This window comes from Scomber scombrus, chromosome 2, assembly GCF_963691925.1.
Source record: "Scomber scombrus chromosome 2, fScoSco1.1, whole genome shotgun sequence".
Taxonomy (NCBI): Eukaryota; Metazoa; Chordata; class Actinopteri; order Scombriformes; family Scombridae; genus Scomber; species Scomber scombrus.
Window position 1 is genome coordinate 3,166,067 of NC_084971.1, and position 109,072 is coordinate 3,275,138.

General features: G+C 39.6%; 6 protein-coding genes and 1 non-coding gene across 19 annotated transcripts; 4 read left to right on the forward strand and 3 right to left on the reverse strand.

Moving 5' to 3' along the window:
- Positions 1–23,138: 23,138 nt before the first annotated feature.
- On the reverse strand, positions 23,139–56,668 carry LOC133996497 (putative leucine-rich repeat-containing protein DDB_G0290503). Of its 12 annotated transcripts, XM_062436086.1 has the most exons (14): positions 56,194–56,668; positions 56,069–56,110; positions 55,194–55,256; positions 55,015–55,077; positions 54,883–54,924; positions 54,730–54,792; positions 25,613–25,675; positions 25,362–25,424; positions 25,183–25,245; positions 25,048–25,089; positions 24,895–24,957; positions 24,713–24,775; positions 24,373–24,501; positions 23,139–23,579 (listed from the first exon to the last, which is right to left on the reverse strand). In XM_062436086.1, the coding sequence occupies exons 1-14, from the start codon at positions 56,459–56,461 to the stop codon at positions 23,299–23,301; spliced, it is 1,308 nt and encodes a 435-aa protein (XP_062292070.1). In that variant the 5' UTR covers positions 56,462–56,668; the 3' UTR covers positions 23,139–23,298. The 12 variants fall into 12 exon arrangements, with proteins under 12 accessions (XP_062292070.1, XP_062292085.1, XP_062292078.1 ...); XM_062436101.1 differs by lacking the exon at positions 55,015–55,077; XM_062436094.1 differs by lacking the exon at positions 54,883–54,924.
- Positions 30,898–33,696, forward strand: LOC133996588 (complement C1q-like protein 2). Its single transcript, XM_062436197.1, has 4 exons — positions 30,898–30,926; positions 32,080–32,142; positions 32,361–32,489; positions 33,256–33,696. The coding sequence occupies exons 1-4, from the start codon at positions 30,899–30,901 to the stop codon at positions 33,534–33,536; spliced, it is 501 nt and encodes a 166-aa protein (XP_062292181.1). The 5' UTR covers position 30,898; the 3' UTR covers positions 33,537–33,696.
- Positions 56,669–60,235: 3,567 nt separating the features above from the next.
- LOC133996571 (heavy metal-binding protein HIP-like) lies at positions 60,236–63,307 on the forward strand. Of its 2 annotated transcripts, XM_062436177.1 has the most exons (9): positions 60,236–60,518; positions 60,602–60,643; positions 61,022–61,084; positions 61,204–61,266; positions 61,358–61,399; positions 61,490–61,552; positions 61,672–61,734; positions 61,946–62,074; positions 62,867–63,307. In XM_062436177.1, exons 1-9 carry the CDS (start codon positions 60,251–60,253, stop codon positions 63,145–63,147), a joined length of 1,014 nt encoding a protein of 337 aa, XP_062292161.1. In that variant the 5' UTR covers positions 60,236–60,250; the 3' UTR covers positions 63,148–63,307. The 2 variants fall into 2 exon arrangements, with proteins under 2 accessions (XP_062292161.1, XP_062292169.1); XM_062436185.1 differs by lacking the exon at positions 61,490–61,552.
- Positions 63,308–68,913: 5,606 nt separating this feature from the next.
- Positions 68,914–77,031, reverse strand: LOC134000485 (von Willebrand factor A domain-containing protein 7-like). The gene is made up of 17 exons (XM_062439825.1): positions 76,834–77,031; positions 76,137–76,344; positions 75,418–75,503; positions 75,198–75,291; positions 74,718–74,846; positions 74,127–74,313; positions 73,854–74,023; positions 73,474–73,586; positions 72,547–72,663; positions 71,944–72,147; positions 71,696–71,831; positions 71,389–71,541; positions 71,167–71,259; positions 70,888–70,997; positions 70,219–70,383; positions 69,680–70,003; positions 68,914–69,369 (listed from the first exon to the last, which is right to left on the reverse strand). The coding sequence occupies exons 1-17, from the start codon at positions 77,029–77,031 to the stop codon at positions 68,914–68,916; spliced, it is 2,943 nt and encodes a 980-aa protein (XP_062295809.1).
- Positions 77,032–84,515: 7,484 nt separating this feature from the next.
- On the forward strand, positions 84,516–90,824 carry LOC134000495 (von Willebrand factor A domain-containing protein 7-like). Its single transcript, XM_062439836.1, is given in 14 exon segments — positions 84,516–84,545; positions 85,482–85,689; positions 86,435–86,520; positions 86,647–86,740; positions 87,296–87,408; positions 87,706–87,819; positions 88,188–88,391; positions 88,504–88,639; positions 88,777–88,907; positions 89,567–89,731; positions 89,942–90,117; positions 90,119–90,188; positions 90,578–90,730; positions 90,732–90,824. Coding segments are annotated over 14 exon segments (1,773 nt in total).
- Positions 90,825–91,834: 1,010 nt separating this feature from the next.
- LOC133995524 (uncharacterized) lies at positions 91,835–95,995 on the reverse strand. Its single transcript, XM_062434953.1, has 5 exons — positions 95,857–95,995; positions 93,949–93,967; positions 93,556–93,649; positions 93,190–93,264; positions 91,835–91,963 (listed from the first exon to the last, which is right to left on the reverse strand). The coding sequence occupies exons 1-5, from the start codon at positions 95,969–95,971 to the stop codon at positions 91,835–91,837; spliced, it is 432 nt and encodes a 143-aa protein (XP_062290937.1). The 5' UTR covers positions 95,972–95,995.
- Positions 95,996–99,912: 3,917 nt separating this feature from the next.
- trnae-cuc (transfer RNA glutamic acid (anticodon CUC)) lies at positions 99,913–99,984 on the forward strand. The gene has a single exon. It is a non-coding gene; the product is annotated as a tRNA-Glu (tRNA).
- The last annotated feature ends 9,088 nt before the right edge of the window (positions 99,985–109,072 follow it).

A 109,072-nucleotide genomic window follows, 5' to 3' on the forward strand; every position in this document is an offset into this window, starting at 1 on the left:
TCTAGGAAGAGGATAAAGTTATCGTCAGATACCAGTTCAGAGTAATCAAGTATATCTAAGACAAGTCTGATATTATTTGAGATGTGTCTATTTTTCATAAAACATGATTGTGTCTCGTCGATAATTGTGTCCAAGACCGCTTTAAGCCTTTTAGCAAGCATTATAGCAAGAATCTTATAATCATTATTGAGAAGACAAATAGGCCTCCAATTATCGATGAAAAGCACAATCTTTATTAGACTTAGGAATCAGCGTAATGATACCTTGGGTGAGGCTTTCGATAAATACCTGCAGTAAAAATGGAGCTAGCCGGTTTGAAAAGCATTTATAAAACTCTGGAGATTTATTGTCCTTTGGGAGTTAATGGAGTCAAGAACCTCCTTTAAGGTAAAAGGGGCATCACAGTAAACTTTGTTACCTGAATCAATTGTTTCCAAGTCCTTCACAGAGTTTAGATATAAAGTTGTGGCTGATTCATCATATTTAGAGCTATACAACTTTCCATGGCAGGTCCTACAGATACAGTGCACTTCAACCTCAACTGAGGCCCTTTCAGGCTTTGCATGTGTGCTTTGGTAATGGAAGACTGGAGCTCTTTTGTACAGCAAAGCTCTGTAAAGTGTTCTTCTCAATGTTTTTTCATGAAACTGGCACTCCTCTGGCCTGACCCCCTGGCACAAGACTTGTGCAAAAAGTCCGCAGCTGCTCATGGACTGCTGCATCTGCACGGCAGGCCTTTTAATACAGAACAGAAGAGCTTGTGGGCGAAGCAACCAGGACAGTTTTTGCTCTGTGCTCTTGTTTGTTTTGCTGTTCAGGCTGTCGTAAACACACACCTCATAGGGTCCACAGAAAATATTGCTTGCTGTGATCCAATGGTTGTCGTTGATATTGAGCACTTGAATAAATGGTTTCTGTGGTGTCCCAACGACACCCCCCTGCTGAAGAGACTGATATATTTGATTATATTTATACTATGTATAAAGAATTGTTCTTTGTCATGAGTGACATAGTCTTCATTATCACTCCAACTGTCACCGTCGTCTTTTTGGACCTGCAAGACAAAAGTAGTAATTTAGGAGACTGTATTTTGTTTGTAAAGTATTTAGCCACATTTTTTTGTGTAATAATTTCAGATTAAACATTTGCGATGGTTTTGTAAAAATGGTTACTGCAGTATACATAGTTCTACATGTGTACCATATGTATTAAATGTAAATAATTATAATAACTGTAATTCCTTACATCTTCCTCTTTGTTGATGTCGTCATTGTGAACAACTCTCACATCCTGTGCATCTTCATAATCTTGTATTAAGACCTTTGGCTGTGCATCCTCTCCTGTTATATCCTTATTATTTTGTATGTTGTATATCTTCTGTTCATCTTCCTCCTCTGGTAGCAGTTCTGGAACATCATTGCTGTCCACAACAGTGTCAGACTGCGCTGTATCTCCACCTGAAGCCTGATTAGAAACATGACATACAGTTTTACTTATTTAACAAAGTAATTTAAGTGAAAAAACTAAAAACATATTACAGAGACTATATCATGACTCAGCAATGCTATGGACACATGCAAGGATATTGAGCTGTGTGCTTCTCTGAGATGGCCTGTTGTTTAATTTCACATTAATTGTCTAAGTTCTCTGAAAATTACTACAATAAAACTGAAATATACTACTTACTCCTTGTGGTCTATGTTGTCCAACCCTCTGTGTTTCCCAAATAAACTTAATACATATCTGATGTAGCCTAATATAATTTCTAGAATTATTTAAAATGATTTAACAGAACTATGTGTGACTATCTTGTGAAAATCCTTTGCACAGCGAATTACATAATGAAGACATTAGTTATGACTCTAGTTAAACAATTCAAAATATCATTTCTTTTTCTTGGCGAAACTTAATCATTGTAATGTACATCAATCATGTATTATATATGTAAACATCAGCATGGTATAATGCTCTTATACCTAAACTGAACTGTCAATATTGTACGGCTCTAAGTATAGTATCTATCAAGCTACATATAACACAATAATATTAAGAAATATTTAATTTGCTGTATCATAGTAATTCCAATTTTTTCTAAAAAAGTTGGAGTGCACGCAAATAATGGAGAGATACAGTATATTTAACACCATAAAACAAGAGCTAAAAAATATATATATTACTCAGGAGCATCTGGGCAACAGCTTGAAAAAGGACAACATGTTTGTTTTGTTCATGGCTGCGCTGTTTCTTACCTTGCTCTACGTTGACTTTACTAGTTCCAGCTTCACCGTCACCACCTTTTTTTAAATATTTGTTTAGAAAATCTCTAAGGCCTCTATTTTCTTCTTCTCTTCTTCTCTTCTTCTCTTTTCTTTACTTTTCTGAGCACCGGACTTGTGCTGACTGGACATTTTTAGCGTACTGAACTTCAAATGACAACATCAAATTTTGATCAGTGGCCAAACCATTTTTGTGTTGGGGGTGGGGGGGTTCTTGACCACTATTTCAAGAGCGATTAGTAAGAAAACAATTAAAAGCTTTTATGTAACTCAAATATTACACATTTTTTCCACAAACAGGCCTATTTTGAAAAATGATTCCATAATTTAATTTAATTTTATTTTCTGGGCCCCCCCCTATCCTGGGCCCGGGACAACAGACCCGTTTGTCCCCCCCTATCGGCGGGCGTGCATATAAATAACATCACCATAGTCCAGGACTGGCAAGAAAGTGGCACTGATCAGCTTCCTCCTAGCTTGGAGAGTAAAACAGGATTTATTTCTAAAATAAAAACCAAGCTTTACTCTCAGCTTTCTCACCAAATTATCTATATGAGCTTTGAAGGTAAGCTTTTCATCAAAACAAAGCAACCTGTGTTGCTTTGTTTGTTGTAAAGCAACACAGGTGAACAGCAGCTGGTTTCAGTGGTTGGATGTGTGATGTCCGGTGCACTGATGATGTGAGCTAAAAATATATATGAGCTTCACAGAGACGATTTGTCTCCTTCATGTAACTTGTACTCAGACTTGACAGACAGAGGTGTCAGGTTTCCCATCAGTTTAGTATCAAAAATATTATTAGAGTATTAATATTAGATCTCTGGCACATCCCAAAGCCTAATGAACCATGGATGGACACAAGCGGATTACCATCTTATTCATTGGTAAATTAATCTTTTTCTGGTCATAGCCTGTTTTATATGGCTGTTAATATGAATGTGTAGATATTTGCACTGTTTGATAACCATATGGCACTTATTGTTAAACTTATTCAATTTATTGTAAATAACTGAACACAAATTCAATATTCTGTACCTAATAATCTGGTCAACGAGGTTCTTTTTTTTTCAGTGAAACCTGTATGAATATTCAAAAAACTGCTGACCGGTCAATAATAATTATAAATGTGCCTTTCAATTTTGCAACTTTGGAATCGCTGTGTTTAAAACATAAAACTCACTTAAAATGTAAAAAAAAGAAAGAACTGTGCTAAACTGACATCGTTGTTTTATTATATATATTAACTTATAAAGTAATAGTAATAAGATCAATAGAAATAGACATCTATAAACAAAAATAATGAATAAGGAAACAAAAAAAGAAATGTACAGCTTGTCACTGAGCTGTTTACACAGTTGTTTTTCTAAGTGAGACAGGAAACAAACACATGCAAAACCAATTTAGAACAGTACAGGAAACGTAATGGCACTGAGTCATATCTGACTTTCAGAAATGAAATTGATCATGTCCAAAAGAACTTGAGCCCAAGAACCTGAAATACCACAAAGTTAACATCTCTTAGTTTATGTACTGATCAAATTATTACTGATAATGGTTAAAATACAGGTCATTGGTCATGATTCTAGCTCTATGGTATAGAAGCCCATAGATGACTTTATTAAAATAACAATGTAAACATGAAAACAAAATGTAATTCCACAACAGCATTACCATTTTCCACATATGTATTAGCCATTTGAATAAAAGTGAAGATGCAATAATCCAATTTAGATGTCCATTCTTTCATTTACTCATATGGGTGTTCTATGATCATATTCAAATGAAAATAAGAAAAGCCTTTTCCTGACTGCACTGACTGTTGTCTCACACTATATTTTACAGTTATGATCTCATCTGCTGCTCTGACAGTGATGAAGGACCTGGTGGGCTCTGAGGGAGGATCCATCACTCTACCTGATCCTGTGGGCCAGTCAGGAACTCTTTCACGCGGAGTACTTTGGGAACATAAGGAGTACTATGTTACTATTGCTGAGGTGGATGAGATGACATTTGAGATAGTGAAGGAACGGTTCAAAGACAGAGTTTTCTGGAACAACAAAACTCGTCTATTTGAGATCAAAGGACTTAAGACCAACGACTCAGGAAATTATATCATTGAATCTCATAAAGGAAGAGTTTTTCACAAATCTTATAAACTCACTGTGTATGGTAAGTAGTAATGAAGTATATACTTCTTTATCTGCTTTTTTCTAGTTACTGCACTATTCATCCAGTCATTTACAGTTCCAGCTCTGAGTCATTGTGCTCACATGAAAAAGCTCTCATGAAGAACACATAGTGACAGGGCAATGGAAATGTACAAAATTGAATATGATTAATATTTTCTATGAATAAAAGCTGTGATTAAAAAGTACAATATTTATTGTGCCTGTACCTCCAGTGGGAAGTAGATGCAGATAAAAAGTATCAAGGATAATAACACACAAGATAACCAAAAAGCATACAAATGATTAAATTAAACTAAATCATATGTTGGGATTTAGTTGGGAGCAGGTTTAGCTATATAAGCAATTATAAAAAATATAATAAACAGGGCACCAGCCTGAGATCAGAGACCAATAACCAAACATGAAAATGGTCCTAAAAAAGGAAGCGTTCACCTTCAAAAGGTCAGTATCTAGTAGATTTTAACATTCATAAAGTTAACAGTGACTGCAATTATATGCAGAAAAGCTTTTGTTCTTATTCCAAAAAGACAAAATTGTTCACATGGCTAATTAAAAAGGACTGATATTCCCATTCTTCAAGCAGCCTTGTGTGAAAGTGCAGTTTGAGAAGAGCAGAGCATGATGGGAGTTGAAGTTCATTTGGGGTCCTTTTCTTAACTTGTGCCTGTTATTTGTTATCAGGCTTTGTGACTATGCAGGCCTGTGTTTGTCTCAAGCACATGGTATGAGACCTAACAGTTAAATAGAAAGAACAAGATAATGGTATAGAACATTATGTGTGTGTGTGTGTGTGTGTGTGTGTGTGAGTGTGTGCGTGTGTGCGTGCGTGACCGTGACTAATAGTTAGTGTACACAGTGCCTCTGTAGGTCTGACCTTGTGAGTAATTCTTAATTCCTTTAATGATTCCTCTGCAGACCCTGTACCAACTCCTGCAGTGAACACAGTGAGTGTGAGCACTGACAGCTGCATCTTGCTGTGTTCTGTGGACAAAGCTGAAACCACACTGTTGTGGTACAAAGACGAGGAGATACTGAACCAGAGCAGCTCTGCTCTCTCTCTGCCTCTCACTGTACACAAGCAGGATTTCAGCTCCTCTTATAGATGTGAGGCTGCCAACCCTGCTGAACATAAGACTCTTCATGTAGACATCACAACATCCTGCTGGAACAACACAATCGAAAGTAAGACAATTATACTGCTGAAAATATGATGCTACTGCATGTTTCCAAATTGTATATATTCTGTGGAACAAATCATGTTACTGATGCTCATGTTAAATGTTTCTGACAGGTGACACTAACACCTCCTGGCTGTTCCTGATTCCTCTGCTTGTGTTTGAGAGTGCTGTTGTTGTTTTTATCATTTTGATAAAATGAAGAGCAAGAGGATTTGTGCAGCTGCACCCACAGCACTAAACTGTTCACAATACAGTACCCTTCCCCAAGATTTTGATATTCTGTTCTCCAGCTTCCCAAAAACAAGAGCAGTTTAACCATGTCCAAATTCGCTCAATACTACTGGACATTTAATATTGAGAAATTGCTCTATTGAGTCAAATATGAGGTGGCAGATGTAGCGGACGCAGCATCAGTACGGCTCAGAACATCATCTGGTCAGAGTCACCTTTGACCCTGGGATGAGTAAATTGGACCAGATCAAGGTTTGATATAGAGACTGATATGGTCTCTCTCTTGGACAAACAAAGATCCATTAACATTCCATGGAGCAACCAAAAGTGACAAGAACTACGTAAAAGTAACGAAAGACAGATTTTGGTGCTTCCTTTGGACATCATAATTTATCGGAGACTTTTCTACCAACAGATTGGAGTCACACAGACCGCCGTCATACATTAAAAGGCACATTCCTGAATTCCCCCTCTCTCTCAACACAGAGCATGAAAGTGAGAATTAGTGTTGAAACTCATACAAATACATCTTAGTAAATAGTATGGTTTAAACAATACCAATTACTTCTATCAGTATCAATTACCTAAAGAAACCTCCATTGTAACAGCTATTACAGCCATCACAGATAAATGGGTATTTGAAGAACTGTCATTATACTTTCTCTTTTCAGAAACACAAATGTTAGTATGAGAATGTTACTTAATGTGAGAAAGTGTTACATTGATGTTATGCTTACATTATGGTGATAATCAATTATCTATCATACAGGGTAGAATAACAATGTGATCATGCTTGATCATATTAATCCTTTTCGGGTTTTAATGAATCAAGCTGATGTTATATTAATGCCAGAATGATACATCCTGTGTGCTGTGTTACTATGTTATAGTATGTATTTTATAATCAGGATTAAATACTGAATGAATGATGATGATGAAAAGTTTCACGGTAAAAAGCTGGAAATTAGATCCTCATAGTAGTTTTGATGAATCTGATTGGCTGACACACAAGCCCTCCCTAGGACAAAAACCATCTGAAACCGGCTTTGCTTTGCTTCAGGTTTTGCTCTGCCCAACTTCTCTTTTTTCTTCGCCACACGCATTCTTACTTTTGTCACCTTATCTTATTCTTTTAATATTTAATTATTTGATTAATTAGACAATTAATCAAGTAAATAAGTATTTCCTCAAAAACATGAGGTGGTGCCCTGATAACGATAGCTTATACATTCAAAACATCCAAAATTGCTACACAGATACATGTCTACTTTGTTCAAGAAAGCAAAACTCTCATGAAACTCTCACCACTTCACCAAAAAGCAAGGTGTGAATGCCAATTGCTCCAAGGATGACGGCCATAATGAAGTAACATTAAGACCAAACTCTTTTGAAAAAAATGACAATTTAACATACCAGTGGATGGTGATGGATCGCTTGTTACAGTTTCATTTTTACTGAAACAAGTCCACATTTGCCCACAAAATATGTGCCAAATTAAACAGTAGCTCCTAATTTTACTTTATTTTTAAAATATCATCCATGTTGTTTGCCTTACACCCATAAACAAGTCCTATTATAAATGTTATATTTTCCTTATTTCTCCCAAGATTTGGAAGCCTAATTTTATTTACTTAGTGACTTTTAAACTCATATTTATATTACACATATTTATTATAGCTCTACATGGACTTTAATAATCACTGCACCTTTCTTCTGTAAAAGAGAAGCAGTGGCATGGACCAAATGAGACAGGTTGCACCAAATACATTTCTTACTGGTGTGCTTGTATACAACTTAAAGAAATAATACCCACTTGTTTTCCCTTCTTGGTGAGTTTTGGCCAATCAGCTGTGTATCATCATATCTGACTGTGTGAAAACATTTTGTATGAATCTGTGAAAATGTTTTGATCGAATGAGTTAAAAAAAAAAAGATCAGATCATATAGATTTAATTCATGCATCTATCAGGAGATCTGTGGCTGTGCATGACGTTTAGTGAGAAAATAAAAAAAAAATTGAAAAATGAGGTAAAGCACAGTAAGAAGTAAGAAGTAACAACTGTTTTTGAACCATGAAAAACTGCTGTTCATTGAAATACTCTGATTGTGTGATGTCATACTTAATGTCAGATCAAATATTTCTCATGTAACAACATACTTACATATTTTACACATTTTTGTAAACAATCTATGCTCACAAATAAACACATCAGTTGTGTTGTTACCAGGCCAGCTGACAGTCTTGCCTGGGCCCGGGACGAGATAATCTTAGATGGGCCCCCACGCACCCGGATCTCTCCTTTTCCCTTGCTCTTCCTCTCCTCTCCTCTAGTTTGAACAAACTACATTTCTACCCCTGGAGAAATGTAGTTTGTAAAACTACAGCTAAAAAAAGAAGCTTTAGCAACTACTTATACTCATTATAATCAACATGTGGTGTATATGAAACTAAATATAATAGCCTACAAAAAATTCACATGCCAGCAGAAATATGCCTCTCAACTCAGTATTATTTTTTTAAAGAAAAAAAGCTGGTCAACATACTGTAGGTTCACCACAGACATGTTGGGTAATCTATAGACATGTTGGGTAATATAAAGAGAAAATGAAAATCCTACCCCAATACCCACATGTAAATCAGAAATGTAAATCAGTCAACAAAAAATGTAATAAAAAACCCAAAGAGGTAGACATATTCTAGATCGGTGTGTCTTGAACGACAATGTTGGCATGTCATGAAGTGATTCATGCCTTTTATCAAAGAGACTTCTGGATCACAATAATGGTAAAATAAAAATTATATTATATAGGTCTTTTTTTAATAAAAAATATTTCATGTGCAGGTGGTCGAGTGGTTAGAGCACATGCCATATACGCTGCTAAATAAAGGCGTCTATGCCAACAAAATCTTAAAAAAATAAAATAATAATATTTCATGTTATTGACCAAAATTGTAGTTTGTAAATTGAGTTTAACTACAAAAAATGACCCAAAAAGTAGTTGAAATACTTGACGCAGCACAACATATGAATGTAGTTTAACTACCAGCAAGTTACAGCTAATTGTAGTTAAGCTGTGTAGTTCAACTACATGTAGTTTAAGTCTCCCCAACACTGCCTCTCCTCTGCTCTTCCTACTCCTACTCTATCAGACTCAGTCATTTTAGTTGGCCATAATGCAAATATCTGATCAGTCTCTGATCCATCCTGCTCAGACTCTCTGACGGGGCAGCGAGCCCCTCCCGTTCCACTGTGACTCTCTCTCTCTTCTCTCTCACCGGTAGCCTGACTCTGTCCCTCCGTTGCGGGGCAGCTCTCCCGCATCACTCTCTCGGTCACCTGACTGCAGCTGGTACAAGGCTGCCGGTAAACGTTGGCTGCGCTGTTTCTTACCTTGCTCTACGTTGACTTTACTAGTTCCAGCTTCACCGTCACCACCTTTTTTAAAATATTTGTTTAGAAAATCTCTAAGGCCTCTATTTTCTTCTTCTTCTCTTCTTCTCTTTTCTTTACTTTTCTGAGCACCGGACTTGTGCTGACTGGACATTTTTAGCGTACTGAACTTCAAATGACAACATCAAATTTTAATCAGTGGCCAAACCATTTTTGTGTTGAGGGTGGGGGGGTTCTTGACCACTATTTCAAGAGTGATTAGGAAGAAAACAATTAAAAGCTTTTATGTAACTCAAATATTACAATTGTTTTCCACAAATAGGCTTATTTTGAAAAAATTATTCCATAATTTAATGTGGGCCCAGTTCTGGGCCCCCCCCTACCCTGGGCCCGGGACAACAGACCCGTTTGTCCCCCCCTATCGGCGGGCGTGGTTGTTACAGTAATGAGTCATTTCTGCTCTGTTATGACTCAGTTGGGGCGAGTGAAGGTGAGAAACATTAAATGTGTTCAGCACTGAATGACACAGTTAAATAAGTGCTTTGCAGACAGAAGATGCCAGTGTGGAAGACAAACTGCTCCTCTCTGCAGGCTCTTCTAACACGCTCCAGGATTTGGAGCACACTGAATGTTTGATTAAGTAATAGCTTTTTAAACAAATCAAAATCTGTTATATTTAGTGCAATAAAGCAGCAGTGATACTCAGGTCTGTCACTTGTTATTCCTCCTTTCTTGTTTTTCGCCTCCTAATGGAAACAGAGTTGGTGTGTTTCTGCTGTAATGAGAAAATAAAATCATTTAACATTTGATCCTCTGTGTACAGTCTAAACTATGACTGTCCATTACATTAGAGAGATGTGTACATTAGAACAGTTACTTCAGGATCCTTCCTGTGTATGGGTTTAGGGTTTGAACACCTAGTGAGTCATGGCCATAAACTAGTCAAACTGAAGAAAAAAAAAAGATAAGTGTTTCATCAATGTTGGTGTATGTAGAGCTGTGATGGTTTGGAAAAACTTTCCAAATATTTAGTATAGGGAACTTTTGTGTCCAACTGACTAATGGGGGCAACATTTCTTTTAAATCAGTCCAGTATTGAGTGACAGCACTTCAGCCAACAGGTGTGAAACAGGATGCCTGTTTTGCCATTGACAGGCTAAGATTGTTATAAAAAAGTGTCTGATAACATTATAGAAAGGACCATAGAGAAAAATAAGACCTTTTTCTTTCTCTTTCTCTAAATCAGATCTTTGTTTTTTCATATAATCAAGTGTTGTTCAAGGAGGAGTCTGGCAGCCATGAGTTACACTGAGTTAGAGAAACGAGTGGTGGGAGATTTGTTGTGTTGGAATAAAGAAAGTCACAGCTGAGCTGGTTACACAAAATAACAAACACACCCAATGAAGAGAAAGGTAAAGAAAAAGCTTTTACTTCTCAGTATGGTGCTTTCCATAATGTTGTCAGACAGTTTTAATCAGTTTTAATAACAATCTGAGCCTGTCAATGGCAAAACAGGCATCCTGTTTCACACCTGTTGAGCCCTGTCCAGTTACATTGAGCCTGTTTCACACCTGCCACCTGCCCACTGAAGGACTCTCCATCAAAATGTACCCGCTTCCACAGGGAACTGTGCCCTCCCCTCTACTGTTCACCCTCTACAATGCTGAGTCATGCCACATGTAGAAGTTTTCTGATGATACTGCAATAGTGGGGTGTATTAGGGATGGACAGGAGGGTGAGTACAGGAGCCTGGTGGAGGACTTTGGGAAATGGTGCAGAACAAACCACCTGCAGCTGAATGCCACCAAGACCAAGGAGATGGTTGTGGACTTCAGGAGGTCCAGCCCCCCTTTGCTACCAGTCTCCATTGAGGGGATTAATGTGGAGGTAGTCAGGAACTACAAATACCTGGGGCTGCATCTGGACAATGAACTGGACTGGTCAGCAAACACAGAAGCAGTCTACAGGAAGGGGCAGAGCCGGCTCTATTTCCTCAGGAGACTGGGGTCCTTTAACATCTGGAGCAAACTCCTCTTGATGTTTTACCAGTCTGTCATGGCCAGTGTCCTCTTTTATGCTGTGGTGTGCTGGGGAGGCAGCACAAGGACGCTGGGTGACTGGACAGGCTGGTGAGGAAGGCTGGCTCTGTTGTTGGCGTTGAGCTGTAGTCCCTGACATCAGTGGCAGAAAACAGCAATATGCTGTCAATAATGGACAAGGACCGCCACCCCCTGGGCAGCACTTTAACTGGACAGAGGAGGATGTTCAGTGGCAGACTTCTGTCGCTGTCATGCTCAACGAACAGGTCGAGGAGGTCCTTTGTCCCCGGAGCCATCCAGCTATATAGCTCCACAATGTACTTGACTTTTCTCCTTTTTATGGACTGACTGACTGTACGACCTGACTTAATATTGGCTACTGAATGTCTTAATTTCCTTTGGGATTAATAAAGTATCTATCTATCTATCTATCTATCTATCTATCTATCTATCTATCTATCTATCTATCTATCTATCTATCTATCTATCTATCTATCTATCTATCTATCTATCTATCTATCTATCTATCTATCTATCTATCTATCTATCTATCTATCTATCTATCTAGTTTTGTTTTGTTAGATCTCTGTCACTTCCTAAAATCCAAACTTTATCCACTGCCATTCACTTTGCAAAAAATAGCAGTGATAATAGTCTGATAGTAGGATGGAAAGGTGGCTCTGACTTACACACACATCATATACGTGGGATCACCATCACAGCCAATAGGTGATATAATGTGTCTGTGTTATTATTCACTTGCAGAGATAAATGTAAGCCCAAAAACTACTAAGTAAGTGATGTGTCTCAGTGCCACCTCTCTCTCTCTCTCTCTCTCTCTCTCTCTCTCTCTCTCTCTCTCTCTCTCTCTCTCTCTCTCTCTCTCTCTCTCTCTCTCTCTCTCTCTCTCTCTGCCCTACACACACACACACACACACACACACACACACACACACACACACACACACACACACACACACACACACACACACACACACAGCTTGATTGATTGCAGCACTGTTTCTTAAAGCCCTGTGTGCACTAATGGAGCAGCAGCGCCCTCTGTTGGTGACATCACAGAAGAAAAGGTTTACAGCACCTGGTATTCCATAGCAGTCTCCCATCCAAGTACTAACCAGGCCCGACCCTGCTTAGTTTACGAGATCAGACGAGATTGGGCGTGTTTTTTTTAATTTTTTATCTTTTATTATAAAAAAAAACGTTAATTTACAATCCAACATCATATGACATACAGCTTTCACACACATAAAAAAAAGCAACAAAACAACCACACACAAAAAATTAGAAGCTCCTTCATAATTGAGATCCACACTTCAAAAAAACACTGAGGGTTAGAAATTTAAACATACTAGACATAAATCACACCAAAAAAAAAACAGAAATCAAACAAACACAAAACAACCTATGTCCCAAAAACTAAATCAAATAACCCCAACACTAAAGAAGCCCCATCAATAGATATCCACACACAAGATACAACACAACCCAAAAAAGAAAAAAACAAAACAAAACAAAAAGAGTAAAAATACAATAAAAACATAAGCCAATAAAACACTCACAACCATCCGTTACAGCCAATAACACCAGACATGAACAACAATAAAGACGAGTTTCAGAAAAATCCAAAAACAAAACCCACCACTTTAAAAAAAATAAATCACATAACACCTCCAAATAAAAAGGAGGAAAAAAAACATAATCTACAAATAAAACAGCATCCCTAAATAGTCCAAAAAACAAAAAACGAAGAAAACACACAATCATAACCAAAATCGAAAAATTCCTCCCACAAATAACAAACACAAAATCAGAAACCTAAGTACTGACACATCCATCAAACCCATTATTAATCTCCCCAATCCCAAAGTAAATCACCTCTATCATCTAAAGATATGAGAGCATTGTCTTTGAGAAAAAGCAGAGTGAAGTTTGCACTACTGTGCACCTTTCTAAAACGCACATGTTTCTTCACCATATTTTTAAAGATTGGCCACACAAGATGGATTTTATGGTCAAAATGTGCCATGTTTCTCCTAGCCTTAACAGCCAAACGTGCGTAACTTAACAGAAAACGACACAATGCTGCATTCTTCACTCTACTTTTGTCCCACACCCCAAAAAGAAAAAAAACATCCCAAGAATCAGTCACATCCCAAATAAAACCCAATTTATCTCTCAAACAATCTTTCATATGTCACACTGTCTATCAATATTTTTATCCAATTGGTGCAAAATGACATTTGTGAAAACCTTGTTATGTCTAATCTTAAAATCATTATCTTCTGCCTCAATACTATTACCCTTAATCTGCCATGTACTCCAAAATAAAGCAGCATCCAATGATGGAAAAACTTTTGTCCAATAAGATAAGGATGCAGGCTTCTGCACAACCTCCAACAAAAACTTGTCATAAATAAACTTACTTGTAATTAACTCAAATTGTTTCCATTCATCACCTTTGCAAAAACACAAGGTTGGTTGAACATTACTACAATTTGGAACTACAGTATTCTTAATCATAGCAGACCATTTTAGAGGCAAATTTGTTTGAATCACCCAATAGTACGCTAAGACAGCCTTCATTGTGACATCATTATCAACATCCTTAACACCATCATAAATAACCTGAGGCGGATAAAACCCCGGCAACACCTTATACATTATATCCTTAAGTTGTTTAAATCCTGCTCTCAACATTTTCAAATTATACAATAAAGAACCCTGTCTCACAATATATTTGTTTAGAAAAATAGGCACACCAAATACTTTTATCATCAGTCTCATTTGTATTATTAACTGATTTTATTACTGTCATCGACACCCCACATCAGCTGGTCAGCTCAGTTGGTTCGAGATCAGGTGATTCACTTGGCCAGTCGAACATATTCCACCTCTTGACCTGTTAAGTTTTCCTCAAGCACAAGGACGCATATAAACTTGTACAATGAGTCCACCTCATTAAGTTTTTCTTATTACTGCAGCACAGACAGAAAAACATGTTGAAACTCTGCTCCATGTATGTGTGACACTATCAAACACCAGTAGAGCAAACAGCACACGTGCAGCAGTACCTACCTGTCATCTCTACAGTGAGTGCACTGATGAGCCTGTAATTGTTCAGATCGAGTAAATCTCTTCCCACACTGGTCACAGGTGTAAGGCTTTTCTTCAGTGTGATTGTTCTGATGCCTCTTAAACATTCTAGATTGAGTGAAACTTCTCCCACAATCCTCACAAGTGTAAGGCTTTTCTCCAGTATGAGTGTGCTGATTAAGCTTCAAACACACTGAGAAAGAGATGCTCTCCTGACACTGGACTGGAGTGGTGGTGTTTCTCCACCGTGTCGGCAAGCTCGTTCAGATTCATTTGTCCTCCCATGAAACTCTCCTCATCCTCACTGTGAGGTCCAGCTGCTACTGTAACTGTCTCTGATATGCAAAGATAGAAGAAGAGACAGACACACGAGTGTTACAGGATAGTAGACACATAGTTACATAGTCACATCGTAGTGAATAGTTTTCTATTACAAAACAGACACACATTTTTTTTTAAATCTTCTTGTATGCGTTAAAATGTATTAATTGATAACACGGCCTAAAGCATCAATGGTGTTGCTATGGTTACAGGAAATTTAGCCTTGAGCACATTCCTCCATCTGTTGTCATAGAGAATAGAGACAGTAAGATGAGGAAAACCCACAGAAAACAGCAATTACAACAATGCACTAGTAAAAGTTATTGTCAACCACAGAGAGTCATTGATGAGAATGAACAAACTCGGTAAATGATCACTGGTAAGTGGTCATGGGTCAGAAAAGACAAATGCATGTAGTAACACAAAGGCATTTTGAATTCAGCAGTGTGTTTCCCATGTGAGTAAATAAACTTATATAATAAGTAAATAAAACTAAATCAACTACAGATCAGTTGATTTCACCACATAACAAAAAGAGTTTGTACAGAGTAACTTAAGGTAGACTATATCTGTCAGTCAGTCTTCAGCTGCCAAACATTGTCTTTTGTTGTTTGTCTTGATTTCAGTTTTCTAATTGATCCTCTATTCTACAGACCATCAACTACAAGTAGAACACAGCTGAACAAAATCTGTTATCTCCCACCGTTTCTGTGCTCATGTAGTTTCACACACTGCTGCAGGTGAGCTGAATCTTCACGGAGTTGCAGGTTTGACAGACACGCGGACGTTTCCACGGCAACCACGATTTAATCCGACCCACAATTTTAAAAAAAATGATATCTAAAAGCTTTTGAAAATAAACTCGAAACATTGGAGTCCTGAAAGTAAAGATAACTATAGCTATAATTGTGACAACAACGATGTGAGCGTCCACACTGAGAATGATAACATCCTTTAAACAGCGGTGTCAAGCACGCGCTGAGCGCTCCAGCTGTGTCTGCAGATGATTATCCGCTTACAAAGGTCAGCTAATTTTGCTGTTTTTACATTATAATACAGAACAAAGTTCTAGCATCTTTGTAATAATAAAGAGAGACACACCTATCTAAATAAATCAGCTCTGTCAACCTGCTCTAATTTACAGCGCGTGCCGAGAGAGGAGCAACCCTGCATTATAATAGATCAATAAGGATTTTGATTGACAGGGTGTTTTGATCGTTAATCTAATCACTCTGAAAGTGATTCCAACGATATTGTTATCCTCCATTTGTTCAGTCTGTCCTTTTTTAAGTTTTCAATTTTATTGTTGTATATATATATATATGTTATAATTGCACTTTAGGGTACTTTTATTTAGTTTTAATTGTATTGTTGTATAAATATAGTTTTTTTTTTATCATATCACTATCTTTTAGAACTGCTGTAGCAATGAATTTTCCCCACTGTTGGATCAATAAATGTATCTTATCTTATCTTATAGTTGTGGTGTGGACTTCTCCATACACTCGAATTAAAACGTTAGCCTATAGTTATCATTCTCAACTAAATACACTATAAACTATATACTATAAACTGAATGGTGTTTCAATAAACGATGTAAAAATCTAACAGTGTTTTGCAGACTCGACTGTTACCTGCGTGAAGTTTGAAGAAGGAGCTGAATGTAATTAATGTATTATATTTGTTTCATTCACTAGTCTCTCCTGATTAAATTACCTTCCTTGCTACCCCACACCCCTCCTCCTTCTTTCTTTTTTTCTTTCTCTCGCTTTCTTATTTTGGGATGTTGGGATCATGGTGCGACATTTCACTGTAACTACTATAGTGGAACGTTGTTTGATTATAGTGAAGCATCAGCGGCATGTTGGAGCGAGTATCAACTTCTTTATAAAATATGTGTTTTCTAATCTTTCATTTTGGGTTAAATGTTCTCCACAAATCATCATTATTTATTTATTGAAATGAAACCATGTGAGAAGTTTAGAGGGAAAAATCACTATTTGGTGGAGCTGTTAACAACTCATAGACATCTGAAATGTGAGCCTGACTACACACTGCTTTTTGTAAGACATCAAAAGACAAAAAGGTTGGAAACCACTGCTTTCATCTTTAACAATGTGTTGTATTTTAAAAGCTTGTTATATTATCCAGTGTGTCAAATCTCCATCTGAAAAGTGTCAAATAACTCTAGAGGAATAGAAAATATAATATTCAAATATTGTGGAGAGGAAGTGTAAAGTATGTAAATACTCCAATAAAGCACTTCCAAAATGCTGGTGACGGAGCGGATCATTTTAACTACAGTATTTATGGCATTTTAACGTATTTCAAGGCACACTGTACTTGAGACATTTTAAACATATCATCCAGTTTTTTTGTTTTGTTTTTAACTAAAAAAATGTTAAAAGAAAAATACTGGTGCTGCTGCTGATAATTGCTCTTAGGATCATGATTGCTGTTGCTACAATCACATTTAATCAATATTTTGGGGCTGTCATGTGTTATTCAGTGTAACGAAGTAATGTCATACAGTATAGCACCAGTATTTATTTATAACTTTCCTTTTTTGACTCATGGGACAAAAACAAACCTGCAAAGATGAAGTAAAAGATATTATTGAACATTTTTGTATTTATTTCAGTGGAAGGCAGTAAATGATAAATGTTTAAAAAAAAATTAGATGACGTATCAAACACGTATTCAAATACTCATCAAACGTTGTATTAAACAAATCATATAGTCTACATTGAACATAAAAAAAAGCCTTTTAGGGAACTGTACTTAATTTTTTTTCTACTTTGAAAACCTCAAACGTCTTTGAATAATTAACCCATGTCATTTGTTGTATTGCAGGTTAACAGGTTAATATAACGTATAATAACGCTTTATCAACCTGTGTCATTTGTTGTATTGCAGGTTCACATATAACGTATAATAACGCTTTATCAACCTGTGTCATTTGTTGTATTGCAGGTTCACATATAACGTATAATAACGCTTTACCAATCTATGTCGTTTGTTGCATTGCAGGTTAACATAGGTTGATAACGTAGATTATACGTTACATTGTGAACCAGCGCACAAAATCCGAGTACAATCTGTATGTAGGCTATCCATATGGTCCCGTTTAGGATCCATGTGTATCCATCTGGTCCCGTTTAGGATCCATGTGTATCCATATGGTCCCGTTGATGATACTGGTGTATCCATCTGGTCCCGTTTAGGATCCATGTGTATCCATATGGTCCCGTTGATGATACTGGTGTATCCATCTGGTCCCGTTTAGGATCCATGTGTATCCATATGGTCCCGTTGAGGATACTGGTGTATCCATCTGGTCCCGTTTAGGATCCATGTGTATCCATCTGGTCCCGTTGAGGATCCATGTGTATCCATATGGTCCCGTTGAGGATACTGGTGTATCCATCTGGTCCCGTTTAGGATCCATGTGTATCCATCTGGTCCCGTTGAGGATCCTGGTGTATCCATCTGGTCCAGTTGAGGATCCTGGTGTATCCATCTGGTCCCGTTGAGGATCCATGTGTATCCATCTGGTCCCGTTGAGGATCCATGTGTATCCATCTAGTCCCATTGAAGATCCTGGTGTATCCATCCGGTCCCGTTGAGGATCCTGGTGTATCCATCCGGTCCCGTTGAGGATCCTGGGGTATCCAGCTTCGAGTTCACCAGAGACTCCCCTGTGCCCTGCGGACCGAGGACAGGACCAGGGTCCGGGTTGGGACCAGCAGAGTCTCCAGTGTTCTACCAGACTGATTGCAGCTAGTTCTATATCAAACCTCGGATGGGACATCATTTGTGACATAATTTGTGACGGTGACGTCATAATCATGTGTAACATACGCATTACGTCATCGCAATCGAAATTTCAGGACAATATGTGGTGCATGGCGTCACATATTTAATGAAATTACGAACTGTGATTATGACGTCACTGGCGTTATATATATATATATATATATATATATATATATATATATATATATATGTTAATCGACCCAATATAAAGAGGGTATCTCACATTTTATGTCATGTACATTAAATGTTAAAAAAAAATTAGATGACGCATCAAACACGTATTCAAATACTCATCAAAACGTTGTATTAAACAATTCATATAGTCTAAATTAAACATAAAAAAGCCTTTTAGGGAACTGTACTTAATTTTTTTTTCTACTTTGAAATCAAACGTCTTTGAATAATTAACCCATGTCATTTGTTGTATTGCAGGTTAACATATAACGTATAATAACGCTTTATCAACCTATGTCATTTGTTGTATTGCAGGTTCACATATAACGTATAATAACGCTTTATCAACCTATGTCGTTTGTTGCATTGCAGGTTAACATAGGTTGATAACGTAGATTATACGTTACATTGTGAACCAGCGCACAAAATCCGAGTACAATCTGTATGTAGGCTATCCATCTGGTCCCGTATAGGATCCATGTGTATCCATCTGGTCCCGTTTAGGATCCATGTGTATCCATATGGTCCCGTTGATGATACTGGTGTATCCATCTGGTCCCGTTTAGGATCCATGTGTATCCATATGGTCCCGTTGAGGATACTGGTGTATCCATATGGTCCCGTTGAGGATACTGGTGTATCCATCTGGTCCCGTTTAGGATCCATGTGTATCCATATGGTCCCGTTGAGGATACTGGTGTATCCATCTGGTCCCGTTTAGGATCCATGTGTATCCATATGGTCCCGTTGAGGATACTGGTGTATCCATCTGGTCCCGTTTAGGATCCATGTGTATCCATATGGTCCCGTTGAGGATACTGGTGTATCCATCTGGTCCCGTTGAGGATCCATGTGTATCCATATGGTCCCGTTGAGGATCCATGTGTATCCATCTGGTCCCGTTGAGGATCCTGGTGTATCCATCTGGTCCCGTTGAAGATCCTGGTGTATCCATCTGGTCCCGTTGAAGATCCTGGTGTATCCATCTGGTCCCGTTGAGGATCCTGGTGTATCCATCTAGTCCCATTGAAGATCCTGGTGTATCCATCCGGTCCCGTTGAGGATCCTGGTGAATCCATCCGGCTTCGAGTTCACCAGAGACTCCCCTGTGCCCTGCGGACCGAGGACAGGACCAGGGTCTCCAGTGTTCTACCAGACTGATTGCAGCTAGTTCTATATCAAACCTCGGATGGGACATCATTTGTGACATAATTTGTGACAGTGACGTCATAATCATGTGTGTAACATGCACATGACGTCACCGCAATCGAAATTTCAGGACAATATGTGGTGCATGACGTCACATATTTAATGAAATTACGAACTGTGATTATGACGTCACTGGCGTTATTTTTATATATATATATATATATATATATATATATATATATATATATATATATATATATATATATATATATATATATATATATATATATATATATATATATGTTAATCGACCCAATATAAAGAGGGTATCTCACATTTTCTAGCCATAGTTGTCTATAGCCTCTGTGACGCAGATACATACTATGCACCTCTATAAAGGAGTCAGAAGACCACCAGCTGCGCTCCTTGGTGCTTTGCACACTAGACTCATACTATATGCGCACGTACACATAACATGTGAGCTGCAAGTGTATAATAACACAGACACATTATATCACCCATTGGCTGTGATGGTAATCCCACGTATATGATGTGTGTGTAAGTCAGAGCCACCTTTCCATCCTACTATCAGACTATTATCACTGCTATTTTTTGCAAAGTGAATGGCAGTGGATAAAGTTTGGATTTTAGGAAGTGACAGAGATCAACAGAAACAAAACTATATACAAAGTCAAATAAAATCTCTCCAAAGCAAAGAGAAATTCCTATGAAAGTAATGTTAAAGTATATCATATGTTTAGTGGACGAGGTCACATTATCCACGACTCAGATGGAGTGAGGAACTGTCAGTGGTGTCACAGCATCTTTAAACGGACTGCTATCCTCAACGACACTGACGTCACATCTCACCTGACATCACTGGTTACACGAAGCAATCAATGGCGTCATGTGACACATTTTAAGTCAATGACGTCAAATAACCAATTTTTGGTCAATCACGTCAAAACCCAATTTTCAGTAAATGACGTAAAAAAAACAATTTACAGTCAATGACGTCTATATAAACAATTTTCTTCCAACCCAGCTGCCGAGGTGGGACTACTATGCCTCTTTCTTTTCCCAGCAACATATTCAAGTGCTTCACTCCCTTGGGACGCGGGGAGAGTTAAGTTCTTTTATCACACCAGGTTGAGCCTTGCTGGGATCCCAGGTGTAGCTGGTAGACCCACCTTGGTGTGTGTGTTTGTGCATGCGTGTGTGCGTGCGTGTGTGTGTCTATGTGTGTGTGTGTGTGTGTGTGTGTGTGTGTGTGTGTGTGTGTGTGTTGGTATAGAGTGAGTCTATACGTCTTCTACACAAAAAGATGTGCGCTCATTGGTCCTTTGCACACTAGACTGAATGGATTATTGTGTGGCTTAGAAATAATGATAATATGGGTAAATTGGTAGTATACGGTAAATAGAAGAGATAACAAATAGTATTTGAAGGCTTTGTAGATAGGAATGATGTGGTATAAAATGGAAAGATTAGGTACATGTGTCTGATGGTATGGTGATATCTGTCATATGTGACACTGAATAGGAAAGTGTAAAACATAACATTAGATTTCCTTGAATGACAAGGATCGGGTATAACGGGCCTGGACGCATCTTTAAATAGACCTTTTGCAGCCAGTGTTGTTGCTTACAGCCATACCACCCTGAACACGCCCGATCTCGTCTGATCTCGTCTGATCTCGGAAGCTAAGCAGGGTCGGGCCTGGGAATACCAGTTGCTGTAAATTTTTCTTCTGTGCTGTCACCAACAGAGGGCGCTGCTGCTCCATTAACGGCTTTAAGTCATTCAACCTGTGTGTGTGTGTGTGTGTGTGTGTGTGTGTGTGTGTGTGTGTGTGTGTGTGTGTGTGTGTGTGTGTGTGTGTGTGTGTGTGTGTGTGGCAGATAGACTCAGGTGGCACTGAGACACATCGCTTACTGAGTAGTTTTTGGGCTTACATTTCTCTCTGTTACAGCGTGTAAACAGCCTGCAATCATCCTATATGCACATGTACAAATAACATGTGAGCTGCAAGTGTATAATAACACAGACACATTATATCACCTATTGGCTGTGATGGTAATCCCACGTATATGATGTGTGTGTAAGTCAGAGCCACCTTTCCATCCTACTATCAGACTATTATCACTGCTATGTTTTGCAAAGTGAATGGCAGTGGATAAAGTTTGGATTTTAGGAAGTGACAGAGCTCAACAGAAACAAAAATATATACAAAGTCAAATCAAATCTCTCCAAACCAAAGAGAAATTCCTATGAAAGTAATGTTAAAGTATATCATATGTTTAGTGGACGAGGTCACATTATCCACGACTCAGATGGAGTGAGGAACTGTCAGTGGTGTCACAGCATCTTTAAATGGACTCTCTGCTATCCTCAACGACCATGACGTCACATCTCACCTGACATCACTGGTTATATGAAGCAATCATTTGACTCCCATGGGATTCCCCCCAGTGTGCCACCGCCATTGACTTTGCAACAAACAGCAGTGATAATAGACTGACAGTAGGATTAGAACAACAGTCAGCTGCCCAAATTAACATTGAAATAGTTGTGTCTTGCCATATTAATTCCTCCTGTTCATACTGACCATTATAAGATTCCTTCATAATTCACTTACATTGCAAGTGATTGTGACCAAAATCCACAATCCTGTACAAGAATTTACTTAAAAGTTTATCTGGAGCTAATATAAAGCTTCAGCCATCCAAATTATTCAAATGAATATCTCTTTACTGACAAAGTCACTCCTTGTGTTATTATATTTCCAACGAGCTCAACAGCTAAACACTGTCTGAGGAAACACATAGAGGGAATTTAATGCTAAAAAGACTGTTAATGTGTCAGATATCACTTGATATGACTAACTCAGACTGCTGAAGCTGAACAGAAGCTTCACATCTACTTTAAATGCATTTTTGTACAAACACACTGGATTTTGGTCCCTCATCACTTTCATCAAAAGCACATTTGAAGAAGATATTTTATTAGCCGGCATGAAAAGGAGGAATGATTTCAGTGGAAGGAAACCTCTTTAAATGTTCATATAAGCACCTGACTGCTGTTTTAAAACAGACATGAAAAATTGTGAACCTATCCTTTAATGCTGAATTATCATCAGATCATCATTTGAACTAATGAGTTGATAAATGGGATTTCAGTGTCTGATCTTTTTGTGTGTATGTGTTGGTTTTCCCAGACTCAGGTTTAAATATCCCCAAATTAAAGTCAGAGACAGAACTTTAACCTCATATTCATTCTTTTATTTCATATGTAGTTTGTTGCAGAGCAAAGTCAACACAGCAACAATGTGCATCCTTTCATATACACATGAATACTGTATGACTTGTTTATACACTATGCCAAACATTTGGGGGTAAATCAATTCTCATGTTTGAGTCTCACAGTGGAAATAACAGAAATCCGTTAAAGGTAGTAATATCACCAGAATCATCATATACACTATAGCCGGCAGGTAAAACCAGATAGACCACATCCCCCTTTTCCAGCTGAAGAACCAGTGAATTAGAAACACTTTCGTTGGCATTTGCACTGTAATTATAACTCAACAACATTCTCTTGTCATTGTGATAGATATAAATATTCCTGTATGCGCTACTCCGTCTATCCAGTGTAGTGAATGAGAAGTAGTAGGCTCCTCTGACTGGGGCTGTGAAGAGACCTGCAACAGAGGAGAAAATCAGTGAAGCGTTTTCCTGCTGTTGAACTACCTCTTCTCTAAGTTCAGTACGCTGTTGCTTCTCAATACTTTGGTCAGGCTGCTGTAGGTGGGTTTGTCTAATCTGAAGGAATTGTTGTTCAGTGATCTTGCTTTGTTAACATCACATTACTCAGCGACTGTATAGTCTGTAAAAGTTGAGAGCTCTCAGTTACATATTCAGTGAGTCAGTTTGCATCCCATAAGGTTTATAGAAAGTGATATAACAGAGAGATATAAGTGAGCACCTTAAAACAGACCAAAAGCCTCTCAAAGCCTTTGCAGAACAAATCATTCTCTTGGGTTTTGTAAACTATCTGTAAATGTCTGTGCAAAGGTTTTGAAAAGGTTTCAGAAAACTGTATAAAGGAGAAACTCACTTCATCATGAGAACCTTATCAGTCACCAAATGAAATGTAATTACATAACACAAAATCACACACATGACTCAATGCTGGCAAAGAACAAACGGCCTGGCTCAAACCCTCTGAGAGGACACAGAGAAGCTCCATTAAAAGTGTTATGATGTACTGTAAAAGGTCAAATGGGTGAAATCTTAAAAGGGCCAATTCAAAGAGACATTTCTCCTCCTCAAAAAGTGTGCAGCTGGAGCCATAGTGGAGAAAAAAAGTCATTACAAAAGATGGAGTGAAAGCTGTAACAATGAATACATATTAAAACATCTAACAAACAAATTATAATGAGTTCATTACATTATAATAGTTCATTTGTGTGTGTAGCAGAAAGAGGTGAGTACCTGTAGATGGACTGTAGGCCTGACCAATGTTGGTGATGACTTTACTGAACTTAAGTGTGATGTCAGTATTGAAGGGTCCAATTAGTCCGCTGTCAGTGAGACCAATTGAGAACGCCACCTTTGGTTGGTCTGTGTGAATGTGAGAAGATTCACATAGAGGAAAAAAATAGCTCCACTTATAAACAGTTGATGAACAAATTGTATTGTGGCTTCATAGAAACTGATGTTACTCTGATCCTGTTGCATTATGAATGTTTGAACTGAGCATGGAGCTTGTGTGAGACGGCAGTACAAGCAGGCTGATTACTGGATGAATAGAATAATGATATAAACAGTTTACCTGCATTCTGTCTCTTGAGCTCCTCCACCTCGTTTTCACTGATTTTCAATCTGGCCATCATATCTGTGAACACATTCAACATTTTTAATTTAAAGGAGATAATCTACATAACTGGAACTTGAAATACCTGTACGTGTAGCTAATAATCTAGCAGCTGTGTACTTTGCATATAAACAGTTTACCTGCACTCTCTATCTTGAGCTCCTCCACCTCGTTTTCACTGGTGTTCATTCTGGCCTCCAATACTGTCAACATATTTAACATTAACACTATTGTGAAGTATGTTTATGGTCAGCAGGTTTCAAGTTGTTAACATGATCACTATGGAGGCTGACCTTTGTTCTTATCTTCAACTGATGTTACTCTGTGTAGAAGATCTGCAATAGAAGGCAAAAATTAATCATCAGATTAATAATTGTTCAGCAGGCAGCGCTTTAAAAAAAAACATTTTATTAATAGTTGCAGTTTACCTGTGTTCTCTCTCTTGAGCTCCTCCATCACATGTTCACTGATTTTCAATCTTGCCATCATATCTGTGAACACATTCAACATTTTTAATTTGAAGGAGATAATCTACATAACTGGAACTTAAAATACTTGTTTGTGTAGCTAATAAGTTTAATTCTTAATATTGATATAAGCAGTTTACCTGCACTCTCTATCTTGAGCTTCACCACTTCATTTTCACTGGCGTTCATTCTGGCCTCCAACACTGTCAACACATTTAACATTAATATTATTGTGAAGTATGTTTATGGTCAGCAGGTTTCAAGTTGTTAACATGATCACTATGGAGGCTGACCTTTGTTCTTATCTTCTCTTATCTTTATAAGGCAAAATGAATAATCAGATTCATAAAAAAAGAAATGTTTTTACATTTTATTAATTGTTGCAGTTTACCTGTGTTCTCTCTCTTGAGCTCCTCCATCCCATGTTCATTGATTTTCAATCTGGCCATCATATCTGTGAACACATTCAACATTTTTATTTTAAAGGAGATAATCTACATAACTGGAACTTGAAATACCTGTATGTGTAGCTAATAATCTAGCAGCTGTGTACTTTGCATATAAACAATTTACCTGTATTCTGTCTCTTGAGCTCCTCCACCTCGTTTTCACTGGCGTTCATTCTGGCCTCCAACACTGTCAACACATTTAACATTAATATTATTGTGAAGTATGTTTATGGTCAGCAGGTTTCAAGTTGTTAACATGATCACTATAGAGGTTGACCTTTGTTCTTATCTTAATGAGGCAAAATGAATAATCAAATTAAAAAAAAAAAAAAAGTTCTTACATTTTATTGATTGTCGTAGCTTACCTGTGTTCTCTCTCTGGAGCTCTTTGACCACATTTTCCAAAACTGTGAATACATTTAAAGTTTTTCAGTAAGAGCTTTATTTTGAATCTTAGATATGAATATCTGTAAACATCTTAAATAAGTTGTTCCATTTAATTCTTGAGTTTGACAAGAAAAATAATCAGAAACATAAATTAATTATATATTATTTTATAAAATATAAATATCTACCTGCATTCTTGTATTCACTGGCTGTCAGTCTGGCCTGTATGGCTGGAATAAAAGCAGTACATTATTCCTAAAAGTAATGTCTATGTGAACATTGCATGAATGTGTTGATCACTATGTGAATGAACCTGTATTCTCCTGCTCCAGCTTCTCCATCTTGCTCTTGCTGTTCCTCAGCTCCACACTGTGTTCGATGGCCATGTCTCTCAGCTCCTTCAGCTCAGCCCAGATGTCAGGGGTGATGTTGGTCTGATCACCCAGGATCTCAGACTGAATCTCCGTCTGAGTGATATCATTCCCTGTCACCCCTCCACTCTCACCCTGAGCCCTCGTCCAGTACAGACAGAGCAGCAACACCAGAAAACCTGCGGCACGCCTCATTGTGAAATATCCCCTCTTTAGACAGCAAGATGCAGTCTGACACCACTCGTTCAGTTCCCGTCTTTATATACACGTAAAACAGGTCACTGAACTGCTGTATGAGAATTAAACAGGTGTCTTTGATAACCAATGCAAAAATAACACCAAAGATCCTTCAACACTGAACTAAAAGCAAACAACAAGGTAGAATGATGTTCTCTCAAAACCATTGGTCGTGAAAGTTTGTAGAGTAAAGAGATGATAAGAGCAAAGTCAATCATTAATAAATGTTTCATCAAAACATTCACCATCACTATTTTATAGTCCAGGAGAACGTTTTATAGAATATGATGAATACAACATGTTTGAATGCTGATTTTTGAATATATTTTTTTATAAACACAGCTCAATTATGTACATTTGCATATATAAAATGTGTATCAGCTGAAGAAAAATGTAAAAGAAATATTCATTTTAGTTCATACTGTCGGTGGCATTAGGAAAAGTCCAGCTAAAAACACATGTATATATGCTGTTTTTACAGCTCTTAAATGGAGAAAATGGGGCAAATTTGACCCTGAACAGTATGTAAGGGTTAACAGGTAAAGTTCTTTATAAAATGTGCAAACTGTATTGATATTTCAAGTGATAATATTCTTATCATATGCTTTGTAGGGCCATGTTCATCTAACCAGACAAAACAGAGAAGCTATTTGGATTTCATGAGTTCTTATATTTTTATAACAGAGCAATGTCGCAATGTCTCAAATGAACTGCATCATAGCTGCACTCACAGAGGGAAAACCAGAAAACCATCAAAGGTGGAACAATTTCTTCTCTTCATCCAAAACAACGTAGTTTGAAATGAGAGTCAGGATCACGTCTCCCTTTTCAAGTTGAAGAATTAAAGCATTAGACACATTTACATAAGCGACACTATCACTGTAGTCTGAGCTCCACATTATTCTCTTGCCATTATGATAGAGATTAGCACCTATCCAAGCTGAAGTATGATTGTCCTATATGATGAATCTGAAGTAGTAGACTGCTCTGACTGAGGCTGTGAAGATACCTGAACCAGAGGAGAAAACCAGAGAGGGAACTGTCTCTTTCTAATGAGCAGTTCAATCAATTAATCAATCAAACTTTATTTGTATATCACTTTTCATACAACGTGATGTAACACAAAGTGCTTTACATAGTCAGAACAAACAAACAAAACAAAAAAACAGGAAAAAATCATCATCACTCAGGAAACACTATCACAACTCTCAGGAATCTGCAATGAGGAAACACCAGAGGTAGGATAAACATGTAAAAATAAAATAAAAGGGTAATAAATCATTCATTAAAATTATATAAAAGGAAAGAATAATTAAAATGTCACTATAGAATAAAGTAGGTAAATCTGGATAAGTTAGGAGTAAAAGAGTAAAACAGACATTAAAGATGGGTTATGAAAAAGAAAACAATAAAATAGAATAAACAAAATAAACAGGCTAAAATAGATCATCAAAGGCAGATTAATAAACCAATAAAAGGCATTTTAAACTGTATCTTAGATATAACATGATGGATGTCTGAGAATTTTCTACAGCTCAACAGGATAAATCTGAAATTTAGGTCATTGGCTTCTAAACTAGTTGTGATGTCATAAATCCTGCTCATAGGTCCACCCCTTAAAACTGGATTTTCTATGAGCACAGATAGAACTTTCCACTTTAAGCAGATGAATGTGAAAACAACCTTCTAGTGTCAAACTGTGCCAAACACACATCATATACATGGGATCACCATCACAGCCAATAGGTCATATAATGTGTCTGTGTTATTATACACTTGCAGCTCACATGTTATTTGTACATGTGCATATAGGATGATTGCAGGTTGTTTACACGCTGTAACAGAGAGAAATGTAAGCCCAAAAACTACTCGATAAGTGATGTGTCTCAGTGCCACCTCTCTCTCTCTCTGCACACACACACACACACAGCTTGATTGATTGCAGCACTGTTTCTTAAATCCCTGTGTGTGCTAATGCAGCGCCCTCTATTGGTGACAGCAGAGAAGAAAACGGTTACAGCACCTGGTATTCAATAGCGGTCTCTCATCCAAGTACTAACCAGGCCCGACCCTGCTTAGCTTCCAAGGCACCTGCCCCCCCTGTAATCTGATTGGCCACCCCAGGTCATGAAGATGTGGACCAACAGGAGTCTGCCCCAAGGTTTAGTAGCAGTGACACAGAAGAGGCTCCACACTGTGCCAACCGCAAGGTTGACAGCCCTACAACGTCCAGAGCCTTCAGCATCTCAGGGCGAATCTCATCCGCCCCCGTCGCCTTTCCACTGAGTAGCTATTTAACTACCTTAGTGACCTCTGCAAGGGATATGAATGAAGGTCCCCCCGGATCATCCAGCTCTGCCTCTTCTACAGAGGACATGTTGGCCGGGTTTAGGAGTTCCTCGAAGTGCTCCTTCCACCGCCCGACAATATCCCCAATCGAGGTCAGCAGTTCTCCGCCCCTGCTGAGAACAACCTGATGGTTTGCCAGGACTTCTTTGAGGCCGTCCGATAGTCCTTGTCCAACTCCTCCCATACCCAGCTTTTGCTTATGCAACTGCCCGAGCCGCGGCCTTCCTGGCCGTCCGGTACCTGTCTTCTGCTTCCAGAGACCCCTGGGCCAGCCAGGACCCAAAGGCGTCCTTCTTCAGCTTGACGGCCTCCTTTACCGCCGGTGTCCACCAGCGGGTTCTCCGGTTGCCACCCCGACAGGCACCGATGACCTTCAGGCCGCGACTCTGAGCAGCTGACTCCGCAACTAAGGTCTTGAACATGGTCCACTCGGACTCCATGTTCTCACCCTCCCCATGAACACTGGAGAAGTTCCTCCGGAAGTGGGAGTTGAAAACCTCACGTACAGGGGCCTCCGACAGACGTTCCCAGTTCACCTTCACTGATCGTTTAGGCTTCCCAGGTTTGTCCGGCAGCCTTCTCTGCCACCTGATCCAACTCACCACCAGGTGGTGTTCAGTTGACAGCTCCGCTCCTCTCTTCACCCGAGTGTCCAAAACATACGGCCGCAGGTCCGATGATACACCTAAAAAGTCGATCATCGACCTTTGACATAAGGTGTTCTGGTACCACGTACTCTTATGAACATCCTAATGTTTGAACATGGTGTTCATTATGGCCAATCCATGGCTAGCACAGAAGTCCAACAAAAACTCAACGCTCGGGTTCAGATCGGGCAGGCTGTTCCTCCCAATCACCCCCTTCCAGGTTTCTCCATTATTGCCCACGTGGGCGTTGAAGGCCGATACTCTGAACTGCCATTTGGTGCATATGCACATACAACAGTCAGAGCCTTCCCCCCAGCAACGCAAAGTCACAGGGAGGCGACCCTCTCACTCTGCGGGGAGAACTCCAACACAAAGGTGCTCAGCCGGAGACCCCTGAGTATCCCCTCACCCGCCCGGCGCCTTTTCCCTTGGGCAAATGCAGAGAAGAAGAGAGTCCAGCCCTTCTCCAGGAGTTTGGTTCCAGAGCCAGCGCTATGCATAGAGGCAACTATGTCTAGCCGGTACTGCTCCATCTCCCGCATTAGCTCCGGCTCCTTCCCCGCAAGCGAGGTGACGGGAATTTATGAATGTGAATTGGTGTATAGACTAATTATGAGTCAGAAAATGAACAGTATGTAAGAGTTAAACACAAACTCCTACAGTAACACTCTGTGGATCCATCTATACACCCTAGAGCTTTAAACCGTGCAGCAGAGTCTCTCAGGAAAACAAACACATGCATACTTATGAAAACTAAAAGACTGACTTTGCTCTTATCACTCTACAAACTTTCACGACCAATGGTTTTGAAAGAACATCATTCTAACTTGTTGTTTGCTTTTAGTTCAGTGTTGAAGGATCTTTGGTGTTATTTTTGCATTCGTTATCAAAGACACCTGTTTAATTCCCATACAGCAGTTCAGTGACCTGTTTTATGTGTATATAAAGACGGGAACTGAACGAGTGGTGTTGCTGTCTAAAGAGGTGATATTTCACAATGAGGCGTGCTGCAGGTTTTCTGGCGTTGCTGCTCTGTCTGTACTGGACGAGGGCTCAGGGTGAGAATGGAGGGGTGACAGGGAATGATATCACTCAGACGGAGATTCAGTCTGAGATCCTGGGTGTCAAATCAACCAGTGATCAGACCAACATCAGCCCTGACATCTGGGCTGAGCTGAAGGAGCTGAGAGACATGGCCATCGAACACAGTGTGGAGCTGCGGAACAGCAAGAGCAAGATGGAGAAGCTGGAGCAGGAGAATACAGGTTCATTCACATAGTGATCAACACATTCATGCAATGTTCACATAGACATTACTTTTAGGAGTAATGTACTGCTTTTATTCCAGCCATACAGGCCAGACTGACAGCCAGTGAATACAAGAATGCAGGTAGATATTTATATTTTATAAAATAATATATAATTAATTTATGTTTCTGATTATTTTTCTTGTCAAACTCAAGAATTAAATGGAACGACTTATTTAAGATGTTTATAGATATTCATATCTAAGATTCAAAATAAAGCTTTTACTGAAAAACTTTAAATGTATTCAATATGTGGTCAAAGAGCTCCAGAGAGAGAACACAGGTAAGCTACGACAATCAATAAAATGTAAAAACGTTTCTTTTTTTATTAATCTGATTATTAATTTTGCCTCATTAAGATAAGAACAAAGGTCAGCCTCCATAATGATCATGTTAACAACTTGAAACCTGCTGACCATAAACATACTTCACAATAGTGTTAATGTTAAATATGTTGACAGTATTGGAGGCCAGAATGAACGCCAGTGAAAATGAAGTGGTGAAGCTCAAGATGGAGAGTGCAGGTAAATTGTTTATATGCAAAGTACACAGCTGCTAGATTATTAGCTACACATACAAGTATTTCAAGTTCCAGTTATGTAGATTATCTCCTTTAAAATAAAAATGTTGAATGTGTTCACAGATATGATGGCCAGATTGAATATCAGTGAACATGTGATGGAGGAGCTCAAGAGAGAGAACACAGGTAAACTGCAACAATTAATGACATGTTTTTAAAAAAACGCTGCCTGCTGATCAATTATTAATCTGATGATTAATTTTGCCTTCTATTGCAGATCTTCTACACAGAGTAACATCAGTTGAAGATAAGAACAAAGGTCAGCCTCCATAGTGATCATGTTAACAACTTGAAACCTGCTGACCATAAACATACTTCACAATAATATTAATGTTAAATATGTTGACAGTGTTGGAAGCCAGAATGAACACCAGTGAAAACGAGATGGAGGAGCTCAAGATAGAGAATGCAGGTAAACTGCTTATATGCAAAGTACACAGCTGCTAGATTATTAGCTACACATACAGGTATTTCAAGTTCCAGTTACGTAGATTATCTCCTTTAAAATAAAAATGTTCAATGTGTTCACAGATATGATGGCCAGATTGAAAATCTGTGAAAACGAGGTGGAGGAGCTCAAGAGACAGAATGCAGGTAAACTGTTTATATCATTATTAAAGAGTAACTTCATCCAGTAATCAGCCTGCTTGTACTGCCGTCTCACACAAGCTCCATGCTCAGTTCAAAAAGTCATAATGCAACAGGATCAGAGTAACATCAGTTTCTATGAAGCCACAATACAATTTGTTCATCAACTGTTTATAAGTGGAGCTATTTTTTTCCTCTATGTGAATCTTCTCACATTCACACAGACCAACCAAAGGTGGCGTTCTCATTTGGTCTCACTGACAACGGACAAATTGGACCCTTCAATACTGACATCACACTTAAGTTCAGTAAAGTCATCACCAACATTGGTCAGGCCTACAGTCCATCTACAGGTACTCACCTCTTTCTGCTACACACACAAATGAACTATTATAATGTCATTTTAATTTGTTTGTTAGATGTTTTAATATGTATTCATTGTTACAGCTTTCACTCCATCTTTTGTAATGACTTTTTTTCTCCACTATGGCTCCAGCTGCACACTTTTTGAGGAGGAGAAATGTCTCTTTGAATTGGCCCTTTTAAGATTTCACCCATTTGACCTTTTACAGTACATCATAACACTTTTAATGGAGCTTCTCTGTGTCCTCTCAGAGGGTTTGAGCCAGGCTGTTGGTTCTTTGCCAGCATTGAGTCATGTGTGTGATTTTGTGTTATGTAATTACATTTCATTTGGTGACTGATAAGGTTCTCATGATGAAGTGAGTTTCTCCTTTATACAGTTTTCTGAAACCTTTTCAAAACCTTTGCACAGACATTTACAGATAGTTTACAAAACACAAGAGAATGATTTGTTCTGCAAAGGCTTTGAGAGGCTTTTGGTCTGTTTTAAGGTGCTCACTTATATCTCTCTGTTATATCACTTTCTATAAACCTTATGGGATGCAAACTGACTCACTGAATGTGTAACTGATAGCTCTCAACTTTTACAGACTATACAGTCGCTGAGTAATGTGATGTTAACAAAGCAAGATCACTGAACAACAATTCCTTCAGATTAGACAAACCAAAGTATTGAGAAGCAACAGCGTACTGAACTTAGAGAAGAGGTAGTTCAACAGCAGGAAAAAGCTTCACTGATTTTCTCCTCTGTTGCAGGTCTCTTCACAGCCCCAGTCAGAGGAGCCTACTACTTCTCATTCACTACACTGGATGGCCGGAGTAACGTATACAGGCGTGTTTATCTCTATCACAATGACAAGAGAGTGTTGTTCAGTTATAATTACAGTGCAAATGTCTACGAAAGTGTTTCTAATTCACTGGTTCTTCAGCTGGAAAAGGGGGATGTGGTCTACATGGTTTTACCTGGTGGCTGTAGTGTATATGATGATGCTGATGATTTTACTACCTTTAATGGATTTCTGCTTTTTCCACTGTGAGACTCAAACATGAGAATTGATTTACCCCCAAATGTTTGGCATAGTGTATAAACAAGTCATACAGTATTCATGTGTATATGAAAGGATGCACATTGTTGCTGTGTTGACTTTGCTCTGCAACAAACTACATATGAAATAAAAGAATGAATATGAGGTTAAAGTTCTGTCTCTGACTTTAATTTGGGGATATTTAAACCTGAGTCTGGGAAAACCAACACATACACACAAAAAGATCAGACACTGAAATCCCATTTATCAACTCATTAGTTCAAATGATGATCTGATGATAATTCAGCATTAAAGGGTAGGTTCACAATGCTTATATGAATCCAGTGTGTTCACAGTTATTTTGTGCAAAAATGCATTTAAAGTAGATGTGAAGCTTCTGTTCAGCTTCATCAGTCTGAGTTAGTCATATCAAGTGATATCTGACACATTTACAGTCTTTTAAGCATCAAAGTCCCTCTTTGTGTTTCCTCAGACAGTGTTTAGCTGTTGAGCTCGTTGGAAATATAACAACATGAGGAGTGACTTTGTCAGTAAAAAGATATCTACTTCATTTGAATAATTTGGATGGCTGAATGTTATGTTATGTTATGTTAATGTTTATTTCAGACATAAACGAACAATTTCAATTCCAAAAGGAAAAAAGAAAATCAACTAAGAATGAAACAAATAAAAGAAGCAAACAATGACATTCTTCTGGCAGTAACTGTGCCTGAAAAGGAGCAGGATGAAGTTTACACTTATTTAATTCCTGCCCCTAATTCACAATCAACTTTAATTTCTGTACCTGTGTAGTACATTGAAATATATTATCATTAATATTATCATCACTATCAATACTGTCTATATCACCATTATTATTTTTACTGTTATTATCTAGTCTTAGTATTATATCTTTATCATCATTATTACCACTGATATCGTCATTATTATAATTACCATCATCATCATCACCACATAAATATTATTACCATCACCATTAACTCAAAGTAATACAAATAGTATAACACTCTGGGTCTGATTTAGGTCTGTGTGTGTTAAGAAATGTTGAGGATATAAATAAAATCGTCAGTGAATTATCCGGTCTTTCCGGGACGTAAAAAGACACAAAATGGGTAAAATTTCCTGGTTAAATGTTTAATAATATAGCGTTTATATTTTTAAAGTAATATATAATATTCGTGGATTACTGGATTTTAATCAATAGATTACATTTCGGGGCTATTTTAAGCACTGCCGTGAGACTTGGTTGCACAGGCGCACTGATCACTTGTTTCACTGCATGCATTTAGATTCGTATGATATCAAACGTAAAGTAGTGCACAACTTTTTGTACGATATCATACGAACAGAAGATGAGGACACGTTGCTATTTTACCCAAAATCTATCATTGCCTCTCCATCATCCCCAATCTTAATGAAAGTGCTCCCCTCAATGAACCCTTCCAAAAACTCTTCACTCTCTCTAATGATCTGTGCATCATGTTGACGTCTCTTTTACTTCTGAATATGCTCCATACGTCAGCTTTCCTCTTCTCATAATGGGCCAGATTTCTCCTAAGCTTGACAGCAAACCTTGCATGGCTTAGCACATAGTTTAACAGACTCACATTGCATCCTTTCATCCTCCCAAACACTCCAAACAACCACAGTTCCCTTCACTCCATTCTCTTCACTAATCTCTCTTTCCAGCACCTACTTATTAACTCTTTCATTCTCTCAAAGTACATTTGCTCACTGCATTCAACAAACTCACGCGTACATGTTTCCACTCCCACTCCACACACATCACATTCCTTCTTCAGTCACATCAAACTTGCTTATAATTAAATTATTGAAAATGCTGTTGTTTCATTAAAGAAAATCAATGTTTTCACATTCACTGCTGTTCCACTTCACTCTCAGATTCTTCCAGATTCTCCTTACATCCATGTCATTAATAACTCTCTCCCATACTTTCTCTGCAGCCGGTCTCCTCACATCCCTCCCTCTTAAACATTTGTACAGCACTCTGATTTTCACACTCATCAGATTCACTCTCTTCTCACTTTCTCCTACATGCAACTCAATCTCTCCCTCTTCATCCACCACATTCTCTCTCTCAATCATTTCCATCCATTATTTGGGCATTCCCCCCTTTATCTTTTCCATCACTCCCTCTGCTGTACCCATCCACATTTCAGCTCCCCTGTGTCCCTCACCTTCCTAAACCCAGCTCTCCACATCAGCCTGTTGTAAAGTGGTTCTGTTCCGAGACCTGCTTTACATTCTTACATTCATACTTCACACATTTCACAAACTCTCCCCACGACTCCAGCACCTCCTTGTAAAAATCACACACTTCACTCAACATCTCTTTCTTCAGTTCCATAAACACTGCACTGTCTCCACACCCTCCACATTTATCAATAGCTTCATTTAAAAATACCTTCCATGTATGATCCTTCCTGTTTCTTAAATACCTCACCATCATTTTCAACCTAAGTGTTTTCTTCTTCTTTTCTAAATGAATCAGTTTCAGTCCTCCATCCTCATCCTCATTCTCCATCACCTCCCTGGCTATTCTAACTCCCCTCACATCCCACAGAAACTCACTCACTAATCTCTCCACCTCCTTCAACACTCTCTCAGGTACATCTAGCACATTCATTACATACACTAACTTACTCATCACTAACGCATTCACAACTACCACCTTCCCTTTCAACCACAACCCTCTGTGCTTCCAAAACCCTAATGTCTTCCTGATGCTGTTCACTATTCCTTCATATTGCATGTCTCTCCTCTACCTTCCTTGTCCTTTATCCCTAAATTTACACCTAACACTGAAATAATCCTGCTTCTCTTTTAACCCTATCTCCATCCTTCCTACACTATCCTCTCCTATATACATGATCTCTGACTTCTCTATGTTCACTTTAGCCCCTAATGCCCTCCCATACAGCTCTAAACTATCTAATACCTCAACTATACTTTCCCTGTCCTTCACTGTGACGGTTGTGTCATCTACATATTGATATAATAGACTCACCTGCCCTCCTGGTAGCTCTATTCCCCTGATCTTATTGTTTTGCCTTAGTAGCAGACACCCTTGCCTAACCGATCTTTCTAACCTAAATGTGTCTGTGACGATACCATTAATTTTAACACGGATGTCTGCTCTATCATACATCCTCCTAACCTATGCCCAAAACCCATTTTCTCCAACACCCTGTATAAGTAAGTGTAATCTACCCTATCAAATGCCTTATTTAAGTCTAAACTCATCACAATCCCTCCCTTTACTTTCTTCATATAATCTTTTGTGTCTCTAATGCTACTTACTGTGTCTGCTATATCCCTACCTGGTATACTGTAAGCCTGCGTGCTCCCTACCACCGTCCCAGTGACTCTTTTGATCCTGTTGGCTAACACCCGTGCTAATACCTTGTAATCTGTATTCAACATTGTAAGTGGTCTGTAGTTTTCTAATCTATCCCTACTCCCTTTCTTGTATATGATGCTAACTAGCCCTGTCGACATATCAGATGTCATTCTATCCTCCTCTTCTATCCATCTAAACAATCTATCTAGCACTGGCACTAATTCCTCCCTAAATTCTATATAAAACTCCCCAATAATACCATCTATCCCTGGACTCTTATTCCTACCTAACCCTGCTACAGCTGCTTCTATTTCTCCCGTCCCTATGTTACCCTCACACATCTCCCTATCATCATCACTCACCTTCACTTCTACTTCCTCTAACACCTGCCTCATGCTCTCTTCATCCACTTCTCCTTTCCTGAATAAGTCCTTGTAAAATTATTCCACCCTTCCTGCTTTCCCCACAAAATCAGTAATTTTCTCTCCCTCCTTTCCTTCCACGTGTTCCAAATAATTCCTCTTCTGTTTTGTTTTCTCTAGCACTAAGAAAAACCTTGTGCATTTCTCACTCTCAATCACATATTTCGCCCTGCTTCTGACTATTGCACCCATACACCTCCTCTGTTCTATCTCCTTCAGTTCATCTTTAATTCTTATATAGTTCTTCAAGTCACACTCCTCCTCATCTATCCTCTCCACCTCTCTATCTAACTCTAACTTTCTCTCCCTCTCTCTCGCTCTCCTATTCCTGCCTCTACTGTAATTTATGCTCAACTCTTTAATTTCTATTTTCAAATCCCCCCCCCCCGCACCCCTGTTTCACAGGTAACAGTCTATCTTCAGAACACCCCCCTTGTTTTCACTTTTTTTGGATTAGCCCAACCCACTGGAGTAAGATTGAAGAAAGTACTAGAATGCCTTGGTCTGGTGGTTTGCTGAATATTTATTTAATTGTGAGTGTTTAATTTACAGTCAGTCCTCCTCTACCATGTCAAAGACATCGGCAGTGTGGCAGCATTTTTGCAAAAATAGATAACGGACGCCCGCAAATGAGACGTATTCTCCCGCAATCTGGAGTGAACGAGCAAGAGCTCGCACCAGAGAGTGACAGTGCGTGTGTGTGTGTGATTGTGTGACTATAAATGCAGCGCGTGTGAGAGCAAAGCGTCCTTATAACTCTGTGTTGCCGCTTATTACACCGATCACAACCCCCCGCCCACCGGACAGACACCTAGTTTTAACATGTGACAAAAACATTTGTCTAAATTATGTTGCATATTCCTCAACAGTTCTAGTCCTGATATATCACGAGTTGCATAGTACTATTTTCGGAAATCATAGGCTATGATATTGCGCAGGTGCACGTGATGCAACGCTGTCAGAGCCGACAGACTCGAGTGTGTCATTTCAGTGCAAAATAATTAGGTCAAAAACTATTTAACATACTGCAAATAGCCTACTAGTTTTTTATGTTTATTAATAATTAATTTAGGTGGACAAGGCTACCAAGTACTGCGCAGCTAATTAATCTAAACCCCCTCTCCCTTCCCCATCATCCACACACTTTCTAACATTCTCAATCACTCCCCTCTTTACTAAGATTGCCACCTCCCTTGATTTATCTCCCCCGTTATTCACATACATCTCACCCATCCATTCTCTCTCAGTCTCTCTCAAACACTCATCATCCCAGTGAGTCTCTTGCGAATGTGGCAGCATAGCTGAGCCTATGCATTGCACATGATCTTGAACGCACCCCGATGGCTGGTTAGCCTATCCTAGAGCAGAGGCCCGTATTTAGGACGGCCCTCTCTCTTACTCTCCAGCTTCCGCATCACTTCCGGGTAAGAGGTCGGTCTTCCTCTCCGCTACAGTGTGTGTGTGCTGCTGCGCCTGTTGCTCTGTGTTGCTCCTGAGCTCTCCTTTGGCATGGTAAATGTCCCCTCTCTCTGCATGGTGGTGTTTGTGTTCAGGCAGCTAATGCTAGTGTGGTCATAGGAAATGCTGATGTCCGGATCTGTCACGCTCCTCCTCCTTGGTGTATGAGTGTGTGTGTGAGCCTCCATTTCTGCTAGAAGTATGTTTGCCTTGTGGCAGCATAGCTGAGCCTATGCATTGCACATGATCTCGAACGCACCCCGATGGCCGGTTAGCCTATCCTAGAGCAGAGGCCCGTATTTAAGACGGCCCTCTCTCTCACTCTCCAGCTTCTGTATCACTTCCGGGTAAGAGGTCGGTCTTCCTCTCCGCTACAGTGTGTGTGTGCTGCGGCACCTGTTGCTCTGTGTTGCTCCTGAGCTCTCCTTTGGCATGGAAATGCTGATGTCCGGATCTGTCGCGCTCCTCCTTCTGCCTGTATGAGTGTGTGTGTGAGCCTCCATTTCTGCTAGAGGTGGAACCACAGATCGGACTGCTGCTGCTTTGTCTCGGCTCTTTTTGCCAGCTCACCTTTCGCTTTGCCTGCTTGCTGTTGCTCTGTCTGCTTGGCGACTGCTTTGCTGCTGCTTGCTGCTGCTCCGCTGTGTTGCCTGCTAGGGCGGCGTTTTGACTGCGGCCTTCTCTCAACGGACAATTAAGCTGCTGGCTCTCCACTATAAGACTCTTGCTGCAGTCTGGTTGCCACAGCAGCTTTGCATGGCATAGCCACGCATGCTTGTAATAAGTGACTTCCTTTTAATGGTTTAGTTGTATGAGTGTGAGGTGTGGGTTGTATGAATTAACGTGGGTTATTTGTATAGGTTTATTTTTATTTTCTTTGGACTCTTTTGATAGATTCATTTTCTTGTTTTTGTGTTCAATTAGATTGTAAATTGTGTATTCTCTTTGAATTAAGTGTATTGCTTTAATTTTTGGTTATTTGAAAGGGTTTAGTTATATTTGTTCATTTTTGTTCCTAAATTTAATCTGTTCATTAATTGTTTTGTCTTTTGTTTGAGATATTTGATACTTGATAGTGATTTACCCTACCCCCACCACAAACGTGGCGTTGTCGGCAGGATCTATTCTTTCTAAACGGCTGAGACGTGTGTTTCTTGGTTTGTTTTTGTTTTTTGCTGTGTTCTTATCGTGTTCTTTTGTATCCAGGTTGGTGAGACTGAGACAAAGCAGCAGTGGTTCCTAGTGGCCCCCTTTGAGTGTTTTGGTGAGGTAACTACTACAGTGAACCTTGTGTGGTGCTGTTGCCCCATAGTGGTAATTCCTTGTAGTGTTGTGACCTCGCAGTAATCATGGAGCAAGAAGTGCATGAACTTAGAGAGTTGATTGCACAGTTGTCTGCTGATAATGAGCGGTTGCGTCAGGGACAGGCTAGCTCTAGTGCTCAACCATCTACTTCTGCAGCGCCTCTGGCTGCTCCTTCCATCTCTACTCTTCCTGTAGTAGAGAGGCTCATTTTTGTGCCTAGAGATAGGAAGTGTCCCATCTTTAGGGGAAGGACAGGTATAGGGCTGAGTGAGTGAATGGAGGAGGTGCAGGCATGTATGTGGGCTCGGCGGCTCTTGCCGTCGGATCGAGCATTTTTCCTGTTTGACCACCTAGAAGGAGAGGCCAGGGATGAGATTAAGTATCGTTCTGATGCAGAGAGAGAGGACCCTGCTAGTATACTTGCTATTCTAAGGGAGCTGTATGGGTGCGCAGAGTCATATGTTGCCCTGCAGGCGGCCTTCTTTGCTAGGAAGCAGCAGGAGAGCGAGACTCTTCTAGAGTTCTCTCTCGCTGATCGGTCTGATGGAGAGGGTGAAGCAATGCGCACCTGTCGCAATGCCAAATGCTGAGGCCCTCCTACGAGACCAGTTTGTTGAGCAAGTCCTGGACAGTTCTTTGCGTCGTGAGTTAAAGCAATTTGTGCGTCATCAGCCTAACTCCACTTTGCTTGATGTTAGGGCAGAGGCTATCCGATGGGAGCGGGAAGGTCTACCCAGTGGTGTGCGTAATCACAGTCAATCCCTCCCTTTAGTATGTGGTGTCCAGTATGGTGTTCACGGTGTCCCTCAGGCTGCGGTTTCAGTGTCTGAGATGAGTCAGATGAGAGAGATGTTGTCACGTCAGCAAGAGCAGCTTGATCGGCTTGTGGCCAGCATTGCACAGCTGCAGAACTCTCAACGGGACTATCGTCCACCTTGTACTGGTCCCATAACCTGCAGGCGTTGTAACCAGCCTGGACATTTTGCACGAGGGTGTCGAGTACGTGTCCCTCCTCAATCCCAGGTTCCCTCACATCCACCCTCTAATGCTAGTCATCAGGCCCGTTCCGCTTCTGTGTCGGAAAACTAGAGCCCACCGAACTGCAGAGCCACAGTTTGGGTGGGGCCGCTACTGGCTCACAGGCTACTTCAAGTAGCATGGATGCTTCTGAGCTGATTTCATCTTGTCCCCATTTAGATGTGGACATGGGTGGGGTGAAGGTTCCATGTTTGGTAGATACTGGGTCCATGGTGTCTACAATTTCTGAGATCTTCTTCCATCAGCATTTTGAGCCCTGGGGCCAGGAGCGTCTCCGCTCTTGTCATTGGCTGGAGCTTAGAGCTGCCAATAGTCTGAAAATTCCTGTCATCGGCTACCTTGAGCTTGATGTGCAACTTTGTGGCAAGCGGGTGCCCCGTTGTGGCATCTTGGTCGTGAGGGATCTCCCTGGTGGGGTGCCTGCTTTAGTACCCGGTGTTTTAGGGATGAATGTCATCCGAAAATGCTACAGCAAGCTTTTTGTACAACATGGTGCTGCCTTATTTTCTCAGCCTTGTGTCTCAGAGGGCCCTACGCAAGTCCTTGTGGCACTGCAACAGTGTCATCGTTGTAGATATATGCTCTGAATTGGCCACTGCTAAAATATCAGATAAGGGGATTAATTACTTTGTTGTTTGTTTCATATAAATATGTGGTAACAATTTGAAAGCAGTAAGCTTGTTGTGTAATAAGAATGCATCCCAGCTGGAAGACAGTTTACCCTGAAGTGTAATTAAATAGGTAGATTCTTGACGTTGACTCGTCCCACGACTATAGGTTAAAGGTTTATTATTAACAGGAGATCGGGGTCAAACATTCAGTCAGAGCCCTGACCATCCTGTGTTAAACGATGCAGAACTAACCCTTAAAACCCCCCACAGGAGGTCTGGATTGTGTAGTTTCAGAAGAAGGGGGTCACATGGAAGTCACTATTGCGCCTGTTTAAAGGAGGTCACAGGAAGGTCACATATCCTGGACTGTGAGAAGATGGAGGATGGAGTCAGATCAACAGCCAATCAGGAGACGACAACACCTCACACATTACATCAACATTCTGTATTTTTGTATAAATGGGTCAGGGAAAGGATAGGAGTCAGACTTCATGAACTGACACACACTGTTGTTCATCAGGGACCGGAAGATCTCGACCCAGAGCTCTGTATGTTTTATTCATTTACTGCTAAATAAAATAGCCTGTGAGACCGCTCATCTTCTCCTATCCTTTCATTTAAACGAACACACGGACTGAGCTAACACATAGCGTAAGATTTAGCAAGTAGAATTAGCTCAAGTCGCAACAAATGGTGACCCTGACGTGATGATGGGAAGGAGAAAGTGACGGACCACAGCAAAGAATTGAACGACAACAGACAACTGACGTGTGGTGACATCAATCAGCGGCCGCAAATAAAAAGGTAAGCAGACGCCTGTTTTATCAAAAGTTCTGCAATTGGATATACCAAATTGAGTGTTGTCATTATACTGCAAGTGTCTTAGTAAAAGTGAATGATTAAAACATAGAATAAAAAGTGTAAGTTAATAGGTATACAACGCACAGGTTTAAACACCTTTGGGTTTTTTTGAAGTCCCATTAAAGCAGGGGTGCGTTGATGGGTTTGAGTCCCTTGGACTTAGAGTCCATAAATTCTAAAACATTGGCCACGTGGGGTTTTAACACCCGTTTTAGGCGAAATATCCTAAACAAAAGCAGGGCATACACGTACTAAATTAAAGAGAGGGGTTTAAAGACCATTGGGGGGGTATTCCCTCCAAAAAAGCAGCGCTCTCTATTTATCATTTTCAGTTGTATGAAAATGACTGTTATATGTGTTTAAACTGACGAAATAAGGTTTGGTACTGTGTTGTACAATAATTGTTCAGCATAGGGAGATAGAAATTGAGTAGTGTCTCAGAGAGGACACTCTGGGGTGTCTCAGTGAGCAGATAAGCCAGCAGTGGCTGAAAAACTCGCTGAAAGGTCAGTTGCTCGGGTGAACTCCATACAAACTGACTGGCCACTGAGGGTTAACTCTGATCAAGTTCTAAAAGGGAGTAAAGATTAATTCCGGGTCCGTTCGATATAGACCGATAAAAGCGCTTAGTGAGTGGAGAACTCACTCTTTTTGTTTCTTATAGGTTGTGGGTTGTTGTTAAAAGTTTTTGTGCTTCTGGAAGTGTGTGTAAGATAAGGCAGTTCACACGTGTGTGTGATGCTGAGTGCTTGTGCCCCCCCTCTTTTTTCTGATCTGGGTGTGTGTACTGATATCCTGAGTGTTAGGGGTTGTATGTGGAAGAGAGACACCACTTGTTGTTCTTATTGTTTTTTGTTCTTGAGACAAACTATGTTTAAAACCAGGGGTGTGTGAAAGTTCCTTGTGGTTTGATTATGAAGTTTTGTGTTGTTTTAAGAATTGAAAGGTTTTGAACAGCGAGTATCTTTTGGTGGGAAGAACTGAAACATTTTTGGTTTTGGAATACTCTGTTGTATGTGTGAAGTAGAAAAATACAGAGTTCACAATACAAGTGGTGGTTAACTTTAGGTAGATACTTTTTGCCATAGTGTTCACATTATATGGATTTAGGAATTCTTAAACTTATTCTGAGTAAAAGGATCTAATATGGAAAGGGAGGGTGCAGAGCACGGAGGGTGTCCTCTGAGCCTGACGTTAACAATAGAGACACAGTGGGGGAAGGTGAGGAGTCAATTGAGTAGTGGAATTACAGCCAGGAAACAAAAAGTAATGATGGAGAAGTATGACAAAGTGTGGCAGGGATTGCAACAGCAGGGCAAGATACCCCAGGATGAGGAAAGAAAGAAGTTATTACCATATTTAATGAGACTAGAAGAGCAAGCAAAGTTAGAAGTAGAAGGGCAGGCGAAGGGGGGAAGAGGTTCAATATTGATAAACAGGAAATGGAGAAAGGAAAAAGAAGAAAAGGAACAGAGAAGAATCCACATACATAATATGACCTTAGCCTGTGCAGCCGTAGAAATGTCACAGAGGGAACCAAGCGGCCCCAGTAAAGCAGACCCCCCCGAAGAGAAAATAGAGGCAAGGCCTTATTCTCCAATATACCCTAAATTGGACGTCACACCTCCCCCATATCCGACAGTACAAACACAGATGCCTCTTATGTACGTCCACGAAGGAGTAATGGACATGTCTGAGGTAGGAAGTGAAGAATATAGAGCAGTGAGACACAGATTGAGAGCAGTAGGACAGGACGGTATTGCCACCATGAAGGAACTGACGAGGCAAATTGAGGAGAGCATAGTGGAAGCAAAGGAAGAGACAAGCAGGGTAATAGGGGAACATATTGAGAGCAGGGAGAGGCAGAGACAGGGGAGACCGTTACTTATGGAACAGCCAAAAGCCCAATCCACCCCAGTTGAGGGACCAGGGTGGGGAACAAAAGAACCACACCCATCTAGTCAGCACGGAGAGGAGGGGTTCGCAGACAGACATCATAGACAGTTGACAGAGGAATTGAACAGGGGACAAGTGGTGAGGGAAAGTGATGAGGAAGAGGAGGAAGAAGAACATAGGGAGGGGGACCAGGATTATCCAGCCTCCTTCATAGGGACACTTACAGTTCATACAGAGCACACTTTTCCACACGCTGCACAATCAGATTCCCCGTATGCGCTGCGCTCAAGAGATAAGTCGCGAGCACCACATAAAATGCAGATGCCGTTAATATACAAGGGGGCCCACCTAGGTGATGTTTATCAACCCTTCTCCTTCACTGATATGAATTGCATCCTGGATAAGATGCCTCCCCCCACTGAGGGGGGGGGGGGGGGGGGGACATGTATGACAAAGTTTTGTCAATACACGTTAGGCCATAAACTAGCACTGGGAGACTGGAGAGCATTGTTGGGGAAACAGTTGAGTTTGTGGGAAATTAAACAGATTGAAAGTACTGCTGGGACAAATACTCTACCCGACTCAGAGGCGTTTGCACCACATGCCACAGACATCGGGGGTGCTATGAGGGAACGATTTCCAATTCCACAAGGGGCGATGCACTCACTCACTTTCCATTTTAAAGAGGGTGAGGACATGTCTGCTTTTCTGATGAGGTGTAAAAGTGCATGGACTGACACAGCAGGGAGTCATCCAGGGTCAGGCCCATTACAGACAACATTGTTTAGAAAAGCCATCATGACAGGAATGCCAGAGGCCGTTAAAGAAGCCATGGAAGGCAACCCTGACATCCCAGGTTGTTCCACTGAACAGTGGGAAAAACACTTGACACACCATATGAAAAGACATAGGGTAAAATTAGATGAAGATAAACAGAATACTGAGTCAGCTCACATACAGCTGTTGAAATTACAATTAGAAGACGCGAGGAAAAAGGTAAATGATGCCAAGAAAAAGTCGCACAAACCAGGCAACCAAATGGTTCAACAGCCCCAGCCACCGGCCGGTTCCCCAGAATTATATCCAATGCCCAGTTGGGTACAATATCCATACCAGGGGAGTAGGTTTGTAGCGGGAGGGGTGCGCGGGAGGGGCAGGGGTCGCGGAGGATCCAGAGTGCAACCATCCGGCAACTGTTTTATATGTGGCCAACCTGGGCACTGGCGACGGGAATGCCTGCTGTGGGGGGGGCCGCATCCTCAACCAGCCCTACCCCCACCTCAGCAAGCAGGACCACCCTTCCAGGCCCCGTATGCACCAGTAGCCCCTGCACAAGGGCAGTATCCCCAGACTATGATAAATGAACAAGAAAATGACTACTGACGGGACCCGAGGACTCAGGAACATGTAGGATTGGCAGACCCCTACATGCAAATGAAGGTAATGGACAAAAATCTGCCTTTTCTGTTAGACACGGGAGCCAGATTCTCTACCATCACTTGCAGCATGCCCCGGTCAAACTTATCTTCTTCCAGTATCCAGCTAGTTGGGTTCTCGGGTAAAACAGAAAACCTGCCATTAACAACACCCCTGAAAACGGCAGTAGCAGGGCAAACATTTCACCACCAGTATATCTCTTCCCCCACATGTCCTGTCAACCTAATGGGTCGTGACCTATTAGTAAAATGTGGAGCATTGGTCCTGTGTGGGCCAGATGGACTAGTTGTGACTTTTCCAAATGGGTACTCTGTGAATTGTTCGATGACAACAATTCAGTCTGGAGCACATATGATGTTATCAGCAGACGCATCTCCATCAGCAGAAGGACAGTGGGCCGACATATACTGGGGACTCCTGGAACCTGAAGGAAGGCAAGGAACGGGCATACAATCATTATACAGTCAATGGAAGCCCTGGGTTCAGATGCTACACCCCTACTCTCCCTCCGCAGACCCCCTCCACACAACCCTGTATTATGATAGAGAAGGTAATGAGCTTTATCAACAAGCATATTATCAAGAGCTAGAAGGGACACACTGGAGCATTTCCTCTAGCAGTATTGTTGTGGGGAAAGAAGGCGTGGCTGCTGTGGTTGAACTTACAAAAGAACAGATGGAATGGTATGAGATGCACAGTGAAGCGGTGCCTCATATTACCTTGGCTGTGCATGCTAAACATCAGGCCAAAGACTTAGGCCCGATGACCAAACGCCTACTGGCGATAACAGACTGGGGGTGGACTCAACTCCCCAGTCTGCAGTATTCACCATCAGAAGGGGCTTATCGGATTGTGCATAATACCACTGATAAGGTGTTACTAGAGCATAGGCAAATTGAAAGGTGTCATGGCAGGGAAAAGACAGACCATCCCCAGGCAGCCGCTATACTTGATGCCCTCCCAACTTCTCTGTGGTCAACAGGACCTACAGATGTTGGACATTGTTCACACATTGCACCAATCACATTTGAGATAACTGATCACACTCCTATTTGGCAAACACAGTATTCACACAAACCAGAGGCTGAAACTGGTATTGCTGACACAATCGATGGATTATTAGCAGAGGGGGTGTTAGAGCCCTCCCAGTCAACCTGGAACACTCCAATTTTGCCAATAGAGAAACAAAATACGGGCAAGTATAGGATGGCACATGACCTTAGACGCATTAACATCATTGTCTCCACCCCAACAGTCCCAGTTCCAAATCCATACACTGCTATGTCTGTACTGACCCCGGACCACAAATGGTTCTCCTGCATAGATCTGGCCAATGCATTTTTCTGTCTGCCATTAGCAGACCACCTCAGAGATATTTTTTCCTTCTCATACAAAGGTAGAAAACTTCGTTATACAAGGGTTCCTCAGGGTTTCATCTTATCGCCAGGCATTTTTAACCAAGTACTGAAACAACAATTGGCTGACTTTACACTTCCAAAAGGGGTGGTGTCGATCCAGTATATGGATGACATTCTCTTGGCTGCTCCTGACCATGTGTCATGTCTGGAGGCCACAAAATCTTTACTCATGCGACTATACCACATTGGTTTCAAAGTTTCAAGAGCTAAATTGCAATGCTGTCGGCAAACGGTTTCTTTCTTGGGTAGAGTCATATCCGTCAAAGGAACAGGTGTGTCCCCGTCTCATAGATCCTCCATCTTGCATCATGTTCAACCTAGTACAGTAAAGGACATGCTATCATTCCTGGGTTTGACAGGTTACAGTAGACACTTCATTGCCTCTTATGGGGAACTCACCTCCCCTTTAAGGGCAATGGTTAACGAACAGGGAATGAGGAATTTGTCAGCCAAATTACACTGGACGACAACAGCAGAAGAGAGTTTTATCTCTCTTAAACAATCCCTGACGTATGCTGCTGATCTGGCCGTTCCTGACTATACAGATCCATTCTTCCTAGATGTTTCTGAAAAATTACACACAGTAACTGGTGTTCTTTTTCAGAAAAAAGGGGGATGTAGGCAGGTACTGACGTATATAAGTGTTACTCTTGATCCAACAGAGGACAGACACCCGCCATGCACACAACATGCAGCAGGGGTAGCAAAGATTCTCCAAAAAGTAGCACACATAGTCATGGGATACCCACTCACAGTATTAACAACACATAGTATAGTGGCATTTGTGAATTCAACAGCCTTCACAATGACATCACTAAGACAGACCAGATTAGAAAAAATTCTAAACGCGCCACACATAACGTTTACACATGAAGGAATCAACATGGCTGATAACATGGGGGAGGGAGAGCCACATAGATGTGAGGAAGGGTACAGAGAGATATCAGGGTCAGAGCAGACTTGCAAGCAAAACCAATCACAGACCCAGAAGAAACTTTGTTCACAGATGGGTGTTGCTACAGACACCCCACAGAAGGATTAAAAGCAGCATATGCAGTAATAAGGCAAACAGAAGACGGGTTTGAGGAAGTATTGACAGGCACAGTGGAAGGAAAAGAATCAGCTCAGCTAGCAGAATTACAAGCAATGGTAGCAGCGTTAGAATGGGCAGAAGGGAAGAGAGTGAACATTTATACCGATTCAGCATATGTGGTGGGAGCGATACAGGTAGAATTGAGTCAATGGATCAGAGCAGGATTTTTTACTGCAGCCAAAACGCCCATCAAACATGAAAAAGACATTAAAAGGTTAGCAGAGGCCTTAATGAAACCTGCAGAAATAGCAGTCATTAAGTGTAGGGGTCATGATAAAGCAGAGACCACAGTAGCAAAAGGAAATCAGGAAGCAGACTCAGCAGCTAAAAAAGCAGCAGGGTATACGGCTCAAAACATGATGATACAGACCGAGAAAACAGTGTATGATTTGTTACCGGCATGCGATTTAAAAATGTTAATAAAAGAGCAGCAGAAAGCCTCCCCTCAGGAGCTAACAGTGTGGAAAGAAAGGGGGGCTAAGGAATCCGAGGGGGTTTGGAGGTCACCGGACGGTCGACCAGTGTTGCCCCCCGGATTGATAGCGTCCATGCTCCACGAAGCACATGGTCTTACACATTGCGGAAAAACACAGATGCAGAGACATCTGACACATTGGTGGCATCCGTTTTTGCCAGCAATGATCGAGAATCATATCAGAGAGTGTAAAACGTGTACAGAATACAATGTGAGAGCAACAGTGAAGCCGCATGAAGGGAAATTTCCTCTTCCACAAATGCCAGGGCAAGAGATAGTGATTGACTATACTGATATGATTGAGAGAGTAAACGGGTACAGGTATCTCCTGGTCGCAGTGGATGCATACACTGGTTGGCCAGAAGCTATGCCTGCAAAGAAGGAAGACGCAAAAACAGTGATCAAATTTTTGATAAATCACTACATTCCGACGTATGGGTTTCCAAAAAGAATCAGGTCGGATAACGGCAGACACTTTAAGAATAAAGATTTGCAGGAGGTAGAAGCAGCGCTAGGACTGAAACACGCGTTTGGAGCAGTATACTATCCGCAATCACAGGGAAAGGTGGAAAGAATGAATCAGTCCATTAAAGGTAAAATAGGAAAAGTGTGTGCTCAAACTAAATTAAGCTGGGTGGATGCTCTGCCCTTAGCCTTAATGTCCATCAGAAGCTCAGTGAATTCAATTACAGGGTTCACCCCTTATGAGCTAAGAACAGGTCAACAGTTTCCCGGACCTGGAGCAGGGGTACAGATGGTAGATAGAGAAAGGGTTCATGTAAGTTCTAAGCCATACTATGATCAACTAACAGCTCTGGTTTCAGCTTTCTCGAAACAGGTTGGAGCTGTAAAGGGGGACCCCGAGAGGCAGAGCCCGTCTGCAACAGACTGGGTCCTACTGAAAGTCATCAAGCGGAAGTGGTCAGAGCCAAGGTGGACAGGACCATTCAAGGTGGTGGAAAGGACATCTCACGCAGTCAGGCTGCAAGGAAAGGGAGACAGCTGGTATCACTGGAGCCAGTGTGCTGCCACAGACCCGCCAATCAAATATAGTGGAGCATTGATAACGAATTCTTCTTTTCAGCAGCCTGTGGACAACATTCTGGTATAAGGTTGAGAAGGTTTGAAAATCTTCCAGAAAAGTAGTTTTTCTAGAATCCAATTGAGCAAACTGAGCCAGTTTTGCTTGCTAAAAATAATCAGAAGAGTGTATTAAGATGTATATTGCAGCAGGGGAGCCACACCACAACGGGTGGTGGTGGTTAGGAGTGTTTACTATCATATCATGCATTATTGTTATTATGTTGTTGTTGTAATGGGAATGTTGATTTTATGTGGATGTTGTTGGATTCCCTGTCTGAGATCTTTGTGTAACAGATTGATTGTCACCGCAATTGAGTATAAGTAGTTGCTAAAGCTACTTTTTTTTAGCTGTAGTTTTACAAACTACATTTCTCCAGGGGTAGAAATGTAGTTTGTTCAAACTACTGCCAGGCTGAACTACATATAGTTTTACAAGCTACGCTTGCAAAGTAGCTTCCCTAACACTGAGGAGAGGATAGGAAGAGCAAGGGAAAAGGAGAGAGGTGCGGGATTTTTTACTCTCAACTCAAAGTATCAGGAGACATTATCCCATCCAAGGTTTGATATAGAACTACCTGCAATCAGTCTGGTAGAACGCTGGTCTCAACCCGGACCCTGGTCCTGTCCTCGGTCCACAAGGCACAGGGGAGTCTCTGGTGAACTCAAAGCTGGATACCCCAGGATCCTCAACGGGACCGGATGGATACACCAGGATCCTCAACGGGACCGGATGGATACACCAGGATCCTCAACGGGACCAGATGGACACACATGGATCCTCAACGGGACCAGATGGATACACATGGATCCTCAACGGGACCAGATGGATACACATGGATCCTCAACGGGACCGGATGGATACACATGGATCCTCAACTGGACCGGATGGATACACCAGGATCCTCAACGGGACCGGATGGATACACATGGATACTCAACGGGACCAGATGGATACACATGGATCCTCAACGGCACCAAATGGATACACCAGGATCCTCAACGAGACCAGATGGATACACATGGATCCTAAACGGGACCAGATGGATACACATGGATCCTCAACAGGACCAGATGGATACACATGGATCCCCAACGGGACCAAATGGATAGCCTACATACGGCTTATACTCGAATTTTGCGCGCAGGTCAACACAGGTTGATATTATAAACGTAGATTATACACTATATAACATATACATACATATACATGTTCAATGTATATGATATTTTTTAATACAACGTTTTGATGAGTATGTTATACAGTTGGTTTGACATCATTCACTCAAATGGTTGAAGCGCATAATAGGTTTGTATTTTGAATGTCAAATGAATGTTGAATATTAAACTAACTTAATGTCGCTTGAAAATCTGTACCTTTCGGATAGTTTTAACCTCTCACGATCCGGAAGACAGGATCTTCTATGAATGGGCAGGCCATTTTCCAAGAGAACTGATTGGTCAGGAGGTGGTGCTTTTATATTAGTTGATCTCTTATCACCTATCCTGCTCCGGAGCAGGTTAGCCGTTCAGCATAAGTTACCATGGTGATTTACCCCGGTAAGAAGTGAACCAGCGTCGTAGGACGGAAAACCCAGGGTTAACCCTGAAGTTACCTCGATAAGAGAACATCCAGCTTCTTAGTACAAGCCTCAGATGCTGTAAGCTTTTTCTTCTCAGCTGTCACCAAAAGAGGGCGCTGCTGCTCCATTAGTGCACACAGGGCTTTAAGAAACAGTGCTGCAATCATTCAAGCTGTGTGTGTGTGTGTGTGTGTGTGTGTGCGCGTGTGCAGAGCAGATAGAGAAAGGTGGCACTGAGACACATCACTTACTGAGTAGTTTTTGGGCTTACATTTCTCTCTGTTACAATGTGTAAACAGCCTGCAATCATCCTATATGCACATGTACAAATAACATGTGAGCTGCAAGTGTATAATAACACAGACACATTATATCACCTATTGGCTGTGATGGTGATCCCACGTATATGATGTGTGTGTAAGTCAGAGCCACCTTTCCATCCTACTATCAGACTATTATCACTGCTATTTTTTGCAAAGTGAATGGCAGTGGATAAAGTTTGGATTTTAGGAAGTGACAGAGATCAACAGAAACAAAACTATATACAAAGTCAAATCAAATCTCTCCAAAGCAAAGAGAAATTCCTATGAAAGTAATGTTAAAGTATATCATATGTTTAGTGGATGAGGTCACATTATCCACGACTCAGATGGAGTGAGGAACTGTCAGTGGTGCCACAGCATCTTTAAATGGACTCTCTGCTATCCTCAACGACCATGACGTCACATCTCACCTGACACTGGTTACACGAAGCAATCATTTGACTCCCATGGGATTCCCCCCAGTGTGCCACTGCCATTGACTTTGCAACAAACAGCAGTGATAATAGACTGACAGTAGGATTAGAACAACAGTCAGCTGCCCAAATTAACATTGAAATAGTTGTGTCTTGCCATATTAATTCCTCCTGTTCATACTGACCATTATAAGATTCCTTCATAATTCACTTACATTGCAAGTGATTGTGACCAAAATCCACAGTCCTGTACAAGAATGTACTTAAAAGTTTATCTGGAGCTAATATAAAGCTTCAGCCATTCAAATTATTCAAATGAATATCTCTTTACTGACAAAGTCACTCCTCGTGTTATTATATTTCCAACGAGCTCAACAGCTAAACACTGTCTGAGGAAACACAAAGAGGGAATTTAATGTTAAAAAGACTGTAGATATGTCAGATATCACTTGATATGACTAACTCAGACTGCTGAAGCTGAACAGAAGCTTCACATCTACTTTAAATGCATTTTTGTACAATCACACTGAATTTTGGTCCCTCATCACTTTCATCAAAAGCACATTTGAAGAAGATATTTTATTAGCCAGCATGAAAAGGAGGAATGATTTCAGTGGAAGGAAACCTCTTTAAATGTTCATATAGGCACCTAACTGCTGTTTTAAAACAGATATGAAAAATTGTGAACCTATCCTTTAATGCTGAATTATCATCAGATCATCATTTGAACTAATGAGTTGATAAATGGGATTTCAGTGTCTGATCTTTTTGTGTGTATGTGTTGGTTTTCCCAGACTCAGGTTTAAATATCCCCAAATTAAAGTCAGAGACAGAACTTTAACCTCATATTCATTCTTTTATTTCATATGTAGTTTGTTGCAGAGCAAAGTCAACACAGCAACAATGTGCATCCTTTCATATACACATGAATACTGTATGACTTGTTTATACACTATGCCAAACATTTGGGGGTAAATCAATTCTCATGTTTGAGTCTCACAGTGGAAAAAGCAGAAATCCGTTAAAGGTAGTATAATCATTACCATCATCATATACACTAGAGCTGGCAGGTAAAACCATGTAGACCACATCCCCCTTTTCCAGCTGAAGAACCAGTGAATTAGAAACACTTTCGTAGCCATTTACACTGTGATTATAACTCCACAACACTCTCTTGTTATTGTGATAGAGATAAACACGCCTCCATACGCCACTCCGGATATCCAGTGTAGTGAATGAGAAGTAGTAGGTTCCTCTAACTGGGGCTGTGAAGAGACCTGCAACAGAGGAGAAAATCAGTGAAGCTTTTTCCTGCTGTTGAACTACCTCTTCTCTAAGTTCAGTACGCTGTTGCTTCTCAATACTTTGGTCAGGCTGCTGTAAGTGGGTTTGTCTAATCTGAAGGAATTGTTGTTCAGTGATCTTGCTTTGTTAACATCACATTACTCAGCGACTGTATAGTCTGTAAAAGTTGAGAGCTCTCAGTTACACATTCAGTGAGTCAGTTTGCATCCCATAAGGTTTATAGAAAGTGATATGAAAGTGACAGAGAGATATAAGTGAGCACCTTAAAACAGACCAAAAGCCTCTCAAAGCCTTTGCAGAACAAATCATTCTCTTGTGTTTTGTAAACTATCTGTAAATGTCTGTGCAAAGGTTTTGAAAAGGTTTCACAAAACTACATAAAGGAGAAACTCACTTCATCATGAGAAACTTATCAGTCACCAAATGAAATGTAATTACATAACACAAAATCACACACATGACTCAATGCTGGCAAAGAACCAATGGCCTGGCTCAAACCCTCTGAGAGGACACAGAGAAGCTCCATTAAAAGTGTTATGATGTACTGTAAAAGGTCAAATGGGTGAAATCTTAAAAGGGCCAATTCAAAGAGACATTTCTCCTCCTCAAAAAGTTTGCAGCTGGAGCCATAGTGGAGAAAAAAAGTCATTACAAAAGATGGAGTGAAAGCTGTAACAATGAATACATATTAAAACATCTAACAAACAAATTAAAATGAGTTCATTACATTATAATAGTTCATTTGTGTGTGTAGCAGAAAGAGGTGAGTACCTGTAGATGGACTGTAGGCCTGACCAAAGTTGGTGAAGACTTTATTGAACTTAAGTGTGATGTCAGTATTGAAGGGTCCAATTAGTCCGCTGTCAGTGAGACCAAATGAGAACGCCACCTTTGGTTGGTCTGTGTGAATGTGAGAAGATTCACATAGAGGAAAAAAATAGTTCCACTTATAAACAGTTGATGAACAAACTGATGAAACTGATGTTACTCTGATCCTGTTGCATTATGACTTTTTAAACTGAGCATGGAGCTTGTGTGAGACGGCAGTACAAGCAGGCTGATTACTGGATGAAGTTACTCTTTAATAATGATATAAACAGTTTACCTGCATTCTGTCTCTTGAGCTCCTCCACCTCGTTTTCACTGGCGTTCATTCTGGCCTCCAACACTGTCAACACATTTAACATTAATATTATTGTGAAGTATGTTTATGGTCAGCAGGTTTCAAGTTGTTAACATGATCACTATGGAGGCTGACCTTTGTTCTTATCTTCAACTGATGTTACTCTGTGTAGAAGATCTGCAATAGAAGGCAAAATTAATCATCAGATTAATAATTGATCAGCAGGCAGCCTTTTCTTTAAACATTTTATTAATTGTTGCAGTTTACCTGTGTTCTCTCTCTTGAGCTCCTCCATCACATGTTCACTGATTTTCAATCTGGCCATCATATCTGTGAACACATTCAACATTTTTATTTTAAAGGAGATAATCTACATAACTGGAACTTGAAATACTTGTATGTGTAGCTAATAAGTTTAATTCTTAATATTGATATAAACAGTTTACCTGCACTCTCTATCTTGAGCTTCACCACCTCGTTTTCACTGGCGTTCATTCTGGCCTCCAACACTGTCAACACATTTAACATTAATATTATTGTGAAGTATGTTTATGGTCAGCAGGTTTCAAGTTGTTAACATGATCACTATGGAGGTTGACCTTTGTTCTTATCTTCTCTTATCTTTAGAAGGCAAAATGAATAATCAGATTAATAAAAAAAAGAAATGTTTTTACATTTTATTAATTGTTGCAGTTTACCTGTGTTCTCTCTCTTGAGCTCCTCCATCACATGTTCACTGATTTTCAATCTGGCCATCATATCTGTGAACACATTCAACATTTTTATTTTAAAGGAGATAATCTACATAACTGGAACTTGAAATACTTGTATGTGTAGCTAATAATCTAGCAGCTGTGTACTTTGCATATAAACAATTTACCTGCACTCTCCATCTTGAGCTTCACCACTTCATTTTCACTGGCGTTCATTCTGGCCTCCAATACTGTCAACATTTTTAACATTAACACTATTGTGAAGTATGTTTATGGTCAGCAGGTTTCAAGTTGTTAACATGATCACTATGGAGGCTGACCTTTGTTCTTATCTTAATGAGGCAAAATGAATAATCAGATTAATAAAAAAAGAAACGTTTTTACATTTTATTGATTGTCGTAGCTTACCTGTGTTCTCTCTCTGGAGCTCTTTGACCACATATTGAATACATTTAAAGTTTTTCAGTAAAAGCTTTATTTTGAATCTTAGATATGAATATCTATAAACATCTTAAATAAGTTGTTCCATTTAATTCTTGAGTTTGACAAGAAAAATAATCAGAAACATAAATTAATTATATATTATTTTATAAAATATAAATATCTACCTGCATTCTTGTATTCACTGGCTGTCAGTCTGGCCTGTATGGCTGGAATAAAAGCAGTACATTACTCCTAAAAGTAATGTCTATGTGAACATTGCATGAATGTGTTGATCACTATGTGAATGAACCTGTATTCTCCTGCTCCAGCTTCTCCATCTTGCTCTTGCTGTTCCTCAGCTCCACACTGTGTTCGATGGCCATGTCTCTCAGCTCCTTCAGCTCAGCCCAGATGTCAGGGCTGATGTTGGTCTGATCACTGGTTGATTTGACACCCAGGATCTCAGACTGAATCTCCGTCTGAGTGATATCATTCCCTGTAGCCCCTCCACTCTCACCCTGAGCCCTCGTCCAGTACAGACAGAGCAGCAACGCCAGAAAAGCTGCAGCACGCCTCATTGTGAAATATCACCTCTTTAGACAGCAACACCACTCGTTCAGTTCCCGTCTTTATATACACATAAAACAGGTCACTGAACTGCTGTATGAGAATTAAACAGGTGTCTTTGATAACGAATGCAAAAATAACACCAAAGATCCTTCAACACTGAACTAAAAGCAAACAACAAGTTAGAATGATGTTCTTTCAAAACCATTGGTCGTGAAAGTTTGTAGAGTGATAAGAGCAAAGTCAGTCTTTTAGTTTTCATAAGTATGCATGTGTTTGTTTTCCTGAGAGACTCTGCTGCACGGTTTAAAGCTCTCGGGTGTATAGATGGATCCACAGAGTGTTACTGTAGGAGTTTGTGTTTAACTCTTACATACTGTTCATTTTCTGACTCATAATTAGTCTATACACCAATTCACATTCATAAATTCCCGTCACCTCGCTTGCGGGGAAGGAGCCAGAGCTAATGCGGGAGATGGAGCGGTACCGGCTAGACATAGTTGCCTCTATGCATAGCGCTGGCTCTGGAACCAAACTCCTGGAGAAGGGCTGGACTCTCTTCTTCTCTGCATTTGCCCAAGGGAAAAGGCGCCGGGCGGGTGTGGGGATACTCAGGGGTCTCCGGCTGAGCACCTTTCTGTTGGAGTTCTCCCCGCAGAGTGAGAGGGTCGCCTCCCTGTGACTTTGCGTTGCTGGGGGGAAGGCTCTGACTGTTGTATGTGCATATGCACCAAATGGCGTTCAGAGTATCGGCCTTCAACGCCCACGTGGGCAATAATGGAGAAACCTGGAAGGGGGTGATTGGGAGGAACAGCCTGCCCGATCTGAACCCGAGCGTTGAGTTTTTGTTGGACTTCTGTGCTAGCCATGGATTGGCCATAATGAACACCATGTTCAAACATTAGGATGTTCATAAGAGTACGTGGTACCAGAGCACCTTATGTCAAAGGTCGATGATCGACTTTTTAGTTGTATCATCGGACCTGCGGCCGTATGTTTTGGACACTCGGGTGAAGAGAGGAGCGGAGTTGTCAACTGAACACCACCTGGTGGTGAGTTGGATCAGGTGGCAGAGAAGGCTGCCGGACAAACCTGGGAAGCCTAAACGATCAGTGAAGGTGAACTGGGAACGTCTGTCGGAGGCCCCTGTACGTGAGGTTTTCAACTCCCACTTCCGGAGGAACTTCTCCAGTGTTCATGGGGAGGGTGAGAACATGGAGTCCGAGTGGACCATGTTCAAGACCTTAGTTGCGAAGTCAGCTGCTCAGAGTCGCGGCCTGAAGGTCGTCGGTGCCTGTCGGGGTGGCAACCGGAGAACCCGCTGGTGGACACCGGCGGTAAAGGAGGCCGTCAAGCTGAAGAAGGAGGCCTTTGGGTCCTGGCTGGCCCAGGGGTCTCTGGAAGCAGAAGACAGGTACCGGACGGCCAGGAAGGCCGCGGCTCGGGCAGTTGCATAAGCAAAAGCTGGGTATGGGAGGAGTTGGACAAGGACTATCGGACGGCCTCAAAGAAGTCCTGGCAAACCATCAGGTTGTTCTCAGCAGGGGCTGAGAACTGCTGACCTCGATTGGGGATATTGTCGGGCGGTGGAAGGAGCACTTCGAGGAACTCCTAAACCCGGCCAACATGTCCTCTGTAGAAGAGGCAGAGCTGGATGATCCGGGGGGACCTTCATTCATATCCCTTGCAGAGGTCACTAAGGTAGTTAAATAGCTCCTCAGTGGAAAGGCGACGGGGGCGGATGAGATTCGCCCTGAGATGCTGAAGGCTCTGGACGTTGTAGGGCTGTCAACCTTGCGGTTGGCACAGTGTGGAGCCTCTTCTGTGTCACTGCTACTAAACCTTGGGGCAGACTCCTGTTGGTCCACATCTTCATGACCTGGGGTGGCCAATCAGATTACAGGGGGGGCAGGTGCCTTGGAAGCTAAGCAGGGTCGGGCCTGGTTAGTACTTGGATGAGAGACCGCTATTGAATACCAGGTGCTGTAACCGTTTTCTTCTCTGCTGTCACCAATAGAGGGGGCTGCATTAGCACACACAGGGATTTAAGAAACAGTGCTGCAATCAATCAAGCTGTGTGTGTGTGTGTGTGCAGAGAGAGAGAGAGGTGGCACTCAGACACATCACTTATCGAGTAGTTTTTGGGCTTACATTTCTCTCTGTTACAGCGTGTAAACAACCTGCAATCATCCTATATGCACATGTACAAATAACATGTGAGCTGCAAGTGTATAATAACACAGACACATTATATCACCTATTGGCTGTGATGGTGATCCCACGTATATGATGTGTGTTTGGCACAGTTTGACACTAGAAGGTTGTTTTCACATTCATCTGCTTAAAGTGGAAAGTTTCTCTGTGCTCATAGAAAATCCAGTTTTAAGGGGTGGACCTATGAGCAGGATTTATGACATCACAACTAGTTTAGAAGCCAATGACCTAAATTTCAGATTTATCCTGTTGAGCTGTAGAAAATTCTCAGACATCCATCATGTTATATCTAAGATACAGTTTAAAATGCCTTTTATTGGTTTATTAATCTGCCTTTGATGATCTATTTTAGCCTGTTTATTTTGTTTATTCTATTTTATTGTTTTCTTTTTCATAACCCATCTTTAATGTCTGTTTTACTCTTTTACTCCTAACTTATCCAGATTTACCTACTTTATTCTATAGTGACATTTTAATTATTCTTTCCTTTTATATAATTTTAATGAATGATTTATTACCCTTTTATTTTATTTTTACATGTTTATCCTACCTCTGGTGTTTCCTCATTGTAGATTCCTGAGAGTTATGATAGTGTTTCCTGAGTGATGATGTCTACTACTTCAGATTCATCATATAGGACAATCATACTTCAGCTTGGATAGGTGCTAATCTCTATCATAATGGCAAGAGAATAATGTGGAGCTCAGACTACAGTGATAGTGTCGCTTATGTAAATGTGTCTAATGCTTTAATTCTTCAACTTGAAAAGGGAGACGTGATCCTGACTCTCATTTCAAACTACGTTGTTTTGGATGAAGAGAAGAAATTGTTCCACCTTTGATGATTTTCTGGTTTTCCCTCTGTGAGCGAAGCTATGATGCAGTTCATTGGACACATTGCGACATTGCTCTGTTAAAAAAATATATAAGAAATCATGAAATCCAAATAGCTTCTCTGTTTTGTCTGGTTAGATGAACATGGCCCTACAAAGCATATGATGAGAATATTATCACTTGAAATATCAATACAGGTTGCACATTTTATAAAGAACTTTACCTGTTAACCCTTACATACTGTTCAGGGTCAAATTTGCTCCATTTTTTCCATTTAAGAGCTGTAAAAACAGCATATATACATGTCTTTTTAGCTGGACTTTTCCTAATGCCACCGACAGTATGAACTAAAATGAATATTTTTTTTACATTTTTCTTCAGCTGATACACATTTTATATAAGCAAATGTACATAATTGGCCTGTTTATGAAAAAATATATTCAAAAATCAGCATTCAAACATGTTGTATTCATCATATTCTATAAAACGTTCTCCTGGACTATAAAATAGTGATTTTGAATGTTTTGATGAAACATTTATTAATGATTGACTTTGCTCTTATCATCTCTTTACTCTACCTTGTTTTTTGTTTGCTTTTAGTTCAGTGTTGAAGGCTCTTTGGTGTTATTTTTGCATTGGTTATCAAAGACACCTGTTTAATTCTCATACAGCAGTTCAGTGACCTGTTTTACGTGTATATAAAGACGGGAACTGAACGAGTGGTGTTGCTGTCTAAAGAGGTGATATTTCACAATGAGGCGTGCTGCAGCTTTTCTGGCGTTGCTGCTCTGTCTGTACTGGACGAGGGCTCAGGGTGAGAGTGGAGGGGTGACAGTGAATGATATCACTCAGACGGAGATTCAGTCTGAGATCCTGGGTGTCAAATCAACCAGTGATCAGACCAACATCACCCCTGACATCTGGGCTGAGCTGAAGGAGCTGAGAGACATGGCCATCGAACACAGTTTGGAGCTGAGGAACAGCAAGAGCAAGATGGAGAAGCTGGAGCAGGAGAATACAGGTTCATTCACATAGTGATCAACACATTCATGCAATGTTCACATAGACATTACTTTTAGGAGTAATGTACTGCTTTTATTCCAGCCATACAGGCCAGACTGACAGCCAGTGAATACAAGAATGCAGGTAGATATTTATATTTTATAAAATAATATATAATTAATTTATGTTTCTGATTATTTTTCTTGTCAAACTCAAGAATTAAATGGAACAACTTATTTAAGATGTTTATAGATATTCATATCTAAGATTCAAAATAAAGCTTTTACTGAAAAACTTTAAATGTATTCAATATGTGGTCAAAGATCTCCAGAGAGAGAACACAGGTAAGCTACGACAATCAATAAAATGTAAAAACGTTTCTTTTTTTATTAATCTGATTATTCATTTTGCCTCATTAAGATAAGAACAAAGGTCAGCCTCCATAATGATCATGTTAACAACTTGAAACCTGCTGACCATAAACATACTTCACAATAATGTTAATGTTAAATATGTTGACAGTGTTGGAGGCCAGAATGAACGCCAGTGAAAACGAGGTGGAGGAGCTCAAGATAGAGAGTGCAGGTAAACTGTTTATATGCAAAGTACACAGCTGCTAGATTATTAGCTACACATACAGGTATTTCAACTTCCAGTTATGTAGATTATCTCCTTTAAAATAATAATGTTGAATGTGTTCACAGATATGATGGCCAGATTGAATATCAGTGAACATGTGATGGAGGAGCTCAAGAGAGAGAACACAGGTAAACTGCAACAATTAATGACATGTTTTTAAAAAAACGCTGCCTGCTGATCAATTATTAATCTGATGATTAATTTTGCCTTCTATTGCAGATCTTCTACACAGAGTAACATCAGTTGAAGATAAGAACAAAGGTCAGCCTCCATAGTGATCATGTTAACAACTTGAAACCTGCTGACCATAAACATACTTCACAAAAATATTAATGTTAAATATGTTGACAGTGTTGGAAGCCAGAATGAACACCAGTGAAAACGAGATGGAGGAGCTCAAGATAGAGAGTGCAGGTAAACTGTTTATATGCAAAGTACACAGCTGCTAGATTATTAGCTACACATACAGGTATTTCAAGTTCCAGTTATGTAGATTATCTCCTTTAAAATAAAAATGTTCAATGTGTTCACAGATATGATGGCCAGATTGAAAATCTGTGAAAACGAGGTGGAGGAGCTCAAGAGACAGAATGCAGGTAAACTGTTTATATCATTATTCTATTCATCCAGTAATCAGCCTGCTTGTACTGCCGTCTCACACAAGCTCCATGCTCAGTTCAAACATTCATAATGCAACAGGATCAGAGTAACATCAGTTTCTATGAAGCCACAATACAATTTGTTCATCAACTGTTTATAAGTGGAACTATTTTTTTCCTCTATGTGAATCTTCTCACATTCACACAGACCAACCAAAGGTGGCGTTCTCACTTGGTCTCACTGACAAAGGACAAATTGGACCCTTCATTACTGACATCACACTTAAGTTCAGTAAAGTCATCACCAACTTTGGTCAGGCCTACAGTCCATCTACAGGTACTCACCTCTTTCTGCTACACACACAAATGAACTATTATAATGTAATGAACTCATTATAATTTGTTTGTTAGATGTTTTAATATGTATTCATTGTTACAGATTTCACTCCATCTTTTGTAATGACTTTTTTTCTCTACTATGGCTCCAGCTGCACACTTTTTGAGGAGGAGAAATGTCTCTTTGAATTGGCCCTTTTAAGATTTCACCCATTTGACTTTTTACAGTACATCATAACACTTTTAATGGAGCTTCTCTGTGTCCTCTCAGAGGGTTTGAGCCAGGCCGTTGGTTCTTTGCCAGCATTGAGTCATGTGTGTGATTTTGTGTTATGTAATTACATTTCATTTGGTGACTGATAAGGTTCTCATGATGAAGTGAGTTTCTCCTTTATGTAGTTTTGTGAAACCTTTTCAAAACCTTTGCACAGACATTTACAGATAGTTTACAAAACCCAAGAGAATGATTTGTTCTGCAAAGGCTTTGAGAGGCTTTGGTCTGTTTTAAGGTGCTCACTTATATCTCTCTGTTATATCACTTTCTATAAACCTTATGGGATGCAAATTGACTCACTGAATGTGTAACTGAGAGCTCTCAACTTTTACAGACTATACAGTCGCTGAGTAATGTGATGTTAACAAAGCAAGATCACTGAACAACAATTCCTTCAGATTAGACAAACCCACCTACAGCAGCCTGACCAAAGTATTGAGAAGCAACAGCGTACTGAACTTAGAGAAGAGGTAGTTCAACAGCAGGAAAAAGTTTCACTGATTTTCTCCTCTGTTGCAGGTCTCTTCACAGCCCCAGTCAGAGGAGCCTACTACTTCTCATTCACTACACTGGATGGCCGGAGTAACGTATACAGGCGTGTTTATCTCTATCACAATGACAATAGAGTGTTGTTCAGTTATAATTACAGTGCAAATACCTCGGAAAGTGTTTCTAATTCACTGGTTCTTCAGATGGAAAAGGAGGATGTGGTCTACATGGTTTTACCTGGTGGCTGTAGTGTATATGATGATCGTGATGATCATACTACCTTTAACGGATTTCTGCTTTTTCCACTGTGAGACTCAAACATGAGAATTGATTTACCCCCAAATGTTTGGCATAGTGTATAAACAAGTCATACAGTATTCATGTGTATATGAAAGGATGCACATTGTTGCTGTGTTGACTTTGCTCTGCAACAAACTACATATGAAATAAAAGAATGAATATGAGGTTAAAGTTCTGTCTCTGACTTTAATTTGGGGATATTTAAACCTGAGTCTGGGAAAACCAACACATACACACAAAAAGATCAGACACTGAAATCCCATTTATCAACTCATTAGTTCAAATGATGATCTGATGATAATTCAGCATTAAAGGATAGGTTCACAATTTTTCACGTCTGTTTTAAAACAGCAGTCAGGTGCTTATATGAACACTTAAAGAGGTTTCCTTCCACTGAAATCATTCCTCCTTTTCATGCTGGCTAATAAAATATCTTCTTCAAATGTGCTTTTGATGAAAGTGATGAGGGACCAAAATCCAGTGTGTTCACAGTTATTTTGTGCACAAATGCATTTAAGAGTTTGAGTTTGAGTTTGAGTTTGAGTTTGAGTTTGAGTTTGAGTTTGAGTTTGAGTTTGAGTTTATTTTATTTCTATCAGCAAAAATAAAAAATAAAACCTCAAAAAAACCCAGTAACACATCCCTCTAACAGGGCTGCATGGCCGATCGAAAGGGTCAGGACTGAAGCTACAAGCTTATAGATGCCCTAACCTTAAAATCATACCTGTAAATATATGTATATACATTACCTATACATAAACAAACAAACATACATGCCATCTACACACATATACACACACCTACATGTACATACTCAGCAAATATCAAGCAAAATAAACATTTAACATTAGTCCCAAAAAATTATTCCCCACCGTCAAGATTGTATCTTTCCAAAATGAATTTTTTTAACTTATTTTTAAATTGCAACAGATTTTTACTTTTTGTGATTTCATCAGTTAACTTGTTCCACAGCTTCACCCCACAGACAGATACACACATGCTTTTCAGAGTAGTGTGAACAATTGGTTGTTTAAAATTCCATCTCCCTCTTAGATCGTATCCCCCCTTCTCTATCAATAAAGTTTTTTTGTATACGGCCAGGAAGTAATTTATGATGTGCTTTATACAGAATTTGTGCGGTTTTGAACTCTACTAGATCCCAAAATTTCAGTGTCTGTGATTTTATGAACATTGCATTGGTGTGATCATAATAACCTGCTTTGTTCACTATTCTTATTGCTCTCTTTTGCATATTATATATTGGCTGTAGGTTGCTTCTGTAGGTGTTTCCCCATACTTCAACACAATAAGTCAGATATGGTAACACAAGTGTACAATACAGTGTTTGTAATGATTTATTATTTAATATATACCTTGTTTTGCAGAGAATCCCTACCGAGCGCATTAATTTAGACCTAATATATTTGATATGTGGTTTCCAGCTAAAGTCATGGTCGATAATTACTCCTAAAAATGTGCTCTCATTTACTCTTTCCAGTTTAACACTATCAATCATTAATTCAATCGAAGTATTCAGTTGTTTATTCGTATTCCCAAACACCATGAATTTGTTTTTTTTTATATTTAATGATAATTTATTTGCATCGAACCACAACTTTAGCTTCCCCAATTCTGCTGCGGCAGTCTCTAACAGCTGCTGAAGATTCTTACCTGTACAAAAAATATTTGTATCATCAGCAAACAGTACATATTTAAATATTTTGGAAACATTGCATATGTCATTTATGTACAATATGAACAGTTTTGGTCCCAAAATCGACCCCTGTGGTACCCCACAAGTGATACTTAAAAGAGACGATTTTGTATCCTGCACCTCCACAAACTGTTTTCTGTTTTCAATGTAACTTCTGTAGATGTGAAGCTTCTATTCAGCTTCAGCAGTCTGAGTTAGTCATATCAAGTGATATCTGACATATTTACAGTCTTTTAAGCATCAAATTCCCTCTATGTGTTTCCTCAGACAGTGTTTAGCTGTTGAGCTCGTTGGAAATATAATAACACGAGGAGTGACTTTGTCAGTAAAGAGATATTCATTTGAATAATTTGGATGGCTGAAGCTTTATATTAGCTCCAGATAAACTTTTAAGTAAATTCTTGTACAGGACTGTGGATTTTGGTCACAATCACTTGCAATGTAAGTGAATTATGAAGGAATCTTATAATGGTCAGTATCAACAGGAGGAATTAATATGGCAAGACACAACTATTTCAATGTTAATTTGGGCAGCTGACTGTTGTTCTAATCCTACTGTCAGTCTATTATCACTGCTGTTTGTTGCAAAGTCAAGGGCAGTTGCACACTGGGGGGAATCCCATGGGAGTCAAATGATTGCTTCATGTAACCAGTGATGTCAGGTGAGATGTGACGTCATGGTCGTTGAGGATAGCAGAGAGTCCATTTAAAGATGCTGTGACACCACTGACAGTTCCTCACTCCATCTGAGTCGTGGATAATGTGACCTCATCCACTAAACATATGATATACTTTAACATTACTTTCATAGGAATTTCTCTTTGCTTTGGAGAGATTTGATTTGACTTTGTATATATTTTTGTTTCTGTTGAGCTCTGTCACTTCCTAAAATCCACTGCCATTCACTTTGCAAAACATAGCAGTGATAATAGTCTGATAGTAGGATGGAAAGGTGGCTCTGACTTACACACACATCATATACGTGGGATCACCATCACAGCCAATAGGTGATATAATGTGTCTGTGTTATTATACACTTGCAGCTCACATGTTATTTGTACATGTGCATATAGGATGATTGCAGGCTGTTAACACGCTGTAACAGAGAGAAATGTAAGCCCAAAAACTACTAAGTAAGTGATGTGTTTCAGTGCCACCTCTCTCTCTCTCTCTGCTCTGCACACACACACACACACACACACACACACACACACACACACACACACACACACACACACACACACACACACACACACACACACACACACTGCAGCACTGTTTCTTAAAGCCCTGTGTGCACTAATGGAGCAGCAGCACCCTCTGTTGGTGACAGCTGAGAAGAAAAAGCTTACAGCACCTGGTATTCCCAGGCGGTCTCCCATCCAAGTACTAACCAGGCTGGGCGTGTTTTTTTTATTATCAAAAATATAAATTGTTTAACAATGCTTATTATTTACAAAGAAATATGATACAAGACCTGCAGCCAAAACCTTTAACATTGAAGACTCCAGACACCCAGGTCAAAATAATAAAATAATTGAAAAAGCAAAATGACATGAATATGTGCACGACCAAATGATTATAAACTCAATTAATCTCTTTATTACTATTTTTTCTCTCTCCTTAAAGACCTGCAGCCAAAAACACTCTTCTTCTTCTTCTTCTTCTTCTCCTTTTTCTTATTCTTCTTCTCCTTGTCCTTCTTCTCCTTCTTCTGCTTCTCCTTCTTCCTCTTCTTCTTCTTCTGCTTCTCCTTCTTCTCCTTCTGCTTCTTCTTCTTCTCCTTCTTCTACTTCCTCTTCTTTTTCTTCTCCTTCTTCTTCTTCTTCTCCCTTTTCTTCTTCTTCTCCTTTTTGTATTAACAGCATAGGTTAATAAAGCGTTATTATACGTTATATTAACCTATGTTAACCTGCAATGCAACAATTGACATGGCTTAATTATTCAAAGACGTTTGAGATTTTCAAAGTAGAATTAAAAAATCCTCTGTTGCACCTGTTTTCATTTACACAGTTATTATTAGTAGATCACCCGCAAAACGCACGCAAACGAGACGCGCAATCTATTGCACTGTGCACGCAATTTAGTACCCACTATTCGGGATCTACTAAGAATAATTGCGTAAATGAAAACAGGTGCAACAGGGTGCAGACAGCAGTATTTAAATGAGGGTTTTGTGTCTTAATGGAGAGTTTGGACGAGCAGAAAGCTGCAAGAACAAAATGAAATGACAAATATATTGAGTTATAACAAAAACTAATATTACCAGAAAAACCCACATATGGGAGAGTATTTGTGACGAAGTCAATGCTGTTAGTAAAACCACAAATATTCCACTCCAAAATTATTAACACAGGTGGAAAAACTCTGTCCTGTGTGTATTCTGTCATTGTGCCTCCGTCTCCTCCTCTCCACAGTAACAGAAGTCATCTGTGTGCAGTGTGCAGCCGGTTAATACCTGTCCTTCAAAGGTATTATTTATAGACACAGTTAGTGTCAGAAATAATACCTTCAGGTTTGGTAAATTACAATGCGCGTGCTAAATAACATATTTGCATTTTCTCCTCCCTGTATTTTGCACACTGGGGTTGAAACGTCTCATATTACATATTCATTATGGCAAACAGTGGCGTGCATTTTGGGGGACAGGTGCTCAGTGAAAAATAAGGGCACTTTGTGCGGCATGTGGAACTGCCGGCTGCCTTATTATAGCAGTGTGAGACACAAAAAAACATTACTGGCACATGTTGGATGTAATTGCATATTTATTTATGTCAATATGTTAATATCAATGGACTATAGCACTGATCAGTCAATCACTGTTGTCTTATTTCTCTGGAATATACACACATGGAGAGTTGTTTAGCAAGTTAGGCAGCTACAATGATAAGAAACATATGTTTTTTCCTGTCAGAACAAAAGAAGTGTACAAAGTGTCATTTTGAAGTGAGGAGTGAAGAGTGAGCATTACCATTCTCTTAAGCAGCATCCTCCTCGGTGGTCATCACGTCATATCTATTATTGATTTGGGCTAACGTCGCTACAGCTTGGCAACTGAGGCTTAGGGGGCAAACAATACACTCGAACTCGATTCATTTATATGTGTTACCTGGCTGGTGAGGCAGGGGAGGAGGTGTGTGTGGGCTGCAGCTGTGCACTGCTGCTGCAACGCGCCGCAGTTGGGCGCATATTGGGGCATTATTATCACACGCTTTTAATTGTCGAGCATTTATAGATTATCACATACACATACAGTACACTGTTAAAAAAAAAAAAAAAAAAAAACTAACTTTCAAAAGGGCACTTGCTTGGTCCAGAGGGCAAAGCAAGTGCGGGTGATGACAAGTTTGCAAACGTTTCTACACACGCAAACCTTTAGTAAATCAGACCCTAAGTGTTTAAAACAAAACAAAACAAAAACGTTGTATGTCCATTTCTCATAATCACATGGTTCTATATTTATGTTTGGACCGTCAGAAATATAATTGTAATTTTTAATTTGATAAAAAATGTTTATATGTATGTTCAATAATATTTTTTACTTCATCCTTTCAGATTTGTTTTTGTCTCATGAGTCAAAAAAGACAAGTTATTGTAATTTGATGTCAAATATTGGTGCTATACTGTATGACAATACTTCGTTACATTGTTCTGCTTAATGACATCAACGTTCTACTGAAGCATGAATCCCGTTACACGGGTTAACAAGGAAACGTGAAATGATCAAATATAACAGACAGAGAGACATTTAGACACAGCACCACATGGGCAGAGGGTCTTCTAATGGTCCTTTTCTTAATGTCACACACTGTCACATGATCAGCATGATGTGATATGCTTTAAAATGCCTTTATTTTGTTTTTGTAGTAGATCAGCTTGCACATTTGCACACATTTTTACACACGCAAACCTTTAGTAAATCAGGCCCCAAGACATTACTATTAACTAATGACAGAGAAGTAGTAGATGGTCTATTTCCTACAATTAATGGTAATACATTATAAACACACCACATGAAAACATGACATAATATGCTAGAATTTTCACATTGCATTCATCCCTGTCACTTCCAAAGGAGAGAAACCACAACACTGATGCAGAGACAACGTGATATGCTCAAAGTGTGCCCTCCAGTGGATGTTGGGTTAACTGTGTGCCCTCCAGTGGATGCCGGGTTAACTGTAGTCACAGGTGCAGTTGTGGTAAGTGTTCTTGCTTGCCCCACACATGTGCCCACATTTCCTACGTTGTCCACAGCAGCCAGCTCTACAGTCTGTGAACAGCAGGAGGCGGTGTAGGAAACCATTGTAATGCTCTCACCCCCTGCTCCAACAGCTGTGCTAGTATTGAGGGTACCATTTCCTTTTCGGATGGTGATTCTTTCAATGCCAGTCCCATTGATGCCATCGGTAAGGTTAGCAATGAATTCCCATTGGGAGGAAGCACAAAGTGATGAAGAGAATGGACAGTTGGCTGATGTACTGACTACCTGGCACCCTGGACGGTTAACATCTGTCACCTGGAGAAACAGAAACAGGAGTGGGAGAGGGATAAAGAACAATAATAGGACCATGGCAATTCATTAAAAAAAACTATGAAATATCACTAACAGTGATATCAAATCAAAGAAAAACATGAGAATCTGTTGTTCGGCCTCATTTGTTTGCAGTCAACATACATTATATGGTATCTGATTTAACCATTATTCATTATAGCTGATTTGCCAATAATATATTTCTATTGAGAACTACCACACAGAGTAATGTTTGGCACAAAACTCTTATCAGGCTCTTAATTGTCACTAAACCACCTCTATCATTTTCTCTTACCTTGGCAGCAACAGAAAACCTGAGGACAGCATAGTTGATGTCAGTGGCAGCTGCATTTTCTACTTCAATCGTTAGGGTCACGTCTGTTCCTGACTCAGCACTGGCTGGTACCGTCAAGGTTACAGTACCATTAGCTTTACCTCCACTGCCTGCTGCTACAGTGACAGTGCTGGGTGAAGCATTAGGATAGCGACGGTCGTTGTTGGCTCGCATGGTGAATGTCTCAGTTGCACTGTCATTAACGACTCCATTGACCGTTGTGGCGACTGTGAAAGGGATGGAGATGGTGGAGCCTGGTTCTATGTTTGTGTCGTTGGCTTGGGTCTGGAAAAGTGGAAGCAAAGGATGAAAAAAGCAGATAAAGATAAGCAGATAGAGAAATGTAAACAGTTATTTTTGTATTGTACATGATATTTTGATAGATGCTGTTTTGAGCAGCTGAGAGAAGCAGAGCAGATGTGGTTTTTCAAATAATGATCCTATTGGTACAATATGAGGAGTTTATTTGAGACAAAAAAACTGAAGGATATTGAGCTCACAGTAACAGAGATGCTGGAGGTCTTGATCTGTGTGGAGGCCTGCCTCTGGAAGCTGGTTGGTGTTGACCTGGGGGTGGAGCTATTGTCCTCACCTCTCAGGCGAACAACAAACTCACCTGCTGGGACGCCATTGAAATGTATAAGAAAGTTACCATCTCCTAACTCCTGTGGATGAACAGAGAGAGAAACACAAATGTCACAGACAGTAACGTGAAATGGTAATAATATAAATAATTTTAATTACTTGCTACATTTCTAGGACTATGTGCGTGCAATCTCATTGATTTGTCAATGTTGTAAAAGTCTACAACAAGCCAATTAGTAGTGATGAGGAACATACTTATGTTGCATACTTGCTCTATGAATTAAACTTTGCCCATAAAATGCCATAAATAGTTAATTTCAACACAGTACAACAATCAACTTCTAATACAAAAAACCTGCTTGAGACAGATAATCCATCTGTATTTGGCAGCCAAAATGTTTTAAAGTCAGTTGGCTGTTGGAAAATGTAGTGAGATTAACCTCAACCAATCACTTCCTCCAAAGTAGGGAATATGAAATATTTAAAAACATTTTTCAGTTTTTGTTTGGAAAATGGTAAGCAATATATAATTTATTTGTAATTATTCAGTGAATCTCTCTTAGTTTATTAAACATAAGACATGCCGCCAATGATCCGTTGACCTGTGTTGGCCCTGAGCTGTCAAACAGAGTCACTTCTGTGACCTTTACGGTGTCACTTTCTGTTACAGACACCAGGAGGCTGACATTTCCCCCTGACAGTTTTGGAGAGAGATATGAATAAAGTTAGTGAGTATCATTTCAACATGAACAAAATGTACACAAGAAGATTGAGGGGCTCTGAGATAGAATAGCAAGGTTGATGGTTTCACTCATAAGGAAAGTGCAAAAGACGGGAAATGACTATGAGCGTAAAATTCTGACCTGAAAGAGGACGTCCCTCCTTCAGACTGAAGTCCCCATGGGCTCCCTCGTGTGCTTCCATAAGGTTATAGATGAAGTCCACCGAACTTTGACCTGAAGTACACACACAAAACAAATGAGTTGGGCACCATTCACAATGGCAGACACAATTATAGATGAAGACCTTCAAAATATATGATCTTCTGTTTGAACCATTAAATTATCACCCTCAATGCTACTGACCTATGACCTTAATGGAGTAGGAGTCATTTGAGTTAACACTGATTTTCCATGACCCTGTTTGATTGTCAGTGTTGAGGCGTAAAGAGCGTAGGTTTCCTACTGTGGTGAAAGATGCCAGAGGACCACCAGACTGACTGGAATTCTGAGATACACCTGGTGGCAAAGAGAACATATGAAATGCTATATTCAAGATGTAAGTAAGCCTTATTTAAGACATTACTATCTTTATCAAAAACAGATGAGCCTACTGCTAATGAGATTTGTAGGAAATTATAACAGGTCTTAATGTGAGAGACCATAACAACACCTGTGGAGCTGGTGAGATCAAAGGTGAGAGATGAGGCTCCTGTGATGTAGGCTGTCATGTTCCTTAGTGAACCATCAACAGTAAATGTGAAAGTGTCAGGCTTTCCAGGATTCATCACTACCTGAAAAATTGTGACCTGAAAGGGGAAGGGACAGGAACAGCACATTTATACACACTGAGTACCGTCTTCAGTCAGGCATGAGTTTACAGTGCCATTTTCATTGATGACTTTTTATACAAAGACTTACCACAGCGCTAGCTAATGAATCTGCAATAACAGTGGTAGCCACAGACAGATCTGACTTGGTGACTTCAATGGCCTGACCTCCTGAGGCTTGGGCTAGGTCATGGTATAACTGAGCATCTGACTGGGTAAGTGAACGTGGAGACAGACCTTGAATTCCTCTGCGGCGCCTTCGACTGGAGGTGGCGTCTGTCAACAGGAAATTTACCTAAATGTGTGAGGGTAGAGTTACAAATCTGAAATAAGAAGTTTATAAATGAATAACATTGTTTACCATTAAAGGAAAAAGCAATTTTGTGACTTACAGCATGTATACTGTTTTATCATATCCTTCTTTCTATGGGATGCATTGACAGTGAAGAGTAATGTGAGGGGATAGTGGATAATTAAAGACCATCATTGGTATTTCATACTGTTAATTTAGAGACTGATTTATTTTTTGTATAATTCAGTTCATTTAATGGTTTAATTTGCAGTGCATTTAGTTCAATCATCAGTTAAGCACTATATCTGCCACCAGGTGGTGGTGTAGAGTCAATAAGAGACGAGTTGTAAAAGCACAACCTACTTAACATTAGGAATGGTGATGAAATCACCTTTCACTTACCACAGACCTAGTGCTCTCTATAAGGGCTGTGATGGTGCTTTTTAAATAAGCATCTTTGGCTGGAGCGTCAGTGAAGACAAAGATCTCAGAGGAGGGTGGAGCTCCAGTCAAGGCAAGCTGTCAGCCGCATATAGAAGGAAAAGCAGAGTTTTTTTTTAAACTAAAAATGAAATGGAATAAAGATATACTCGGTTAACTTTAAATATGAACTACAAGTGGTTTTGGTTGATTGTGCATCTATTTGTTTAGTAAGTATGTCAGGGCAACAATTCAATTGTATGGTTTAGTAACTTTAAAGCTACCCTTACCTTTGTTACATTTTTACAATTTTTTTAGTTTAGTTTAAAATGCTATTAGTAAGGTAATGGCACTCTAAAATGTTAAAGAGATCCACCAGGCATAGAAACTAATCATTATTCCATTCTCATAATATTCTGTGAAAACTCTGACCAATCATATCATTCGGTCCGAATGATATGATTGGCCAAGCGACCTGCTTATTTTCCCCTTCCGCATTACGCAATCGCGCGCACCCCCACCCGGAAGAGAGTCTGTTGGGTATCCACAGCATTATAATACATCCATGATCCACGGAGATAGCCGTAAACAGACAGTAGCGACTGACAATGACCGACAAAAGCGGGTCACAGCTTCCATCTCCAGTCGCTCACACGGGGGAAAAAGAAAACTATATATATATAGTGCGCGTTCACAGGGGAAGGGAGTACGGGGGTGGGACATAGGAGGGAGGGAGGGTTGTTGGTGTTCAAGTTTTTTCAAAGTGCTGTGTGAAATGCAAGAAAGGTAAGAGTTGCTTTAAGAGGTGTCCTATCATGACAAAATTATGATATTGTGTTGTTGCTTGTTCAAATTGAACATTTGATTATTGCAAAGCAGTTCATCATAATTGTATCATTATATCAACACCTGCAGTCCAGACAGGCTCAACTCTGGGATGTCTCCTCCTCCACTAGCAGACAGCTTGTTGATGCTGTCTTTGAAGACGTCTGCATTGGTTGTCCTAATTAGAGGTCCAAAACCTGGATATAGAATGAAATATGACTCCAAACATGTATTATTATGTTTCCTTTGGCTAATGTGAAATTTAGTATACACACAAAGTCAACAATGAGGAATGTGTAATTTAATTGTGTTTTTTCATATCTGCAGCAGAACTAAGTCTGCTTTATCTGAAAGCAGAAACTGATACATAAATAAAAACAGGCGGCATATGCTTGAGGAAATTAAACTTGAACAATAACAGTCCACACTTCTCTGCAAATACTGTACCTCTGTATGATACTCACCTGGGTCATTGAAAGCTACCAATATGTAGGCAGACGGCTCTTGCAGGGTTCCCCTTTTTCTGTCAATGATGTCGAAGGAAACTCTCTTAGCCTCGGTTATGTCATCACTCATACTGCCCGTGGTATCAATGACAAAAGCTAGCACAGATGACTGGGAGAGGCCCATCAGTCTGCAGGAGCACAAGCAAGACAAGACATTAGTATTTCTTCATATTATTAGCAGGCCTTTCTTATCTGGAGCCCCACTGCCAATAAGTAAAATTTGGGCCATACTGCAGGAAGTTATTTTCTCCGACAGCAACTCTGATGTCCTCCAGTAGCTCCATAGATGCCTCCAAAGCTACATCAGTTGCATTGTGGTGGAAAGAGGCATGATCGGATGAAAGATCATCCTTATTAATGCCACCCACTGGATCCCGTCTGCTTGTCCAGTCAAAAAAACCTCCATGACTGCATTTACCTTTGAGCAGAGAGATAAACAAGCTCAGATTCTGCAACACCCTGAAGCATATTCATGATCATCACAGAGATGTCATCATTCATCAGTGGAGAGCAGAATTAACTGATCATGTGGGAATATTGTACCAATATCAACACTGAGATGCTTTATTTAAACTTCACCCAGGTGTGGAGAGATTTCAACTGAGACAATACACATTTTAATGATGGTTTAAAAAGTATGTCCCCTGCAATAGGCCAACACTTTCTCTGATTAAATTTTTAATATATCTGATGACGACAACTTCACCACTTCTTTTGAGTGTAGGCTAAAGATAAATATTGCTAACATAGATATGTTGGCTGAGGACTAATTGTGGAACACTTTATTACAATTTGTACAAACTAATGTACACTTAAAGTTACCTGCAGGTTTTGCTGAGGAGAAAAAGCTGAAGTAGCCTGTAGTGAGAAGCCCTTTCTGCTGCAGCTCTGGCAGAAGATTGTCATCACAATTCCCTCCTACACAGCTCCTACAGGTTGGGGTATTTGGGCCTGCAGCAAATTGAGCAAATAAGATAAAAGTAAACATACTGTAATATAAATGTGGTTTGAAAGGAAATCATTAGTTTTACAAACACATATGTGATAAATTACATTTCAAATGTATGACTAATGGACTTTTTGTCATGTGAAATACACAGGTAAGTAAATGCGAACATGTAGTGCAGGTACTAAGCTATCGATGTTGAGTGAAACAATGTATGTGGGTGGATATTTGTCAAGTGACAGGTGACAGACAAGGTGACTGTGTGTCTTGTGTGATTTACCACTCAAGATTCTGTTCACGCAAGAGTTGTTGTGGACAAGAGTTACTTTAGAAGCCAATCAGTGGCAGGATCCTACCTGCCAGGTTTTCAAAAGGTTGGTCAGGTCTGATCAGGGTGCTGTAAGGGGCCGTGTTCCCCATCTCCACCCAGTTACTGTGGCTGTAGAAGTCCTTCATATACAGAAAATTACATATTATTAACAAGACCAACATCACTTGTTCTGATCATGCTTCTTATCTCCAGAAATGGTTCCATCCTTCAAATAGATTGGGGACAAAAATAACCATCAACCTCACCTGTAAGGGGTGCAAAATTTGTCCAAGAGTCCACCTGGCTGCTACAAAGTTTTCCTTTTTTACACTGGCCTTCACATAAGACACACCTAAAGGGAGAACAGAACAGAGGGAGTTGCAAACAAAAGCTGCACTAGGCAAGATGTGAAAATATACTAATGTCCCATTACATTTTATTGAGATGTATCAGATTCTCCTTAATTGTTATTCTGTTCTGGTTTGTGTTCTCTCTCCACATGACCAACTGACCAGGCTCCTGCTGCTGTAAGGGCGGTCTTTCCATGAACGCATGACATGAAAGACGGGGGAGAAGTTGTTTTGCCACACTCTTAGTTAAGGGCAACCTCTTCCGGTCGTAGCGGGATCTGGCGATCTCTGTTACGACAGCAGGCCAGAAAAACTAGCTAGCGCCCGGCTACGGAGGCTAAATAAGATCTGTCTGTGGACAGTTAAGCCAGCTAGTACTGACGCAAGATATGCTGCAAGTGAGAAGAGATGAGACTGGGTCGTCCGCAGCAGCTATTTAAGGTAGGTGGCACTCTTCTGAGGTCTGCAACGAGGCGTGCATCCCATAGTGAGACATCGAAAGAATATTATGAAAGAGAAACCCTACATTTGAGGCTTTGTGTTCAAAATATTATAAATATGGGATCTAACTCTTCTGATGTTGGGTTTATTGGATTTTAGAGGTCTTATGACAGAACACAACATATGAAGTGTACCTGCTGTGATGAGATCCCGTCCTCCCTCGAAGGCCTCATCAACAAAATGGTGTATGTCACTGAATATAAACTGTATGTCCACCTTTGCGTTGCCAAGGTACATTAGGGTAATGGAACTTTGGAATTTGAAGCTGGAGAGGAGAGAAGTGGAAGTGCCTATAGAGTAGCAGGCCCTTTGCACCTTGCTAGGTGACAGGCTGTCATCAATCTGAAGTCAAAGAAGTGGTAAAAATAACAGACTTATTAAAACATAAACACTCTACTCTTGTGCCTCTGTGGTCTTTGTTCTAAAACTTCTACACAGACAAAAAGGTGTACCTTAAGAGGAGGCTAGATTGCTAACAAGCAAAATGGTCTACCACAATGGAGTACCTCCAGGAATGTTTATTATCAAATGTCATCAGAAATTCAGTACCTGAGATAATGTTCCTTGTTTAAAATTCAGTCATAATTATCAGTAATTATACAATCTATTTATATATAATCTGCCAGCATCATGTGCAAGAAACTGACCCTAATTTACTCCTGTAAGACTGCATGTGTGATGCCCTCACCCCGTGATGGGAAAATTGGTGTTAGTATAACAGAACAAAATTATAATGAGGAAAAATATCTGATTGAACTCTTGAAACTTGCAAGATATATAATCTATGTATTTCTTTCTGTTGGCGTGTTTCAGTGTAGTTTTCCAACTTACAACCAAGCTGAAGTCCTGTCCCTTGGAGACAGCAAGGTCTCGGCAGACCTCAGCTGTCTTTCGAAGGATCGCCCTTTGTGTGATGTGACGGTGAGTGATGGAGTTCCGAGAAGCCAAGAGTGGTTGGAAGCTGTGAGCAAGGTCTGGAATGGAGAGGACCACTGCCACCAGGAGCATGACTGTCTGTCTGGCAGTCATGATGGTGGAAGAGCAGGAGAACAAAGTACAAATCTGGGTGGATATTGTTTGAAATTCTCCCCTTTCTGCCTGTTCTCAACTCTTATCTTCACCAGTTCTTACTTTCTCTAAAGCTATTGCCCACACTACAAATCAGTTGAAGACAAGTAGGTACAATCTATCTGTCAGTTTGGTCACACAGGGAGGTTACTGGCAGTGGACCAGGTGTAACATGGCAACATGAGGCCTGTGGAAAGTAGTAGAAAAAGAAGTTTAAAATGTTTACAAGAAATTACACAATTAAACAAATGAATAGCTTATACATTCAATATTAGATGTTTTAAATTTTAGGGTTTGACAGTGAAATATTGGTCAGTGAAATATGACCATCTTCTGAAATGTTTAACATGATTCACATGAAAATAAGGTCAACATATAATGTATTCAAATGCTTAAAGTAAATGTTAATTTACTTATAAAAAATAAAAACATATTTAAAAATTGATGACACGACAAGATTTACAAAATGATATGTGTAAGATCACTGCTGCATTGCAATGCAAATATTACAAATATATAAAAGATGCAAATTCATTTTAAACACTCTTACCTTAATGTATTGTGTACTCTGCCTGTAATATTATTCAGATGTTGGCACAGCTTCAGTATTTCAATGTTTACACACAGGTAGAATGTATTATATGTAGTCCTATGTGTTTCTCTGAAACCTATCTGAGTGTATCTGAGTATGACTGTGTGTATCGGTGTATTTAAGAAACAGTGGGTGTATGCCCTTATTCCCTCCTCTTCCGTCTGACATGAAAGATTTGTCAGGTGGATTAGAGTTTCAATGAAGAACTCCCACATACTTCATATTTTTTCTTGAGAAAATGGGTGTGAGTGTGCTTATTGTAACATTCATGCATCATTTTATGACAGTTTAGGCCACTAAGCCCTTGTGTACATATAGATAGAAGATAGATAGATAGATAGATAGATAGATAGATAGATAGATAGATAGATAGATAGATAGATAGATAGATAGATAGATAGATAGATAGATAGATAGATAGATAGATAGATAGATAGATAGATAGATAGATAGATAGATAGAAAGTCTTTATTGTCATTGTACAAAGCACAACGAAATTGAGATGCCGTCTTTAAAGTGCAGAAACAAAAATAAATAAATAATTGCCATTATTTAATGCAGTTTAGTGCATTTATGGCTTTAGCGTAAAAACTGTTTTGAAATCTATTTGTGCGTACTCTCAATGTCCTGTAGCGTTTGCCTGAGGGCAGTAGCTCAAAGAGCAAGTGTCCTGGGTGAGATGAGTCCCTGAGAATATGGCGAGCTTTCCTGAAACAGCGGGAACTGTACAGATCTTTCAGGGAGGGGAGAGGGCAGCCGATAATCTTCTGGGCTGTGGTGATGACCCTCTGGAGCGCTATCTTCTCTGCAGCTGTGCAGCTGGAGAACCACACAGACATACAGCATGTCCAGTTACAGGGCAGGTTGCCAGATACAATTGGTGAGCACAGATTTGCTCTTCACTCACCTCCTTTGCCCTAAATGCTTGCGTTCCTCCGATGTGTCCTGTTGTCTTTGATCCGTTTGAGCCTGTGTCATTATCCTTATTAGGAGAGGTAGTTCATAATTTGCAACCTACACATTAGATATTAGACAATATTCCCTCTTGTCTACTAAAAAACGTTTTTAATACTCTTGTGTCCAGTATTCTTGTTTCGATAAATACCTCTCTGAAGGGTGTGTCCCAGCTGCTTTTAAAAATGCTGTAGTGCAACCTCTGATCAAAATGAAAAATCTGAAATATCTTTACTCTTCTGTTCTCTTTTACTGCAGGCCAATCTTTAAATGACCATTTCTGTCTAATGTTTTGGAGAGAGTAGTTTTTTTTTAATTGCAAACATTTTTAGACAACCCTGGTAATCACAAAAAGTTTCAGTTTGGTTTTAATCCATGCTGTTGTACTGAAACAGCTCTTTTAAGATGGTCTTCTCTTAACTGTTGATTCAGGGAACTCTTGAAAGCTAGTGTGATGCTTTTAGACTGCTGCTGACACTGTGGATCACATGATTATTTTATCACATTCTGAAGAGTGCATAGGCATCCAAGGTTCTGTCCACAAATGGTTCCAGTCCTACCTGAGTTCCAATACCAAACTCCCAAATTTTTACCATGAATAAATATAGATCAAGGCTCCGTAGAATGATTAATTTATGTTTATTAACATAGTTTTTTGTTGCCGTACAACAAATGGCAGCAATACTGACCTTGCACCTCATTCTTATCATAGCATCTTTTTTTTCAGCCCACAACAAAAGTAAGAGTATGCCCATATATGGGTCATCAGGCGATTACCTGGGTTTCACCAGAAACGTAAAACCTGTTTATTATGAGCTGCTGAATTTCTTGGAACTCCACCTAAATGCCTTAACCTGACTAATATTATGGTGCATAACAATAACATGGAAAGCTGCCGATGTAGCTGCCAGTATTTTCTAATTGTCAGCTTGGACACACCTTCCCATTCCCTTAAATGAGAAGTGTGTCCAAACTTTTCACAGTATGGACTGGTACTAATTGTACTATAGCTTAAAGCTATGGTGTTTAGGTTTTTATGTAATTATGGCATACTTCAAATTATTCTGATGGTACATTAATGTCAGAAGTCCAGATCAGGGCCAGAGGATGTGTCTGGATTCTTCACCAACACTTAAATAAAACTTAACTCAAATAACTAATAGAGGTCTGAAAGTTGCTCAATAAGTTCGATGCAAAAAGATCAGCTCTTAGTCAAGTTCATGTGGCAGATTGTCAAATGGCAAATGTCATGTTTAGATCTACAAGAGGCCTGCGAGGGAGTCAAAGTTAGGTAGACAGACTTTATGCTGACATCCAATTAGTGAGATCATACTGAAGAGTTACCAGAAGGAGAGGGGTCCCGTATGCAATACAGCTCTTCCATGGAACAATGCAAGGTCTTCACTTATAAGCAAAACCTTACTGGAGAGTAATGGGATAAGTAGAGAGCCAAAACTGCTGATACCATCAAACACGGGAGAACAGTGAGGCCGTCTCTCATTTGTGCTCACCCCTCCCTCTGACTGCTCTTACACACTCACAGGATAACATTGGTTATTTTACATGACTGAGACTACCTCTAATGTTGTACATGCATATGACTGGTATATAGGTTTACATGAGTATATGATAGATAATCTGAGTAACTAGGTTTACACAAAGCATTTTGTTATACAGACGTATGAAAGTTTCTCCACTATACAGCACACCAGCACAATGTGAAAAAAAGTCAAAGTGAGCATGGATTCCTCTAGATGCATTTGGCAGATCTTGTCCGTCCTCATGCCCTTCATTGTTTATGGATCTCACCATGATTTTTATCCTTCATCTTATTTGTATCCACCTATCCTTCAGGTGTCCAAACACATCATGATTCATCACATGTTATTTCTACACAATGAGAGTACTGGCTATAATCAGTGTGAGGTTCTGTGAGTATGACTCTCAGTTGCTCGGGTACATGGACATGTGTGCGCACACACACACTTATATATAAACAGTATATCTTCTGTTTAACTTTAAGATTACAAAATTGGTCAAAAGTGTTATTTATGTAGCAGCAGATAATGTATTATATGATGGCAAGTTTTTTCCACTACGGTATATGTGTTTATAGAAAAATTTGACAATCCTTGTGAAAATTGGTTCATATAAATGACAATGGGCCAGATGCAAGAACATGTTCATATTTTTTTTCTGAAATCTGTTGTACTTTTTTGTGAGGTGGAATGTACAAGTGTGCCATGTCGGATTCATCAAACACTCGTATCACCAGGAAACAGTCATAAATGGCCTTTGTAAACATGATGAATCTCACCTGTTGTAAATGAAAGCGCTTTCCTGAGAATAGGAGGTTAGGAGGTTACATCAGAGCTGGCCCAGATCTACCATACGGGCAATCTGGGCAAGTGCACACAGGCCCTTTTCTCCAAAAGGAAATAAGAAATTTTTTTTTCTCCTTCTTTTTCTCTCTTGATGTTGATAATTATTGTTGCTTTCATGCGAAGAAAGTCAAGTCTCATGATTGACAGTTTCATTTCTCATTTTTGACAGCTGGGCAAGTGATGATTGGTCAGCATGTCACAATGCACGGTGGTTAGTTTGTATTAACTGGTGTGGGGAAAAATTGATCACTTTGCAGAAAATGGACAGTGCCAGCTGTAACCAAAAGCCCAGTGGATAATCCAAAAGGAAGAGAAAGTGAGTGAATAAAGTTTTATTTGCAGTAAAGAGGCTTTCTGTGCTCTCTTTGATACCTTGAGTTTGAGTCTGTGAAGGAGCTGGACTTTGAGCACTTGATCTCAAGAAAGAAGAACCTCTAATGGTAAGAACCATTATTCTGTGTGTACATTTAGTTGTACTATCTGTGGTGTTGTGCTGTGTGGTTGGGTGGTTTTCAGAGAACAGAACACTAATATTACCATCTTCTTGAGCCATACATTGATTTATGAGTGCAGCAGTATTTCAGCACTTGGTTTATTGAAGTGTTCTCTGAAAGCTTCATTAAGGATTCATCTTGCTGTTTATGTGACTGATAATGAGGTATTCATGAATGGCTTGTTGTGCAGAAATGTCTCTGGTAGAGACTAATTATACCAAGATACTGTGAAGAGTCTGAATATGAACACTGTGTGAGGGTTAAGAGGCTCATTTGGGGCCAAATCTCTTTTTCTTATTAAACCATATGGGATCAATATCATAAAACAATTTTATTTAGCTGAATTAGTCTTTTATTGGATTAACCCATTATTTCCATTTCTATTAGTGCTGGTCATTTATGAACAGTATGTAAAATTGAACTGGTTTTTAAGTAGCAAAAGTAATTGGGAGAAATGGGAGGGGCCAAGGGGCCGCTGCGGCCAAAACGCACAGAATTTCGAGTCACTCCGGTCCTAACAGGTGTAATCTCACTCCAAACTTTTCATGAAACTTGAGAGCCCTGCAGTCAGTGATCACTGCACACAAAATTAAGTCGATACAATTCGATCCTGTTACACCTGCTGCTGGTCTGCTGTCAGCACAGACCTGCTAACACCCGGAGTGACAACGCAGGACAAACCGGCAGAAGAAGTTGGAGACAGCTCGACGTCTCTGTGTCTTATTTGTGCTGATAAACTAAAATAGGCTACATCACTCCGCAAAGTATAGCTACCCTACCGTGCTTGGCTGTCTGGTATCCTTTAGTGTTGTTTGGTCTTGATACCCACGTGGAGGTGTTACATGTTCATTACTTGATTATCATATCTTGCTTATCTATATGATGTCAGAAATTTCAGTTCCTCCAAAAGACTTGATATCGTTGGCACCCTGCCGTTAGACAATAAGACAGTAACAGTCATGTTTTATTGCTTTGGGGAACGACAGGTCGGTTGTGCGTGACAGGTTCGACAGGTTTGCATCACTCGTAAATTTTGTTTGTACCTAAGAGAAAATCCAAAATTGTGGCCACTTAATGCCACAATAATATGGCCAGATCGTCTTGTCAGTCCTGTCAGAGTTCCAGCGTTCTTAGCTCAGTTTATATTCTTAGTGTTATTGACCAGTTTTGCCTTTTGGATTCCAAGTATTGCCTAGTGATTTTGGATTTCCTGGTTTCTGACTTTTTTGACTGATTAAACAGCTTGAGAACTCTTCATCCCTGTGTCCCTGTCTCTGCATTTGAGTCCACCTGGTCTGTGCCTGATAGTGAGTCATTGGACATAAACTAAAACAATGTAGTTCAGCAGATACTTTTAACCATTGTGTTCACATACTTTCACCTCCTCCCTCCTGATGAGTAAATTGGCATTCTGTGTGGTACTCCTGCCATCAGTGTATTAATGGCTGTGACTGGGTGAATGTGTCATGTAGTGTAAAAGCGATTTGTGTGGGCAACAGACTAGAAAAGTGTTATATAAGTACAGTGAATTGACTTAATTCATTTCCCACAAATATGGGGAGGACTCAAATAGGCCTACATATAGTTCTGTATTTAATTCATTTCAAAGCAGGCCTACACAGGTCAGTGGATTTTTTTTTCTCTTTAAAAGTGTTTTATTATAACAGGTAATATGTCAGTTTTCTTTATTGTAGTTCTATAGTTTCATTAATGCAGTATAAACTATAGTTTTTTTTATATGGTATAAATACATATAAAACTGTATAGGTTTTGCTATTTGACTGGTATTTTAAGGCTCCAGTTATTTTTATTTGGTGAGCGGGGCAAAAATGGCTCTTTTGATAGTAGTAGTTGCAGACCGCTGGTATAGGTACCCGCATATGAAAGCTGTGATCAGATAGATAAGACATCACAAAACAAAGAGGCTGAACAATCTACACTGAAAAGAAACAATGTGCAGTATGCACAAACTAGACTGGAATGCTTCTGAATAGTGGCCATCCTTGAATGGTAGGAAGTCAACCGTTTCAATCACACAGGTGTCATCAGAAAAGGCATGCTGCTGTGTTACTTAACATACCAGAGGTCGGACTTGGGCTACACCGTCAAATACTATTCATGCCATTGTTAAGGATGTGCAAAGAGTTTTTAAAAAATATAAACGAAAGAAGATGCACAGGGCATGAAGACAGAGAACTCTGTGATGGTTTTAACATATATTAGACATTTCAAATAGGACCTTATCTTTGGACCAACCATTCCTTTTGGCCCTTGTGGCGATTCGTATGCTGCTTTGGGGAACCCTAACCCTGGGCCTGTTAAATTATTAGCTGGAATATTTTTTCAAAATAAACCTATTCAAAAATGTATAATATTTGAATCAAACAAAAGCTTGTTTTTTTTTTAATGTTCCTAATTTTCTTTGACATAGTGGAAAACATTTTTACTTTCCCTCCACGCAAAAATGGGCCAGTCGGCAAAAGTCAGATGCACAGAAAAGAGGAGATGATAATAGAGGTGTGAGAGACTTGATCAAAACAGTCTCAGAATCATAAGGGTTTGAGGTAATCCGATGAAAACCACAATATTTCTGCTGTATGAAAGTTGTAAATCGGACAGATGAACATTGGAAGAAGGAAACTGTGAATGTGGAGGCCTGACATTCCTCAGCTATGCAAATTGGACTGCTTACATTAGTAATTATGTTTGTATTTGAAACAATCAGGGTAATATTGAAGTAATGTAACTGTGCTGTGTGGTTGGATGGTTTTCAGAGAACACTAATATTATCATCATCTTGAGCCATACATTGATTTATAAGTGCAGCAGTATTTCAGCACTTGGTTTATTGAAGTGTAGGCAGACCTGCTCCCTGCTGAGCTCAATTTATTCAGCTTTTGACCAACAGGTGTGTGATTTGACACTTCAGCTTGACTGGAAGCTCAAAATAATTAAGGTGGATTTTAATGGGCAGGGTGGGTAACATTGGGTGGATGTGGTTTGTGCGGCGAGACAGTGTCCATGAGAGCCAGTGCCCAGGGGCCCCTGGGGGTACTAATCCAGCCTTGCACATAAGACTACATATAATACAATCTACCTGTGTGTAAACATTGAAATACTGAAGCTGTGCCAACATCTGAATAATATTGCAGGCAGAGTACACAATACATTAAGGTAAGACTGTGTAAAATTAATTTGCATCTTGTATATATTTGTAATATATGCATTGCAGTGCAGCAGTGATCTTACACATATCACGTTGTAAATCTGTCACGGTCTGTTCTGCTCTTCTCCTGCTGCTGGTACATTTCCATTCACCACACCCGTGCTAATCAGCCACACCCACCTAATCAGTTAACTCTGTTCACCTGGCCACTCAGCTGCACCCCATCTGTAATCAAGCCTGTACACAGACACACAGACACACACAGACAGGCTGTGTTCGAAACCGCATACTTTCCTACTACTCGTACTAACTCTGACGTCATTTGAAGTATGTAGTGTGTTTCAACTGCGTAGTATGCGAGAAGTTCCTGGATGGTTTACTAGATTCATAAATAATACTTTGCTTGTTTTTATTTACAGATAAGAGTTCAATCAGATATTTTTCCTCATTATAATTTTGTTCTGTTATACTAACACCAATTATATATCTATTACTATCTTACAGGAGTAAATTAGGGTCAGTTTCTTGCACATGATGCTGGCAGATTATATATAAATAGATTGTATAATTACTGATAATTATGACTGAATTTTAAACAAGGAACATTATCTCAGGTACTGAATTTCTGATGACATTTGATAATAAACATTCCTGGAGGTACTCCATTGTGGTAGACCATTTTGCTTGTTAGCAATCTGCCCTCCTCTTAAGGTACACCTTTTTGTCTGTGTAGAGGTTTTAGAACAAAGACGACAGAGACACAAGAGTAGAGCGTTTATGTTTTAATAAGTCTGTTATTTTTACCACTTCTTTGACTTCAGATTGATGACAGCCTGTCAGCTAGCAAAGTGCAAAGGGCCTGCTTCTCTATAGGCACTTCCACTTCTCTCCTCTCCAGCTTCAAATTCAAAAGTGCCATTATCCTAATTAACCTTGGCAACGCAAATGTGGACGTACAGTTTATATTCAGTGACATATACCATTTTGATGATGAAGCCTTCTAGGGAGGATGAGATCTCATCACAGCAGGTACACTTCATATGTTCAATCAATCAATCTTTATTTATATAGCACAACAAAAGTCATCTCAGGGCACTTTACACATAGAGCAGGTCTAGACCGTATTCTTTAATTTAATTTAAAGAGACCCAACATTCCCACATGAGCAAGCACTTGGCGGCAGTGGCAAGGAAGTGATGTTGTGTTCTGTCATAAGACCTCTAAAATCCAATAAACCCAACATCAGAAGAACTATATTGGATCCCATATTTATGATATTTTGAATACAAAGCCTCAAATGTAGGGTTTTGCTGTTTTAGAGAACAACGCCTGGTCAGTTTTTGTGTTACAAATAACTAAATGTGGAATATGCACAAACCACAGATGGCTAGTATAACTTCAGAGGCCAGATAGTTTTAGGTATGGAGGAAGAGAATAACAAATATGTGGTAAATAAATGGGAAAAGTCAGCAAGACAATTAAGCAAGTTAATGGTCCCAAACATTAACAAAAAAAGAAAAGAAGATATAATCTGCTTAGTGTCAGGTGGAGAACACAGTCGGACAAAATGTCAATAAATGGGATTTTACGCTAACACTTGAATCTTTTCCTCTGATAATGGGAAGATTTCCCAACAATGACCAAACCAGAACCGAATAACAATTAAGGAGAATCTGATACATCTCAATAAAATGTAATGGGACATTAGTATATTTTCACATCTTGCCTCGTGCAGCTTTTGTTTGCAACTCCCTCTGTTCTGTTCTCCCTTTAGGTGTGTCTTATGTGAAGGCCAGTGTAAAAAAGGAAAACTTTGTAGCAGCCAGGTGGACTCTTGGACACATTTTGCACCCCCTACAGGTGAGGTTGATGGTTATTTTTGTCCCCAATCTATTTGAAGGATGGAGCCATTTCTGGAGATAAGAAGCATGATCAGAACAAGTGATGTTGGTCTTGTTAATAATATGTAATTTTCTGTATATGAAGGACTTCTACAGCCACAGTAACTGGGTGGAGATGGGGAACACGGCCCCTTACAGCACCCTGATCAGACCTGACCAACCTTTTGAAAACCTGGCAGGTAGGATCCTGCCACTGATTGGCTTCTTAAGTAACTCTTGTCCACAACAACTCTTGCGTGAATAGGATCTTGAGTGGTAAATCACACAAGACACACGGTCACCTTGTCTGTCACCTGTCACTTGACAAATATCCACCCACATACATTGTTTCACTCAACATCGATAGCTTAGTACCTGCACTACATGTTCGCATTTACTTACCTGTGTATTTCACATGACAAAAAGTCCATTAGTCATACATTTGAAATGTAATTTATCACATATGTGTTCGTAAAACTAATGTTTCCTTACAAACCACATTTATATTACAGTATGTTTACTTTTGTCTTATTTGCTCAATTTGCTGCAGGCCCAGGTTGTGACATGCAGCACAGGTCTGCCAGCCTGGATTTGAACCAGGTTCCATTGCATACTTGACAAGCTCTCTTAACCACTCAACCACCTGCACGCCACATTTGTCATTGTTGACTTTGTGTGTATACTAAATTTCACAGTGGCCAAAAGAAACATAATAATACATGTTTGGAATCAGTCATATTTCATTCAATATCCAGGTTTTGGACCTCTAATTAGGACAACCAATGCAGACATCTTCAAAGACAGCATCAACAAGCGGTCTGCTAGTGGAGGAGGAGACATCCCAGAGTTGAGCCTGTCTGGACTGCAGGTGTTTATATATTGATACAATTATGATGGACTGCTTTGCAATAATCAAATGTTCAATTTGAACAAGCAACAACACAATATCATAATTTTGTCATGATAGGATTCCTTTTAAAGTTACTAACCAATACAATTTAATTGTTGCCCAGATATACTTATTACTAAACAAATGGATACACAATCAACCAAAACCACTTCTCATTCATTTTTAAGGTTAGTCAAGTATATCTTTATTCCATTTCATTTTTAGTCTAATAAAAAAACCCTGCTTTTCCTGTTTTATATGTGGCTGACAGCTTGCCTTGCCTTGCCTGGAGCTCCACCCTCCTCTGAGATCTTTTTCACTGACGCTCCAACCAAAGATGTTTATTTAAAAAGCACCATCACAGCCCTTATAGAGAGCACCAGATCTGTGGTAAGTGAGAGGTGATTTCATCACCATTCCTACTGTTAAGTAGGTTGTGCTTTTACAACTCGTCTCTTATTGACTCTACACCACCACCTGGTGGCAGAAATTATATAGTGCTTAACTGATGAATGAACTAAATGCACTGCAAATTAAACCATTAAATTAACTGAATTATATAAAAAAAATCAGTCTCTAAATTAACAGTATAAAATACCAATTATAGTCTTTAATCATCCACTAACCCCTCACATTACTCTTCAACTGTCAATGCATCCCATAGAAAGAAGGATATGATAAAACAGTATACATGCTGTAAGTCACAAAATTGGGTTTCCTTTAATGTCACATTTGTAACTCTATCCTCACACATTTAGGTAAATTTCCTGTTGACAGACTCCACCTCCAGTCGAAAACGCCGCAGAGGAATTCAAGTTCTGTCTCCACGTTCACTTAGCCAGTCAGATGCTCAGTTATACCATGACCTAGCCCAAGCCTCAGGAGGTCAGGCCATTGAAGTCACCAAGTCAGATCTGTCTGTGGCTACCACTGTTATTGAGGATTCATCAGCTAGCGATGTGGTAAGTCCTTCTATAAGAAGCCATCAATGAAAGTGGCACTGTAAACTCATGCCTGACTGAAGACGGTACTCAGTGTGTATAAATGTGCTGTTCCTGTCCCTTCCTCTTTCAGGTCACAGTTTTTCAGGTAGTGATGAATCCTGGAAAGCCTGACACTTTCACATTTACTGTTGATGGTTCACTAAGGAACATGACAGCCTACATCACAGGAGCCTCATCTCTCACCTTTGATCTCACCAGCTCCACAGGTGTTGTTATTGTCTCTCACATTAAGACCTGTTTTAATTTCCTACAAATCTCATTAGCAGTAGGCTGATAGTAATGTCTTAAATAAGGCTTACTGACATCTTGAATATAGCATTTCATATGTTCTCTTTCCCACCAGGTGTATCTCAGAATTCCAGTCAGTCTGGTCCTCTGGCATCTTTCACCACAGTAGGAAACCTACGCTCTTTACGCCTCAACACTGACAATCAAACAGGGTCATGGAAAATCAGTGTTAACTCAAATGACTCTGTTTGACAGCTCAGGGCCAACACAGGTCAACGGATCATTGCAGGCATATCTTATGTTTGATAAACTAAGAGAAATTCACTGAATAATTACAATTACATTATATACTGCTTTCCATTTTCCATACAAAAACTGAAAAATATTTAAAATATTTTATATTCCCTATTTTGGAGGAAGTCATTGGTTGCAGTTAATCTCACAACATTTTCCAACAGCCTTCCAACAAAATTTTCATAAAGATTTGGCTGCCAAATAGAGATGGATTATCTGTCTCAAAGGTTTTGTGTATTAGAATTTTATTTTTTGTACTGTGTTGAAATGAATTGGAAGTAATTGTATGTAGCAACATGGATGAGCTTTGTATGACAGGCAATAATCACTGCATTCATGACTTGTGTAGTTAATAGGCTAAGATAAAAACTCATATGTGACTCTTTGAGCATTATCATTCATTTCAAGACAAAGCATGAAAAGAAATTTGGCAAAGTTTAATTCACATAGCAAGTCTGCAACATAAGCACTACTAATTGGCTTGTTGTAGACTTTTACAATATTGACAAAGCAATGAGATTGCAGGCACATAGTCCTAGAAATTCTTTCTATTGTGATCATCTCATGTTACTGTCTGTGACATTTGTGTTTCTCTCTCTGTACATCCACAGGAGTTAGGAAATGGTAACTTTCTTATACATTTCAATGGCGTACCAGCAGGTGAGTTTGTTGTTCGCCTTAGAGGTGAGGACAATAGCTCCACCCCCAGGTCAACACCAACCAGCTTCCAGAGGCAGGCCTCCACACAGATCAAGACCTCCAGCATCTCTGTTACTGTGAGCTCAATATCCTTCAGTTTTTTTGTCTCAAATAAACTCCTCACATTGTACCAATATGATAATTATTTGAAAAACCACATCTGCTCTGCTTCTTTCAGCTGCTCAAAACAGCATCTATCAAAATATCATCATGTACAATACAAAAATAACTGTTTACATTTCTCTATCTGCTTATCTTACCCTCATCCTTTGCTTCCACTTTTCCAGACCCAAGCCAACGACACAAACATAGAACCAGGCTCCACCATCTCCATCCCTTTCACAGTCGCCACAACGGTCAATGGAGTCGTTAATGACAGTGCAACTGAGACATTCACCATGCGAGCCAACAATGACCGTCACTATGTTTATGCTTCACCCAGCAATGTCACTGTAGCAGCAGGCAGTGGAGGTAGAAAATGCAGCTGCCACTGACATCAACTATGCTGTCCTCAGGTTTTCTGTTGCTGCCAAGGTAAGAGAAAATGATAGAGGTGGTTTAGTGACAATTAAGAGCCTGATAAGAGTTTTATGCCAAACATTACTCTGTGTGGTAGTTCTCAATAGAAATATATATTATTGGCAAATCAGCTATAATGAATAATGGTTAAATCAGATATAATGTATGTTGACTGCAAACAAATGAGGCCGAACAACAGATTTGTCATGTTTTTCTTTGATTTGATATCAATGTTGAAGATATTATACTGTGATATTTTGTGGTTACAGTTAAGTGAACTAATGTGTCAAAGTTTGGTATAACAGCTATTCATGTTAAAATACCATTCATAGTTTTTTTAATGAATTGCCATGGTCCTATTATTGTTCTTTATCCCTCTCCCACTCCGGTTTCTGTTTCTCCAGGTGACAGATGTTAACCGTCCAGGGTGCCAGGTAGTCAGTACATCAGCCAACTGTCCATTCTCTTCATCACTTTGTGCTTCCTCCCACTGGGAATTCATTGCTAACCTTACCAATGGCATCAATGGGACTGGCATTGAAAGAATCACCATCCGAAAAAGGAAATGGTACCCTCAATACCAATACAGCTGTTGGAGCAGGGGGTGAGAGCGTTACAATGGTTTTCTACACCGCTGTTCACAGACTTTAGAGCTGGCTGCTGTGGACAACGTAGGAAATGTGGGGGGCAAGCAAGAACACCCGATGTTAACCCGACATCGACAGGAGGGCACACTTTGAGCATATCACATTGTCTCTGCATCAGTGTTGTGGTTTCTCTCCTTTGGAAGTGACAGGGATGAATGTAATGTAGACTACATTGTTAATATGAAATTCTAGCATATGATTTCATGTTTTCATGTTGTGTGTTTACAATGTATTACAATTACCTGAGTGAACTAGACCACCTAATACATCTCTGTCATTAATTAATATTAATCTCCTAATGTATAAATAACTTTTGTATTTTATTTTGCTGCCTTGCATTTTGAATGTAAAAAGATTGTATGCTTCATTAATGGGTCATTAATGAACATCTGCTTTTACAGATTTCTTTATATTTCTGGCAGCAAATAGATTTGCACCACATTACAGCTATCATAGCTGAGGGCTGAAGCCAGTGTAGCCCCCCTGGGACCAATTCAAATAAAACTAAGAGTGTTTAAACGGACATGTGGAATCAGAGCTCGAGGATGAAAAGACAAATAAACCTCACCATCTTCTTCCATGACTTTTTTCCTGTTGAACCGATAAAAAACCAACCGGTAACATCACACAAAGACATAATGATGTTAAATGTTTGCTTGCATCCAAAATAAGACATCCACATACACATTATAGAAAACAATCTCAATGTTTATTCACAAAATACACACATGCAACTTAAATACAGAGCAGTGATCACTAACAGCAGATACATTGAATGTATTCTGTTCATTAAACATGCTTCAATTGTTATTATTGTTAAAAAGGAGATGAACTTTAGTGAATATTTGGGTCCTTTTTACGGCCTGCAAAGACAAATGTTTCTCTCTCTCACAAACTAAAACATGAAAGCGAGTTTTGTGAAAGATGTGGTAGGTTTGATTTGTGCCCGCAAACGCAAACTGAAGCTGCAAGAAAATAGTATAGTATAATATAGTAATATATAAAAGTGTTTTTTTATAAGCTGTCGATTCCTCGGATCCTTCTGGCCAGCTGGATGTCGCGGGGGAAGATGGTGACCCGCTTGGCGTGGATGGCGCACAGGTTGGCGTCGGCGAACAACCTGACGAGGAACGCCTCCGACGCCTGGAAGAGGAAGAGGAAGGGACACGGGTGAAGGTAGATCAAAGAAACAAGACATGAGACACAGATATGGTTTTAATGACAAAAATCTAACCATTTCAAAAGGATATGGTCAGGATTTTGGAGCATATGACTTTTGTCCTCCTGAGTCAAAACTGACTTGGTTTAGTTTGTTTATTAAACATAAAAGCATGGCAGCTTTATTTATATAGTACATTTCATACACAGGGGCAACTCAATGTGCTTTACAGAACAAACAAACATTTAACAGTAAGAATTGGAAGCATTAAAACATACAATTAACAAAAAACTAAAACAATAATAGTGAAAATTGGAAACATTAAAACATACAATTGAAAACAATAAAACCAAATTATAATCAAAATAAAAAAATAGAAAGAAAGAGAAATAAAAACCTATATTAAAATAAAGTCTGTGTTAGACCTATTCAGCCAACTTATTACCACAGATTTCACACAGATCTTTTGGAAATTATAGTCAATAGTCCTCATTTAAATTCAATTGTATCTCATTTGTGAGATAATGCTTGTTGTACTCATGAGGACAACAGGAGGGTTTTTTTCTGAACAGTTCAACACTAACAGAGATTGTTGAAGCTGTCTGAACATTTTGAGAGAATAAAATAAACTTTCCCCCCTCTTATTTGTATTAATTGATAGTTTATGTTCAGAATAAACATCCATGCTTTACACATCAGATTTAAACAATAATGACTTATCAATAAAACAACTTACTTACTAAATGATCTTTTAGTTTTATGTTCAGTGAGTTTTACAGTTTCAGATCACCTAAAGATTTATGATCTGATCATTTGTGCTCAGGTTACAGTTTTCAAGCTAAATAAACTCTACAAGCAGATGTACTTTTAAGGAGCTCTTTTAAAGTATGAAGTAGGGTTGGTGCCATCGTCATCGTCCATCGGCGATGCCTGACAGTCATCGGCGATGGAAACCACATCGGCGATGGACACCACATTGGCGATGTGCCGCCCCCCCCGTGCATATTATATTGATAGCGTCTCCATGACGGCCGCAAATTAGACGTATTCTCCCGGAATCTGAAGTGAACGAGCAAGAGCGCGCACTAGAGTGACAGCGCGTGTGTGTTTGTTTGACTATAAATGCAGCGCGCGCGAGACCAAAGCTCTGTGTTGCCGCTTATTAGATCGATAGTGTGTTTTTATGTTACTGTAAGTTAATGCTGCTTACCTCCTGCAGGGCCATCAGAGCATACACCTGCCACCTGCGAGTTTCATCGGTAATACTCTGACACACCTCACGAACCTGAAGCCAGACGAGAAATAAAAAAAGATTTTTACCGTTCGTCTCCGTTGTGTTAAAGTTTGTGTCTCAGTCACACAGCAGCAAGAAAACAAGTCAACTTCTGTTACTTCATGATCCACAAATGACTACAGACATTTATTCAATCTGCAGGACTCTCCACACAACCATCAGCTATTTCTGGTGCAATATATTTATTGTGTGTTGTTCCTGCTCCAATAAACAATAAAGATAAACATAAATGTAGGTTTATACTAACTTAAAAAGACCCAAATGCCTTTCAGTTTGACTCACCAGGCGGGCGAAAGGTCCCTTCCTGAGCAGAAGTTCGGTGCTTTTCTGGTATTTACGGATCTCCATTAAAGCTTTGGTTCCTGGACGAAACCTCCTCTTCATGTGAGACGCAGCAGACACCTCTGCAAAAAAACAAAAAAATGACATTAGTTAGGAGCTGCAAGGTTTAGCTAATGGACAGAAAACTAGATAATGGATGAATTCAAGTGATGAATAGAAGTGAAAATTCAACCTGCTTAGGTGAATGTGTGGATGTATGTTTATATAGTCAGTGAAACATGCAGAGAGAGAATAAATGAGCCTGGTTACATCTACATCAAGGCAAGGTGATATCTAAATCTTCATCTGTGATGCACAACAACTGTGAGACGCTACCAAAGAGACAAATTCAACTTTTGTTGACGAGGTTCTTCTAAAACTTTTTTTAATCCTTATGGTGCAACCAGAACAAAAAGAGGTTAAAAAAAGCCCTGAACAACCACAAGAATGATCTGAGTAGAGCTCTGATTGGACTTCATTCACTCATGCTTGCAGTAGAGTTCATTGAAAAGCTGCAGAATTAACATCGTTACAGCTTTAAAAACAGAGAGAAAAAAAAGTATGATAACATAGGCCTCTTAAGTTGTTTTTTTTTAAAAGACTAAAAAGCGACAACACTGTTACTGCTCTAACACTTTCAATGAATGAGCTCTAATGAATTAAATCAAATTCAGCATGTGAGCTAACAGAATTTAAATGAGAGTTACAACTTCCTGTCTTTCGTTCAGTTTTTATACGTGTCAGTCAGACTTTACTGTCTGAAAATGTTAATTGATGAATGGGCATCACTGATTCACTGTGAGGAGCACCGGAGAGCGACGTTCATTTATGAAGACATCAACAAAAGAAAAATGTTTTAAAATCCATCAGTGATGCAGCCTGAGAGAGAATAATGCTGCTTTGTATTACATGTTTAACTCAATGCTGCTTTCCTTCTCTCATCAGCTGCCAAATATGACAAAAGCAGTAACAGATCAATTAAGCTTCAGATGTGACATCAGTGTTTCCTCTAGGATTATTTTCAGCAGTGGGGGCAGGCTCTCCGGGGAGCCGTGGCGGTGTAAACAAATTACATTTGATTGCAGATTTTACTTTTACACATTTATTCAGTGGTAATTCAATGTTAATCTAATGTAATGAAAAATAAATGAATAAAATAAAATAAATAAAACAATTGAAATGAAATAAATAAAAGTAAAAACAATAAATAATCATTTGTCTTTGGGGCCTTGGAATCAGTGGCACAGTTTGCACCCTGCCTCAGAACACTGAATCTTTCTTTGTTTTTTAAAGAAGAGCTGTAAGGCTCTGTTGTAAGGAAACGCTGCCAGAGGTGGCCCGCTGATGCTCAGCATCACACATGCTGCAAGGTGGTCGCCCTGCAACCTGTTTCTCAAGTCAGTCTTCACCTACAAATAGAAACAAACATGAGATTGTTTCTCTCAATTTACTACACCCTCATTTTAAAATTGTGATTGTATAATTTGATATATTATTAAAAGTCTTACCCTATTCATTGTTGAAAAATCCCTCTCACAGTTCACATTCGGTTTTTCGGCCACGGTTTCGGTTGGGTTATAGTACGTGTTTTGTGTGTAAAGAGAACAACTTTTTTTCTTTTTCACACAAACACACACACACGTACAGTCACTCACTAGCGCACACTCTTGCTTGCTCGATCGATCCATCCGCTATCAATTTACGGGAGACTCCTGCATATATTCAACGGCGAAACCGAAATGAACCCACACCGGAGATTTGAATGAAGCCGGTGCTTCTTCAAACTTTTGTCTCTCAACTCCTCCGCTAGTGCTGTCGAGTTATCTCAAGCTAATAACTTAAGTCTACCTTTTCTCCGGACGGTAAGTCGCCGCTTTACACTCCGCTGACTCTCTGACCTGTTGCCTTGACAACCGCATAACCTCAAAGTTCCTAGTTTACCGTAGTGCTCGCGAGTACCCGGCAGGACTCTGCTGTGAAGGTGGAAAGATGCGGCGGTGAACAATTAAAACAAAAAAAGAGAGAAAGAAATTTGAAGGAGCGGCGGCTATGATTTAGGAGTGGCGGGCCGCCACTCCTTAATGAATGTAGCGGAAACACTGGACATATTTCATGTCTGAAAGGGCTTTTTGTTGCTTGTTTGCCACAGTTTAACTCAGATTTTGATATATATGTGATTTGGACTCTCACTTGAAACTTTGCTCCTCTTCGGCGGCTGCGGTGTTGAACCAGAGGTGCTCGGGCCCGGCTGCGGGGGCCAACGTTTCGGGGCGGTGCTCGGGCCCGGCTGTGGGGCGGTGCTCGGGCCCGGCTGCGGGGGCCGACGTTTCGGGGCGGTGCCCTTCCTCCGGCTGGCAGATGAATCGTCGTGGGGCATTGTCTCCAACACACAGGTCAGGAACACGAGAGGGAAAAGACTCCAGCTGAGATCTGACTGAGAGACGAAGGACATTGTGTTATTATAACTCAAAAAAACTCGACTAAAACACTGTAAAAAACTTTCGATTTTACTCCTTTAATTTGACTCTCCATCATTCCATAATTAAAAAAGAAGAGTAGTTGTAGCCCTAAACTACATGAGACATAGAGCTGCAACGGTCCTCCCGTTCATACTGACTATTAACAGATCTCCTTCAAATCTGCTTTCAATGTAAAGTGATGTGAGGACAAAATCCACTAAATCCATTTAAAGTAGATGATCAGCTTCTATTGAGCTTCAGCAGTCTGAGTTAGTCATATCAAGTGATATCTGACACATTTACTGAGTGGAAACTACATGGAGGAGTCCTACTTTATGTAATAGTAGTGGTAACAGTAGTAGTAGTAGAAGTAGTACTTTTTTGTTGTAGTGGTAGTTGTTACAGTAGTAGTAGTAGCAGTAGTAGTAGTAGTAGTAGTAGTAGTAGAAGTAGTAGAAGTAGTACTTTTTGTAGTAGTTGTAACTTTGATAACAAGTTGTGGTGGAAGCAGTAATATACAGTCATTTAATTGTATGTAAGTACTACAGTATAAAAACACTACAAAATAAAACTCATGCATGCAAAATCTTACAGAAGTGGAAAAAAGTATAAACATTAAACTCAATTTAAACCTATAAAAAGTTAATGGATATGTCTGTTAGCATGCTAGCTCCCCACTCGGTTTAACCTTAACAGTGTTTTAGGAGCTATTTCATTCATACAACACAAATCATAAGGTTGGAAAACTTTAGCAACACAATAAAAGATCAGTTCACGCACCTGTAGAACTGAATGATAAATATTATTCCTGGAAATATAAGTTTTCAATGTCCGGGTGCAGCTGAGCCGAGTCCAGTCGAAACCAACAACATACAACACTCTGACTCTGACCCTAACACGAGATTCAAAGGACGCCTCTACCCTGAATCAGCCAATGAGCTAAGTGTTTGAGGAGCGCTTGATGATATTTATGTGATATCGCCGCTCGGGCGGGAACTGAGCCTCACAACGTATACAGCGAACGTTTCAGTGCGGCTACTCCACCCGCTCTGATCCGAGAATGAAACGCACCTTGAGACTGAACGTAAACAGACGGACGCTAATTGGAAATCTGTAGCCAGTAAAGAGAGAATAATGTTTAAAATTGTAGTTTAAAAGATTATGATAATAATATATATAGAAAAAATAGTAATTGCAGTTAAATTAAAGCATGGCTTCAAGCATCAAAATTGCTCAGGTCTAACTGTTTCCTTATAGTACAAAAAAAAACAAAAAAAAACAGTAAAAACAGTGTTTAAAGGACAGTTTGACAATTTGTCAAATAAGTCTTAAAACAACAGTCCAAATGAACACTGAAGCATGTATTTCTTGCTGTAATCATTCCTCCTGTTCATACTGACCATTAGAAGATCCCTTCATAATGCACTTACAATGGAAGTGATGGAGGACTAACTCTACAGTCCTCCTTCTGTGTAAACATGTAAAAGTTGATCTGAAGCTAATATGAAGCTTCAGCCGTCTGAATGTCTGAAAAGAAAACAAAGAAAGGAAGAGGAGGAAGAAGAGGGAGAAAAACATTTTTTTATTTTATTCTCTCGAAATGTTCAGACACTCCTCAAATAATAAACTCAAACATACACAGCAAATTGAGAATAGTTGAATTTTTGGTGTTAAACTGGGCATACACTAGTAGAGTTAATTATACTCTGGATAGAGTCAAATACATCCATTATAATTAACTCTCAGTCAATAAATAGTTGTTGTCAAAACCGAGTGTAAAAAGGAAGTGTCACCAAATCAAATCTGTAAGTGTAAATGTTTAAATATTAACTCTGAACTTCTTACTCTAAACTGATGATCCTGGATTTTACACTTCAAGTGTTGACGTCACCCCTCCCCACAATCGTAGCTATGAGCACCGCGGCTCTGCTGAAGCCAGAACTCAGTAATCAGTCTGCTGAAGCTAAAGATACGTCTAAACTTTTAACAGTTACATTGTTCGGTAAGTCCATGAAGTAGTATCTGCTAATATTATATTTTATATTGATATTTCCCTTCTGGCAACTGGTCGTTTTGCAATGGTGAGCCACTGTAACTTTAATCGTCATGCTGTTACTAGCCACCCTAATACAAGTTTAACGAGCTAGAGGTTAGCAGGCATGCCTAATCTCACTGTAACATAAAAATGTAATGACGGCAGTAAATGGTAAGTTTGGCTTGACGTTTTGGCAGAATGAGATGAGTCATGCACTTTTGTAACCATAGATATATAACGATATAAGACAATGCTCTTATGGTTAGGAGTTGCTAGCTAGCGTGCTAAAGTGGCGCTAACGCTACAGGTTGATTACTGCTAGCCAGCCCTGAAAGTCTTGTTTTAAATCTTCGTCCGAACCATGAGTAAGTAATTTCAATTTTTTTTGGCGAAAATGACATAGGTCTTGGTGAAGTATAATATAACTTTTTGTCAGTAACATTAATGACTGTATGGTGACAGACTGTTGCAGGTTGCTTATCTCATGCTAAGCGCGGCAATACAGCAACGTTGTCTTTTTATTGGGTCACACCGAAATATCACCATTATTTTATCCAGGTAAAGTAACATGTGTCTCCAGGAAAAGCTATTCAACGTTAAAAAGACATAGGTGGAAAATTCATTTACACAAAGTTACAGTGGTCTCTGCTTAAGATTCAGGTGCATTCAAAGCTTGCTTATTGTTCACAATGTTCTTGAAAGTATAGTGTTTGTTTCATGTGCTTTTGATATATTATCTGTTTTGTCTGTGTTTTTTGCATTAATAGTTATGGTTTATCTTGGGAGACACTTAAAACTTAAAATTATTATTTTAAGCGGTTTGAGATTGGTCCTTTAAAAATAAAAAGCATTGATAGATTGGAAGGTGGAGAATTACTCTGTCATACATTTAGATTTAGATCCATGTTCAGATGTTTCAACTACATGTTGGGTCAGAAATTATGGCACAGAGTACCAGATTGACTTGTTTGTATGCACTGGAACATCCCATGATGACCTACCTGTATTTAAGAAAATCTGTAATATCATAATACATGAACAACATGCTTTCACAATTGGCTGTGCTGTTGACACACTGTACTTTGATGAACACTTTCATGCTTACTGTATAGAAGAGCAAAATAATTAGCATACTGTGATTTCTTCTTTCTAATTTCTTGCAGCTTCAGTTTGCGTTTGCCTGCACAAATCAAACCTACCACATCTTTCACAAAACTCGCTTTCATGTTTTAGTTTGTGAGAGAGAGAAACATTTGTCTTTGCAGGCTGTAAAAAGGACCCAAATATTCACTAAAGTTCAGCTCCTTTTTAACAATAATAACAGTTGAAGCATGTTTAATGAACAGAATAAATTCAATGTATCTGCTGTTAGTGATCACTGCTCTGTATTTAAGTTGCATGTGTGTATTTTGTGAATAAACATTGAGATTGTTTTCTATAATGTGTATGTGGATGTCTTATTTTGGATGCAAGCAAACATTTTAACATCATGTCTTTGTGTAATGTTACCTGTAGGGGCGCTGTTGCGCCCGACTGGTTGTTTGCTCCATTGACATAATAAAGAGTAGACGCCACATCGACCGCTATCTTGGACAGGTCACCCGCTCTACTCAGTGTTATCTGTTTGGCAGTCGATAGATATACATATAGTGAGATAGATATTGATACATGATACATGGTTGTCTGCAGGTTCTCCCTGAACTCTTGAACTTGCAGGTTTGAAGGTCATGGTTTAGGTTAGAGAATGATGATTTAAGAGGCAGGTATATTAAGGACTGCTATTAAAAAAAGATAAGTTAAATTTTTTTCGAGCAAAGTACAGCTTCCCTGGTGGTCTAGTGGTTAGGATTCGGCGCTCTCACCGCCGCGGCCCGGGTTCGATTCCCGGTCAGGGAACGTTAACATTTTTACTTTCGCTTTTCTGGACATTTGAGCTTCCGTATTTAACATGCGCTCCGATATGCATTGCATAACGTTTCAAACGTTACATAATTAAATGTATTTCTTTCCATAAATGACCCACAGCCACAGTGAGTTGACACTGATACATTTCAAACTCTGTGCGCTAATTATATATATATATATATAATATTATAAAATATCTTGCAGCAGGACTTCCTAAGTGCTTCAAGACAAAGTGTAATATTGTGATGATAGCATCATTTGTGCTGCAGTTTCTATGCAAACGTATTGGTTAAAGGAGGGGTCCACCTCTCTACTTAGTTCCTCTGTTATTATCCTCTCCAATGATTTTATAACTCTTGGCCCTGTAGCTTTGTTAGTGTGCACCACCAGAGAAAACTCCAATGTAGAAAAATCTTTACAACACTCCATGATATACCTGCCTTTTTTGATCTTTCAGAATTGTAAACTGCAGTACAGTGTAACATGCACAATCCTTTAAGTTCTCAATCTAAGAGAAAAGTCAAACAAACTATATAGCCCTATTTCAGGTGGTTCCTTAATCATCATTCTCTAACCTAAACCATCTAGTTATTTCAAATCACACCATGACCTTAAAAACTGCACGTTTAAGAGTTCAGGGAGACACTGCAGACAGCCTTGGATCATTTATAAATTTTCATGTTTTTGGAAACTTCCAAAGAATGATCTGCAATATTTTTTCTTCAAGAACGCCTCCGATTCTCTGATGTGACACTGAAGTTAAACAGGACTTTGTGGATGTGAATGTAAAGAAAGCAGTTTTTAAACCTAATCGAAAGTATTTTTTCAGTGGTCAAGCTAGCTGTTGCTGAAGAAAAACAAGTGAGCAAAAAGTGGTTTCAGTGGTTAGATGCATAGCATACATACTCTTACAGAATACACCAGAAACAAGATGATTCCAAGAAGCCTATGGACTCAAAAATCACCTTTCTTTGGTATGGACTTAAATGTCCAGACACAAAGAACTACCTTGAGAAATTCACTGAAAGAAGCTATAAAACAAAACTGGCTAATAGATGCAGTTTTAAAACTTGAACAAAGGACTTGATAAGACTGTAAACACATTTTGCAAAGGACAGCATTGTCAAAGCCACGTATTATCTATGTTATGGAGAATTTGTTTGTCAGTGGTTGACTTCATCAGTCTGAAGGTACTCAGGAGTCCAGGACGTCTTACACTGAAAATGTTTATTGAAGCTCGGCCAAGGAGATCCAGAGTATGATCGATACACCTATCTGATGCATAATGCCACCATGATTCTGAGGAAACTGTCCTCTATGGATAGTCTTTAAGCCTTCACTGATAGTACTATGAATACTCTAGGCCCATAAAGGGTCATACTCAATGCACTGTGACCTCAAGGCCCATGCTTGACCCTAAATATGTAAAATTCCCTAACAACCTATCTATTCTTAAGTGTCACTAATGACAGACTGCATGTGTTGGGGGAACAGAGCACTCACTAACAGACCAGATAGCTTTATAAAGGTTTAACAGTTTTAAACATTTAATTATAGGTATATAAAACATACCTGCAGAACCAGTTAAAATGTTTGTAAAAAACTTTACAATTCCCTTGAAAGTGTGTCAAAATTTGTGTCTGGTTTTAAATTATATTCTTATTTTTGTGATGGTTTTTAGTGGATATTATATAGATGTTTTTTTCTTTCTTTTTTGTTGTAAAGCAACTCATGTGAACAGTAGCTGGTTTCAGTGGTTGGATGTGTGATGTCCTGTGTGCTGATGATGTGAGCTAGAAATATATATGAGCTTCACAGAGACGATTTGTCTCCTTCATGTAACTTGTACTCAGACTTGACAGACAGAGGTGTCAGGTTTCCCATCAGTTTAGTATCAAAAGTATTATTAGAGTATTAATATTAGATCTCTGGCACATCCCAAAGCCTAATGAACCATGGATGGACACAAGCGGATTACCATCTTTTTCATTGGTAAATGAGTCTTTACCTGCTCATAGTATGTTATATCAGGCTGTTCAAATAAATGTGTAGATGTTTGCACTGTTTGATAACCATATGGCACTTATTGTTAAACTTCTATCTAATAATTTGGTCTATGAGATTAATTTTAAAACTATGCGCAACTGGGGCAATTTCAGCATGAATTGAAATAGATAAATAGAAATCCAATTTGTATTTTCATTCATTCATTTAGTCATATGGGTGTTCTATGGACAATTGAAAATGAAAATGAGAAAAACTGCTTCCTGACTTCACTGACTGTTGTCTCACAATATATTTTACAGTTATGAGCTCATCTGCTGCTCTGACAGTGATGAAGGACCTGGTGGGCTCTGAGGGAGGATCCATCACTCTACCTGATCCTGTGGGCCAGTTGGGATTTCTTTCATATGGACCACATACTATTGCCGAGGTGGATGAGATGAAATTTAAGATAGTGGAGAAACGGTTCAATGACAGACTTTTCTGGAACGACAAAACTTGGCTATTTGAAATCAAAGGACTTAAGACCAACGACTCAGGAGAATATTTCATTGATTCTAAGAAAGGAAACTGTTTTTTCAGATCTTATAAACTCACTGTGTATGGTAAGTAGTAATGAAGTATATACTTCTTTATTTGCTTTTTTCTAGTTATTGCACTATTCATCCAGTCATTTACAGTTCAAGTTCTGAGACAATGTGCTCACATAAAAAAGCTCTCATGAAGGACACAGTGACAGGGCAATGGAAATGTACAAAATTGAATATGATTAATATTTTCTATGAATAAAAGCTGTGATTAAAAAGTACAATATTTATTTGGGTTGTTTTCAGCCAAATAACAGCCTGCCTCCAGTGGGACCTATATGCAGATCACAAATTGTAAACAAAGTTCCACACAATGTTTGACTTGATATGATAAATGTATTTGTATGTGCTAGATCTTCATATTGCCTGATGTTAAATGCTCTCATGCTCTCATGCTCTCTCTCTCTCTCTCTCTCTCTCTCTCTCTCTCTCTCTCTCTCTCTCTCTCTCTCTCTCTCTCTCTCTCTCTCTCTCTCTCTCTCTCTCTCTCTCTCTCTCTCTATGTAGTATTTACAGATGAGTAACAACAATTGTCAAAGATAATACAACTCAATAATGAGATGAAAAAAATAAAATAAGATAAAATCATAAAATAAATTATGTTAGAAATAAAATATGTTGTGGCTCAGTTGGGAGCAGGTTTGGTTATTAGCAATAATAAGCGGAGCACCACCCTGAGATAAGAGACCACTAACCAAACATGTAAAACAGGCTAAAGATATTAACATTCAGAAGGTGAACTGCAACTGCATTTATACGCAGGAAATATTCAAGCTTTTGCCCTTATTCCGAAAACACAAAATTCCTAGTAAGCTCTTTACATGACTAATCAAAAAAAAATCTGATATTCCCGTGTACATGCAGCCTCACATACTTCGATTATTGTGACATAAAACGATGTACTGTACATAACTCCCACGAATGTCCAGCGAACAAATTTTCCTTCTCTTCAAACTGCTGTGTGTGTGTGTGTGTGCGCCCGAATGCGTGTGTGTGTCTGTGTGTAACTACTACTACTATATAGTAACATTTACTGCACATATGTGAAGTCACAATGTTGCCAAAGCATAGAAACAGATTAAGATTAAAAAAACATTTACAATAGTAGTTGATGGACAATCATCACATTTACAATGGACTGTCAAGAAAATTGTTATTTTCAATTATGCTGTTTTAATTATGTGTTCTGTAGTTTGTGACGTGCATGTGTGTTAGTAGGTTTTTACATATCTACCATCCATATTGGATACCCAGTATAGTCAGTGGATCATGTTTTGGTGTCAGACATGCTCCGGTGCCTGACTTTCTGAGCTTACTAGGGAATGCCGACATATCGGGTAAAAATACCTAGATGCCTAGATCATTCTGTTTGGTAACCTCTTGGAAAATACCTGACATGCCAGGTCAGCACTACTCTATAAACTGTTCACTCGGTCGCTCGGGATTATCAAAAAAGTACTCTTGAGTCTGATCTGGGCCTGTACGAAACAGCATTAAGAAAGAAGAACCCTGATTTGCCTGATATTTGCATCTTCAAGATCATCTACTCTCAATATCCTTCTATTAGTAGTATCTGTTGCTGTGTGAAGTTTTGGTTTAATAATCACATTTCTTAAATTTCTCTCTCACAAGCAAATTTTCAATCTTGTAAGTTTACAATACATCAGCCTACATTATTCTAAAGAGCTATCCTGTACTGTAGGTTAACTATAGCTCCGTGTCTAAACTGTACTATTTGTCTGTTAAAGTCTGACCTTGTAATTCCTTTAATGATTCTTCTGCAGAGTCTGTACCAACTCCTGCAGTGAACACAGTGAATGTGAGCACTGACAGCTGCATTTTGCTGTGTTCTGTGGACAAAGCTGAAACCACACTGTTGTGGTACAAAGACGAGGAGATACTGAACCAGAGCAGCTCTGCTCTCTCTCTGCCTCTCACTGTACACAAGCAGGATTTCAGCTCTTCTTATAGATGTGAGGCTGCCAACCCTGCTGAACATAAGACTCTTCATGTAGACATCACAACATCCTGCAGTGAACAAAACAACAGAAACAGCACAGACAACAGAGACGACACAAGTAAGACAATTATACTGCTGAAAATATGATGCTACTGCATGTTTCCAAATTGTATATATTCTGTGGAACAAATCATGTTACTGATGCTCATGTTAAATGTTTCTGACAGGTGACACTAACACCTCCTGGCTGTTCCTGATTCCTCTGCTTGTGTTTGAGAGTGCTGTTGTTGTTTTTATCATTTTGAAATTTCAGCCCAGCAGGGCATTTAATATTGAGAAATTGCTCGTTTGAGTCAAATACGAGGTGGCAGATACATGTCTACTTTGTGCTCTATCGTGTTCCCAGTTCCCTCTGGCTGTCACTAATATCAGCAAAATCCTGCTCGTTACCCACTCCATTAAAATATGGACCCAATTTTGGAAACATTTTGACCAACATAGCTCTTGTACATCAGCTCCAGTTCACAATAACCATCAATTAATACATGAAAGCACTGTTCAAATGTGATTCTCACACCAAAATAAAGGTGTGTGTTGTCAGCCATGGCTTTAGCTCCTCAGGTATAGGATAAACAACGCCGGTGTTCTGAAAAGTTGACCTACCTCCTCATGATTACCTACCAGCAGGTCAGGTTTTCAGACAAGTCTGATAAACTGACCTACCCGCTCAGGATAACCTACCCTAAAGAAATCATGGTAGCTCATCCCGTCAAGTAGGGAAGCACATCCTGTTATGCTGGAAATATCTATCAGAATGACCTACTACCCATTATATTGTGCTAAAACCATGGGTAGCATATACTATGGCGCCAGCGTCTCACACCAAAATAAAGGTGTGTGTTGCATTCGAAAAAGTTGTTGTAATTTTAATGTTAGTTTGTTCATTAATTTAATGCAGCATGCTTTTTGAGTACTTGGACGGGCGTGACATCTTAAAAATGTATGTATATATATATGTGTGTGTGTGTGTGTGTGAGAGAGTATTCTTTTTCTTCTCATTATTATTATTATTATTATTATTATTATTATTATTTAATTAATTCATTTAGAATATCCCAATATTTATTTAAAGAATTGCTTACATTTATGTACTAGTATCTTTGCTTGCACTGTGATGCTTTTTGGTTTTATTCTTTATTTTGTTGGTTGTTAAGTCTGATGGGTACACGTGGAAACTGTTTATGTGTGATAATGACAGTTGATCTTTGTACACAAATATAAAAAACAAAAAAGAGGACACAAGTAAAGAAAACATGGAGGTGATTAAAGGGAATTGGGAATCTAGTCAGGAGAGACAGACAGGAAACATGGGTTCAAGTGATTTTGTGCTGAGCAGTTAAAGTTCTGGTTGATCCTGTCTGTACCTGTAGCTAATGATGTTTTCATTGACGGCATGTAGTTTCAGTTTAGAAGCCATTTGAAAAACATGACACATTGTGGCCTCTAGATGGCAGCAGATTTACACTGTATCACTGCCCTTTACTTCAGCAGGTACAAGGGCCTCTAATGTGTAATGGAAACATACATTTTGAGTTAATATTGCAAATAAATAAATATAATAAGAAGCCTATTGAGTGTTTTTTTTAGGTATATATATGTGTATAAGCACAGACTGATAGCAACCATGAGGAAACTATATAATTCAGCAAATAGATAGATATGTCACATCCTGGTGTAGTTCGTGTTTTATCTAGAAAAGTTATTCTCTCCTTGTGTATTTTGTTAGTTTTACTTCCTGTGTTTCCCCTGCCTTGATTGATTGCCTCATGTGTTTCACCTGTCTTGTTTCACTCACCTGTGTCCTGTTTAGTTATTACCCCATGTCTATATAGGTTTTGGTTTTCAGTTCAGTCTTTGTCTGAGTGTTGTTTTGCACGGTGTTTAGTCGTCTGTTGTCCATAAACTCTGTTTTCCCTGTGAGTTAGTTCCTACTGTGTGTTCTTTCCTGAGTTGGCCAATAAAGTGCCCGTTTTCCAAGACTGTCTGCTTTTTGGGTCCACCCGCTACACTACTGTGACAGGATAGATAGATAGATAGATAGATAGATAGATAGATAGATAGATAGATAGATAGATAGATAGATAGATAGATAGATAGATAGATAGATAGATAGATAGATAGATAGATAGATAGATAGATAGATAGATACTTCATTAATCCCGGAGAAAAAAAAAGGAAATTAAGGCAATCAGTAGCCGTCAGGTCATACAGTCAGCCAGTCAGTCCAAAAAAGGAGAAAAATCAGTCATCCCCCTCCTACATTGTGGAGTTATATAGCTGGATGGCTCTGGGGGCAAACAACCTCCTAAACCTGTCCGTTGAGCATGACAGTGACAGAAGTCTGCCACTGAACATCCTCCTCTGTGTCTGTGGCAGTCACTGTCCATTAATGACAGCAGCTTGCTCAGGGTCCTGTTTTCTGCCACTGATGTCAGGGACTACAGCTCAACACCAACAACAGAGCCACCCTTCCTCACCAGCCTGTCCAGTCACCCAGCATCCTTGTGCTGCCTCCCCAGCACACCACAGCATAAAAGAGGACACTGGCCATGACAGACTGGTAAAACATCAAGAGGAGTTTGCTCCAGATGTTAAAGGACCCCAGCCTCCTCAGGAAATAGAGCTGGCTCTGTCCCTTCCTGTAGACTGCATCTGTGTTTGCTGACCATTCCAGTTAATTGTCCAGATGCAGCCCCAGGTATTTGTTCCATTAATCCCCTCAATGGAGACTGGCAGAGGGGGGCTCGACCTCCTGATGTCCACAACCATCTCCTTGGTCTTGGTGGCATTCAGCTGCAGGTGGTTTGTTCTGCACCATTTCCACTCTCATCTGCAAGAGTTTGTCTCTCAGTAGAAGGGGTTGGATGGTGTTGAAGGCGCTGGAGACATTAAAGAACATAATTCTCACAGCACCGCTCCCTTTATCCAGGTGAGAGTATGCCCTGTGTAGCAGATAGAAGATGGAATCCTCCGTACCCACATTCTCCTGGTAGGCAAACTGCAGTGGGTCAAGTGCATGGCTGACCTGGGGTCTTAAGAGATGGAGCAGCAGCTGTTCCAAGGTCTTCATTAGATGTAATGTGAGGGCAACAGGCCTGAAGTCATTGAGCTCCCTGGGGTGTGCCTTCTTTGGGACTGGTATGAGGCATGATGTCCTCCACAGTGTCAGTACCCTCCCCAGTCGCAGACTCAAGTTGAAGACGTGCTGAAGTGGTTCCTCCAGTTATACAGCACAGGCCTTTAGCATTCTTGGGCATACTCTGTCTGGGACAACTTTAAATCAGCATGATACAATAACACATATTTATGGACGCACACTAAAAGAAATGTCCATTAGACGTTGTGCCGTCATCTGTCTCACTCGCAGGTACAGGCATTGAGCATCATGCGTTCACGTGAAAAGGACAGCTAATGGCACAGGGGCAGAGCCTTTTTAACAGGGGTACTTAAAAGTTTGGTCTTCTTTGGGTCATTTAAAGAAAAGTTATTGCTCTTGTGACCATGACCCGTATTGATTTATAGATTTGCAGTATGACTGTTGGTTTACAGCAGGGGCGATTGTAGGACTAGGATTAGACCTTTAGAGGGGCTCAGCTCCTAATGAGAATTTGACATTCAATGCCCTGCAAGTGTTTTTAAAAAAACAAAAAAAAAAACAATAATAATTTAGTGTTTCCCACACAATTATTAGAGACTATGGTGGGTTTATTATTTATTTTTAGGGGTGCTGAGATCAAATTTAGGGGTGTTAGAGCATCCCTAAAAAGGGTCTAAAATCGCCCCTGGTTTACAGAACCCACAATTTAAAAAATAACTAAGTAACTTTTACTCTGAGTACATTTTTAAAAAGCTACATTTTACTTTTACTTGAGTATATTTTTAGACCAGTACTTTTACTTGTAGCTACTCAAGTAAAATGTCATCAAAGTAGTGGTACTTTTACTTGAGTAGAATATTTCAGTACTCTTTACACCTCTGCTTTCTGTGCTATGTTTATGTTAATTTAGCATGTTGACGGTAAGTAATGCGTGGGAAAGTGTTAACCAGGTACATGCTTTGCCCAGATGCTGTTTCTGTGGTGAGGAGGAGATGGGCGCACAATGATAGAATATGCAGATAACGTTGGTTTCACTACTAACGGCATTGACTTTGTCACAAACACTCCCCCATATAACGTTTTTTTTTTTTTGTTGTTGCTGCAACTCAATATATTTGGTAACCCCTTCTATGAGAAATTCTAATTCCACAGGATTAGATTTCATTTTGCGCTTGCGGCCTTTCTGCTCGTCTCATGCCAAACTCCCATGTAAAAATACACAATTTGATATAGGCCTTGTTTGAAGATGTAAGACAAGCAACATGGATTTAAAAAAATAAAAATAAAGTAACAATAGGAGCCTTTGTTAAATTCAGCACCAATTTTGTAGATAAATCCGAATTTATCTCAGTAAAAATGTATCTCAAATAA

Coding starts and splice junctions, on each gene's coding strand:
- LOC133996588 (XM_062436197.1), top strand. CDS start 30,899: ATGGAGAAGCTGGAGCAGGAGAATACAG. Junction 30,927..32,079: donor GCTGGAGCAGGAGAATACAG/GTTCATTCACAT, acceptor ATGTGTTCACAG/ATATGATGGCCAGATTGAAA. Junction 32,490..33,255: donor GGCCTACAGTCCATCTACAG/GTACTCACCTCT, acceptor CCTCTGTTGCAG/GTCTCTTCACAGCCCCAGTC.
- LOC133996497 (XM_062436086.1), bottom strand. CDS start 56,461: ATGAGGCGTGCTGCAGCTTTTCTGGCGTTGCTGCTCTGTCTGTACTGG. Junction 56,111..56,193: donor GCTGGAGCAGGAGAATACAG/GTTCATTCACAT, acceptor CTTTTATTCCAG/CCATACAGGCCAGACTGACA. Junction 54,793..54,882: donor AGTTGAAGATAAGAACAAAG/GTCAGCCTCCAT, acceptor ATGTGTTGACAG/TGTTGGAGGCCAGAATGAAC.
- LOC133996571 (XM_062436177.1), top strand. CDS start 60,251: ATGAGGCGTGCTGCAGCTTTTCTGGCGTTGCTGCTCTGTCTGTACTGG. Junction 61,085..61,203: donor GCTCAAGATAGAGAGTGCAG/GTAAACTGTTTA, acceptor ATGTGTTCACAG/ATATGATGGCCAGATTGAAT. Junction 61,400..61,489: donor AGTTGAAGATAAGAACAAAG/GTCAGCCTCCAT, acceptor ATATGTTGACAG/TGTTGGAAGCCAGAATGAAC.
- LOC134000485 (XM_062439825.1), bottom strand. CDS start 77,031: ATGACTGCCAGACAGACAGTCATGCTCCTGGTGGCAGTGGTCCTCTCC. Junction 72,664..73,473: donor TGAGCCTGTCTGGACTGCAG/GTGTTGATATAA, acceptor TGCGGCTGACAG/CTTGCCTTGACTGGAGCTCC. Junction 71,832..71,943: donor ATTCATTAGCTAGCGCTGTG/GTAAGTCTTTGT, acceptor TTCCCCTTTCAG/GTCACAATTTTTCAGGTAGT.
- LOC133995524 (XM_062434953.1), bottom strand. CDS start 95,971: ATGCCCCACGACGATTCATCTGCCAGCCGGAGGAAGGGCACCGCCCCG. Junction 93,265..93,555: donor AGGGACCTTTCGCCCGCCTG/GTGAGTCAAACT, acceptor GTCTGGCTTCAG/GTTCGTGAGGTGTGTCAGAG. Junction 91,964..93,189: donor CTCTGATGGCCCTGCAGGAG/GTAAGCAGCATT, acceptor TTCCTCTTCCAG/GCGTCGGAGGCGTTCCTCGT.